General features: G+C 42.4%; 3 protein-coding genes across 4 annotated transcripts; 2 read left to right on the top strand and 1 right to left on the bottom strand.

Annotated features, from left to right (window-relative positions):
• Positions 1 to 1,270: 1,270 nt before the first annotated feature.
• LOC139541156 (cyclin-dependent kinase 4 inhibitor C-like) lies at positions 1,271 to 19,100 on the bottom strand. 2 transcript variants are annotated; one of them, XM_071345458.1, is made up of 5 exons: positions 9,029 to 12,532; positions 8,359 to 8,535; positions 5,282 to 5,433; positions 4,364 to 4,490; positions 1,271 to 2,659 (listed from the first exon to the last, which is right to left on the bottom strand). In XM_071345458.1, the coding sequence occupies exons 2-5, from the start codon at positions 8,404 to 8,406 to the stop codon at positions 2,300 to 2,302; spliced, it is 687 nt and encodes a 228-aa protein (XP_071201559.1). In that variant the 5' UTR covers positions 8,407 to 8,535; positions 9,029 to 12,532; the 3' UTR covers positions 1,271 to 2,299. The 2 variants fall into 2 exon arrangements, with proteins under 2 accessions (XP_071201559.1, XP_071201560.1); XM_071345459.1 differs by lacking the exons at positions 8,359 to 8,535; positions 9,029 to 12,532 and adding an exon at positions 18,969 to 19,100.
• LOC139541154 (FAS-associated factor 1-like) lies at positions 18,951 to 101,692 on the top strand. The gene is made up of 19 exons (XM_071345457.1): positions 18,951 to 19,089; positions 21,354 to 21,422; positions 26,819 to 26,865; positions 30,419 to 30,651; positions 31,270 to 31,361; positions 31,568 to 31,659; positions 36,065 to 36,170; positions 53,943 to 54,029; positions 60,764 to 60,859; positions 60,952 to 61,078; positions 61,173 to 61,236; positions 61,338 to 61,419; positions 68,340 to 68,494; positions 73,696 to 73,832; positions 74,035 to 74,123; positions 78,445 to 78,525; positions 78,817 to 78,894; positions 86,181 to 86,396; positions 93,632 to 101,692. The coding sequence occupies exons 1-19, from the start codon at positions 19,042 to 19,044 to the stop codon at positions 93,713 to 93,715; spliced, it is 1,983 nt and encodes a 660-aa protein (XP_071201558.1). The 5' UTR covers positions 18,951 to 19,041; the 3' UTR covers positions 93,716 to 101,692.
• An 11,841-nt stretch (positions 101,693 to 113,533) lies between these two features.
• LOC139541153 (doublesex- and mab-3-related transcription factor A2-like) lies at positions 113,534 to 116,640 on the top strand. Its single transcript, XM_071345456.1, has 2 exons — positions 113,534 to 114,446; positions 114,777 to 116,640. The coding sequence occupies exons 1-2, from the start codon at positions 113,999 to 114,001 to the stop codon at positions 115,628 to 115,630; spliced, it is 1,302 nt and encodes a 433-aa protein (XP_071201557.1). The 5' UTR covers positions 113,534 to 113,998; the 3' UTR covers positions 115,631 to 116,640.
• The last annotated feature ends 5,256 nt before the right edge of the window (positions 116,641 to 121,896 follow it).

The raw sequence follows: 121,896 nt of genomic DNA, 5'->3' as shown, positions 1-121,896 counted from the left end.
ATATCAAATCTAGCCTACATCTGAATCGACTGCGCTGCAGGACAACCGTGAAGATTAACTAATAATTACATTCAATCGGATACCTACCTGAATACTTGTGTCTTAGTGACTGTATCCCGATTTATTAAAGTAGTCTCTTCGCTTTGCTTGCAATAATTATTAAACTTGTTTAAGCGACAACACGATGAGATGCACACAACCAGGAAGAAGCCAAACAAATAGTTATATTAGCTATTACATAGCCATTCACAGTTTGACTACACTGATATTTATGCAGTGTGTTTTCTTCTAATAAATATTAACGTTTTCTCGCTTTTGAAAGAAAAATAACATTGCCATTCAAAGCGCCAAAATTCGAAAATATGACCATCGGACAAAAAAAGGACATGTTCCTCCTACTCACCTAACGGTTGTAGGCTGTGGTTTTGCTTTTCTCCATGTGGCCTGCACAAGCGTGTGATTGTTTGAAGTTCGTGTTTTAATGTTCATTGCACTGTCAATTTGCAAAGGAATAACAATATATATAAGAATTATATAAGAATCGCCTGTCTAAGTGGTGAGTGGCCTATAATTTCATGCAGATATTAATATAATGTTTACATACCCTACATTACTCATCTCATATGTATATGCAGGCTGGTATGTGACAAATAAAATTTGATTTGATTTTGATTAGATTTGAGATATTATTAGTGTTGGTTATATATCAAATAATGTTGTCTAACATGTGCCATAATCGCATCTGAAGTATCCTATAAGTATTACTGTAATTGTAAGTGGGGCATGCCGAGATGATGTACTGATTCAAAATCTTTTTGAATGTGAAATTAGGGTGGCCTATAGACAGACAAGCGATGGCTTGAATAGCCCCATAAAATAAAACAACTCTATAGTCACATCAAAACTAACATTATGTGATTTCATAATCACACTGATATTACTAGACACTCAATTCAGAAGTAACGGGGATGTCATATAGCCCATGTTTGGATATGAGTAACAATATTTTGCAGCATTTTTCATTTTGAACAGTATGTAGGCTATTTACGCTCCAGCTCAAATATTTAATTCCAATATATAGGCCTACTTTCAATAGCCTATATTTTCCTCTAATGACTGAGTAAAGGAAAGGCTATAGTGTAATGCACAATTATTCATGTAGGTGCATTGATCACAACTGTAGTGCTGAGTAGCCTAGGCTATCATGAAAGCATGGGGATCTAGATAAAAAGGTCAAATGCTAAAAGAAAAACGACAAAACAATCGAATAATCAGTGGACAACTGAATTTATTCGTCTCACAAATGACAACAGTGCAAAACATTGATTAGCAATATTCAAATAGAAGACAATACAGAAAGATGACGGCCGTCAACATTCTATTTCAACCAAATTTTGACCTGACACGCCAATCAGAAAATTAAACAAACAGGTTAAACAATGCAGACCTGTAGTCAGTTGCTGTCTTTGGTACAAAATAAAACGTCAATATTAGCAAACGCATACTTTCACAGTTCATTACAAAATGTACTTGTTTCCCTATTTACAAAGTGCAAATAAAATCGAAGAGAATCGCCACATCAGTCAGGCTACCATTAGATTGGTCATTTATTACCAATGGTATGCATGGAAAAGGAGAAGAAATGTATAGGCTACAGCTTTTTAGTAAAAATATCATGAGTTTAATTAACCATGACAAATGGGACAAAATAAGACATTTGCTATGGTGCACAAGAGTGCAATGGATGAAGAGGGTCATCTTTTTAAATTGTTACAGCCTTAGAGAAGTTAAACGATACAATGTTGTTACTCATTTCATTTGAAATGGTCGTTATAGCCTACTAAACCCATCTCAAATTCAGTTATTATATTATTGGGATTGAATTGAATTTGAAAGACAAATTTCTCTTCACTTTAACCAGCCATTAGGCTTATGCCACTATAGGCAACATCCCAAAACGCAAGATCATGTTGCCGCTCGAGATGTTGAGTTGTTAGGGAAATGTTGTGGCCTAAAAGTTTTAAATTGATTAAAATTATTGTTATAGTTCCAGTGGCATATAATCTTGTCACATTTGTTTCGCAATGGAGCAAACTGGAGTCAAAACCTATATGGAATGTGTTCTTATCAGGTTACAAGGAAACGTAACTGGACCTGAGTTCATGATAGCCTTTATGGTTGAAATTGAGGCTGTCATGTCTGAAAACATCCAAACACATTGTAACAAAGGAGAGGTAGATTACATGTTTGCTACTCTATCTCCACCTCTTTATCCCAGTTAGGATTGTCCCATGTATATTCATATATTCATGTGCGCCTGAATGTATTGCGCAATGGATACTCTATTGTTCATAGTCGCCAAATCATAAGGTGTATGGCCTCCGGAGTTGTGCCTTGCGGCGTCCTTCGTACAACCAACAAGGAGCTGAACCACATCAAGATAGCCTTCTCTTGCGGCTAGATGCAATGGAAGATTGCCGTCGTTGTCCAAGAGGTTGACGTCTGCGCCATGATCTATCAGGACGCGTAGGGTGTCCACGTATCCATCCCTTGCAGCATCATGAGTGATAGTGAGACCCCTGACATGGTCGCGCACGTTTGGATTTGCGTTCGCCCTCAGCAACGCCTCCGCGATGGCTGGGTTACCAAGTTTCATCACCTGTAAAATATAATAAGAGGGATAGAGCAGGATAATTACACACAAGTAATAATATAAAGACAAAATGTACCCTATAGGAAGTAAAAGCTACGGTTTTAATAGAAAATAGAAATCATTTAGGAATATGTTGCAGAGACACAGGTCTAGATTTACACCTATGTTTTCATAAGGAATGATCAAAACTAAATCGAACCCACAAAAATATTTATCAGTCCTGGAATATAATTTATTATCTTAACCTTTTTTATTCTTCTTCAGACCTAAATGCTGTAGACCAACGTCTGATACGTCTGATAAACAGCCGTACACTTAATTAAATCATAGAGCCTTAGTTGATCATCAGTATATAACTAAGTTTCATGATAGGCCTATATATTTTTCATTTGGAAGAGAGGAGCGATACGAATAGCTTATTACAGTTTTGTGACAGTTTTTTGTAGTATGACATAGTTTTGTGTCATAGGCCTACTTAAATTATCATTTTTTAAATAAGTTCAAGCTTTGAGCGCTTTGAATAAAGTATGCCAATTTGTAAATTGTCATTATACATTCAACAGGCTAAAGCAACTTGTTCTAAATCTCTCAAAAACGTGTGTTATGGTTCAGTCAATGAACCATACTTGAACCACTTTTAGCATTTTCATCTGTGCCCTGTGCCCTATGACATGGTAAGAGATTAGCCTATCTGAAAATCTATGCAGCATGGTCATATGAACAGGCTGTCCAAATCAACCAAGTCTTTCACAATCTGCAATTTGTTCGTTTTTCATATTAGTTTGATTGTGTAATTTGACAAAACAATGAACGGTAGTTACATTCCTATAGCAAACATAGCATTTTGGGACTCCCATGTGGTACAAGGAAGTTATTCAAAGGTATCGGTCAAGGAGGGTAACAATACAAGCAAAGCAATACCGTATAAATTCTCAACCACCATCATTTAAGTATGAGATGAAAAACCAAATAATTTTAACTATAGGTCTATAATTCGAGAAATATTCTTGTTGAAAACTATTCGCGTTTTCATAGGCCTATTTGAGTGTGCATGCGGGCCCAAAGTGGTGCATGGGGTCATGCAGGGTCTTGATGTTTCTATATTATTTTCTTTATCACTACTGATCAATGATCTAAGGCACACATTATTCTTAAAAATACCAAAACATAATCAAATTATTCAACGAGTTTTCATAGTGAACCCATGTGAATCACCAGCTTCATTAAGAAATATAAAGCTGCTAAACTTTTAGCCTACAGAATGTGTAAAACAACAACATTACATTGCATTTAGAGTGTTGTATTCTGTATTTCACGTCTCTGGTAAATCATATATAAATCATTAATCTACATTGGGTTTTTTAGTGGTTCAGATAGTGTTACTAAATTAAGGCCTATAAGTCACTTTAAAGCCCTCTAATTCCATAAATCATACAATAAAATATGACATCCAACATAGTAGTCTATGCTTTATAAGGCCTTGAAAATCACTTGGATTTTTTCAAGTAAGTCCAAGTTACAGAAATTGTATAGCCTCTTAATACCTTTACCACTTTGTCACCAAAGCACACCGTTCAGTCTATTTTACATTATGTCAATGCACAAATATGCTAAGATGTTGTAGTTTAAGTTGAAATCGATCATATAACTTCTGAATAGACTGAATAATGAATTTATAGATTTAGGCTTCATATAAAATGCTTTACCAACCTGTAACGGTGTCCTGCCGAATACATTGTTTGCATTAACATCTGCTCCGTTCTGTAATAACATCTCAACTTTTGCCAAGTCTCCTCTCGCAGATGCACTGCTCAGTCTGTTTGCCTCTCCAGTCATTCTTGGTGGACGAAAACAATAAAGAGAATAAGGTTATATAATACAGGTTAAAAACCTTGATAGGCCTCCTCTGTATATGCTTGATTTTGGTGGTAAGTCTTGGTTGTGACACAAGGCACTGCTAAAGTGTAGTAAATAGTCTGTAGCCCTCTAAAAGAAATTGGTAGGCTACACTGCCAGGGTCCGCCTCCCTTTTTAATGCCATCCCACTGTAACAACTCGCTTCGGCACGGAAAACAACAGGGATGTCACGCCATTTCTAACTCAAATTCATGGTCATCATCACCTTCCTTAAAAATATATATTTTCATCACGTTGGATTGGTGTTTGGGATATCCAGTAGTGGACCAAGACGCACGAAGTTGAAAAATGTAAAACTAATTCCAATCGTCCAGCTGCAGAGTTGACGTTCATATTTATTATTGAACCCCGTTCACGTGCAGTCGGTAACATTTGAGATTCTAAAATAGAGTTCATGGATATTCCCCATGTTTATGTATAGGCTAGACCGGTGTTATTCCAGATTGTTTTACCCAACTCTGCAGGTAGCAAAACCTACTCTCATTAGATTTTAACCTATAGCCTGATAATGTATTCTAAATGCAGGGGGGGGGGGGGTTATGTCCATTAAATGATATCATCTAACAGCTACAACGCATTAGGCTACAACTCACATTCAATGTCCAATTCGACCTTGAGTAAAAACCCATATTAAACTATTCTGTTTCATAGACAGCCTACTCCGTTCGATAGTCTACTTCACTCTGGGACTGACAATATAGGTTAGCCTACAGGTGCAACTCCTCTGCAACTCCCCAAAATGCTGGTCTGCTGCTCTCAAAAGCGTTGCCTATGTCCTGCAACTGTATCCATGGCTGCCGCTTCGATAAGGGCTTGCAACTTTGTAGCGTCTGATTGCCGACTTGCTCTCTCACCAGTCCCCGCTGAGAAAGAGAAGAAACAAATATTCTGACAACGTTAGGTTATCCAATGACATTTGGAGAGATGCTTGTTCAGACTTTTATGTAAACTTCCCGCCCATTTTCAAATGATGATACTTGGTCTGGATATCGTCCTTCTTTTGGTTCATTAATAGTAAAGAGTTTGTTCAGACAGTGCGCGGGAACAGTTTCGTCATTTGATAAGCAACGTTCTCTTCTTCCACTTAGCACAATGTAGCAGTATAGGCGACCATCTGTTACAATTAATAGTTAGGCTACTAAACTTTTGTAAAGGTGGGTAAATAAAATAAAAAATCAACCACACCACGGAGTTTACGGGACTTAGTAGCGTTTCAAGTTCAGCCTGCAATAGGCATATGCCGGGTAGGTGTAGCCTAGTCGTGTAGGAATATTAAACAGAAAAGCTTGCACGATTTTCGATTTATAGCCTAGCCTTCATATAACAATTCCCTACTTACTAGATACAACACCTCAGCATCATTTGTTGAATGAGTTCACTCATTCGATTGGTTGGCAGTCAATATTTAGATGGGGGAAAAACGCTGGTTTTGACATCACTTATTTTTGAAATACAGAGCCATACGCCCACATAACAGTCGATGAGAGCAAGAGAAGGAGGGCGGGACAAAAAAGGCTGCAGTTGTGACGATAGCCTGGGCTTCTTTCCCGGTTGTAAAATCACATTTTCATAACCGACAAATGCCACGGAGTGTTGTTCTAGGACAGTTAATATTTCTTTCTGGTTAGTCTTCTTAGCGCTCTCTGGCAAAAACAACAACGATAACCTAAATCAGAAGCATGATTCTTTTGCTATGAGGTCTGTATGCCTAGATGATGTATTGAAAGATAATTCTTTATAATTTCAACACCCCTTTGGTAAAATGAAGGATGGAAAATATTCATAGGCAGAGCTAGGATGCAAGGACTGATATTCCATGAGATTGATAATTTGAACATATTTTAAAGCTATTGCTTTTATACTACATTGTTAAAAGGCTCAATTGACAATAAAAAAACAACCGTACATTTTGCGTTACGATGGGGGGCAGCTGTAGGGCCTATCACACTAAGCACGGACCGACGCAGACGTCTTTTGGATCTATTTCTTTGGTCCTATCTAGACCGCCCGTATTTTTACATTTATTTTATTTGCGCGGTCCGAACCCGCCTTGATTTCAACATTCATAGATTTCTATGTTTGCTTAATCTTTGGTCCGGTTCGGACCGACCTATATTTAACGAGGTAAAGTTGGTTTTATATTCACACATTCAACAGACATTCAAAAGACATTCAAAAGACATTCGCCAAAATCCATTTAAAAATGTAAAAATCCATAACTAATTCACCGTTTGTCACAGAATCATCAAACTAGATATGATTTATTCTATAAATGTCTAGCATACTTTTACAACTTTTGTTTTGACTAAATATTCCAGTTTGGATTTGATAGAAGGCATGTAGTCTGTCTAGGTCAAAGTTCTAACGAGTCTGTTATACCCTATTAGAAGGGGCCTGGCATAAACTTCTGTATCTTCAGTCATATTAAATTTGATTACAGGAAAAAACTATGGGATGAAGGGGTCAGGCTTGACTAACAAAGAAGACAGGTGGATGGATCAAGAGGACCAAGAGGATCAACATGGACATTCCACAGGGGACATAAGGAAAACTAAGAGTGATAACATACACTACTGTTCAAAAGTTTGGGGTCACTTAGAAATGTCCTTGTTTTTGAAAGAAAAGCTATTTTTTGGTCCATTAAAATAACATCAAATTGATCAGAAATACAGTGTAGACATTGTTAATGTTGTAAATGACTATTGTAACTGGAAACGGTGAATTTTTTATGGAATATCTACATAGGCATACAGAGGTCCATTATCAAATCAAACTTTATTTGCCACATGGCCGAATACAACAAGTGTTGACTTTACCGTGAAATGCTTACTTACAAGCCCTTAACCAACAGTGCAGTTCAAGAAGAAGAAAATATTTACCAAGTAGGCTAAAATAAAAAGTACAGTGGCACCGGTACCGAGTCAGTGTGCAGGGGTACAGGCTAGTTGAGGTAATCTGTACATGTAGGTGGGGGCGAAGTGACTATGCATAGGTAACAAACAAACAGCGAGTAGCAGCAGTGTACAAGGGGGGGGTGTCAATGTAAATTGTCCGGTGGCTATTTTTATGAATTGTTCAGCAGTCTAATGGCTTGGGGGTAGAAGCTGTTGAGGAGCCTTTTGTTCCTAGACTTGGCGCTCCGGTACCGCTTGCCGTGCAGTAGCAGAGAAAACAGTCTATAACTCGGGTGACTGGAGTCTCTGACAATTTTATGGGCTTTCCTCTGACACCACCTATTATATAGGTCCTGGATGGCAGGAAGCTTGGCCCCAGGATGCTCTCGATGGTGCAGCTGTAGAAACTTTTGACGATTTGGGGGCCCTTGCCAAATCTTTTCAGTCTCTTGAGGGAGCCATCTTCACGACTGTCTTGGTATGTTTGGACCATGATAGTTCGTTGGTGATGTGGACACCAAGGAACTTGAAACTCACGACCCGATCCACTACAGCCCCGTTGATGTTAATGGGGGCCTGTTCGGCCCGCCTTTTCCTGTTGTCCACGCTCAGCTCCTTTGTCTTGGTCACATTGAGGGAAAGGTTGTTGTCCTGGCACCACACTGCCAGTTCTCTGACCTCCTCCCTATAGACTGTCTCATCGTTGTCGGTGATCAGGCCTACCACTGTTGTGTTGTCAGCAAACTTAATGATGGTGTTGGAGTTGTGTTTGGCCACACAGTCATGGGTGAACAGGGAATACAGGAGGGTATACAGGAGGGGACTAAGTACACACCCCTGAGGGGCCCCAGTGTTAAGGATCAGCGTGGCAGGCGTGTTGTTGCCTACTCTTACCATCTGGGGGCGGCCCGTCAGGAAGTCCAGTCCAGGATCAGCAACCATCACTCCTGTGTTCCAATGGCACGTTGTGTTTGCCTCACTAGTCCTCAACTGGCAGCTTCATTAAATAATACCCGCAAAACATCAGTCTCAACGGCAACAGTGAAGAGGCGACTCCAGGATGCTGTCCTTCTAGACAGAGTTGCAAAGAAAAAGCCATATCTCAGACTGGCCAATAAAAAGAAAAGATTAAGATGGGCAAAAGAACACAGACACTGGACAGAGATATTGTCAGAGTCGTGTGTATAGGTGGCAGGGAAGTCAGGCACAGGAGAATCAAACTGAGTGTAATGGAGTTATTTAATAACAATAAACGAAACATACTCCAAACACTAAATGTAACAAATAAACAAAGTGGGTACGAGGACGCGTCGCGCACCAATACAAAAACAACACAACACTGAAATAACAAACAATCTCTGACAAAGACATGAGGGGAAACAGAGGGTTAAATACACAACAGGTAATGAATGGGATTGAAACCAGGTGTGTAGGAAGACAAGACAAAACCAATGGAAAATGAAAAATGGATCAATGATGGCTAGAAGACCGGTGACGTCGACCGCCGAGCACCGCCCGAATAAGGAGAGGCTTCGACTTCGGCAGAAGTCGTGACAGTACCCACCCCTGACGCGCGGCTCCAGCTGCACGTCGACACCGGCCTCGGGGACGACCTGGAGGGCGAGGTGCAGGGCGATCCGGATGGAGACGGTGGAATTCTCGCAGCATGGAAGGATCTAATACGTCCTCCACCGGAACCCAGCATCTCTCCTCCGGACCGTACCCCTCCCAGTTCACGAGGTACTGAAGGCCCCTCGCCCGACGTCTCGAATCCAAGATGGATCGAACGGAGTACGCCGGGACCCCCTCGACATCCCGCACTTCAGCTTCCTGGAGCGGGCCAGCCACCGCCGGCCTGAGGAGAGACACATGGAACGAGGGGTTAATACGGTAATTAGTGGGTAGCTGTAACCTATAACATACCTCGTTCACTCTCCTCAGGACTTTAAACGGCCCCACAAACCGCGGACCCAGCTTCCGGCAGGGCAAGCGGAGGTGCAGGTTTCGGGTCGAGAGCCAGACCCTGTCCCCTGGTGCGAACACCGGGGCCTCACTGCGGTGACGGTCTGAGCCAACTTTCTGGCGCAGTATGGCGCGCTGAAGGTGGACGTGGGCGGCCTCCCAGGTTTCCTCCGCGTGCTGGAACCAATTGTCCACTGCAGGAACCTCGGTCTGGCTCTGATGCCAAGGAGCCAGAACCGGCTGATACCCTTATACACATTGAAAGGGAGAAAGGTTAGTGGAGGAGTGGCGTAGCGAGTTCTGGGCCATCTCTGCCCAGGGCACGAACTGCGCCCACTCCTCTGGCCGGTCCTGGCAATAAGACCGCAGAAACCTACCCACATCCTGGTTAACTCTCTCCACCTGCCCATTACTCTCGGGGTGAAAACCTGAGGTAAGGCTGACCGAGACCCCCAGACGTTCCATGAACGCCTTCCAGACCCTTGATGTGAACTGGGGACCCCGATCAGACACTATATCCTCAGGCACCCCATAGTGCCGGAAAACGTGTGTAAACAGGGCCTCCTTAGTTTGTAAGGCCGTAGGGAGACCGGGCAAAGGGAGGAGACGACAGGACTTAGAAAAACGATCCACAACGACCAGGATCGTGGTGTTACCCTGTGAAGGTGGAAGATCAGTTAAAAAATCCACCGACAGGTGTGACCACGGCCGTTGTGGAACGGGTAAGGGTTGTAATTTACCTCTGGGCAGGTGTCTAGGAGCCTTGCACTGGGCCCACACTGAGCAGGAGGAAACATAAATCCCCACGTCCTTAGCTAAAGTGGGCCACCAGTACCTCCCATCAAGACAGCGCACCGTCCGACCTATCCCAGGGTGACCAGAGGAGGGTGACGTGTGGGCCCAATAGATCAGTCGCGGACAGCAGACGGAACGTTCAGACGCCCAGCTGGAAACTGAGGGGGAGAGGGCTCTGCACGTGACGCCCGCTCAATATCCGCGTCCAGCTCCCACACTACCGGCGCCACCAAACAAGAAGCTGGGATTATGGGAGTGGGATCCATGGACCGCTCCTCTGTGTCATACAGCCGGGACAGTGCGTCTGCCTTAACATTCTGGGAGCCTGGTCTGTAAGAGAGGGTAAACACAAAACGAGTGAAAAACATGGCCCACCTTGCCTGACGAGGATTGAGTCTCCTCGCCTCCCGGATGTACTCCAGATTGCGATGGTCAGTCCAGATGAGAAAAGGGTGTTTAGCCGCCTCAAGCCAATGTCTCCACGCCTTCAAGGCTTTTACGACAGCCAACAGCTCCCGGTACCCCACATCATAGTTTCGCTCCGCCAGGCTGAGCTTCTTCGAAAAGAAGGCACAGGGGCAGAGCTTCAGTGGCGTACACGAGCGCTGAGAGAGCACTGCTCCTATCCCAGCTTCGGATGCGTCCACCTCCACTATGAATGGCAAAGAGGGATCCGGATGAGCCAACACAGGAACCGAGGTAAACAGAGCCTTCAGGTGCCTAAAAGCCCTGTTCGCCTCAGCCGACCACTGCAAGCGCACCGGGGGGCCCCCTTAGCAGTGAGGTAATGGGAGCAGCAACCTGACAAAAACCCCGAATAAACCTCCGGTAGTAGTTGGCAAACCCTAAGAATCGCTGCACCTCCTTTACCGTGGTGGGAGTCGGCCAATTACGCACGGCTGCAATGCGGTCGCTCTCCATCTCCACTCCTGACGTGGAAATCCGATGCCCTAGGAAGGAGACGGATTGTTGGAAGAACAAGCATTTCTCAGCCTTGACATATAGATCATGCTCCAACAGGCGACCAAGCACCCTGCGCACCAGGGACACATGCTCAGCGCGTGTAGCGGAGTATATCAGGATATCATCGATATACACCACTACACCCTGCCCATGCAGGGTGTAGCACCACAGAATACGCAGGAGAATCAATAAGGAAGACTAATCTTTTCCTTGTGACCCCCCTGCGTTACCATACACAAAGGAGTGGTGGCCTCCCTGATAAACCCTGAACCTAATGGTTGACTATCTAAGGCATGAACGGGGAAAAGCATATCCACAGGAGCAATGGGGATCCCTAAACTATGAGCTAAACTTTTATTAATGAAATTCCCAGCCGCACCTGAATCTACTAGCGCCTTATACTGGGAACATGGGGAAAATTCAGGAAAAGTGACAGAGACAAACATATGTGCAACAGAGGGCTCTGGATGAGAATGGTGCCTACTCACCTGGGGTGACGCCAGAGTGCCCTGCCCGGTGCCTTGATTCCCAGGGGAACCAACCCAGAACCGACCAGCAGTGTGACCTCTGCGACCACATATGGTGCTCGAGCGGGAACCCCCTCCGGTCTCCCTGCGCACCATCCCTCCCAACTCCATGGGTACAGGAGAGAGAGTGCGGGAAGATGGAACAACCAGACCCCGATCTAGACGTCCACAAGTAGCCAGCATGTTGTACAGCCTGATGGACATATCCACCAGCTGGTCGAAGGTGAAGGTGGTGTCTCTACAGGCCAGCTCCCGACAGACGTACTCGTGTAGACTACAGCGGTAATGGTCAATCAGGGCCCTGTCGCTCCATCAAGCGCCGGCAGCCAGGGTCCTAAACTCCAGAGCAAACTCCTGTGCGCTCCTCGTCTCCTGCCTCAGATGGTAGAGGCGCTCACCCGCCGCTCTGCCTTCGGGTGGGTGGTCGAATACTGTCCTGAAATGGCGGGTGAACTCCTCAAAATGGTCCAACGCTGCATCCTCTTCTCCACACACAGCGCTGGCCCACTCCGGGGCTTTCCCGGTGAGGCACGAGACGAGGGCGTAACTCTTCTCACGGTCCGATGGAGCTGGGTGGACCGTGGCCAGATACAAGCTTAGTTTGAGGAGAAAACCCTGTCAGCCGGCAGTATCTCCATCGTACCCCTTAGGCAGGGATAAATGGATCCTGCTAGGTTCAGGCGGGGGAGGGCGCTCAGGGGAGACCCCGGTTATGCTGGTGGAGGCGCTGGAAAAACTCCCTGTCTCTCCCAGCGGTCCATATTCTGGACAACGTGATCCATGGCGGCGCTCAGATTGTCAATCATCTCCGTGTGTTCCATGACGCGCTCCTCCACCTCGATGGCCGGGGTACCTTCTCCTGCTGACTTCCTTTTTTAGTTCAGAGATTCTGTCAGAGTCGTGTGTAGAGGTGGCAGGGAAGTCAGGCGCAGGAGAATCAAACTGAGTGTAATGGAGTTATTTAATAACAATAAACGAAACATACTCCAAACACTAAATGTAACAAATAAACAAAGTGGGTACGAGGACCCGTCACGCACCAATACAAAAACAACACAACACTGAAATAACAAACAATCGCTGACAAAGACATGAGGGGAAACAGAGGGTTAAATAAACACCAGGTAATGAATGGGATTGAAACCAGGTGTGTAGGAAGACAAGACAAAACAAATGGAAAATGTATAATGGATCAATGATGACTAGATGTCGACCGCTGACGTCGACCGCCGAGCACCGCACGAACAAGGAGAGGCTTCGACTTCGGCAGAAGTCGTGACAGATATGGCTTTTTCTTTGCAACTCTGCCTAGAAGGCCAGCATCCTGGAGTTGCCTCTTCATTGTTGATGTTGAGACTGGTGTTTTGCGGGTACTATTTAATGAAGCTGCCAGTTGAAGACTTGTGAGGCGTCTGTTTCTCAAACTAGACACTCAAATGTACTTGTCCTCTTGCTCAGTTGTGCACCGGGGCCTCACATTCCTCTTTCTATTCTGGTTAGAGCAAGTTTGAGCTGATCTGTGAAGGGAGTAGTACACAGCGTTGTACAAGATCTTCAGTTTCTTGGCAGTTTCACACATGGAATATCAAATCAAATCAAATTTTATTTGTCACATACACATGGTTAGCAGATGTTAATGCGAGTGTAGCGAAATGCTTGTGCTTCTAGTTCCGACAATGTAGTAATAACCAACAAGTAATCTAACCTAACAATTCCACAACTACTACCTTATACACACAAGTGTAAAGGGATAAAGAATATGTACATAAAGATATATGAATGAGTGATGGTACAGAACGGCATAGGCAAGATGCAGTAGATGATATAGAGTACAGTATATACATATACATATGAGATGAGTAATGTAGGGTATGTAAACATTATATTAAGTGGCATTGTTTAAAGTGGTTAGTGATACATTTTTACATAATTTCCATCAATTCCCATTATTAAAGTGGCTGGAGTTGAATCAGTATGTTGGCAGCAGCCACTAACTGTTAGTGGTGGCTGTTTAACAGTCTGATGGCCTTGAGATAGAAGCTGTTTTTCAGTCTCTCGGTCCCTGCTTTGATGCACCTGTACTGACCTCGCCTTCTGGATGATAGCGTGGTGAACAGGCAGTGGCTCGGGTGGTTGTTGTCCTTGATGATCTGTATGGCCTTCCTGTGACATCGGGTGGTGTAGGTGTCCTGGAGGGCAGGTAGTTTGCCCCCGGTGATGCGTTGTGCAGACCTCACTACCCTCTGGAGAGCATTACGGTTGTGGGCGGAGCAGTTGCCGTACCAGGCGGTGATACAGCCCGACAGGAAGCTCTCGATTGTGAATCTGTAGAAGTTTGTGAGTGCTTTTGGTGACAAGCCAAATTTCTCCAGCCTCCTGAGGTTGAAGAGGCGCTGCTGCGCCTTCTTCACAACGCTGTCTGTGTGGGTGGACCAATTCAGTTTAGCCGTGATATGTACACCGAGGAACTTAAAACCTTCCACCTTCTCCACTACTGTCCCGTCGATGTGGATAGTGGGGTGCTCCCTTTGCTGTTTCCTGAAGTCCACGTTCAGCTCCTTTGTTTTGTTGACATTGAGTGAGAGGTTATTTTCCTGGTACCATACTCCCAGAGCCCTTACCTCCTCCCTGTAGGCTGTCTCATCATTGTTGGTGATCAAGCCTACTACTGTTGTGTCTTCTGCAAACTTGATGATTGAGTTGGAGGTGTGCTTGGCCATGCAGCAATGGGTGAACAGGGAGTACAGGAGGGGGCTGAGCACGCACCCTTGTGGGGCCACAGTGTTGAGGATCAGCGAAGTGGAGGTGTTGTTTCCTACCTTCACCACCTGGGGGCGGCCCGTCAGGAAGTCCAGGACCCAGTTGCACGGGGCGGGGTTCAGACCCAGGGCCTCGAGTTTAATGATGAGCTTGGAGGTACTATGGTGTTGAATGCTGAGCTGTAGTCAATGAACAGCATTCTTACACAGGTATGCCTCTTGTCCAGATGGGATATGGTATCGTCTGTGGATCTATTGGGGCGGTAAGCAAATTGAAGTGGGTCTAGGGTGTCGGGTAAAGTAGAGGTGATATGATCCTTGACTAGTCTCTCAAATCCCTTCATGATGACAGAAGTGAGTGCTATGGGGTGATAGTTTTGCATTACTCATCTCATATGTATATACTGTATTCTATTCTACTGTGTCTTAGTCTATGCCGCTCTGATATTTCTCATCCATATATTTATATATTCTTAATTATGGGCCGGCAGCCTTGCAAGGGTTAACACGCTTAAATGTCTTTCTCACGTCGGCCACTGAGAAGGAGAGCCCACAGTCCTTGGCAGCGGGCCGTGTCGTTGGCACTGTTATACTCAAAGCGGGCATCTCATGTCTCGTGTCTGAGCCGTTGAATTGCGACTCCACTTTGTCTCTATACTGATGTTTTGCCTGTTTGATTGCCTTACGGGGGGAATAACTACACTGTTTGTATTCGGCCATATTCCCAGTCACCTTGCCATGGTTAAATGTGGTGGTTCATGCTTTCAGTTTTGCGCGAATGCTGCCATCTATCCACGGTTTCTGGGTAGGGTAGGTTTTAATAGTCACAGTGGGAACAACATCTCCTATACACTTCCTGATTAACTCAGTCACTGTATCAGTGTATTTGTCGATGTTATTGTCAGAGGCTATCTGGAACATATTCCTAGTCCACGTAATCAAAACAATCTTGAAGCATGGATTCCAATTGGTCAGACCAGCGTTGAATAGTCCTTAGCACGGGTACTTCCTGTTTGAGTTTCTGCATATCGGAAGGGAGGAGCAAAATGGAGTCGTGGTCAGATTTGCCGAAGGAAGGGCGGGGGAGGGCCTTGTAGGCATCCCGGAAGTTGGAGTAGCAGTGGTCAAGTGTTTTAGCAGCGCGAGTACTACAGTCTATTGGTTAATAGCACTTCGGTAGCATTTTCTTCAAATTTGCTTTGTTAAAATCCCCAGCTACAATAAATGCAGCCTCAGGATATGTGGTTTCCAGTTGACATAAAGTCCAGTGAAGTTCTTTGAGGGTTGTTGTGGTATCGGCTTGGGGGGGGAATATACATGGCTGTGACTATAACCGAAGATAATTATTTTGGGAGGTAAATAGGTCGGCATTTGATTGTGAGGTATTCTAGATCGGGTGAACAAATCACACCATGAGTAGTTAATCATGAAACATACACCCAAGCCATTCTTCTTCCCAGAGAGATATTTATTCCTGTCTGCACGATGAACTGAGAACCCAACTGGCTGTACGGACTCAGACAGTATATCCCAAGAGAGCCAAGTTTCCGTGAAACAGAGTATGTTACAATCCCTGATGTCTCATTGGAAGGAAATCCTTGCCCTCAGCTCATCAACTTTATTATCCAGAGATTGAACATTAGCGAGTAATATACTCTGAAGCGGTGGGTGGTGTGCGCGCCTCCTGTGTCAGACTAGAAGTCCACTCCGAGTACCTTTTCTCCGCCGGCAATATTTTGGATCTGCCTCTGGAATCAGTTCAATTGCCCTGGGGGGTATGAACAAAGGATCCGATTTGGGAAAGTCGTATTCCTGGTTGTAATACTGGTAATGCTGGTAATGCTGGTGAGTTGTCGCTGCTCATATATCCAAAAGTTCTTCCCGGCTATATGTAATAACACCAAAAAATGTCTGGCCTAGTAATGTAAGAAATAACACATAAAACAAATGTAAAGTTGCCTAGGGGCTAGAGGCACTGCTGCCCTCTCTATAGGCACCCTTTTCAGTAAGTGGCATATGTCTGTAAATTAGATAATTGCTATTGTGCTATTACATATTTGTAATCCCTAAATTCTATTTGTTCAGTATAAAAACACAATATATACCATCACACCTCACTCAAACACTGTAGTGGTGTTATGGGGTATCCAGGGTACATTCAAGTGTCCTTTCAACCTCTCCAAAGTGTCCGAATATGGTAATTGTCCTGTTTTTGCACACTGGATGTGCCTTAAAGTTATTGTTCACTATAAAAACGAATGTCTACAACACCAACCTCTCTCAAACATTGTGGTGGTGTAGGGGGACATACAGGGGATATCCAAGTGTTTTCATCATATTTTTCATGCACAAAGATTAAGTCATACATCATCAGATAACATTGGCAGTAGGCTAGATTTGTTCCAACCTAAGCATTCATTTCATACCCCCCATGTAGCTATAGCTCAAACACAGACCAAATCTAAGATGTTTGCTGTTTGGTGAAAACGTTGTGTAAAATAAACATTTTCACTTTCAGGGCTGCTGATCAATAACGGTAGGTCACAGGCAGACAAATAAGACATCCTCATTATCTGTGGAGTCCCGGCTTTCGGTGTGAATAAACGTATTCCGTGTTTATTTTGTTTATGCTTCACAGCGCTAACCTGAATGTAGGTAGCAGTCATCTTGAAATGAGGTCTGTATACAGGCATTTGTATGCCCATATATGGTAGTAAGTCACACCAAAGATTATGCACAGATCAATAGCCAAGACACTCAGCTTTCCGCAGACACCCTGCTTTTGCAGATAGGGGCTACCGTTCACATACCAGACTGAATTGAATAAAAAATAAAATAATAGGATCCTCAAATATGGAGACTTTACATTTAAGAGGTTTAGGGTTAAACTTTGTGCATACAGTGAAGGCGCAAAGTTACAATGTTGCAGATAGAGAGCCCTCTTGGAGACTTTTTGTGCTTTATACATTGCATTCTATCTGCAACATTCTGAACATTGTGGCAAAATGAACCATATACATAGAAAATAAAAGAGGCTTCTAGAGGCCAAAAGGCCGTTTTAGCATGGGCAGCGCCATTGAGGACTTCCACTATGCTTCCACCATTTTGAAGTAGTCAAAGTAGGCCCAGTCAACTTGGTGGGGATTCCTATGGATTGTAGCCTCAATGGCACTGTGCCCATGCTGTCACAGACACTGTAGAAGGGTTAGCTGACAACGTCACAAAAAGGATGTGCACGCTTCAATGGGGAGTTGTTGTGATTCTGGATGGCCAGATAGCTACCAACAATTACAAGAAACTGCCATGTGGGGAATCATAAGTGACTCGTTTGAGCTAGTTTCATATTGTTCTTGATACCATGTCTTGTTTTTTGGTGTTTTGGCTGATTTCATGTCAATGCTAATATGGCTCAAATTCGCTAGCTAGCTAACCAGCAACTGTAATGATGTATTTGAGAGATAAACGCTCATTGTGCGAATGTATTTATGTTTTCAATAAACATTGGAGACAAAATATAATTTACATGTTGTCAGCAATATATATATATATATATATATTTTTTTTTTTTACCTTTATTTAACCAGGTAACGTAGGCCAGTTGAGAACAAGTTTTCATTTACAACTGCGACCTGGCCAAGATAAAGCAAAGCAGTGCAACACAAACAACAACACAGAGTTACACATGGAATAAACAAACATATAGTCAATAACAGAATAATAATCTAAGCCAACCCTGTCTGTTTTTCCCCATAGTTGCTCACTAGTCGGTTGTGTTGCTAAACATCCAACCCGTCTATAATAGAGAAATAGTAATGGCGTCTTTTTGTAGGCACTAACTCCGCTATGGTTCATTGAACAAAGCCTATTGAGAAAATGAATGGCGTTTCAGTAGGGTTTTTGGATAAACACTGAAAATAAGGTCTGTGGTAGCCTAAACACTGGCTTAGGAGATCTTATATGTTTTGTTCTATGAGATAATGTTAATCAGCTAACATCAGTTTTTGTGAATTTTGAAGAATGTATGTTATTTAAAAAAAGCACATAAAGGCTTCATAATTCATAGTCATGTTAACTGGCTACTATTATCTCATAGAACAAAACGTATAAGATCTCCTAAGCCTGTTAACTTAAGACCTTATTTTCTGCGTTTATTGCAAAATCATATTATTTCCCCATTAATTTTCCATATAGCGATAGCTGAAACAACCAGACCTAACTATTTTCCGGGTTTTAGGACTACAAGTTGGCGAGCTCTATGGCACATATATAAAGATGAGTCCTCTATCAATCTCTATTACGTTATCCCACTTTGCGATTGCCGTAAAGAGAAGACAAAGCCGTGAATACCAACCAGAAAAAAAGTGACGATAACAGAGAATTGAAATCCATTTAAGTCGTAAAACCCAACCCAAAGTGCGGCATTTGCAATTTACAATAGCTGCCGCATATATATGTATTGAGTTTACTTAAGCAGATATTTACATGATATCGTACTCACCATTTGCTTGAGTGAGTGAGGCGAGAAAGCAAGCGATAGCTAGACGAAGAATAGCGTTTAAGCAGTCACTGCGATGGCCTCCGATAGCATGGACAGAGAAATGATTCTTGCTGACTTTCAGGTGGGTTCCGACTTTCCTTAGGATACAAAACGATCTAGATTGCTAGTTTAATTATCTTGAACCTTAACGTTAAACAATAGGCAGTGTTAACGTCAACAGCAATGTCTCGTCAGCTGACACGGAAAACACATTAGCTTACTAGCAAGCTAGCTAACACGATAGCTAGCGAACATTATATACGTTACTAATTAACGTTAACTAGTTAACGTTACGTCTAGACGCAGGAGCGAGTTTGCTACTAAATAATTACATTGTTGCATAGCATTTCGTAAAGCTGTCTACTCCAAAAGTATCTGAAGTCAGCAATATGATATACCAGTATGTCTGGTAGCTATCTAACAGTACTGTTAGACGTCAATTTAGCGAACCAACGTTAGTTGTTAGCTAAAAAGCTAGCTAGTTAGTAAAAGCTGGGCTCATCGTAGCTAATTATAGAGGAATTTAAAAACGATATAGCTACGGTTAGCTTGCTTTGTCATTTCTCTGCGAAGATATATGCTGTATGAATTGTAAATGTTCTCAACCGAGTTGGTTAGCTAGCTAACTTGTGTTGGCTTAACTCTCCAACTAACGTTAGGTAGCTAACTACTTGCTTGGTCACTATTGAGTAGGCTAGCTAAACTATCAAGTGACATCACTAGCGTGCATGTTTCCAAGCTCTGTAAATTTAACGTTAGTGTTGAACGCTTGAGCTCCTCATCCTGACAATTTACAGGTCTTTGAATAATAACAGGGCCACAAAAAACTGAAGAACACAGTTTTAAGCTGTCAGTGCTACATGCACTCCTTTTTAGCTCCTCGTTAATCCACATTAGGCTACATGGAGGTAAATAATAATTATGGAAAATAATTATTTAAATGTAGCACTAATACTAGCTTGAGCATAGTTGGTTGGTACAATGTAAATACTTCTAGGCCACTGAAACATGTCGTTATATTGATAATGACCAGTCAATCAAACCACCCAGTGATATACTGAGTGGAGGACCCTCATTCATTGAGGACCAGACTAATTCATTTGGGTGGTTGATACCAGGTAAATTACAGTATCATTCAGTGTTATGGTATTGATAATGGCAATTTATGCGAGCAGTGTACTTTAAGCTCACTGTCCATTAGGAACATTTGGAATGTGGAACTTTTTGAAAGTTAGCTATAAACCCAATATTTTAATATCAATCAAATGTAAAATGGGCTTTATAAATACATCAGCAGATGTCACAAAGTGCTATACAGAAGCCAGCCTAAAACCCCAAACAGCTAGCAATGCAGATGTAGGAGCATGGTGGCCAGGAAAAACTCCCTAGAAAGGCAGGAACCTAGGAAGAAACCTGGTTGTGCCGGGTGGATATTATAAGAGTACACGGCCTTTAAGGCCAGATTGTTCTTCAAGATGTTCAAATGTTCAGAGATGACCAGCAGGGTCAAATAATAATCAGTGGTTGTAGAGGGTGCAACAGGTCAGTACCTCAGGAGAAAATGTCAGTTGGCTTTTCATAGCCAAGCATTCAGAGGTCGAGACAGCAGGTGCGGTAGAAAGTCGAAAACAGCAGATCTGGTACAAGGTAGCGTGTCCGGTGGAACTGGAGCAGCAGCACGACCAGGTGGACTGGGGACAGCCAAGAGTCATCAGGCCAGGTAGTCCTGAGGCATGGTCCCAGGGCTCATGTCCTCTGGGGGGAGAGAGAATTAGAGAGAGAATAATTAAATTCACACAGGACACCAGATAAGACAGGAGAATTACACCAGATATAAGACTGACACTAGCTCCCTGGCACAGACTAATGCAGCATAGATACTGGAGGCTGAGACGGGGAGGTCGGGGGACACTGTGGCCCCGTCCGACGATACCCCCAGACAGGGCCAACCAGGCAGGATATAACCCCATCCACTTTTCCAAAGCACAGCCCCCACACCACTACAGGGATATCAACAAACCACAAACTTACTACCCTGAGACAAGGCTGAGTATAGCCCACGAAGATCTCCTCCACTGCACGAGCCCAAGGGACAACAAACAAATCTTCTAAAACTCATCAGTTTCTAAGAACATTTCAAAGTTGGCCTTGGTTTATTTACCAGTAGCTTTTATCCAAAGTGACTTAGGCTACAGAACAGGTCATAGTGGCACATTCAGTATATGTTGCAAATGCAGAAATCAAATCTATAATGCTGGTATTTTCAGGCAGCATCATAAATGCTCAATTACACTTTCCTTTGGTCCTTGTGTTTTATGTACATTACCTCTTCTGTTTTTCTTACAGGCTTGCACTGGCATTGACAACATTGCAGAGGCAATCACGCTCTTAGAACTCAATAATTGGGATTTAGTGGTAAGTTCACACATCAGGTCATACAAACCTGACATTTTCTTCTTTTAAATTGAAAATATATTATATACTTATTTTGCTATTAAAATTGTTAAACAACCTGGCCACTGTAGTGACTATAGCCTTTACCTCATTGGTCCCCAATCACAGCCGTGGGACTATTTTTTTCCTTTGAGCAGATGGTCGGGGGCCAGAACAGAAGCTAGTTTTCTATCCAATTGGCAAAGATTTCCATGCAAATATTCTGAAATCCGCATAAAAACAATGTGTTTTTTTCCCATCAGATGTTTCCCTCAAATGTACTTTTTGCACATTAAAGGCTGTGTGTGACAACGCGCTGCACATAAAAATGACTTGTGTTTTCATTATGAACTCAGCACTAAAAGAAACGTCCTCTCACTGTCAACTGTTTATTTTCAGCAAACTTAACATCTGTAAATATTTGTATGAACATAAGATTCAACAACTGAGACATAAACTGAACAAGTTCCACAGACATGTGACTAACAGAAATGGAATGTGTCCCTGAACAAAGGGGGAGGTTCAAAAGTAAGTCAGTATCTGGTGTGGCCACCAGCTGCATTAAGTACTGCAGTGCATCTCCTCATGGACTGCACCAGATTTGCCAGTTCTTGCTGTGAGATGTTACCCCACTCTTCCACCAAGGCACCTGCAAGTTCCCGGACATTTTTTGGGGGAATGGTACTAGCCCTCACCCTCCAATCCAACAGGTCCCAGATGTGCTCAATGAGATTGAGATCTGGGCTCTTCGCTGGCCATGGCAGAACACTGACATTACTGTCTTGCAGGAAATCAAGCACAGAACGAGCAGTATGGCTGGTGGCATTGTCATACTGGAGGGTCATGTCAGGATGAGCCTGCAGGAGAAGGGTACCACATGGAGGAGGAGGATGTCTTCGCTGTAACGCAAAGCGTTGAGATTGCCTGCAATGACAACAAGCTCAGTCCGATGATGCTGTGACACACCACCCCAGACCATGACGGACCCTCCACCTCCAAATCGATCCCGCTCCAGAGTACAGGCCTCGGTGTAACGCTCATTCCTTCAACGATAAACGTGAATTAGACCATCACCCCTGGTGAGACAAAACCATGACTCGTCAGTGAAGAGCACTTTTTGCCAGTCCTGTCTGGTCCAGCGACGGTGGGTTTGTGCCCGTAGGCGACGTTGTTGCCGGTGATGTCTGGTGAGGAACTGCCTTACAACAGGCCTGCAAGCCCTCAGTCCAGCCTCTCTTCGCCTATTGAGGACAGTCTGAGCACTGATGGAGGGATTGTGCGTTCCTGGTGTAACTCGGGCAGTTGCCATCCTGTACCTGTCCCGCAGGTGTGATGTTCGGATGTACCGATCCTGTGCAGGTGTTACACGTGGTCTGCCACTGCGAGGACGATCAGCTCTCCGTCCTGTCTCCCTGTAGCGCCGTCTTAGGCGTCTCATAGTACGGACATTGCAATGTATTGCCCTGGCCACATCTGTAGTCCTCATGCCTCCTTGCAGCATGCCTAAGGCACGTTCACACGCAGATGGCACGTGGTCTCTAGCCAACAGCTCGCAGATGCGGTGTGGGCGTTGCCTACATTATGAGATTATTATGATCAAAAGAGCAGGATTATTTTTATTTGTCAAACTGCAGCCAAGCATTGATCATCATGTCACCAGACCAGAGTAAGACCCTCAAAATTTATTGGAAAGGAGCATCAAGCGAATCACCGTGCACTTTCACCACCCTGTGAAGTTTATCATAATTTATTTAATCTGTAACCAAGTTACTGCATGCTTTCCCGAGTTGTTGTGGGAGGACCACACATCGCGGGACTCCAAGTTTACTTTGATTTGATGTTTATTACAGTGCATTCGGAAAGTATTCAGACCCCTTGACTTTTTCCACATTTTGTTATTTTACAGCCTTATTCTATAATTGATTTAATAAAATAAAATCCTCATCAATCTATGCGCAATACTCATTATGACAAAGTGAAAACAGTTTATGTTGGAATTTTTGCACCTTCTATAAAAAAATTAACCTTTTATTTACATAAGTATTTAGACCCTTTGCTATTGGACTCGAAATTGAGCTCAGGTGCATCCTGCTTCCTTTGATCATCCTTGAGATGTTTCTTCAACTTGATTGGAGTCCATCTGTGGTAAATTCTATTGATTGGACATGATTTGGAAAGGCACACACCTGTGTATATAAGATCCCACAGTTGACAGTGCATGTCATAGCAAAAACCAAGCCATGAGGTCAAAGGTATTATCCGTAGCGCTCCGAGACATGATTGTGTCGCGGCACAGATCTGGGGAAGTGTACCAAAACATTTCTGCAGCTTTGAAAGTACCAAAGAACACCGTGGCCTACATCATTCTTGAATGGAAGAAGTTTGGAACCACCAAGACTCTTCCTAGAGCTGGCTGCCCTGCCAAACTGAGCAATCGGGGTAGAAGGGCCTTGGTCAGGGAGATGACCAAGAACCCGATGGTCACTCTGACAGAGCTCCAGAGTTCCTCTGTGGAGATGGGAGAACCTTCCAGACGGACAACCATCTCTGCAACATTCCACAATCAGGCCTTTATGGTAGAGTTGCCAGACAGAAGCCACTCCTCAGTAAAAGGCTTGGAGCTTGCCAAAAGGCACCTAAAGGAGACTCAGACCATGAGAAACAACATTCTCTGATGTGATGGAACCAAGATTGAACTCTTTTACCTGAATGCCAAGCGTCACGTCTGGAGGAAACTTGGCACCATCTCTACGGTGAAGTGTGGTGGTGGCAGCATCATGTTGTGGGGATGTTTTTTAGCTGCAGGGACTGGGAGACTAGTCAGGATCGAGGGAAAGATGAACGCTGCAAAGTACAGAGAGATCATTGATGAAAACCTGCTCCAGAGCGCTCAGGACCTCAGACTGGGGTGAAGGTTCACCTTCCAACAGGACAACGACCCTAAGCACATAGCCACTCCTGCATTGAGTTGGCTTCGGGACAAGTCTCTGAATGTCCTTGAGTGGCCCAGCCAGAGCCTGGACTTGAACCCGATCAAACATCTGGAGAGATCTGAAAATAGCTGTGCAGCTATGCTCCCCATCTAACTTGGCAGAGCTTGAGAGGATCTGCAGAGAAGAACGGGAGAAACTCCCAATATACAGGTGTGCCAAGCTTGTAGTGTCATATCCAAGAAGACACGAGGCTGTAATCGCTGCCGAAGGTGCTTCAACAAAGTACTGCGTAAAGGGTCTGAATACTTATATAGACATTTCCGCCGCCATTTCTCACATAATGAATGTTTGACCCCAAAAGATCCCACATTGTCTAGCCTGTTTTTTGTTGCCATTTGCAAAGTTTACAGATGAATTTGCTATTTCCATCAGGCCTGTCGTGATATTTTTGTACTTTACTCGCATAAATAGGTTGTATGGAAACCTAGTTAGAGTTCTAAATAAATTGTACACAGCAAATTTGATCGCAACCGTCCCAAATGGATATAATATTTGACAAAAACAGAATCGGACCTTGATTACATTGGAATACGATCACGTATGCCTCTATTTATGCGTTTGAATACTTGAACAGATCTCCTGAATTAAAATCACTGAGTAGATTTCCTGGTGATATTATAGTCTTATGTCCAACAACAAATTATACGGAAAAATTATATTTCCGAAAACTCGGGATGCCAATTTAAAATCACCGGACCGCCTATTGGGGACCTTGCTTTACAGTGTTGCACGTACCCTTGTGTAATGTGAGTTATAGATTTCTGTATGTGTTTTACGCTGAAAGAACTAATGTTGTCGTTTCTAGAATATTATGCCTAACCATTATTTATTTATTTAGTATAATGTCTAGTGATACTCCAATTACTGTATGCTGAGATACATTTTTTAAATGAAGACCTATTTATATAAATTGAAGGCCTAGGTAGGCCTAATTCACAACTCTACTCCTGTCATCCACCAAAGCTTAGTCTACATGGTGAACCTGACCAAATCATACTACAGTACAACTGTGAGCACTGGTGCTTGCTAGTTACTTCAACTTGTAAGCCAATTCAAATGACCAAAGAAGCAAAAAGCATAGCTGCTAAAAGCACACAGTCTATTTGTTTGCTTCCTATTTGAACTAAAATGGGACACTTATTACTGAGATGTATTGTCACCTTGATTGTGACGTTTCAATCAACAATGCACCATCATTGCCATGTGTCTCCGTTTATCAGTGAGACATCATTTGGGCTACCTACCACCCCTCTTTAATGGGCGTATAAAGAAAGTATTCTGTCAGTTTTGATTTCAAGTTTGAGATTCAAAGGAGCGGTATGAAACGGTTTTACTTTATATCCACAATGTAACCCTTTATCATAGTGTGTGTTGGATGGGGTGGGCTATATTTAGCAGAGCGCTGTTCTTGTGCTGGCAGCTTTTCAAAGCAAGCAAGCAGAGCCTAAGCAGTGGTTAAACGCACCTGTAAATGTGATGACTTGCAGTTCCTTTTCGGTGCTGTTAGGTTGAGCAAAATGTACAAAAGAAACCTGTGTGTTGGGACAGGACAGCGAACAAGTGTTAAATACTCGGTGGCCCTTTCTCATGGATTTGTGGCTTCACTAGTAGACCTACTTACAAACTTTTCTTAAAATACTTGCCAAGTTTTCACAATTACAATTTTCTCTGGTATTTTTGTCAATTTAAAATTATTTTATGTTCATGTACTTTTTAGTTGATGGTACATTTTGCAATGTTTGGAAACACTGCTGGACATTTCCAAGTGTTCTAGAGCACTCATCTCAATAGGTCTCCTAACAATGGGCCCCTAATAAACTCATTGCAAGTATTGTCCTCTCGCTGGTCTGTGTCCTCAACAGTTCCCCTAAATCAGTTTCACGGTTTAAAATAAATTCTGAGGCCAACGACATACTTCAACCTCCTTTCTCATTAATGATTTGTTCTCGTGTGAATGTCATATCATCGTTTGGGCACCAGTGCCCCCTCATTTGCTTGCATTACATTCCCTTTGCTTTCAGTCCAAATATGATAAAAATCGAATTGTTTAAACAGAAAAAAGAATAGCCCATCAATGCATGCCTATAGCCTATACCTAATGTGTCTGACTATCATCCTAGCTGTGTCTGTGCATGTGTCTGACTATCATCCTGTACAGTAACATTCATTTCAGAATTATATTTGCTGTAGAGACACTCATAGCCACTCGTATGGCTACCAAAAGTTGCCTTTGAAATTCAAATGACTGTAGTTCTATTGGCAGGAACTGGCAGTAGATAGTTATGGGAACATTTACTGTTGATTATCAGTGTTTGAACATGCATGCTCTCAAGAGTGTAATACTTTGCGACACATTTTATTCCATGGTCTTTTCTCTTTTTACAGGCAGCCATCAATGGTGTGATGCCACAAGAGAATGGGATCTTGCAAAGGTAATATGCCAGAAATGACTGTTGCATCTTCAGAAGTGAATCAAGTGTTCACTCTGCATTTTCTAAACATCCCCTCAAACTAATGTTTTGACCATATTGCAAAAAGTCATATGTTAACCAAAATAGGATGCACAACTTGTACACAGGAGGTAAGTATAAGGGAAGGGAAAGGGGGATACCTAGTCAGTTGTACAACTGAAATGCATCCTCCGCATTTAACCCAACCCCTCTGAACCATATGGCATAGTGTCATATGCAAAAACGCGTCGCCGTCAATGTGATGTTCTACCTGCTACACAGAAACAAACGAAAATCAACTTTATTTCTCATTTCAATTCACAAGCTAGAATAGAAAACTACCATAGCTCTTCATGTACTTTATGTAAGCACAGGTGTGGGCAAGGCCAAGAACCTTGTTTTGTTGACCTGAATATCAATCAAATGTATTTATAAAGCCCTTCTTACAACAGCTGATGTCACAAAGTGCTGTACAGAAACCCAGCCTAAAACCCCAAACGGCAAACAATGCAGGTTCTGCTAGAGGTTATAGAAATGTAGTATCTAGAACTCGCAGTGAAAGCACATTTTGGAGCAATGGTGGTTACTTGTTCATGCTCCTGCAAAATAATTTTTTCAATTTATATCACTTTATAAAGTGCAGCTGTGGTCTCGTCTGTCGGCCTAGTTGTCAAGAGCTAGGTTTTATGTTTTAAAACAGCAATAACCTTGTGGCCTGATGACGATTGAGGAGTTCAGAAGATGCAGGATACATGTAGTAATCAATGGCTAAATCAGTCACTTGACCTCTTGAATATGTAGTTCTTGTACAAAGCCTATTGAGTAGGCACAAACTGACATGATGGAAAAAATTGTGATCATCAGTGCAGGAAATTGAGGCTTTGGATCTCATTTCCCCCACAAAGCTCAGTGTGATGTAGTTATTCAGTCAAGATTTGAACACCAAATTAGGTAGAAATCAAACAACCAGATTGGTAGCCCATAGCTGGGCAATATCAAGCGAAAGACTGTGGGGGTGGTTATAGTTTGAAGTGATATTCAAAGTTGTAGGCTTGACATTGCTTTGAATTACTGCATTTCAGTGGTAGGCAGAAAAATATAACTCTGATAGTATTTGGTATGGTCTTTGAGTATAGAGTATCAACAGAAGCAAAAGTGTTTTTATGTGAAAGAACATAGAGAGGAATATCTTCCCAAAAACTGAAATTAAAACAGCTACTGAGAAAAAGGCATTGTGGCTCACGTTTTTTCTCAACGGTCAGTCCGAACTCATGAATACACTGGGCTGAAGAACAAATACATTGACTGGGCACATTCTGTTAAACGGTTTATTTTGCGAGTTTCTGAAGACTTTGGGCATGAGAACATGGTTTCTTAAGGGCACACATAATTTTGAATGGAGCCTGGCTGTGTGACTTGCAGTCAGCCCGTATACTGGCTGGCACCAGGCTGCTCTCGTAGGATGGCACTCCTCCTCAGTAAACGGCTCCATTGAGGTGACCGGAGCCAGCTGGAGGCCTGCTCTTATCCGCAAGCCTGCCTCCTGACTAGGTGGAGAGTGCCATCTAGATGTATGCCATGGAACAACCGTTTGTATTATTTTTAACACTCATAATAGTCAACGATCCTCGGTATCAATGTGCCAAGTTTCAAATTGTAGTTTAGAATGCTTACAAAAACCTTCCATCACGTTGCAAGGGAAATGTATAGCCTACCGTCTAGGGTGAATTCTGACTTTGCTTTTTTCATCCTGTTTAAGAAATTGCGTAGCATGTCCTCGTTGTTAGACCATGTTATGGTTTCTTTGGTTGTCTGCACCCCTGATGAGAGTACAACTCAAACACACCAACATCTTCTATGATGGATATGAATGACAATCAACTGTGTATAACAGTTTTGCACCAAGATACTGAAACTGAAATTTCAGTGCACTCTAGGTTTCTAATTTGTATAGGTACAGGAAGTGTTTATTTGCGGTATTGGCTGTTATTTCACTCACTGAACCTCCTTTTCACTCACTGAATTTACTAGCTAATGGTGAGTTACCTGAAACTGTCAGTTTGTTTTCTGTCTATATGTAAATGCTTACTGCATAGCTGATTATGACTTGATCTAATTTTCCTAACATCCATGCTTGTAGACTTCTTATTCTGTGGTTCTTAGTATATAAGAGGTCATTATGCACCTGTGCAGATCTCTGTAGGACAGGTGTTTGTCCATGCAGCCTTAGAGGGTTTGACCCTTGTATATGGCCAACAGCAAGCCGCTGCTCTCCCTGAACCGTCATTTCCACCTGCCTATGATGGTAGGCCTAATTCTTAGCTGTGGGTGAATCCAAGCCTCAAGTGGTTTCTGTGTACGGTATGTTGTTTTTATGCCATTATCATGGAACATTGATCTCTAATGATTTCCTACGTGCCCTCAGAACCCCCAACGTCTTTAACCTTTTTGGTATTGTAATCAGGTTGGATAAATACAGCCTTTGTGCAAGACCCTGCTCTCCCTCCCAGCACGATATGTGCTGACCCACGAGGAAAAGAGAAGCGTCTTTGTTCGGGTTGGGAGAGAGAAAATACATTATTTACTGCCATGTGGGACAGAGCCTCAAGGGAATTCAGGCTTTAGACATGGAGAGAGGCTGAGAAAAAAAGATGTTTTGTGTCTCTGGCCTCTGCAGCAAAATAAGACTGAATTTGTTCTGTGGCAGACAATTCAGCATCTGTTGGGCCCTGCCCATATTATCCACTAAAGCCTGTTTACACTGACTCTGAAACTGTTTGTATTGCTGCTGAGAGGCTCTTGTTGCTGCCTCAGAAGGGGGCTGTGGGTATTTTGTGGATTTTGAATATTTCTGTTCAGTGCTGCTTGTATCATTTGTGATGGGGAAGAAGCAACAAGCATGAAAATTATTTTTAAAAATCATATTCAAGCTATTTCTAAGGTTTAGCCCAGGGGTTTCAATGAGGTCCGGAGGGCCGGCCTGAAAATGTATTATATAGTCTTCTACCCATCGTTTTTGGGAATTTTTCGATGCTCTCTGTCTATCTTTCATATCTGTGATTTATTAGTTTGCTGGACACAGTCAAGAAGCCTTAAGAATGTATGTCCTTTATCACGTCTGCACAGTTTCTATTTGGTTTTTAGGCGTTTTAAAGTATGAGTTTATTTTTTATTTTTTTTGCTCAAACTACCCGTGGGCTGGATCGGACCCCTGGTTTGACACCCCTGCTTTAGCCTATTTAGTGGACAATATTTTTTTCCCTGCAGTGGATAAAGTATTCAGAAACCCAGTAAAATCTGCATAGGCTAAATGTTTGAGTTTACTGAAATATTTTGCTTTGTTTTTGCATTTCAATGGTGTTGAGTAAAATTGCACATGTAGGGTCTAGTCTGAGAATTACACTATTTTGGTGTATTATAGTCACTAAACTCTGTATACAATTCAATATGATATTGAACTGCACTACATGATGCTCCCTGTGTTGACGTTTTCTGAACCTCTGCTTACTGTCTGAACCCACAAAAACTTCCCCAGCGAGTCATCCCAGGCCAACATCTATGGGCCTCACAGCCAAGCAGCAACAGCAGAGGCAGCAGTGGCCCCACCAGCCACCTCATCGTCTTCCTCTCCGCCATCCTCCTCCTCAGCCTTCTGCCCTGTCCTCCCCTCTCGACACATTGTGGAGCGGCAGCCACGCTTGCTCAACTTCCGGGTGGAGTACCGCCAGCGCACTGTGGAAGTGGTCGTAGAGGAGGGCAGCGCAGTTGGTGAGGAGATGCGCTCACCATACACTACTCTTCATACTATGGTTCCTACACTAATATTCCACTACGGGCCTACTCATCATTAATCTGTTGTGAATGTCTTGTAATTAAAACTTTTTGTTTTTATTACTGCCTTGATTTTGCTGGACCCCAGGAAGAGTAGCTGCTGCCTTGGCAGGAACTAATGGGGATCCATAATAAATACAATACATCACACACCCTTACTGTTTACTCAGAGAAAATGTGGGTGTTACAGATGTGGTGTTACTGAGAATCTAAAATATTGTGGGTTTCTGGTAAAAGGAGCGATGTTGGTCAATACAACACCTAGGTATAGTGCTTTCGTTTTTAGACTTTGAACCCTTTCTCAGAATCTACACACTTGTACCCAGTGTTGAAGCAATTTATGTTGTGAAGATAAGGTAGTGGAAGTGTGTATTACGAATGTTTTACTCAAATGTAAATCGCTTGTAAGGTGTAAAATTTCATGAATACACAATGAATTTTGTACTTTGCTTTGAAAACAGGTTTTCTCATCTATTACTACCATCTTATGGTGGGGATATGTCCAACTGCCTGTTCATAGTACTACAACTTGTTTCTTCCTTTTATTGTTTGTAGGGGAAATCAAACATATTCTTGAGACAGAGCTTCAGGTCCCCATATCAAAAATGCAGTTAAAGGGTTGGAAAAGTGGAGACGTATCTGACATTGTGAGTATTTCTCTCAAAACAATTGTTTTGGTTAATGTAATACCTCTTGAAATTAGCATGTTTAAAGCATCTCTTTGCCACCTTTTTAGTTTTATCTTTTATTTTTCACATCGGATGAGGTTTCATAAATGTCACTCACACCCATCTAGTGGGGATAGATAAAGTACCACTTAGTATTATTTATTGGTCTGTCCCTGTGTCCTCAGACGGTTCTGCGAAGTTTACACTTGCCCAAGAACAACAGCCTGTATGTGCTGACCCCAGATATCGCACCCACTGCCAGCACCAGCCAAAACAGGTACCCAACTTGACTCACTTACACTCATCTTTTGTTTTGAGTCACATTCAGCAAACAATTCCCAGCAGGTAACTGACACTGTTTACCCAATACCCTCCAGTACCTCAATATGCAGCAGAATTGATTTTTACCAACATCAAAAGGACTGGTAAATCAACAGGACTGCACCACTTTGCCAACAAAGCCATTTTCATATGGGTTGAACACTAGGTGGCACTGTACACCTAGTCATTTTAAAAATAGTTTATGGAATATATGCCATGAATATTGTACAATAGCTTCCAATTTGAATATTTACAAAGATATTTGACCCTTGTGCACAGAAGGCTTCTGTAATTTATTTTGACATTTGAATTGAAATCCTACTGAAATATTCTTTGTGTAATGTAAATAATGCTCTTCATTGCTGTATTTGTTGCTATTTCCAGTCTTTCTTTTGTTGCTGAAAATATTCTCTTCCTATACAAATAGTAGAGCAGCTTTTTCACTTCTGTAATTTTGAGAGAAATTTGAAATTCAATGAGGAGGATCCATTAAGCCACTCTAGAAGGTCATTCTACCAAGCTTTATGAATCCAATGAGGCTTTAGCCATGTCTCCTTCTAAAATGTCATAATATTCATCATTGAGCTATAATCCTGTCACGAAGGCTGGTTTTGTCACTGATCTGATATTTCATCTGTATCAGCCAGGTAAAGTTCATACTAATAACGAAATCCCACTCACTGTAATAATTCTCTCTGCTACATCTGCTCACCAGCATGGCAACAAACCACACTAATAAGGCTTGTCAATATTTGGTACGCTGTACACATGTTCAATCTTTATCTGAGCATACTTTAGCAACATCCTATTCAGAATTCCCCGAATGTAGAGCGAGAACGGTGTGAAAGGCACTAAGGCATTGCTCCTGTAATTGTTGATGAGCTGAAGTGCTGTTGGAGTGTGTCTGTTGTCGGTTGTAACAGGAGGGGATGTGTCTGTGTAATTATCTGTGTTGATTAGGGAGACTGTCGGGCCCAGAGGGGTTGCTGAGGAGATGGACGCGTTGCACTGCCATGCATTATGAAGAGTCACTCTGGTTCTACAGCAGTCATTGTGCACCGACGTGTGTCGGACAGGAAGACAACAGTCAATACAGCTGGTCTCATGTTTCTTCCCCCGTGTTCATCTCAGAACCCATTGAATCAAACACAGAGAAACGGCCAGATACCGACACGGGTCAAATATTGCAATGCCTTGTATGGTTAGGGTTCTATAATATCTCACAAATGTAGGGTGATGAGTTCCAAAAAGAGAGAAGGCTACTGCTGCCGTTGGCTGTGCGTCTTTGACAACCAGTAAGTAGAGGTTTGACTGTGTAGCAGGCAGCTAATGGCTATTTTCTGGATAACCATGGCCACTGCAGTGTCTCTTAGTGGTACAATTTTCTTAGTGCTATCATTTTCAGTGTTAGGTGCTCATTATCCTCCATAAACTATTTTGGTGAGGGTGTGTGGCGACCCTGTTGTGATCTTTGCTGCTGGAAGAGGGTGACAGATCACACCGCTCAGAGGAGCAGGCCTCCTACAGGGAGGGCAGGCAAGCTGTTAGCACAGCGGCATTAAAAATAACCGTTGCAGCGCATTCACAGAGCTGGAAGTCTGCTGCGGTCAGAGAGCTGCCATCCCACCGCTCTGACAAACCCTGTACTAATACCTGCTGAAACAGGGCACTACTAGCAGGGCTAGCTTGGGTACCATATTTTTAAATCACAGGGAACAACCAAGATGTACAGTAGCCTCTTCTGAGTTGTACTGAAGAGGGTGCGTTCAAGCCTGCTTAACTCTAATTGAAATGAAACTTTGTAGGAAATAATACGTAGGCTAAATCAATTATGATTAGTATATGTCATTAACACATTTTACTATTTATCTATTGCCTTAAGTTATGGAAGGCAATTATGTTTGGTGGCAATTTATTTATTCCAAAATAATCATATTGATTGCTTGCTGGAATAGACCTTCAGTATTTAGTACTTCACTGGGATGTTTGTGTGTGTATTACTATGCAAGGAGTACTTGTGTCCATATGTAATATACTCATTGCTTGAGTTTAAAATAACATTTTACCTATGATTTAGTTCCTATTCCTTTGTAATAATTGGGAGAAGTTTCTGAACATGGGACATAACTTAACAAATAAAAGCCACAGTAGGCAATTACTTCAAAGCACATCTCTGCACACCTAAACCAAACAGACTAATCAAATAGTTATCCATATCACCAGGCCCACTCAGTCAATCCTCTGTTTGATTTTAAATAAATTGGGAGGCTTTGGAGATTTCAGACAAGCGCTCCCTCCTCCAAGGTAGTTACCGAGATCCACTCCTGAGCCAAACAAACGTTTCCCGGTGTCTGTGTTGACAGACGGTTAATACAGGAGGGTATCTAGATGGAGCTAATCTCTTGCATAAATAATGTAGGTTGATTTATATATTAATGCGACTCATCTATTTCTGTTGCTTCCAGGAAGTGTGTTTTATTGAAGGTTATTTTAATTTGAACTCTGAATGTGAAATACAAATGGATTATTAGACATTTGGAATTAATTTACAGCGTCCCTCCCTCCCCAGTTTGTTATCCCCTCAGAGATACTGATGCCTCAGATGCTGGCTGGCAAAAATCTGTGGAAATTATTAACAATTAGTATGCTGATTGGTCTTGAGACAAAATGGCAGACCAAGACATACCAGATCATGGGAGATTGCGTATTTGCCTATTATGTTGCAGATACAGAATGTGGAGGTAGGATGGTTATGCATGTCTGCCTGTAGTTTGACCTCTTTAGATCATACATCACAGATGAGATGGTCAGTGTGTGTGTGGTGTTCTAACGTAAAGGGAAAAGTGTGTGTCTCTCTGGCAGGGCTATTTTAATAAGGTCTGTGTGTCTGCTCTGTGCCTGGGGACTCTGAGGCTTATCTCAGAATGAAACCAATCTGTTGAGACTGCTCCTCCCCTGCAAAACTGTTTATTTTTTTGTCTATAAAGTTAAGTGACATTTTACTCAGAACACCTCATGCCGTGTCAAGTACTCCTGAGAGGACACGGCCCGGTGCCTCCATGTATAGAGGTCACTGACGGCTGGCGCAAACGCTCAGACGCAGGACAGCCTGATGGGAGTCAAGTGTAGAGAGGACATCATGAGAGGAGCTGAAAGCACTTTGTTGAGTCAGTAGTAGGACCCCGGAAGCAAAGATATTAATTCTCCTCTATATTTGCTTAGGTCTTTTATCTCAATACGACCAACTTGCTGGAAGCCAAATCGCTAAGTAACAGAGGAGACAAATGCCTCACAGTATGGGCCACATAGTCCGCTCACGTTCAAAGTGTTTACTGTGTAAAGCCATAAGTCCCCATATTATTATTATTATTTATTATTATTGCTGTCTTCACAATGGCTTATGGTAATGCTACAACACAGCTACCCACTTTTCCCCTTTGCTGTTTCGTCTGCCAGAATCAGTCGGGACTGTGTCTAAACAAATCATGCCGATATTAGCTTGGTCCCCTATGTGAGTCCCCATTCCTCCCTCTCTCCTGCCTGCCTCTCCCTGCTCAACCCATTACATATGCATCCAGTCCTTCCACACCACACATTTTCAATCTTCCCGGTTAGCTACAACAAACATTACATTTACATATTGATTTCGTAGTTTTAGTCAATGTAAATATGCTGTCATTACAGTAAATTTGAGCTTCTGTTAACATAAGCTCGTCCAGATCTGCGCAGATTAAGGCAGTGATTGCATAATTAATGTGTGCTACATATTAATTCCGACTATCCTTTTCCTCCTCGCTTCGAGTTGAGCTCTGATTAACTGCCTGGCTTGGACTAAGCTTCCGATTCCTATTCACGAACACAGACTGAGCGTTTGCTCAAACCGCTACTTAACCTCAACGTTTATTATAAGTGAAGCGTCCAAAACTTTAATCTCTCTGTGAAGCACACAGTGTCTTCCTGTACTGTACACATCCTCAGTCATTGTTCATAGCTGCAAGCTAGGGCCTAGAACTCTCCACTTGTCTGCCCTTATTAAAAACCACTCTGGCCCAATGTATAGGAGCAACTTTGAGAAAAGTCAGTCTGACAAATCAATACATTGACTTGTCTGCCAGACCAGCAATGTTGATGTCACTGCTGTGGCCCCGTGTCCTGACCACCCCATGCTGGCTCAGGGAGCAGGCTAGCAGGCTGCTGCGCAGAAGAGGGACCCGGCACCAGGCCTGTCTGGACAGAGACGGAGGAGTGGGCACGAGCCCCAGGGGAGACGCAGGAAGTCATCTCACTGCAGGGATAAGTGTCTGACTAGTCTCAGCTTGTTCTCTACTTGACTCTTGTTTTATTTGTTCCTCCTTCTCCAGCGTTCTTCAGGAGTCATTAAATCAGAACTTCCTGCTCGTCATCAGCCACCGTGAAGCCCAGAGAGACTACAACCTCAACTTCCCTGGCAGCAGAACCATACAGGAGGTGGGTCTCCCTCTCTCTTCACATAATGTCCTGTCAGTGCTGAAAGATCTTCAAGATATGGCCTTCTACCAGTAGGATAGTTGTAAGGTTTGATTGATATTAGTTCTTATAAAACATAACCGCCATCACTGAGTAGGAACATTTTTTATATTTTAATTGCCTATACAACTCTAATAAACGCTAACTGCAATCAAAGTTTTGCTCAGCCATGTTGCTACAATAGGAATTCATATCAATATTCTACATGAATGCTCAAATTTTACACACAGCTGTGGTGCATTGTTTGCTTACTGCAGCACCTCAATAGAGTTGGTAGTTATAATTTCTCTTCTCCATTGCCCATCTATCAGGTCCACACAGCCAGTGAATTTCTAAATGTCCGAAAAGCTGTTTGAGGACAAATTGGCAAGCAACATTGGGGAGAAATGTGTTTGTGTAGTGGGGGTTGGGAACGGGTCATGCTCATTTTCTCTATCTGAAACCAAACACTGGATTTGGTAGCAGATTAAATATTCATACTGGGCCCACTGGCTTCCTATTTGCCCCTCTTTTTACTTATTACAGTCTCAGCTGCAGCTCGATCTGAGGGTTGAACGTGGTTGGGTGGGGGGACTGCCATGTAGACAACACCATAATCTATTCAGTTCAGTGTTTTCCCTATATGCATTTAGCAGTGGTGGGCTGCCCCTGCTAAATCGTTGTTGCAAATTGCAAATTGCACTGATATTGCCAACTACTTAAATTATATTTTTATTGGCAAGATTAGCCAATTTAGCTATGATATGCCAGCAACAAATGCTAACACTACACATCCAAGTATAACTGATCGAATTCTGAAAGACAAGCGTTGTTATTTTAAATTCCGTAAAGTGATTGTGGAAGAGGTGAAAAAATGATTGTTGTCTATCAACAATGACAAGACACTGGGGTCTGACAACTTGGATGGAAAATTACTGAGCATAATGGCGGATGATATTGCAACTCCTATTTGACCTATCTTCAATCTAAGCCTACTAGAAGGTGTGTGTGTGTGTGTGTGTGTTAAACTTGTTAGACTTAAGTGCTGCTTTTGACATTATCGATCATAATCTGCTGCTGTAAAATGTATGTGTTATGGCTTTACATCCCCTGCTATATTGTGGATAAAGAGTTACTTGTCTAACAGAACAGAGAGGGTGCTGTTTGAGGCGCTTCCATTAAAATATAATCCAGGTAGAATCAGGAATTCCCCAGGGCAGTTGTCTAGGCCCTTTGAGAAAAGTAATCTTTACTAATGACATGCCAGTGTCTATGTATGCGGTTGACTCAACACTATACACGTCAGCAACTACAGTGACTGAAATGACTGCAACACTTAACAAAGAGCTGCAGTTAGTTTCAGAATGGGTGGCAAGGAATAAGTTACATTGCTTTTCGTTTTTGAAATATTTGGAAGTATTTGGATCAAAACACTCACTAAAGCCTAAATCTTGTAATAATTAATGTGGAAATTGAACAAGTTGAGGTGACTAAACTGCTTGGAGGAAACCTGGATTGTAAACTGTCGTGGTCAAATCATGTTGATACAACAGTAGCTAAGATGTGGAGAAATCTGTCCATTTAATACATTGTTACTCTGCCTTAACACTATCAACTAGGCAGGTCCTGCAGGCCCTAGTTTTGTCGCACCTGTTCTACTGTTCAGTCGTGTGGTCAGGTGCCACAAAGAGGGACCTCAAATTACTATTGGCTCAGAACAGGGCAGCACGGCTGGCCCTTAAATGTTCACGAAGAGCTAATATTAATAATATGCATGTAAATCTCTCATGGCTCAAAGTATAGGAGAGATTGACTTCATCACTACTTGTTTTTGTAAGAAGTGTTGACAGGCTGAATGCACCGAGCTATCTTTTTAAACTACTAGCACACAGCTCTGACACCCATGCATATCCCACAAGACATCCCATCATAGGTCTCTTTACTATCCCCAAGTCCAGAACAGACGATTGGAGGCGCGCAGTACTACGTAGAGTCATGGCAACATGGAACTCTATTCCACGTCAGGTAACTGATGCAAGCAGTAGAATCTGATAAAAATACACCTTATGGAACAGCAGGTACTGTGAAGAGACACGCGCACAGACACACACGTAAGACACACACTCTACCCACACATAAACATGGATTTTGTATTGTAGATAAGTGCATTCGTAAAGTATTCAGACCCCTTCCCCTTTTCCACATTTTATATTAGTCTTATTTTTTAAATTGATTAGATAATTGTTTCCCTCATTAATCTACACACAATACCCCATAATGACAAAGCGATAACAGGTTTTTAGACATTTTAGCAAATTTACTTAAGAATTCACACCCTTTGCTATGAGACTCGAAATTGAACTCAGGTGTATCCCGTTTCCATTGATGATCCTTGACGTTTCTACAACTTAATTGGAGTCCACCTGTGGTAAATTCAATTGATTGGACATGATTTGGAAAGGCACACACCTGTCTATATATGGTCCCACTGTTGACAGTGCATGTCCGAGCAAAACCAAGCCATGAGGTTGACGGAATTGTGTGTAGAGCTCCGAGACCAGATTGTGTCGAGTCTCAGATCTGGGGGAAGGGTACCAAAACATTTCTGCAGCATTGAAGGTACCCAAGAACACAGTGACCTCCATTATTCTTGAATGGAAGAAGTTTGGATCCACCAAGACTCTTCCTTGAGCTGTCCTCCACTGCCAAACTGAGCAATCGAAGTAGGTCAGGGAGGTGACCAAGAACCCAATGGTCACTTGACAGAGCTCCAGAGTTCCTCTGTGGAGATGGGAGAACCTCCCAGAAGGGCAACCATCTCTGCAGCACTCCACCAAACAGGCCTTTATTGTAGTGGCCAGACGGAAGCCACTCCTCAGTAAAAGGCACATGACAGCCTGCTTGGAGTTTGCCAAAAGGCACCTAAAGGACTGTCAGACCATGAGAAACAAGATTCGCTGGTCTGATGAAACCAAGATTGAACTCTTAGTCCTGAATGCCAAGCGTCACGTCTGGAGGAAACCAAGCACCATCCCTACAGTGAAGCATGGTGGTGGCAGCATCATGCTGTGGGAATGTTTTTCAGCAAGAGTGGGAGTGGGAGTGGCTTCGAGTCCCTGAATGTCCTTGAGTGGCCCAGCCAAAGCTCGGACTTGAACCTGATCGAACATCTCTGAAGAGACCTGAAAATAGCTTTGCAGCGAGGCTCCCCATCCAAGCTGACAGAGCTTGAGAGGATCTGCAGAGAAGAATGAAAGAAACTCCCAAAATACAGGTGTGCCAAGCTTGTAGCGTCATACTCAAGAAGACTCAAGGCTGTAATCGCTGCCAATGGAGGTTCAACAAAGTACTGAGTAAAGGGTCTGAACACTTATGTAAATGTGCTATTTCACTATTCAGTATTTCAGCCGTTCTAAACCTGTTTTTGCTTTGTTGTTATGGGCTATTGTGTGGATATTGGGAGGGGAAAATAACAATTTTATCAATTTTAGAATAAGGCTGTAACTTAATGTGTAAAAAGTCAAGGGGTGTGAATACTTTCCTAATGCACTGTATTGGCTAGTAGAGCAGTGGCCTGAGGGCGCGTACTTTAAATTCTTATTTTATTTTCCCATACAAAAATAATACATTTAAAAAAGGCCGATACTAACATTGACTTTCATTGTACTGTTGCATGGGATGGCAAATTTAGAGGCCAAAACTTAACTCAAGCATACAAAAATAATCATATTAGGTGTTATATATTATTAGACGATAGCATAGTCATTACAAGCAGTGTAGTTAAGCCACATTTAAATATTGAGTGGAGTACAGCACAGGGTAGCAGCAGCTCATCAACCCAGTTATGAAGCTGGACTAGACCATTTATCCTGTATAGGCTGCCATATTTTGTATAACAGACTTCTATTGGAGGTATGGTATTGAATCTTTTCCATATGCATTACATTACCTAAATCCAGTAACCACATTTCAAAGGTAGGTACAGTCTCCAATTTCCAAAATTGCATTATGAGCCTTTTGGCTAATATAGTACAAAGATAGACAGCCTTCCCTTCCTTGTTATTCCCATCAACTGTACCAAACAGAGCGATCAATCGGTCTGGGGCTGTAACTCTATCAAAGGCTTTAGATAAGTACTCAGAAATGAGAGCCCAGTAAACATGTAACTTAGGATGTCCAAAATAAGTGGGTCAAAGTCCCCTCATCCTGCTTGCTCCTCTCACACAGTGGTGAGGTGTCTGGGAATATTTTATGCAGTTTCACATTTGAGTAATGTAACCTGTGTATCACCTTAAACTGAACAAGGTTGTGCCTGGCATTCACAGAACTGTGTTTTATATTCCTGAGAGCTTCTACCCAGTTCTCATTGGAGATTTCTGAACCATGTTCCTGCTCCCAAGCCCTTTTTAATAGTGTATGTAGTAGAGGTCGACCGATTTATGATTTTAACGCCGATACCGATTTATTGGAGGACAAAAAAAGCCGATACCGATTAATCGGCCGATTTAAAATAATATGTATTTATTTATGTATATATATATATACACTGCTCAAAACACTTAAACAACACAATGTAACTCCAAGTCAATCACACTTCTGTGAAATCAAACTGTCCACTTAGGAAGCAACACTGATTGACAATAAATTTCACATGCTGTTGTGCAAATGGAATAGACAACAGGTGGAAATTAATAGGCAATTAGCAAGACACCCCCAATAAAGGAGTGGTTCTGCAGGTGGTGACCACAGACCACTTCTCAGTTCCTATGCTTCCTGGCTGATTTGGTCACTTTTGAATGCTGGCGGTGCTTTCACTCTAGTGGTAGCATGAGACTGAGTCTACAACCCACACAAGTGGCTCAGGTAGTGCAGCTCATCCAGGATGGCACATCAATGCGAGCTGTGGCAAGAAGGTTAATTTTTACGAGGATTAAATGTCAGGAATTGTGAAACTGAATTTAAATGTTTTTGGCTAAGGTGTATGTAAACTTATGACTTCAACTGTACCTCTATGTGGGCCTGTAGCAAATTATAAAGTCTAGAGACTGACCCTTTTGAATGGGGTTTGACAAGGATATCTAATGTAGGATTCTTTGGCTTAATGCCATACTGTGGGATGTGTCCTTAAGAAATTCCTGATTTGGAGGTATCTGATAGTGTTGTTGGCATGTTAAACTTACCCTGTGATTGTTGAAATGTAGCTAAATGACCAATGTATAAGTTACCGATTGTTGTGAGCCCCTTCTCTCTCCACTGTGATAACACCATATTATCCAATGCATGATTCAGGCAAATCGGGCTGTCAATGTATACAGTGGGTATGTTAAGAAAATACAGAATCTGTTTCCAGATCCTTAGTGTGACAAATGACTGGGTTAGTCATAAGTGGCCTTTTTCACATATGCTGGGCTGTTAACAAGTGCAGGGAGTGAGGAACGTTGACCGGAGGTCTGCTCAATCAAAAGTCATGAAGGCATATCATTCTGTCAGATCCCAGGTAAACTTTCCCTCCAGAAAGACACAATGTTCAGATTAGCAGCCCAATAATACAGTTTAAAGTGAGGAAGGCCAAAACCCCCCCTGTACTTTCTTAAATGCTTCTTTGAAATTCTGGCTGCCTTGTTATCCCATAAGAATGGAATTATTATTGAATCCAGTTTCTTAAAATAGCTTTGTGGTATGAAATTGGGTAGATATTGGAAGAAGTAAAGAAACCTGGGTAGGACAACCATTTGGAGTGTTTATACAACCAACCAAGGAGAAAGGCCGAGTTCTCCAAAAATCTGTATTTTGTTAAAGCTGATCAATTTTCATATCCCAATTCGTTTTCAATAGCTGATTTAAGTTTTGTCACTGATGCCAAGGCTTGTGAACTTGTCCATCACTGTTCTAAATGGGGTAGTTTGTAGAAATGGCACAACCACAGGCGGTGATATTGGCATCAATTTGCTTTTTTGCCAGTGTATCTTGTAGCCAGAGAAGGAGCCAAATGAATTCATCAAGTTAAGTAAGGGGGGAATAGTTTCAGGCTTGGATAAAAACAAATGAACAGTCTGCATTGAGGGAAATTTTGTTCTGCGTGTCTTATTTTAACGGGAGCTATATCGGCACATACACAAATGAGAGTAGCAAGGGGTTCCATGGCTAAAGCGAAGAGAGCAGGTGAAATAGGGCACCCCTGTCGGCAGCCTTTGAACAGGTGGAATGACTGCAACATCTCTTGATTGGTTACCACGGATGCTATTGGGTGTGCATAAATAATTCTTATCCAATTAATACATTCCTTTCCAAACCCGAAATGCTCCAGAACCGACATATACTTCCGCTCAATCTGATCAAACGCCTTCTCTGTGTCGAGCAATTACCACTGCCTCAACTTTATGATCATGATACATTACGTTGAAAAGGCATCTCAAATTGTAGTATATATGTCGACCTGGGATAAAACCTGTCTGGTCAGGGTGTATGATGTCAAACAAAAAAAATTCTATCGGTTTGCCAATATCTTTGTCAACACCTTATTTTCTATGGGGAGCAACAACACGGGGCGATAAGAAGACATCTCCGTGGAATCTATCTTTTTTCAAGATCAGTGCTATAGTAGCCTCATACAGTGTTTGTGGGAGTTTGGCATTTTCTTTGGATTGTTTAAACATTCGCAACATAAGTGGAGCTAGACTGGCGCAATACTATTTAGAGAATTCTATTACATATCCATCGGGCCCAAGTGCCTTGCTGTTTGGAAATTGTGCTATTGCTGTGTTAATCGCCTCTAAAGTTATCCTGGCATCAAGTGCAGCAGCTGCCCCCCTGTCTAGTTTAGGAAGTTCACATTCAGTGACAAAGCGTTCCATAGTTTGTAGATCAGTAGCATCGCATTTCGATTGATATAGCTCTGAGTAAAACTGCACAAAACATTTATTAATATCCTGCGGGTCTGTTACTATTTTACCATTGTCTCTTTTATTTTATGAATAGCTCTAGATGCCTGTACATGCCTTAGCTGTCATGCTAATAATCGATGTGGTTTATCACCCAGTTCAAAATAATTTTGTTGCGTTCTAGCAAGTAAAGAGCCCACCTGCTTCGGAAGGATGGTACTGTATTCATATTTAAACTTTGATCTTCTCAAGGACTGCATTCGAGGAATTCATAATAAAACCTCCTGTTCCCTTAACTCTCTTTCAATTTCTTTCAGCCTAGTATTGGCGCGTTTCTTCCTCTCTGATGTATATGAAATAATGTAACCTCTAATCACAGCATTGAGAGATTCCCAAAGGGTGGAGTAGTCAACATCCCCCGTGTCGTTAGCTTTATTCCCCCTCGGAGCTATCTGCTCCTTCAAACACTGACAAAGTATCATCTTTCAACAAGTATGCGTCTAAGCGCCACGGTCGTAGACACATTGTCGAGTTTCAGCACCATGGACAACAGAGAGTGGTCCGTAATTACAATCGGATGATGGGTAACCGACGCAGCTGCTGAAATTTAGTTTGGAGTACAACAAAAAATAGTAAATTATGGAATATGACATGAACTGACAAAGAATGACCCACCCAATAGATAGACATTAGTCTCTAAATATCGACTATGTTACGGGTTGTCATCAATGTATTTAGACTGACACTGGCGTTTGATTGTTGAAGTGGCCTTGATAGCTGTTTTAACTGTACATTAGATCCTCTTTTAGATAAAGTCACCTCCAACAATAACACTTGTATTTGAGATATTTGGTATGGCCTTAAATTTCGTTTGAAAAAATAATGGATCATCGACGGTAGGTCCATATAAATTGACCAAGGTTATTGGTATTGAATTCAGTGTACCAGCCACAATAATATACTGACCATTTAGGATCTGAAATCGAGGATGAGTAAATAAAAAGAATGTTTTTCCTTATCAGGATTGCTACCCCTCTAGCTTTTGCATCAAAATTAGACTGGTATATCTGACCGATCCAGCCGACTCCGTTTTGGCCTGAGCCGAGCGTTTTATTGAGTTTCTTGAAGAAGCACTATGTCAGCGCCCAGTGATTTTTAAGATGAGAACAACATTAGCTCTATTCACGACATGACCTAAGCCATTACAGTTCCAACTGACTATCTTTAATCCACCAGGTCTACTCTGTGCCTGGTCACTTTGGCATTTCTTATTTTAGAGCAAATTGTTGCTGTCATACAAAACCAAAACGAAAAACATCCCACTGTGTGGGAACTTGTCATGCCACCTGTACTAAAAGTAAACATGAAACACAGACCACGTCCTCTTACTGAGTGACTTCTCCAAACGAAGCACTCCTTGACTAACACACAAACCTTAGTTCAGGCTTTATGTCTAGGCACCCTAACTTGGCATCTATAGGCTCTGCATATAAAACGAATATTAGATAACACATAACTCTCACATTGGGACTAAAACATGATAGGCTAAACAATGCTATATAAGCAATAACATATCACCCATCATAAGTCCCAATCTCTGATCTTTTGATCAAAAAGACATCGGTAGGAAATTCAAACACATTCCTCAGCCAGGGAGCTTGCGTGACAAGAACAGGTCAGCCTCTCTTGGGTTGTCAAACGTAGGTGTTGATCCCTCGACTGTCACCTCAAACCAGGCTGGGAAGAGGAATCCATATCGCATGTTGGCCGCCCTGCATTTCTTGCGCAACTCATCATACTCTTTCTGTTGGTTCCTCACCTCCTTAGTAAGATCTGGGTAGAAAGACACCCTGGCTCCTTTGTAGTTAAGGGGGAACTTTTGACTAGCCAGTTTAAGGATGAGATCCCTGGTCTGGAGATAGTGCAGTCGTGCAATGAATGTCCTTGGTGGTGCTGGCTTCGTTGCCTGGGATCTGTGTGCGCGGTCGATCGGGATGGGTGTTTTGAAGTGTTCACTCTAGCAATGCTGGTATCGGCTCTGAAACAAATTCAAAGGAATTCCCTTTCTCAGTGTCCTCCTGGGTCCCAAATATTCGGATGTTCTGGTGTCTTGAATGCGACTCGAGCATTTCCAGTCGGGCTTTCATGGTTTTGTGATTTTTCTTTCTTCTCTATGTCCTGTAGCCTGGCCTCGTGATTAACTGTCTGCTCGACCTCATGCACCCTGCCATTGGTTGCCTTCACAGTTTCAGTCAAAGTCCCAATACGCTTTGAGATATCAGCCAACCTTGTGTCCACCTTCTTGCTTAGTGAGTTTATAGCAGCCAGTAGGTCACTTGGAGTAGGTTATATTGGGAGCTAGCATCTTCAGCTAACTCCTCGTTGGACGGTGATATTGAAATCGGTTCGTTGTCTGTCTCATCCAAATTCTTGTTTAGGACCCCCTTTTTTTGGTGCATTTTCCCATTTATCGTATTGACAGATAATGTTTGATATTATAGGTGGTGAGAAATTAATATTAAATATGAATTATTTTAAAATTGAGCGGAGCTCTAACAAAACACGTCTTTTCCATAGCTTGCTCTCTAGTGCCCCCGAGGGGGGCACTTAATGTGTTGCGAAAAGTGTTATGTAATATTTTATATAACATTATAACTGTCTCAATGTTGCTGTACCCCAGGAAGAGTCCTTAATAAATACAAATAGGATGGCCACCATTGCCCACGCGATCCTTAATAAATACAAATAGGATGGCCACCATTGCCCACGCCCACTAGCCCCCCCCCCCCACTAACTTTACCGCCACTGCAGAAAAAATTCTAGGGGAAACACTGCAGTTGCTCTCTTTTCATCCGTTGCAGCTTTAGCCTCTAGTGTTTCCACTTAGTTAGCTCAGAGGACTAAAACAAAGTGTTCTATTATAAGGAAACACCTCATCCTCTTTCTCTTGTTTTAATAGCATATGCAGAGCAATCTGAAATGGCTCCATTAATTATTCACAGCAGGTAGTCTGGTCCACGTTAAGTGTAATAAGCTCCCCATGGACTGACAGTGTCGCTGAAATACCTCTCTTCAATGTGAGCGATACTGGGGTACGTAACGCACTCGGGGAGTAGCCTCCATTTGAAGTTTGAATCAAGTTTGTTGGGACCAAGTAAGAATGTAGAGTCGGCAATGACCTCTGACAGTCCCAAGGCGCAAAACATTCTGATTGATAAAAGCAAGATGATATTCAAGTACAAATGTATCATCTTTGTGGGAAAGTTGTTTTCATTCTGTTCATGTCAAAAGCAGCATTTCCACTACTGGTGACTCGAGCGACGCCAAAGTGCCAGTGGTTATTGTCTCTCATAATTAGTCAGACTGCAGACAGACCGTATTGCTGGTGCATCGGTTAGATTGGTTTCCTGGGCCCCAGCGTCCCCTGCTCTTGGTGTTGCTGACTGCATGGCGCTGGTGACCATTACTGTAATCAGTCTACTTTACGGGTTTGTAATGGTGCTAATTGAAGAGATTAATACAGCAGCAGCGGAGTGAGGGTGTCCTCTCCCCTTCCTCAGGCAGATGGTTTTGATGAGCACCCACTGTGAACCTTAAGTGTTTCTGCTGGGATTACAAACACCGGGGAGGGGTCCCTGTTGTGAAGAAGGGGAAAAGAAACGATGAAGAGGGCTAGTAGCTTGTTGGGGGAGCAGGAGAGGGGACAAAGCAGAATCAAACAGTCCTCCATGTCCTCCCACATGCTTGTCTTTAGGCATTCTGTTCCCCCAAAAGAGAATATGAGGCCCAGCACCTTTACCACCGTTAATCGATCTGTGGAACACTGCGTGTTGGGCACATATTTACTGTTTGGTCATTGACAGTTTTATTTAGTATTTTATTTTTTGCACCAAAACGTGTAGAACATAATGAAAGATGCAGGTGATGTTTCATAAACTAAAAGGTGGAAAACTGCTATTTGTATCGTCAAGTGCCAGGCCTAAAGAACATCAAAGGGTTTTGGAATACTTCATAAAACTCAATGAATTCTTAGAATAAGTATTGTGGGGAAATATGCAGTTGGCTGTCTATTAATTGACTTGCCAAGTAAAAGTTGTAAGGGATTGTATTGTGGTCATGGAGATCTGAATGATCAAATAAGAACGCAACAAAGAAGCAACACCATATTCAAAGATGCAGCCAGCCGCATTTCGTCCATTCTGTCCCCAACACCGCCACATAGGGAGCCCACTGCAAACCATCTTTCTCATCCTCTTTTGTCTTAGTTGAAGACCAGCCGATGGTCTCTGCTTATGCATATCAATGGGGAGAGAGTCCTGTCCTCTTGTTTGTCTTTGCCAAAAGCTCTGGCTTTGCCTTGTGGCTCCCAGGGAACGGCTCCCTGCTCTCCTCGCTCGCCACAGTTCGGCCTCGGGGGCTCTGATTGGCATTCACAGCCAAAATGTGGGGGTACGCTAAGCTGGAGCGCAAATGTTTGCCAGGAAAGTGGCGGGTAGAATAGTGATGGCCGATGGGTCTGGAGTGTCCGTGATCAGAAGAGTTGTCCGGGGGATTTCTCCACCCCTTGCCGTTTCTCCTCTGCAGCTGGGGAGAGGAACAGAGAAAAGAAAGGGGGGAGAGAGACTGAATGAAAGGCATCTGGTGCTGGAGAGCTTGTGACTGTTTAACGGCAACCTTTTCTTCTCTTTGATTTTGCTCCAGCCAAGGATTACTAGTACTTGGCATTTCGAATGATTTGATCATTAATGTTTCTGTGTATGTTGCCCAAGCACTGTGATATCGAGTACATGCTGGTCTCAGCCTTAACAGCAGGGAAGGGCTTTCTGTGTGTGTTAAATTCTGTTAAGTTATTAAAATGTGTTATTACAGTGGATAATTCATTTTCTATCTATGTCCTTGCGTAAAATGACACCGACTCAAAGCATTTGTCACAAACTATTTTTTTCATTGTCTGCGTCTCAAACTGCTATTACCTTTGTAGTCACAGCCCTTTTTGTTATTACTTAAACATTTACATTTCAACAGGGAAATCCCATTGAGACCAAGGCATATTTTGCATAGGGAGCCATGCATGTATACAAAATTCACATTTACAAATGCAATGCAAGCAATTTAAGAAAAGCAATCCCATTCCTCAACAAGGAGGTCCTCCATTAACAACTACCCGACTCCAGAGCATCAAGGTGCAGAGAGCTCTGCAGATCATTCTATCCACGGGTGCAAAAAAATAACTGAATGCAGATGTACCTAATTCCATAGAGATCAACGGGACCTCTAGAAAGGGGGAATTTCTGTGGAATGTGGATTTGCACAAGGCGTTTGACACGGTTGACCATAGTATCATGTGCTACAAAATGAAAGCCCTTGGTTTTAACCGCAGGACCAAATGGTGGATGTTAATGGAAAACATTCTAGTGCGAAAGGGATCAGCTGTGGAGTCCCGCAGAGGAGCATCCTTGGTCCACTTCTCTTCCTACTGTACATTTAACGATAAAATCAGCCTGCTCTCGTAATTAGTTTTTTTTATGCGGGTAACTACTCTACTGGTGTCCCATAAGAACAAAGCCTCGGTCAAAGAGCTCCTTAGTGCAGAGTTATCCAATATCAGTAAATGGCTTTCAGATAACAAACTTTCTCTGCATCTTGGAAAAACAGAATCCATCTTATTTGGTTCCAGAGTAAAGCTTGCATGATCCCCTGATTTTAGTGCCAAAGTGGGCAACTCGGTGGTTACACCAAAAACTTCAGTCAGCGACCTTGGGTGTGAATTGGATAAGTACCTGACTGGTGACACTATGCCCCTAAAGGTGTTAACAAAGATAAACCAAAGCATTTAATTCTTAGCTCAGACCTGAAAATATCTTGATAGTGACAAACTAAAGACTCTGGCAGGTGCGCTAGTTCAGTGACACTTTGATTATGCGTACACATACCTAAACCTTTAAAGAATAAGCTACAGACCAGCTACAAAACAAGCTGGTGAGTATTATAATATTAATTCAACTTTGTCTGGGCCATGTAATTTTGGACCAGACCAAGGTACCTTTCAAATTATTTTACTTATTAGATATGTCCACCAATACAACACTAAAGCCAAAGACTATTGCCTTTTTTTTTTTATTGTTTAATTGTTGTATCTGGTAAGAAGACATTTTTATATATGGGTACTGTTTCACGCAACAAACTACCACAGCAACTCCAAGCCATGCCGACCATAACTTAATTTTAAAAGAATGTCAAAAGCTGGCTAATGATCAAGCAATAGAAAATGTTTAATGTCTGTATGTAATGCTCTAGGTTATGACAACATTGTCCATTTTGTTTTGTGTAACCAAAGTACGCCTAGTTTACCCTAGGCCTACTAAGTTTTGATGAAGTGTGCAATTGGCATGCTGAATGCAGGAATGTCCACTAGAGGTGTTTCCAGATAATTAATGTTAATTTCTCTTCCATAAGCTGCCTCAAACATCGTTTTAGAAAATTTGTCAGTAAGTCCAACTGGCTTCACAACCGCAGACCACATGTATGGCGTTGTGTGTGCGAGCGGTTTGCTCATGTCAACATTGTGAACAGTGCCCCATGCTGGGGTTATGGTATGGGCAGGCATAAGCTACGGACAACAAACACAATTGAATTTCATCGATGACAATTTGAATGCACAGAGGTACCGTGACGAGGTCTTGAGGCCCCTTGTGCCATTCACCCCATGTTTCAGCATGATAACCCCATGTTGGAAGGATCTGTACACAATTCCTGGTAGCTGAAAATGCCCCAGTTCTTCCATGGCCTGCGTACTCACCAGACATGTCACCCATTGAGCATGTTTGTGATGCTCTGGATCTCTGTGTACAACAGCGTGTTCCAGTTCCCACCAATATCCAGCAACTTCGCACAGCCATTGAAGAGGAATGCGACAACATTCCACAGGTCACAATCAACAGCCTGATCAACTCTATGCGGAGGAGATGTGTCGTGCAGCATGAGGCAAATGGTCACACTAGATACTGACTCGTTTTCTGATCCACGCACTTTTTGTTTTAAGGTATCTGTGACCAACAGATGCATATCTGTATTCCCAGTCATGATTAGGGCATAATGAATTTATTTCAACTGACTGATTGCCTTATATGAACTGTAACTCAGTAAAATCTTTGAAATTGTCACATGTTGGGTTTTAATATTTTTGTTCAGTATATTTATAGTTGGCTATCCATGTGATCTGGTTTGGTGACTCGTGTATCTGGAATTTAACAATGAACTAAGGTACGGCGGAAGTTTGTAAAAGGGCTTTATAAACAAAGAGAGCAGTGTATCAATCTACGAGACTTAAGAGAGGGCCAGCATGCTTTCTGATATAGGATGCAATGATGTGTACTCAACCTGTCCCCTGTAATAAAGGGACATGTGCTGTGGTAAACTGCATCTAATGGTTTCAGTGTAGTGGCAGCTGCATTCATATAAATGGTGTCACTGTAGCCTAGCACTGGCAGGAAAGTTGACTGAATGATCTGTTTTCTCCTGTTCATGGAGAGGCTATTTCTAAAGAAGCCCATTTTTATTCTCAACTTAACTCATTTATCCATATGCTTTTTAAAATAACTTCATCAATCCATATGCCCAGATATTTATTTATAATATAATAATCTGAGAACTTGTACCGTTTCTTAACATGTACCATTCTAAACATTCTACATAAAGGGGATTGGGCTACATGTTAAGAAATTGTACAAGTTGTGTGATTTTTATGTAATGTATCTGGTGAAGTGAGACCCTAATCAAGCTCTTCTCAAAGTAAATACAGTTCTCTGGCAGACAGGGGGCAGCATTAGACAGCACTGTTATCAGAGTATGTGTCTAACTGGCCTTACTAGTAATGTGATGGGCTTTTTTGAAAAGTGAATTGTAATATTGCTTTGGTCAGCAGTGGTAATGGTAGGTTGCTTTGGTGAAAGCTGAGCTGGGCGATTGGAGTTTTAATGAGATTTGTAATTGGAATGCCTAGCAAAAGGCTGTAGTACATAGATTGCATAAAATCATCATGAATAGTTAATGCTGGTTCTATTTAGCCAGATATTGATTAAAAAAGGAATCCTGGTCTTATATTGATATTGATTTTAGGGTAACTTCAGAGGCAATTGGTCAAGATGGTTGTTATAAGCAAACATAATTAGCCTAATTGCTCATTCAGTTCTTTCCAAATTAGGGATGAGCATGAGTTCTTGAACGGACGTCAAATTTCCATCTTTAACCAGAAATACTGTTAACATTTTTGGTGGATGTGCGTTGTGGCTGCCCGAACAGGCAATTGAAATTTTGTCTTGAAGACCTAGTTAATTTGCTTTGACTCTAGTGTTCCATTTGTACATGTGCATTTGCGGATCACACAGTTCTTCTCCCTAAATTACTTTTCCCCCTCAGTGTCTCATTCACTCAATTGCCTTCCAACTGCTCCCTACACACACATGTGCGGAGTGCGCCCACAAGCTCCAGTTAGGCCTACAGAAATGCCTATCAAAACACATAACTAATGGTACACACAAGCTACATTTCTTGACAAATGACAGTTTTAAAACACAAATGGACTGGTTGGTTGAAGTAGGAAAATGTGTTCCAACAACGAGTTGCAGTTTTGGAATAATTGAGTCCTGTCCATTTTCCGCTGCGGCTACTTTGCTAACTGCTAGTGCCATTTAGAATTGGTTATCCTAGGCTTTAACCCCCTAAAACATAGACCGGTTCCACACTGAAAATTCGCCAAAGACATTGGTTTGATAAAGACAGAGCATATTTTCATCAGATTTATTAAGCATAGTCCAAAGAAACTGTCAAACAGGCAGAATTTTCTAAATTGAACATCTGTATATCACCCCGTTTCAAATGATCATTCTTTTAGAGTTTAACTGGTCCAGATTTGAAATGTGCATCAACTTTTCTTTTTTCATAATTTTTTTTTTACTATAAAATAATTGTCTTGACTGTGATGAGGGCTCAGGAAATATGGGTGTCTTGTCTGCTAAATTAGCCTTATTTTGTTATGCCATTGCACATCCATAGGTTTCTACAAGCAAGCGCCACTGCTGAGGTTACTGCCTTTTTGAAGATTGCGTTGCACCATCTTATTTAACCAGTTGATATTACGGTTTCAATAAATTCATTTTATGGCACTTTTTTATCGACTGATGTGTATACACTACATGGCCAAAAGTATGTGGACACCTGCTCATCTAACATCTCATTTAAATATCATGGGCATAAATATGGAGTTGGTACACCCTTTGCTGCTATAACAGCCTCCATTCATCTGTGAAGGCTTTCCACTAGATGTTGGAACATTGCTGTGGGGACTTGCTTCCATTCAGCCACGAGCATTAGTGAGGTCGGTTCCAATTGTCGAAATCGGTGTGTAAGAACTTGACTGGCCTGCACAGCCAAGACTTCAACCCATCGAACACCTTTGGGATGTTCAACGAGTAGGTTTCCACATACCTTTGGTCATGTTGTGTATCTTACTTTTAGAAACTTTTTTCTCGCAGTTCTGTCAACTTTTTTTGGTTTTGAGGCTCGCCTTCCTGTTCTGTCTACTATGCACGTGTTAGAGGATGTGGATGCGTTGTGGTAGGGAAAACTTTCATTAAAGCAGGAGATTGTAATGCGTCTAGTAAAATCTGAGCTAATAAACGTACAGCTGCTCTGATAGAATAGGTTTGGTTAAGGTGCTGTTTCCAGCTTGCAGCCATCAGGACCTCCTTTATGGGCATTAGTTTGTTGTTTCTCTAAGGCTGCCTTAACCTCTGACTGGAGACACTTAATTACAGCTGGGCGCTAGTGTTTATGCCTGCCTGTCGGTCAGCGCTCGGAGGAGAAATCCCTGTAGCCCTCTGGTCAAACACAGATATTACACTCTGTAATAACACTGGCCACCCGGCCTGACCCCACTCCACTTCATAAAGAAAGGCACTGTGCATGTGTGTGTTTGGGACTGGCGTCCTGCTTCAGAGAGGAGAGAATGAGGTTTGAATATCGTGATCCCATGTCAGCCACGCATTATGTCTAAACTTTTACCAAGGCATTTTCAGGCCGGTCTGCTGCTTACCAAGTGACACAGACCTTAACACAGACACTCATCTGCAGAATTGTTGACTTTTATTCAACATAAAAAGCACTCCACCTATGGGCACGAGACCGACGTCTCGGCAAGGATACATCTCTCCCTCTGAGTGTTGGAGGGGGGATTTGGCATTGCGGGGAGCTTTCCACCACAATGGCCAGTTTGCTCAGCATCAGTATCTACCCCTGCAGGGTAGTGCATTCTGCAGGGGTAATGCGCTAGAATCCAGCACTCAGGCGACACCTGCTTTGATCACCCTCGCCTTGCGCACATCAGGCTGGCATTGGGCTTTAAACCAACAAGGCAGGGATGGCGGAGCATGGTGCTCGTGGGACGCTGCTAACTGTTTAAAAGCACGGAATGTTAAGTGCAGATACACCGGTCATGAATGGGAGAAGAGAAATACTGTTAATTTGAGAGTGTGGTTCTGTTGGTTCTGTGCATTAAGCAAGGCATCTGTGGAATGCAGATGACACAGGGCTTTTTCTCTGTCCAATGGAGGGAGGCTCCATCTTTGTTATTCCCTGTGGTGCTATAGTGTGTGGGTGGCTATCTCTCAGTTCCTTTCCACACCTCCACAGGAGACAATCAAAGCTATGCCGACACACCAATGATGTTGTCTCATGTTGTGTTTATTGTTATAGTTCGGTATAGGATACTTACTGATATTTGCAGTTATTTTCTTCAGGATTTACATTAAAAGTATTCATGTTTTAATCTGAAATGATAGATTTAATAATTATTTGCCATTGTCTTTCTTTCCAGGTGAAAAGGAATGTTTCAGACCTGACAAACATCCCAGTGCGACACCAACAATGGGAGGGCTGGCCTGCTGCGGCATCTGACGATTCGGTAAGGAACAAAAACACATGTCTCTCAGGCTTGGACTTGGGAACACCACTCCATTACCATGTTGTCTTTGGTCCTTATAGCTGCTGTTCACCAGCAGTCTTACATAAATTAGGAAAATATGTTACCCATGTTTTCATTTACTGAATATATTTTAATTTAAGAAGGTTAAAGACCCGGGTTAAAGTTTATTCCATGAAGGCTTGACAAAAGCCTATTATTTTACAATATGTAGTGAATCTCGGTTTGAGAGAAACTGGTAAATGTTTTCAGTGCTGAAACATCTGTCCAGTCTAAAAGTAAGATGTAGAAACTAATTAAGATGTCAGGACAGTCTGCAGGGGTCTGCAGGGTCCTTCTATCTGTGGACATTAAAGCTCACATCATTGAGTGTCACTGACCTTTCCCGCCCGGGGTCACCGTTCAGCCATTCAGCTAAATTTAGTCAAAGTGATCAGACGCGGTCCTCACACGGAGCCCTGAGGAACTCCGACCCCCCCCCCCCCCCCCCCCTCTTGCTTTTCTTTGACAGCTTGTATGTTCCCATGCTAATTTTATGGATGATTGTGCAACTGGGTTGTTCCATACACATTCAGTTGGCTCATCAACTTTTATCTTTGCTGTTGTTTTAAAGTATTACCTCTTATTACATTATTTTGTGGCATCCTCTTTACTACCCTGAACTGGGTTTTCTTGCTCTGATCATGATTAAAATCTACAATGACATTTCTATTTTAGATGTAGTAGGACAGGGTGTGGTCACCTGGTGAGAACCTGTTCTCTAAATGTTGTGTGGTTCATATGGCAACCCTCTCTTTTCCCATCTAACATCTACATTCAAATATTCACTTTGGCAAATTGAATTAACAATCGCTGCATCTTTTGTTTTGTTTTTAAGTGGAGCTTTTATGTCTCGCTTGGTTGCTCTCTTGTCAAAGCAAATACGTACATTGCAACGGTTTATTTTCCTGAAAGGCTGAGACAAAAGGTTATATTTCTTTTTTGTTCTAAATTGTTTGCTCTTTGTGTGCCTTAATGTAAAGCGCAGTGGCCAAAAGCAGCCTCTCAAACCACAAACCCTATACAGCACTGATATGGATCTATTTCATTGTTATCCATCTCTTTCCTTAGACAGGCAATCTAGCCAAGAGATCAAGTCCAACCTGAAACCACAGTAAAGTTTACATTATCACTTCTCACCCATAGTACTTTGGAATCCACAATATTCCGGAATATGAGGTGGGCTGCTTGTCAATGAGTCTTGGCTCGACCAAAGCTCTAAGGTGGCTTGGGGATAAATAGAAAGTGGCTTTAGGTCATAGCCATGTGCCTGGCCATAGCCTGGCTAAGGCGGCTCACTGCTCCCATGTTTCATGGGAGGAGATATTAAAAGCATTGACTGCAATATTAGCCCTTTCCAGCCCAAACCCTTATTGAAATGTCTCTGAGCATTACAGAGAAAGCCCTTGCATGCCAGCCTGGCTGTTCCATTGCATATCTCATTAACCCCGCCTCATCTCTGGGGATTTGTACCAATAAACATGGCAGCTAGGGTTTAAAATTACATTTTCAAGGAGTCATAATCGATGACTACTTAGCTCCGTTTTTCATTATTTTTCAGCCTTTTTTCATTCAATGCACTCACTTAATATTTAGTTGGGGGAAAGTCAGAATTATTTTTTACAGTGTAATCATTTGTTGTTCAATTTAGGGATCAATATTGTTCAAACTTAGAGGTTTTATTGTCACCAGGCTGTTTTATAATTAAATACCCAATTTAAGCCATGTCAGAAATGATTGTCTACGTTCAAGTGAATGGGAAAAATATATATATTTTTTTCAGACAGATAAACAACACAAACATGCATACTGTTAGATAACAGGCCTTATATTGGTGGTGCACAGTTTTGTACACTGCTGGAGCATCTCTGGAGTTAAAGATCAGTTCACAAGCTCAGCTGGGCACCACTTCTGCCAGCCACTCCAACATCCACTGCCTTTTGGCAACCAATTACCCAGACTCATTTTTATTTAAAGCCTTGCAGAGGTTGAAAATACAGTTTTCACATCCAAGGCTTAGATTTGTCTAATTAAACATGAGCTAATTGATTATTTACCTACTGCTTATTTTATAATTGTGCTTTACACTCAGAAATCGTAATCTTCAAAGATTGTTAGGTTGTTGTTTTTTTTTTGTCCAAGAAGTCAAATGTTGTAGGAGCTTACCTGTGGAGAAACAAGTTATTTCTTTTGGTACTTCACCTCCCTGATTCCGTGCCTTCATTGTGTATTGCTCTACAAAGTGTTAGACATCCAATTTAAATCGGAGCAGGAAGAAACACCTGTTGTTTTGGTTGGCAATGTGATTCAGTGAGGTAATTTGATACTAAAAATTTAAACGATGAAATATAAAAGGTGATAAAGGGAAATGCAAGCAACCTGGCCACAGAAACAAGAGGGTAATGCTCATTTGGCAGTGTAAGCCTATATCCATGGTGCCTTAGATTATGATGAAGCTGACGCTTTAAAGTCCCCATGCAGTCTTGAAATTGTTTTTAAATCACTGTCATCACTGTGTGTGTATTGAAAATAATAACTTTTTCTAATGAATTTCCCTGAGCCTCCTTTTGCCATTTGAAATGTTAAATAAAGGTTAAACAAGGCCAGTCAGTTAACAATTTCTTTTTTACAATGACGGCCTACCCCGTCCAAACCCGGACGACTCTGGGCCAATTGTGTGATGCTTCCGCCCTATGAGGCTCCCACTCACGGCCGGTTGTGATACAGCCTGGAATCGAACCAGGGTCTGTGACGCTGAGATGCAGTGCCTTAGAACGCTGTGCCACTCGGGAGACCCTCCAGTGTCGTCATGTGTTTACATTAACATCCCTGAATCGCGGATAGGATTGTCTAGAATCTAGAGCAGGGCTCTCCCACCCTGTTCCTGGAGAGCTACCCTCCTGTAGGTTTTCAGTCCAACCCTGTTCCTGGAGAGCTACCCTCCTGTAGGTTTTCAGTCCAACCCTGTTCCTGGAGAGCTACCCTCCTGTAGGTTTTCACTCCAAACCTGTTCCTGGAGAGCTACCGTCCTGTAGGTTTTCACTCCAACCCTAATCTAGCACACCTGATGTTGGAGACCCCTGCTCTAGAGCTTACTCCTTGAAAGTTGGAGGATACATATGGAAATAAAAGATGACTGACCATTGGTCAGAATAATTCTATCAGATTTTGATGATCTGGGCCAAAAACATCTCACCTGAACAGACTGAAATTCCTGTAATTTAGTTTTTTTTTCAAATGACTTTTCAAACTATCATAATTTCACAATTTTGAGTGTTTTTTCTGACCTCTCTGTGGACATATTCATAAAGAGGGGCAGTGCAGTCAAACGTTTGGGGTTAGCTGAGTTGAAAAACAAAAGGCACATTGTGGAGTAACAGTTGTTGCTTGAGGTAATGGGCCACTGACTGACTCCCTTGGTGTGAAAGATGATTGATCTGTTGTGAGACTTTCTTATTACCACCACTTTCGTCTACTCCTTTGAGGAAACGAGCCAAGCGGCAAGTATTCTGGCTATTCTGATTGACAGAGCGATCCTACACCTGTGGGAGTGATTGACAGACAGTGAGACATCCTTATTAGACTGCTTTTTTCTCTTCTGCCATAATTGCTGACATTTATCCAGTGTTTCATGGTGTTTGCTAATGTATTAATGCAGTCACTCTGAGGGCTCTGATCCCGGCTCCTCTCCTCCCGGCTTTTAATGGATTCTGTGGTTGACAGCCCCTTGCAGGCTTATTGAGGCCTGCTGGTTGCCGTAGAGACAGGGCTCAGTGATAAGCCGAGAAAGAGCCCCCTGTGTGATTGCTGTCTTCAGGTAACATTCAGTGGGGCCAGACTCAGTGAGGAGGACATGCGCTGCATGGAAGAGAGACTGTAGGCTCAGCCTCTATCTCCCTCTGACCAAATGCATTTGCTACTTTGAGGGCTTTAATGCATAAGTTCCCCCCCCCCCCCCCCCATCTCCAGAATGTTCCTCATTAGCTTGGGCACTTCTTGGATCCCCTGCTCTGTGAGCATAGTAGTAAAACGCCCCGCTGTTGATTTCAGCAGCAGACAGGCATGCATTTTCCTTCAGCACTATGACTTTCTGTGGAGAAGCCGGTGATCACAGTTGCCTGTGTGAACCTCAAACACTTGGTGCAGGACCCCTGATCTTAATCAGGAGTGACATACTGTAAACAGGCAAGGAGGACCAACAGGTGTTTAGGGTGGGGCTTCTTTCTTTTCTTCTGTCTTTATTTTCTCTTTCTCAGGCTCTGTTGTCCCCCTTTATCAAAGAGTTGTTGAACAAGGTGGTATTGGGGCTCTGGGTACTGTCAGTGCAGCTGTCAGTGATAATTATCTCACACTCACAGCCAGAGACCTAATCCAAACACTGCCCAGACAAAAAAGAAACAGAAAGAGAATGAGGGAGAGCGGGAAAGAGAGAGGCGGCAAGGGGGGCAGAAAGAGAATTCTTTCCTGGCATCGCTCCCCAATGCTTAGAAGCTTCAGTGCAAGTGTTAATTAAAAGAATCCAAAAAAGAGGAGCTTGTTCTTTGTGTTGGGATGGAGGAGAAGGTCAGTGGGGGGGTTAACCTCTCCCCTGTGCCCCGCAGCGTTCCGCCACAGAGCCGGGAAGCTGCACTTGTCCCGCAGCATCATTGGAAGGCACTGGGTCAAAGCTTGGCTTGGATGACCGCTCAACTTTATTTTTCTGATTTTCAGCACATGTCGTCCCTCCCCTCAATGTCCCCCATTGACAAGGGAAGTGATCAACTTTATTTATACACATATTAGGGCCTTGGAGGAAACCTTTTATTGTCAAGGGGGTCCACTCAACCGCCATTAAGATACTCACGTTTGATTGCCACTCGATTGGAGAGGCAAGAGAAAAGAGCAAGACATTCCTTCACATCTCAAAGCCCTCGTCTCTGTCCTGCTCAAGGGGTCAGCCTCTCAAACCCCTGTGTCGATCATTTTTTAACAGCACTTGGCTTTCTATGGAGCACTTTTAGAAATGCTCTTTCAAACCAACAGTGTGGCAACCTGACTCAATTTACAGTCAAGGATATTTCCATCCAATTCTATTTGATTTAATAAGATCAACTTGGCTAATGAGAAAATAGGAATTGTACCATTATACAATAATACTTACGCTAAAGAATTAGTGTGGGAGTATTTTTGTTACATGAACAATGTCAGGCAGTTCTTCCTAGGTGTTCCAGTGTTATTCAGTGCAAGTGTTAATGCTTTTAATTAACACTTGCACTCAGCTGTCCCAGCCATGGCAGCCTAGTCCTGCCTCTTTTTAATCATATTTTTTCTTTTAAAGTACATTTGCTTAAAGTTAGTTGTGAGAGACAAACACAATCTGTTGTGTGTGTGTAGCGGAACTAACGAGGCCAAATTGGAAGACCATGACAAGAAGATGGTAGCATGACTTTACGGACTCTGCTGCTTCTGCTGCACGGCTTTCCTGCATCTTCCCCTGGCACTGTGCTGCACAGCAGGGAAATAGCAATGGGCCACAGCAGGATATTGCTCATGCTTTATTTGTCCAGGGAATACTGTTTTTCCTCAACTGTTGAGCAAGTGGAAATTTGACTTACAATGGTCAAGATACAACCTTATTTCTTGCGCCAGTAGTAATTTAACAGTGGATTCAGATGAGAATGATGGCTCTCTATTTGGATATGTTCTGTTTTTATCAGCCAGCAAATCATGTGCCAAACGAGGACTAGTGGTTACTCTATTCTCTGGCTGAATTACTTTAAAAGAGACGTGGAAAACTCCAGCAGTCACTCTGCTTTTGAAACTCAATTGCCGTTACATGTAATCGGGTCCTGATTCAATAATTACCAACTGGTTTTGTTGGCTAGAGGACCTGACAATAGCAAAGATTGCCACCCCCTGGTGTTGACGGCCAGGGACTTTCTGTTTTGTCTGTCCGTGTCAATCACGGCATTAGGGTTAAACCTCCAGTTAATGCCACTATAGCACTTGTTTGCAATAAACATAAGGTTGTTTTCTCAAACGATGAACCAGTAGGTAAATACATTTTTACCATATTTGAACTGTAGTGGATGAGTTGGCTTGCTAATGTTGATTATGAACGGACTAAAATACTGTATTGTTAAGTAGAGATTATTTGTGCTAGGTTTTGACAATGCTTTTATTAATTTGCCGCTTGGCTTCAGGCCATGTAGGATGTTGTGGTCCGGTTCAGATCATCTGCCCCTAGACTGTCATACTTGAAATTAAAGCCTTTTAAGACATGCAGTATCGATTTAACACTGATCATCCCTTACACTCTCAGGGAGAGCAGGTTAGTGAGTAGCATAGGTTGAGAGATGGGTGCTGGGGCCCCATCAATTTCCATGGCCCCTGCCTCTATCTTTAGCCTATCCCATTGGGTTCAGCCATATAGATGGTCTTTAATGAGTCCCTCCAGTGCTGCGGTTGGTGACATTTCCAGTTTTTAATGAGGTTGTCCATAAACCATACCTGTACATTTTATTCTGGGCTTCCTCATAAGTCTGGATACATTTTTTCTAATCCTATCAGAAAATCAGAATGGTTTATCTGTGAATGCTGAACTTGGATCTCTTTCTGCCTTTACGCCTCCTTATAGAAGGTTAATGAATTGTAAGTTTATTCAGATTTTATTATTATTATTATTTTTCTGTCCACAGATGACCCTAGCTGCCTCTGGAATCAGCTACCCCTGCCATCACCTCAGTGTGTGTCGAAGGTCCTCACCAGCCAACAACCAGGAGCCCACAGAAGAGGTAGAGCAACACACACAGTACATTTGGCTTTGTTTTACATTTTTCATTGTGTTTGATAGGTCAACAATACTGAAGCGAATATGTTTGAACAGTGCGCAGATGTCCACATGGTAAGCGACAGCGAGGGGGATGACTTTGAGGATGCGTCTGAATTTGGAGTGGACGAATCAGAGATGTTCGGTATGGGGTCTTCTACAGGCTGTCGGAAAGCCGCCTTGAGTACGTACCTCACTTAGCATGAAGCTACCACTCGATTCAAAAAGGTTGATTTGGTATTTAATTGTTATCAAGCTAATGCGTTTTTTCTCTGCAGTGCCAGAAAATAGTGAGAATGAAAGTGATGCCTTACTGCACTTTACTGCTGAATTTTCAACAAGGTACGTATTTAGTATTGTTTTAAGGGTTCTGTGCTTCTCAAACGATGTGGAAGATCCATGCATTCTTTTTTACAGGTCAATCTCCTTTGTGTGTGTTGCAGGTATGGAGAATGTCATCCAGTGTTCTTCATTGGTACTTTGGAGGCAGCATCTCAAGAGGCCTTCTATGGCAAAGCCAGAGATGTAAGTAACAGTAGAGGAGCTGGTCTCAGTAGTATAACTTACAGGTCAACAGGACATGATACTAGTGCCTTTAGAAAGTGTTCATACCCTTTGAATTATTCCACATTTTGTTGTTACAGCCTGAATTCAAAATGTATTTTTTTTAATTATCACCCATCTACACACAATAAATACCCCATGATAAAAGTGAAAACATGTTTTTAGACAATTTTGCGAATTTATTGAAAATGAAATACCGAAATATTGCATTTACATAAATATTCACACCCGAGTCAATACTTTTGGTGGCGTTTAGTTTTTTTACCCCTTTTTTCTCACCAATTTCGTGATATCCAATTGGTAGTTAGTCTTGTCCCATCGCTGCAACTCCCATACGGCTAGTAGAGGCGAAGGTCGAGAGCCATGCGACCTCCGAAACACGACCCTGCCAAGCCGCACTGCTCGCTTAGCCCGGAAGCCAGCCGCACCAATATGTCGGAGGAAACTGGCGACCGAAGTCAGCGTGCTGCGCCCGGCCTGCCACAAGGAGATGCTAGAGCGCGATGGGACAAGGACATCCCGGCCGGCCGAACCCTCCCCTAACCTGGATGACGCTGGGCCAATTGTGTGCCACCTCATGGGTGTCACGGCCAGCTGCGACACAGTCTGGGATCGAACCTGGGTCTGTAGTGAAGCCTCAAGAACTGCGATGCAGTGCCTTAGACCGCTGCGCCACTCGGGAGGCCACGATTGCAGCTTTGAGTTGTCTTTCTGTATTTCTGAATCAGCTTTGCACATCTGGATTTGGGGCTTTTCTCCCATTCTTCCTTACAGATTTTCTCAAGCTCTTAAGTTAGATGGTGAGTGCCGGTGAACAGCAATATTCAAGTCTTTCCACATATTTTCAATGGGATTTAAGTCTGGGCTTTGTCTGGGACACTCAAGGACCTTCACATCCTTGTTCTGAAGCCATTCCAGCATTGCTTTGGCTGTATGCATTATCCTGTTGTCTCCCCAGTCTAAGGTTGTTTGCACTCTGAAGCAGGTTCTCATCAAGGATTTGCCTGTATTTGGCTCCATTGATTGTTCCCTCTATCCTTACCTCTCTGCTGCTGAAAAGCATCCCCATAGCATGATGCTGCCACCACTGTGCTTTACGGTAGGGATGTTGTTAGACGGGTGATGAGCTGTGCCTGATTTCCTCCAGACAGCGCTTTGTGTTCAGGCCAAAGAGTTCAGTTTGTCTCATCAGACCATAAAATCTTTTTCCTTATGATCTGAGTCTTTCACATGCATTTTTGCAAACGCCAGGCGTGCTGTCATGTGCCTTTTTTCTCAGCAGTGGCTTCCATCTTGGTCACCTCCCTGACCAAGGTCCTTCTTGCCCTGTTGCTCAGTTTGGTCGGACGGCCAGCTCTAGGCAGAGTCTGGATAGTTCCATATTTTGTCAATTTATTTCACAATGGTGGGGGCCACTTAACTCCAGTAATTGTTTTATACCCTTCCCCAGATTTACAGTACCAGTCAAAAGTTTGGTCACCTGCTCATTCAATGGTTTTTTCTTTATTCTTACTATTTTCTACATTGTAGAAGATGATTGTACATGCGCTAAGAAAAGTCTGCCAAAACTTAAACCATCAATATGGAGCCAACATACAAGTGTAAGTAAAACGAATGTAAATAAGTTAGAAATTGTGCTACTAATGCACAAACACGTCTCGTAAAAGTAAGAATGTTTTTGTTTGATTGGCTTTTGGAAATTGTAGAAATAAAACATTTTCCTTCAGTTGTAGCTAGGCAGGCTAACGTAAGTTAGCAAATTAATTTGCTAGCTATCACACAGGGGTATATTAATAATTATATAGTTAGTAGACATGCAATCATAATTGACTGTATCGCATATAAAAAGCACCCACAAGCTACCAGTGGCTGAAAACACAATCGTCGCGGGATGAACGAGTGATGAATTTCTGGGCAAGAGCGGCCCATTTTTAAAATTAATTCCTTCCTCCCTCGCCCTGCATGTGTAAACTCGTCAGACGTCATGATGTGTTATCAAAAGTGTCTGGTAGGCTGAGGGGAGAGGGTGTGTCTTAAGTGTTTCCACTTGAAGAAACTTTCAAAGTTATTGGCTGCATTCCAGTCACAAAAACCATCAAGCGCTATGATGAAACTGGCTCTCATGAGGACCCAGAGCTCTGTTGCAGAGCTAACAATTTCTTAGTTACCAGCCTCAGAAATTGGAGCCCAAATAAATGCTTCACATCTTTGGTCAGATGAGTCCAAATTGTAGATTTTTTTTGTTGTTGTTCCAACTGCCGTGTCTGAGATGCAGAGTAGGTGAAAGGATGATCTCTGCTTGTGTGGTTTCCACCGTGAAGCATGGAAGAGGTGGTGTGGGGGTGCTTTGCTAGTGACACTGTCTGATTTATTTAGATTTCAAGGCACACTTAACCAGCATGACTACCACAGCATTCTGCAGCGATACGCCATCCCATCTGGTTTGGGCATCATGCCCTCCAGGCTGTGTAAGGGCTATTTAACAGAGGAGGAGAGTGATGGAGTGCTGTATCAGATGACCTGGCCGCCACAATCACCCGACCTCAACCCAATTAAGATGGTTTGGGATGAGTTGGACCACAGAGTGAAGGAAAAGCAGGGAAGAACTGCTCAGCATATGTGGGAACTCCTTCATGATGATTGGAAAAGCATTCCAGGTGAAGCTGGTTGAGAGAATGCCAAGAGTGTGCAAAGCTGTCATCAAGGCAAAGGGTGGCTACTTTGAAATATATTTTGATTTGTTTAACACTTTACTTTGGTTACTACATGATTCCATATGTGTTATTTCATAGTTTTGATGTCTTCACTATTATTCTACAATGTAGAAAATAGTAAAAATAAAGAAAAACCCTTGAATGAGTAGGTGTGTCCAAACTTTTGACTTGTACTGTATGCCTAATCACAGTTCTATCTCTGAGATCTACAGACATCCTTGGATTTCATGGTATAGTTTCTGCTCTGAAATGGACTGTCAAATGTGGGACCTTATATAGACAGGTGTTTTTTTTTTTTATCATGTCCAAACAATTGAATTGGCCACAGGTGAACGACATCTCAAGAATGATCAAGGAAATTGGATGCACAATTTGGAGTGTCATAGCAAAGGGGTATGAATACTTCTGTAAATTATTTATTTCTATATTTCATTTTCAATAAATTTACAAACATTTATAAAAACATTTTGTTCACTTTGTCATTGAGATATTGTGTGTTTTGAATTCGGGCTGCATCACAGCAAAGTGGAATAAGTCAGAATATGAACACTTTGAATGCACTGTAAATGACCATTGTCATTTATTTATTTTTTACATCTAAAGGTGGGAGTACCTGTTCAAAAAGAGCCTCCATTTGATTCCTCTCATAAACCTCATTATATTTTCATCATGACAGCTGCCACTTTTATTTTTAGCCCACAATTTTTCTTCATTTTTCTGCTTTGTCCTTTTAAGGAGGGTTGTATCAACTGACAGCTTGTGTGGATTACTGTCTTATTAGAATGGGAGAATACAGCAAGATGTTTGGGGGGTTTTAGACCGTGAGGCAAAGGCTCGGCTTGCCTCCCAGCTGATATCCTCTTCCCTAAGCTAGCTCAGTATGGCCCCCTCTCTGTTGATCTCTCTGTGGTGCAGCTGGAGACTGTACATTGTGTCAATGAAAATAAACCAATATGAAGGGACACATGCAGCTGACCCCCTACTCTCTCTCTCTAGCCCTAGAGGAGATGAGACTGGAGAAACAAACATCTGACTCACTGATGTGACCATTGGGTGTCAACTTCCGAAACACCCCTCCCCAACCAGCACCACCTCCCTCTTGAAGAAATTGGTCTAAATCTCTCCTCTCTTGTCATCACAACTAGCTGTTCATTTAGTGGATATTGGTATGATGCAGGTTTCAGGGGAAGGAGGGACCAGGGAGAGATTTTGCAGAGGAATCTGTCTCAATGTCTGATGGGCTAATCACTAAGTAAAACACTACATTTGATGAAGCGTTTCTGGAGGGAGAGATGCGCCTTAATGAAAATGCTTTGGGCCCCTGAGCCCTCCAGAGGATCAGCAGTAAGGCCCTTCAGACAGGCCACCCATCACTGCCAAGGCTCCCCTCAAATCCCCTTAACGGTGCGGTTAATCGGAGTAACCCTGCTCTCTCACTCACACAAAGACACACATCAAAATTCATAGCGGTGCCGGGGTGAGGGTTTTATCACACTCGAGTATCCGCTTAAATCCCCCGTAGTTTAGCAAAAGAGCAATGAGAGGGAGAGAGGAGAAATCGATACCACGGGTAGGGAATGGATAAACACATTTTCATCCATCTCTCCCTGCTCTAGTGAAAGTGATCTCATTTTAATGTCTTAATGTTTTTATTTGTTTCTACTAGAACACTTCCAGTCAGGTGAACTGAAGCCCAGCTGAATATTTTGACTATTATAGTTTCATGTGTATAAAGACTGAGGTTTATTATGTTAAGGTGCAATATGTAAATCTTTCTGCCATTACCTGGTTGCAAAAATTTGAATAGTTCGCCTAATTTCAGCTTATGTGACAAAACAATGTATAGTGTTGAGAATTGTTGTACCATCTAAACCACTGTCAAATATATTTTCAATAACCAAAAATATTTTATTTTCAGCTGTTTTGAAGCTGGTGTACAAAAGTAAAAGATGCAAGAACAGGGAGCATAGAATAGCGTACCTAGAGAAGATCTACCGCTTCTTAGACTCACAGGTCTATAACTCACATTTATATGTAAATTTGGTTAGGTCTCCCACAAAGTTACATATTGCTGCTTTAAATTCAATTTGACAATTGTGTGCTTTTTTTGTCTTCACTAAAATGTTTGACTTGTTTATGGCACCTCAAAAAAATGAAATCAGAACTGGTTACTATTAATACCAAATGTGTTTTTCAATCATGTACCTACCATCTGTTAAAGCATTGATCCGAATGTGTGTTCTCAGTGTGTGTGTGGCAGGGGAGCAGTAATTTAAGGTCTTCATTTTGAAGTGTTTGTTTTTCTTCGGGCTACTGTGGATGATCACTTTCCCCTGGCTTCTCTGCTCCCCAACACTGGCTATAATTAAAAACGTTCTCCCACAACACACATACATAAACTGAATGAGACTAATGAAAACGTATGGCTGGCACAAATGACATATGGTAGTGTGTTTATCAGGGGCCACGGTTATCAAGCAGGTGTATTTTCACATTGTCCTCTAATGACCCGTACAACAAACTTTTTGTAGAACAAAACAAATGCTTGTATTTTTCACTGGAGTCGTGCTGCATTATCACAATCTGGGTGGTGTGGTTAAAGATGAGATGAGTTCAACATTTCACAAACTTTGCGAGTCGTTTTATTCTGACTGGTCTACTGAATCTTTCGGTTGTCATTCTATTCATCCCCCAGTGGCACACCTGTGTAGAAGAATTCCTGCTCATGTTGCAGATAATCATACGGTCCAGGCTGGACACAAAGACCATCCGGATGTGAGCTGAGCCCATTCTGCTTCCCCAGCTCCTGGCCAACGGCTACCTGTTTCACATGGCTCTAGTCTACACTAGGAGAGGGACAGACGGGAGTGACTGAGAAGTGAACACTGACAGGGTGCTGTGTGAAAGTCACTACAGTCTGGCTCACAGAACAGATCGGTTTTCTCTAGTTTCTTTACTCTCTCCTCCCCTCTGTATGGTGAACAGGTGGGAGGATTCACACCAGAAAGAGGGCCTTTTGGGTCACTTTCTAGCCCAGGTTGAACCTAGTAATTTGGTTTTACAGGTGATTTGTCCCTGCTAAGGAAAGCATTACAAAAGATGAAAGGTGAAAGAAGATAGGGAACAGTTGGAGAAGAGAGGGAAAGACAGTTTAAGTAAAGTGAGGGAGTTGGTGATTGGGTGTTATTATAGGAGAGGGGTTGTTCCCTCTTTACAAAATGTTTGGAGACAAAAAATATTTTGGAGACTTAAAACAAGTTGCAGAGGAACAAATGTTTGTGTGTCTACGTGCATGTATGTATGTATAAGATAATGAGTGCAAGGGTGTGTGCGTGTGTCTTCATCTTTTTTGAGAAGGGGGGAAAAAAACTCTCAATGCTGCATTTGCTTGTCTTCTCAGCATGAGTGTTTAATCTTTTCAGGGCGTTCAATTGGGCCACTGAATGAGCCCCAAGCTCCTTCCCGCTAGGAACCGGGGAGCTTATTCTAAACCTCTAATCGCTGAGCAAACACAGCAGTGCTCTCCCACTCCTTTTCTACACAGGCCACAATATAGCATAACTTTCTTTTAACTTTCCCTCACTTTTCTGCTTGTACTTATTTTGCTTTTGGTATGGGTCAGAAAAATTTGTGAGTGATGTAATTTAGAGGGCTTTATTTCCTACACAGTCCAAGATAACCTTTTGTGTGTTTTTTTTAAAATTAGTTGTCAGTGAGTCCTGAGAATCTGTCGCTCATATGATGGTGTCAATATCCTTGGATTTTAGAGCTTCGTCAATATTTCACACCCCTGCTGCTAACCTGAGCAGGCAGGAGAAGGCCAGTGGCATTCGGTGTAAAATAAATGAAGTGATTTGTCTGTTTTTGTTTTCTTATCGGCCCCCTCAAAGGAAGTTTTATTTACTCCCTGTTCATTTGATTTTGTGTGTTTGCTTTTCATTGGTTTGGCCTTGCTGTCGGTGCAAGCAATCGCTTTACTCACGGTCTCCTGTTGAGCGACGCGTGAAAGCTGTCTAAAACCTCTCCCTTCAATGATTAAATTCTGAGCAAGGACCAGACTGAGCAAGGACACTTTTCTCACCCTGTGTTTCAGGGTCTGGCTTGTCATTAGCTTCTCAATCCTCACACCTCTGCTAATGAAAACCTCTCTGTTGTCCATTTCCACAGAGAAAACTGCTGGCCATTTACCTCCACAATGACGAGAGTGTGCTCAGCAACGTCTTCTGCTCCCAGATGATGTGTGCAGACTCCATAGTGGCCTATCTGAGCCAGAACTTCATCACATGGGCATGGGATGTCACTAAAGAAGCTAACAAAGCCAGGTATGTATGAGTACTCTATGCCCTCATCACATCTCAGGAATCCACCGCTGTAGCCCTGAAAACAAAATGAATATCAGAGATTGTCTGACAGGTGGATGCCATCTTAATAGCTGAGATTCGTCCCCTGCTCCGCACCACTCTTTCTCTTTAACTCAAGCCCCTCTTCATCGGCGAGGGGGATGTGTGCTAACAAAAGCAGTTGTGTTTGCAGTATGAGGCCCCAATTGGGCAATCTTCACTAATCTGCCTCATTGGAGGGTAGGTTAGAAATGAAGGTCCCATGAAGTCTACATTGCCTGTGAGAACATCTCTATTTCCCCAAGGCTGAGGGCGCTCATGACATGGCAGCCTTATCAACTCTACTTCATCTTTCCTCCATAACAATTCACAACCCAATTCCATTATTTCCACCAATGTCCTGCCTGTCTCAGTATGTGACTCCCTGCACTAGCAATACCCAACAACACTCGCAAGCCTTCAACTCCTGACCCCAAAGCCAGGCTTGACCCTCCCTGGCCATGCTCTACTCCCCTAGCCAAGGGCAAGAATGGGGCAGCGTCCCAGGTGTGATGTGTCTGCTGTGGGAGAGAGGGCCGTTAACCAGATGGAGGTTTGATTAGGGCCCAGCAGCAGCCTCTTGCTCCGGGGCAGGCCCCAGCTTTTCCTTCCACTAGACTTCAGGGCTAAGCCCACCCCCTGGTAGGAGGCGTTTAAGAAAGACGGGGGAAAGGCTCAAACACTGACCTTCCCTCATTCCGTACCCTTTCTCCCTTTTGGTTCTTGCTTTTTGCCCCAGCTGAGCCTTTTTATTGCAGATTAAAAGCAGGCAACATCTGGAGCTTTTCATAATGTGCACTGCTACTTGCTCTAACGTACGTATGTACGTACACACACGTTTTTCCCACATTCTCACGCTCTTAGGTTGATCCTGAGTGACTGGTGATTGGCATGAGTCACAGTGGCTATTAAGAAGGTATTCTAACTCATAGGGCCTCATAGCGTATCCTTTAGTTGAGTGTGAAATTATGCATAAAACCAGACCTGTTGAATACGTCCCAATGTAATTGTTGCCCATGGCAAAATGTCTCTAAAATACCACAGACACTGAGCCTCATGCACAGCTAGTATTGAACTTAATTATGAATAAATATATTCAAAACACTACATCTTTCAGGTAGTTGTTAGCTTTTGATTCCATGCTTTTGTGTTTGACTGCCTACTTTCATACCACATCTGTTCTATTTTTATTTATCATACGGTGCTATACCGATCAATAATGGTATTGAACTCCTCGTAATTGAGCACATTACCAGTAAAAGTGTCATGCACTCATCTGACTTGTTCAGAAGCGCTGTATTAAAAACGTGAGAATCGCCTGAGAAATGCTGTTTTCCATTCAAAACATGTCTGCGCAGAGTATCTGTTTTCTGTGTAGCATCCGGTTCCTATTCCACGTGATTGACTAAAGCACACCTGAGAGTTTGTTGTATGCTCACTGGAGTGTATGTAAAGTTGCAGCAGTCTCTCAACATCTCATGCATGACTTTGATGTAAATAAGTGAACCTGACAGTCCAGGGAAACATTAACACTTTACCATGTGGAGAGGAAGAGTGAGCTGAATTAGAAGCTGTCACTCTCATTACCAAACCAACCATGACCTGATATTCAAGGACCAGGTGTTTCCAGTAGTTAGAAAAAAATAACTCCCTTAAGGATTTTGTGGGAAGCAAAGCTATACATTCTTTAAGATATGTTATGGCTGAAAGAGACTGCAGTGAACCGCTCACCTTATTGACCTTATTTCTTGGTTTAATTTCTACTTCCTGCGCTTTAGACACGATTTTCACCCTTCATTTGTGATGCTGTGTCAGTACGTGTTATTGTGCACCATATACAGGTTGATGTTTATTGTCATGAATCTTGCCCTGGAGGCAGAACTGAGTGATTTCCGCAAGATGGCCCAGATGCAATGTCAAAATTGTCTATCGTATAAATGTGTGCAAATTAAAGGTTAGTGTTAGGCATTAGTGTTACTGTAGCAATGTGGTTAGGTTTAAAACCAGATTTACTGACTTTGTAGCTGTGCCAGCGAGTGACCACTATGCAGAGCAGCCTCCAGTATGAGTCATCCCAATAAATGCCGACCTGCGCGCCATATATAGAAACATTTCTGCTCTTTAGGGTTACTCCGGAGTTAGTGTACTTCTGCTTAATCGTTTTACTATGTATGGTAGTTGTAAGAGAAAGGTGTGTTGGGTTGACTCCTAAGGTGTTTGATTGGAACCAAAGGAGGTTGTGTTTAATATGGGAATTAAGATTGGGTTTCTCTGAAGGCTGTGGCGATTGTTGCCATGACCTTGGTGGCAGGTTAGAATTACCTCTGTCCAATGTTTTGGCCTGGCTGTGTTGAGGCCTTTTCAGGGCCCCCTAGAGCAGGGACAAGGACAGGGCTTGGACATCCTCTTAACCTCATCGTGTCATGGGGAGAACCCCTCCTTAACCACAGCTGGATGGTCAAAAGACTGGTCAGCCACATTGTCAGAACCCATGATCAACTACAGTTGAAGTCAGAAGTTTACATACACTTAGGTTGTAGTCATTAACTCGTTTTTCATCCACTCCACAAATTTCTTGTTAACAAACTATAGTTTTGGCAAGTCGGTTAGGACATCTACTTTGTGCATGACAAGTCATTTTTCCAACAATTGTTTACAGACAGATTATTTCACTTATAATTCACTATCACAATTCCAGTGGGTCAGAAGTTTACATACACTAAGTTGACTGTGCCTTTAAACAGCTAGGAAAATTCCAGAAAATTGTCATGGCTTTAGAAGCTTCTGATAAACTAATTGAGATCATTTGAGTCAATTGGAGGTGTATCTGTGGATGTATTTCAAAGCCTACCTTCAAACTCGTTGTCTCTTTGCTTGACATCATGGGAAAATCGCAAGAAATCAGCCAAGACCTCAGAAAAAAAATTGTAGACCACAAGTCTGGTTCATCCTTGGGAGCAATTTCCAAATGCCTGAAGGTACAACGTTCATCTATACAAACAACAGTACGCAAGTATAAACACCATGGGACCACGCAGCCGTCATACTGCTCAGGAAGGAGATGCGTTCTGTCTCCTAGAGATGAACGTACTTTGGTGTGAAAAGTGCAAATCAATCCCAGAACAACAGCAAAGGACCTTGTGAAGATGCTGGAGGAAACGGGTACAAAAGTATCTATATCCACAGTAAAACAAATCCTGTATTGACATAACCTGAAAGGTCGCTGAGCAAGGAAGAAACCACTGCTCCAAAACTGCCATAAAAAAAGCCAGACTACGGTTTGAAACTGCACATAGGGACAAAGATCGTACTTTTTGGAGAAATATCCTCTGGTCTGATGAAACAAAAATAGAACTGTTTGGCCATAATGGCCATCGTTATGTTTGGAGGAAAAAGGGGGAGGCTTGCAAGCACAAGAACAACATCCCAACCGTGAAGCACAGGGGTGGCAGCATCATGTTGTGGGGGTGCTTTGCTGCAGGAGGGACTGGTGCACTTCACAAAATAGATGGCATCATGAGGGAGGAAAATTGTGGATCTCAAGACATCAGTCAGGAAGTTAAAGCTTGGTCGCAAATGGGTCTTCCAAATGGACAATGACCCCAAGCATACTTCCAAAGTTGTGGCAAATTGACTTAAGGACAACAAAGTCAAGGTATTGGAGTGACCATCACAAAGCCCTGACCTCAATCCCATAGAAAATGTGTAGGCAGAACTGAAAAAGTGTGAGAGCAAGGAGGCCTACAACCCTGACTCAGTTACACCAGCTCTGTCAGGAGGAATGGGCCAAAATTCACCCAACTTATTGTGGGAAGCTTGTGGAAGGCTACCTGAAACGTTTGATCCAAGTTAAACAATTTAAAGGCAATGCAACCAAATACTAATTGAGTGTATGTAAACTTCTGACCCACTGGGAATGTGTTGAAAAAAATAAAAGCTGAAATCATTCTCTTTACTATTATTCTGACATTTCCCATTCTTACAATAATGTGATGATCCTAACTGACCTATGACAGGGAATTTTTACTAGGATTAAATGTCAGAAATTGTGAAAAACTGAGTTTAAATGTATTTGGCTAAGGTGTATGTGAACTTCCGACTTCAACTGTGCATGAGCTATTTGGTGTAGATTTAGGGTAAGAGTTGATTTAAGCATCAGTTGTCAGAGCAGCTTACCGATCACTGTACCTATACACAGCCCATCTGTAAATAGCACACCCAACTACCTCATCCCCATATTATTATATATATTTTTTGCACCCCAGTATCTCTACTTGCACATCATCTGCACATCTATCACTCCTTGTTAATGCTAAATTGTAATTATTTCGCCTCTATGGCCTATTTATTGCCTTACCTCCCTAATCTTACTACATTTGCACACACTGTACATAGACTTTTTCTATTGTGTTATTGGCTGTACGTTTGTTTATTCCATGTGTGACTCTGTTTGTGTCGCACTGCTTTGCTTTATTGTGGCCAGGTCGCAGTTGTAAATGAGTACTTGTTCTCATCTGGCCTACCTGGTGAAATAAAGGAGGAATGTTGTGGTTGAAATGACCTTGTTTCTCCTAGAATGCTGATTGGAGATTGGTGCTAATGCTTCCCATGGTTAAGCGTTGAGTTGATGCTGTTCCATCTCAAAGTTTGAAAAGTATTGCAACTAGCACTCTCAACTTTGAATTCATGATTAATGAGTAGCACCGCCGCCCAGACCAATCACTCCATCCCTCTCCCCTCTGACATCATCCTCCACCCATTTCATTACTCCTATATTTTACCAGCCAGTTATTAAAGTGGATCTTATTAAAAGGTGAGCAAAAAATATAATCTGTATTTGCATTCACTCTATAGCAATTCATTAATATTATGACATTTACAGTGAGCTCCAAGGGCCTGCCTGCTACCCTTTTCCTTCTAGTGAAATGTTAATTTAAAGTTCTGTCTTTGTAATGGAATAAGAAATCCTCTCTGCCCTATCAATTCATCACATGCGGTGGGGAATACTAATTTGTCTACTAGGCCTATTTAGACAGGGACGTCTACAGTAAGAAAAGGCAGAATTGGTTTTAAAGTCCTTAATGGTATGAGCTGTGTACCTCTGTTCATGTGAAAAATGTCCGTCCTGTCTTTTCCTTTCCTAGACTACTCACCATTTGCACGAGGCATTTTGGCAGTGTGGTGGCACAGACGATTCGGACGTACAAGACCGATCAGTTCCCCCTGCTCCTTATTGTCATGGGAAAGAGGACATCAAATGAAGTTTTAAATGTTATTCAAGGTAATGAATGTCAACAATATTGATGGGTTGAATATTTGTTATGTTCTGGATAAAGGGAGGGGTTTTTAAAGCTATACTTAACTATAGCTATAATTTAGCAATTTACTCTGACCCTTCTATAATGATAAAATAGTAAGTGTTTGTGCGAATGGGGGGAAAGTTTTTTTGATTTTTATGCCTTGTTTTTTCTTTTTCTTTGAAGGCAATACAACAGTGGATGAGTTGATGATGAGGCTAATGGGTGCGATGGAAATCTTCTCAGCTCAGCAGCAAGAGGACATCAAGGATGAGGTACAGATGAGAGGAACTCTAAAAGCACACAGAAGAACAGAGTCTTTAAGGGGGAGTAGATGTTTGAAATGTAAGCCATGATTAGGCCATGGCCACTGAAATATACCATGATTTGTTTAGTCACAGGAGGCCAAGAGGGAGCCAATTATTGTGCCATTTGAGCCGTTCTCATAGAATTATGCCATAGTTTGTCTCGGAGCTAAATGGGGACATGCGGAGACAAATCGGAATGCATTGTGACTGCCACCAGCTCCACTTAGGGCCAAGGCTAGGAACACACATCTGAGAGGCCCTTTGTCTGGGACAGGGGGGGCGAAGCACAATTAATTTCCCTCCCATTTGGTTTTAGTTAACTGTGCCTAAGGTCTTCACAATGGGAGCAGGATACAACTGTTCTCTTCTTCACCATTCTCTGTCCATTGCCGCTTTAATCCAATAGAAACTCGACAAACAAATTCCAAGCTTCACTCTGAGAAGAAAGCAGCGAAACAGAAGCGGTATTCTTTCATGTGAGGACAGGAATCTTGGGACAGTATGGCTGGGGTCCCTCTGTCAGACATTTACCTGACCTCATGAATGCTGTCTTTTATGTGTCGAAATGGATGGATTTAATCATTCTCCCGCTCTAGCAGATATTTACTCAACATCAAATAAACAAAGAACGGCATTCTAGTTTTGTCTGACCCTTTAAACAGGTAGTTCCCCTCAGCTGACTACACTAGACCATGTTGTCTTTGGCATACAGTTCTTGTTGTTAGTGAATACAGATGACTCAATGCCCTGTTTCTTTGTACTGTTTAAATCTCTCATTAATCAGCAGTCTGGAAGAGATGAAGTGGGAAGACGTGCCATCAGGCTCAAACCAATGTGCTCAATACTTAGCGTCAACTTGTCAGTGGGAGATGACTGACTACCAGTACACATTCTCTCTCACCGACTTATCTTTAAACCTTTCACACTTGTTGATGGGATAGAGATTTAAAGAAAGAAATAGTCACAAAGTGGTTACTGTCTCTAAGATGAAAGGCATCTGCAGCAGCGTGTTGTAGTAGATTAACACCTGAGATTGTCTCATGTTCCTCAGCACTAGGCCTGGCTGCTTGCCTGTCTGTCTTAGTCACATCATATGAGGAATGTGTTAGACTCCCACTGTGTTTACGTAACAATACTAGTTTAGTGACCTTTCTGTGTTTGATTAGTTTAGTTACAGCATATCGTCATGGGAATTGTGAGAGTGTTGTTTTGTGCACAGCCGGAGGGCTAACTGTAGGTGAGCCAATGAATGTCTACAACTGGGGTTCCCATTATGTTCTTATTGGATGCCTACCCTTTCAGAAAAAATAATTAAGACCAATAAGCAACAAGAAGTGTGTACACTGTGCACATGTCACTAAGCTGTATGTCCTGTGTGACCAGGCTGGATGATACAGCTGTATGTCCTGTGTGACCAGGCTGGATGATACAGTACCAAGCTGTATGTCCTGTGTGACCAGGCTGGATGATACAGCAGCAAGCTGTATGTCCTGTGTGACCAGGCTGGATGATACAGCAGCAAGCTGTATGTCCTGTGTGACCAGGCTGGATGATACAGCAGCAAGCTGTATGTCCTGTGTGACCAGGCTGGATGATACAGCAGCAAGCTGTATGTCCTGTGTGACCAGGCTGGATGATACAGCAGCAAGCTGTATGTCCTGTGTGACCAGGCTGGATGATACAGCTGTATGTCCTGTGTGACCAGGCTGGATGATACAGCTGTATGTCCTGTGTGACCAGGCTGGATGATACAGCAGCAAGCTGTATGTCCTGTGTGACCAGGCTGGATGATACAGCAGCAAGCTGTATGTCCTGTGTGACCAGGCTGGATGATACAGCAGCAAGCTCTGTATGTCCTGTGTGACCAGGCTGGATGATACAGCAGCAAGCTGTATGTCCTGTGTGACCAGGCTGGATGATACAGCAGCAAGCTGTATGTCCTGTGTGACCAGGCTGGATGATACAGCAGCAAGCTGTATGTCCTGTGTGACCAGGCTGGATGATACAGCAGCAAGCTGTATGTCCTGTGTGACCAGGCTGGATGATACAGCAGCAAGCTGTATGTCCTGTGTGACCAGGCTGGATGATACAGCAGCAAGCTGTATGTCCTGTGTGACCAGGCTGGATGATACAGCAGCAAGCTGTATGTCCTGTGTGACCAGGCTGGATGAAACAGCAGCAAGCTGTATGTCCTGTGTGACCAGGCTGGATGATACAGCAGCAAGCTGTATGTCCTGTGTGACCAGGCTGGATGATACAGCACCGTTTAGAGAAGTTGAGGGACAGGTTTTCATGGGTAGAAGCTTGGGTGGTTGCGTTGCTATTGTCTTCATAGATGCAAAGGGAATATGACAGCTTTTGATGTCAACAGAAATACTGTTATTCACTTAACATACCATGAAATTTGGTTCTTAATGACTTTTCAATTTGACATATTTAGAATGTTTCTGTTCATGACAAGTAGTATATTATTTTCTGGCACATTGACAAGCGATCTGGCTCCATAAAGGTCACTGGTTGTGTTAATTACACAGGCCTGTCGGGATTGATGGAAATGTGAAGTGATAATGTCACAAATCAGGAGAACAAATGATCATGAGTGGGTAATGTACCAGAGTGATTAATAACCACAGGAATCTGCAACCACATCCTGTAAATGCCAGACCATATACATCTTCGCTGTGAAGTGAACTTGTCACTCCTTGAGCTCGCCGACCGCCTTTCAATCATTGGAAAGAGTTATCATATTAGCTAATTCTCCTCACTACGTGTACAGTCATAGATATTTAAATACAATTGTTTGGCCCCTTGGCCCCCTTATCAGTCGAATGCCTTGGGTCAGATTTATGTACAGCATGTCAGTAATCAGTCATCATTTGGACTTGAGAGTTCAAGCAGAGGACTCCTAAGGCTAGGGGTGTTGGTGTACTCTGAGTCACCCTTCAGTACAGGTCACTCAGAAGAATTCAGGTTCACTCCAGGAAGACTAGCTGTCGCCATTGGCGTCGGCTAATGGGGATCCCCAAAAAAATCTAAACCTCATTCCCTATATTCCGACCTGATGTTCTCCCATTGCCACAGCCCCCGCTATCCCAGACTGCTCTGAGCTCACACCTACTCACTGTCTGAGGCTGTCCTGCTCTGCTGGCCCATTCCTCTGAGGACAGACCCAGACATCTGCCAACATCACACTCGCATTCCTCACTGACTGACATGCCTGGGAGGTGGACAGACTGCAGCAGAGGCAAAAAGTTACTTTCACATAGATTTGAACGAACTTGACTTAACCAAACACACCTGGATTGTCTGTTTAGTTCGTTATGGACTGTGCATCAACAGCAGGAAATACCTGGCTGTTAGAATCTGTTCCATACTTTTTTGTTTATTCCTTTGATCTATTTTAATACCAGATAAAGGCTACATAAGTAGTTGGAAACTGTATTGTATGGTATCATATACCCAGTAAATACCCAGTAAATGAAGAAAGGTACCTGTCCATAATGTGTGTTATGTGTAGTAAAAGCAACGTTTGTTTGTTTCATGATATTTTATCAAAAGGAATGAACACAGTACGGAACATTATACTTTACAGTAACTGTTATTGCGTGACTGCTGGGCAAATGCACTTACGGTAAGTGACCCTTTATTCTTTTGTCCTCAACCATGCTATTACAGTGTCTGTTCAGCGACCAATATGATTTAGGACAACAGAAAAATGTATCCTTTTCATTCTCAGGCTTGCAAGAATTGACCACTCCCCCTGCCCTGTGCACAAACCCCACAAATCACAATAGCTCAACTTTTTCACGTAATTGGCACAAAGTCCAGGGTTCAGAAAAGAAAAGGTAGTCTCCCAGGCTCCAAAACAAATGCCATTGCTGACACAATGGAAACAGTTCTTTCTCCCTGCTTTAGAAAGCCTCTTACACACAGCCCGTAGAAAGGCAGTCGTCTGCCTCTGTACAAACAGGAACTCTGAGGGAAAAGAAAAGAGCCCTCAGGTCTGTTAAGGAAGTTGAGGCCCGGATGGATTCCCTTCTCCCACATGATACTCTTTCAAGCCTTGTCTGGCTAAACCACACAAAGCATTTAGTTCTCTCATTCTACTTCCTGCTGCTCAGCTGCCAGGTATCACAGCTATTCAACACAGAACAATATAACATGTGGCAAAGGAAGAAAGCAACTTTGTTTTTACTTTAACTACTTCTGTTGTTATTTGTGTTATTGGTTACCTCATAACTTGAGGGTATTTGTCTTCTCTTCTAACGTGGTCTCTTTCTCTATCCAGGATGAACGTGAAGCCAGGGAAATGGTGAAGAGGGAGCAGGATGAGGCCTACCAACTGTCATTAGAGGCTGACCGTAAAAAGGTTGGGCATCAACTACAACACAATGGCATGGTTCCATTCTCATCAGATAAATGTTAGAGGGTTTTTAGCATGCATTTTAGCATTAAACTCAAGTGAAACATTTATACAGAGCACAACTTTAAAGTGGATACCCTTCTATAATCATGTTATGATTGTGACCATTACTATGTGTCGTTAATGGTTATTGTGAAACCACCCAGTAAACCTGTTAACATGGTTGATTGTTTGATCACTATTTGTAATGGTTTGATGTCAGCTGGATGGATTAATAAAAATATATTTCTGTTTCAGAGAGAAGCACAGGAGAGAGAGCAGGCAGAACAGCTTCGCCTGCAACAGATCCAGAAAGAAGCAGATGATGAGAAAGAGGTGAGAACATTATGGTTAATGTTTAGAGTTAAACAATCATTTCCTACTTAGATAACTGAAAACACATGGTCACTTTGTTAGATAAAAAATATATACATTTATACAGTACATGGCCAAAAGTATGTGGACACATACTCGTCAAACATCTCATTCCAAAATCATGGGCATTAATATGGAGTTGGTTCCATCTTTGTTGCTATAACAGCCTCCACTTGACTGGGAAGGCTTTCCACGAGTTGTTGGAACATTGCTGCGGGTACTTGCTTTCATTCAGCCACGAGCATTAGTGAGGTCTGGCGCTGATGTTGGGCGATTAGGCCTGGCTCACAGTTGGTGTTCCAATTCATCCCAAAGTTGTTCGATGGGGTTGAGGTCAGGGCTCTGAGCTGGCCAGTCAAGTTCTTCCACAACAAACCATTTCTGTATGGACCTTTCTTTGTGTATGGGGCATTGTCATGCTGAAACAGGAAAGGGTCTTCCCCAAACTGTTGCCACAAAGTTGGAAGCACAGAATCGTCTAGAATGTCATTGTAGGCTGTAGAGTTAAGATTTACCTTCACTGGAACTAAGGGGCCTAGCCCGAACCATGAAAAACAGCCCCAGACCATTATTCCTCCTCCACCAAACTTTACTGTTGGCTCTATGCATTGGAGCAGGTAGCGTTCTCCTGGCATCTGCCAAACACAAATTCATCCGTCAGACTGCCAGATGGTGAAGCGTGATTCATCACTCCAGAGAACGCATTTCTACTGCTCCAGAGTCCAATGGCGGCGAGCTTTACACCACTCCAGCCGATGCCTGGCATTGCGATCTTAGGCTTGTGTGCGGCTGCTCAGCCATGGAAACCCATTTCATGAAGCTCCCAACGAACAGTTCTTGTGCTGACGTTGCTTCCAGAGGCAGTTTGGAACTTGGTAGTGAGTGTTGCAACCGAGGACAGGGTTGTTTTACACGCTAAAGCACTTGGTGGTCTCGTTCTGTGAGTTTGTGTGGCTACCACTTCGCGGCTGAGCCGTTGTTGCTCCTAGACGTTTCCACTTCACAAAAACAGCACTTACAGTGGACCAGGGCAGCTCTAGCAGGGCAGAAGTTTGACAAACTGTCCTATGGCGGTGCCACGTTGAAAGTCACTAAGCTCAGTAAGGCCATTCTACTGCCAATGTTTGTCTATGGAGATTGCAAGGCTGTGTGCTCAATTTTATACACCTGTCAGCAACGGGTGTAGCTGAAATAGCCGAATCCACTAATATTAAGGGGTATCCACATACTTTTTTATAGTATTTGTCTGTTTCGTCCTGCATGTCCATATATGTTGTTTGTGGAGTGAATGCTAACATGTGATCCCCATGGTGGAGGCAGAGAGACAGAGGGACATGTACTAATCTCTTGTGTGTACAGTAAGCCCTATCCCTGTTAAGCTTGTCATACAGAGATGTTATTGTCCTGTTTGAATTCCCTACGACACACAAGATCATATTGAAACCAAGTGAACAAAAGGTGCAGCACAAAGCACGGTGGGACAAAGAAAAACAATTATGGCAGTGGGAACGCAGTGGGAACGCAGTGGTGGATGCTGTAGATATAGCTCCTTTTAGCCAGCTGATTGGCTATTTACTCAGCAGCAAACTCCACAGACAGCAGGGATCAGGTGAACCAGCTAGCTGAGATGATTTGTCACATTAGTTAAACAGCCCAGAACAAAAGACCTTTCTGTCCAGTCTTAATTATATCACTGTAGTCCTCTAGCCCGTTGCCATGGTTTCCTCTCCACCAACCGACCCTGCTTGTATGCAACAGTGTAGATATTCAGAAACATGATACCCAACAATGGCCCCTCTGTTTACATGCAGTCTATACCACATCCTTTACCTCAGACAGGCTTACCTTATTGTGGCCTTAAAGTCTAAAGCAGGGGAAAACGCAATCTAGTCATTGACCTGACCTGTGTGTGACTGTATCAGGTGTATTTTCACCTGGTCAACTGTTTCACCTGTCTGGTTGTGTGTCTGCCTGGTCAAGTGTGAGGCAGGCAGGAGGGCATGTGCTGTGTTTAGTAGGGTTTCACATTTTGGGGAATATTCAGAGGTGTAAACTCTCCGTGGGAATTAACAGGGAATATATGGGAATTAATGGAAATACTTGCATATTAATACCATTTAAATGTAGTTGTTTTTTGCATTGGATATATTTACCTTATATGGAGACAGAAACCTAAACCTTTTACCTTATCATAAGTAGACATAATTGCAAATGATTAAATCCTTCCAATACAAATTTAAAAAACTATTTAGTTACAAATTTAACTTTAATTGAGTTGACTCTTCACATGTGATGATTTCACTGGACAACAAAAGAAAGGGAATATTGAATGATCCCCAATGATCCATCGCATCTCCCAAAACTTTTCTCAATGTTACATCTGTAAAATGATAGTCTAGAAACTAAAGCTTTGGTTGTCTTCCTCTCAGGCTTCCATGTCATCTCCCTGGACCTCCTCAATGTCCACCTCTTGAACATCAGACTCTGAGGCCTCATCTTCACTGTCACTTTCCAGCCTTGTTGAGGATGACTTGTTGTCAGGCTCAAAAAGCCACCAATTTGTCAACCATTGTATTTGTCAGTCTGTTGCGTGTGTGTGTGTGTTCCCAAACAATGACCAGTTGCGCTCTGAGGCGGCTGATATTGGTGGAATTTGGAGGATGAGGGGAAAGAGCCTTAGATCCACAAAGTCCCTTCCACCAGGTGACTGATGAGAAATGCTGGCACGACTGCCATATTGCATCTCCATCCCAAAGCCCTTGCTTTGAAGTGTACTTCGCCAGACTGCCAAGAACCTTTCCCTCATCCAGGCTGAGGTGGCGAGACACGGTAGTGATGACACCATAGGTCTTGTTGATCTCTGCACCAGACAGGATGCTCTTGCTCGCATACTTGGGGTCCAACATGTACGCTGCGGCGTGTATGGGCTTCAGGCAGAAGCCCATACTTTTTGATGTATTTCAGATCTGCAGTTTCCTCTGCTTGGAGCAACAGAGAAGTGGGCAGGGCAGTACGGATTTCTTCTTACATCGGCAAGCAGAGTCTGAACATCTGACAGGATGGCATTGTCTCCCTCAATCTGTGCAATGGCTACTGCTATAGGTTTCAGGCTGCTTACCACTCTCTCCCAAAATACATCATCCAGGAGGATCCTCTTGATGGGGCTGTCCATATCGGCAGACTGTGATATGGCCATTTCTTGGAGAGACTCCTTCCCCTCCAGGAGACTGTCAAACATGATGACAACACCACCCCCAACGGGTGTTGCTGGACAGCTTCAATGTGGTGTTCTTATTCTTCTCACTTTCCTTGGTGAGGTAGATTGCTGCTATAACTTGATGACCCTTCACATACCTAACCATTTCCTTGACTCTCTTGTAGAGTGTATCCATTGTTTTCAGTGCCATGATGTCCTTGAGGAGCAGACTCAATGCATGAGCAGCACAGCCAATGGGTGTGATGTGAGGGTAGGACTCCTCCGCTTTAGACCAAGTAGCCTTCATGTTTGCAGCATTGTCTGTCACCAATGTAAATACTTTCTGTGGTCTAAGGTCATTGATGACTGCCTTCAGCTCATCTGCAATGTAGAGACCGGTGTGTCTGTTGACCCTTGTCTGTCCTCTTGTAGAATACTGGTTAAGGGGTGACGATATAGTCAATTATTCCTTGCCCACGAACATTCGACCACCCATCAGAGATGATTGCAATACAGTCTGCTTTCTGTATGATTTGCTTGACCTTCACTTTAACTCTGAACTCTGTATCCAGCAAATTAGTAGATAAAGTCTGGTTGGAGGGGTGTATGCTGGGCGAAGAACATTCAGAAATCTCTTCCAATACACATTGCCTGTGAGCATCAGTTGCATACACAGCTCGAGCAAGACATTCATCAGCATTTCTCTGACTACGTTCCTCCATTAAGTCAAAAACTTCTGATTCCAGGAGGACCATGAGCTATCGCTATCGATAAGGTGTCTGATTCATCATTTTCACCTTGAATAGAAGTAGAGGGACTTTTGTCAGGGTTGCTTGTTGTGAGCGCTGTTTGAACTTTATGCACTTCGCCAGATGATTCTGCATCTTTGTTGCATTCTTCACATATGATTTGGCACAGTATTTGCAAATGTACACAGCTTTCCCTTCGACATTAGCTGCAGTGAAATGTCTCCACACATCAGATGGTGCCTGTGGCAATTTCCTGTAGAGTAGGGAAAAAAATTGTAAAAGTAAAGCAAATACAATTCCATGTACAGATAAATAGTTAAGCTGTTAGATTAAACAACTCCTTTGTAAGATAAATGTTTTAAAATGAAACATGTATGGGAACAGGTGAATTAACACTCCTCAGTTAGTAGGCTTAAGCAAGCTAAACCCCAAATGGTAGCAGAAACTAACTAGCAGAAATTGTTAACAAGTTAGAAATGATTTAAACACACTTTGCTGAAGGCTACTATTTACTAGTTAACAAAAAATCATGTTTGTCATATATATTCACCCCAGCCAGTATTGTAATCAAAACTTGACAGAAAGCATCTCATTAGTGTGCAAGATCTTGAATTAGCTGTACATGTGATGGAAGAATGCACTGTGCAATTCCATTGAATTGGGATAGTTTAACCAAAATATGCTACAAGACCTAGAATTGCCTTGTGTGTGTCCCACAAAAAAGGTTCACTGTTATAAGCTAACTTTTTTGATGAATTGAAGCAAAATTCCCGGGCTTAACTTCCCATGGAAGATATTTGGGGAAATGTCGGAAATTTACTGGAAAGTTTCCAACCCTAGTATTTAATGATGAGAGTGAAGACAAACACTGGTGGATTCAGTAATGAAGCCTCAAGGACACTCCCCACAACAGGAGAGACATAAACAACCTGGAGGAAGACCACTAGCTATAAGCCACAGACAGACATCAACACATATCATAGCACAACCATAATCATGTGCAGGGATGAGTGTCTCCTAGAGATGAAGGTACTTTGGTGCGAAAAGTGCAAATCAATCCCAGAACAGCAAAGGACCTTGTGAAGATGCTGGAGGAAACGGGTACAAAAGTATCTTTATCCACAGTTAAAAAAGTCCTGTATCGACATAACCTGAAAGGCCGCTCAGCAAGGAAGAAGCCACTGCTCCAAAACCGCCATAAAAAAGCCAGACTACGGTTTGCAACTGCACATGGGGACAAAGATGGTACTTTTTGGAGAAATGTCCTCTGGTCTGATGAAACAATAATAGAACTGTTTGGCCATAATGACCATCGTTGTGTTTGCAGGAAAAAGGGGGAGGCTTGCAAGCCAAAGAACACCATCTCAACCGTGAATCACGGGGGTTGCTGCATGTTGTGGGGGTGCTTTGCTGCAGGAGGGACTGGTGCACTTCACAAAATAGATGGCATCATGAGGGAGGAAAATTATGTAGATATATTGAAGCAACATCTCAAGGCATCAGTCAGGAAGTCAAAGCTTGGTCGCAAATGGGTCTTCCAAATGGATAATGACCCCAAGCATACTTCCAAAGTTGTGGCAAAATGGCAACAAAGTCAAGGTATTGGAGTGGCCATCACAAAGCCCTGAACTCAATCCTATAGAAAATGTGTAGGCAGAACTGAAAAAGTGTGTGCGCGAGCAAGGAGGCCTACATACCTGACTCAGTTACACCAGCTCTGTCAAGAGGAATGGGCCAAAATTCACCCAACTTATTGTGGAAGGCTACCCAAAACGTTTGACTCAAGTTAAACAATTTAAAGGCAATGCGACCAAATACACTCCAATTAGTATGTAAACTTCTGATCCACTGGAAATGTGATGAAAGAAATTAAAGCTGAAATAAATCATTCTCTTTACTATTAGTCTGACATTTCACATTCTTAAAATGAAGTGGTGATCCTAACTGACCTAAGACAGGGACCTTTTACTAGGATTAAATGTCAGGAATTGTGAAACTGAGTTTAAATGTATTTGGCTAAGGTGTATGCAAACTTCAGACTTCAACTGTATTTTAACAAGGCTAGAGTTCTAACCACAGACCTAGTTCCAGATCGTTTCGCTCGATCACCCACTACTACTGCTGTCGGTCATCAGGTAGAAGGTTGGGAGATAATAAGCGGAGCCAGTGTGTCTGTATGGTGTGGAGGAAGGACAACAGCTGTCCCAACCATTCAGAGTTGTGCTGCTTATCCCTGGCTGCTCCAATGCCTAATTTCTCTGACATTGTGTATGAGTAAACAAGGCAGCATGGTGTCCCACACCTGGAGCCCAGCCAAACACCCACCCACTCAGCCGCCCGGACTACACACTGTCTGTACCCACAGACCAGACCTCAAGTCTGCCTCACGTCTCCGGCTGTCTGCCCTGCACCACCCGTCACAATGCCCCGCAGGGAAACAAACCGCTCAGTAGACCCATGAGTACAAGGGGAAATGCTTTCTGTGATTTTGTCTTTGTGTGGAGAGGGAGATGAAAGGAAGAGAGGCAGAGGGGGGAGTGGTGATGTCATTATTTACTAGTACCAGTGGCCTCATGGTGCTCCTGTCAGGTGCGCACACTGCCTCCCCCGCCCCTCCTGTGGTGGTGTTTGTTTTTTGCGTTGAGTGGTTATGCTCCTGTGTTCTTTGTGCGAAGCAGGGCCTAAGTGAGGCGTGTGCTCTGTGGCTTTAGACGCCACAGTGCAGTGTGCTGCTGGGGGGCCCTTTACCAGGCACCTACCTGGGGAGTGCCTCTGGCACGCTCCCACTCAAAGCCTGAAGCTGCTAATGAGCTACTGTTGTACACTTTTATGAAATATAATTGCATTATGGTTGGTAAATAAAGCTGCTGTGTGTTGTCACAGCATATGCTACCCTCTGTCAAAACAGGAACAACAAGCTGGAGGGAAAGAGCCCCGCGGGAGCAGCAGGTCCTGCTCTGTGACACTGGAGACCTGATTAATTTCCCTGCTGTTGATGAGGCCATCCTATTTGTTCTGGGCAGTTATCTAATCTACCCCGGCACGAGTTAGCGTTGTACTGCATGTCTTTATTAATGAGACACAAAGACTAGCCTACACGTTTTGGAAGAAGAGGCCAGAGGATTTGATGCCTTGTGGATTCATATGTTGCCTCATAAATAGTCGTTTTAAAGTTCCCCGAAACAAAGTGAATCCATGTCATTGTAAGCAAATTAATCACACTTAAAAGTCATTGTCCAACTGAATAATCACCCCCTTCCCTACCTAACTCTATGATCGCTTTGTCCCTCCCCTTTGTTTAGGCCATCCGTCTCTCATTGGAACATGCCCTGCCGCCAGAGCCTGCAGAGGAAGGAGGAGAGCCAATTAGCAAGCTGCGTATACGAACTCCCAGTGGTGAGTTTCTGGTGCGGCGCTTCCTGGGCAGCACCAAGCTGCAGGTCCTCTTTGACTTTGTGGCCTCCAAGGGCTACCCCTGGGATGACTTCAAACTGCTCACCACCTTCCCCCGCAGAAACGTAAGTATTGACATTTTTAGTCTTATCCAAAACGACTTACATTTAAATACTTTTTTCATACTGGTTCCCCGGTGGGAATTGTTCCCACAACCCTGGCATTGCAAGCGCCATGCTCTACCAACTGAGCCACACGGGACCACAGTGTGTTTATATTAGAAATGTAGCGATTCACCGATACGTATCGGTCCCCAATACAAATATTTAAGATACAAGTGCATCGAGCCACAAACCGATTTGAAATGTAGCATGCGTCGATCAGAAAATATTTTATATTATGTTCTTTCTAACTTCCAAAAAAATAACTCCTCTATTGTGACAACTGATGCATCCTCTCCTTTAGTGTGGAACTGCATGTAGGCTTAACTGTGTTGACAGTCATCATGCAGAACAACTCCAGGCAATGTCAGTAGCCTAGTCAAACTGAGCACTGTGCCCAGCTTCGCGCACTGACCAACGCGAGGTAGGCGGCCTGTTACTGATCTAGCTCATCTGCGCAGCACCTTCAGCATTCAAATGGTAAAATGGCTTGCGTGATATTAGGCTTTATTAGTTGAGTAAAAACAAATTATATTGGTTATCTATGTGCTGTTGAAAAAAGTGTTTTACGGGAGTAAAAGTAAGATACTGGAGACAAAAAACAGTCTCCATTGCACACCCCTAATCTGGTAGTGGTAGTGGGGTGGTAGAAGCCTGGTCTCCCTAATAATTATTATTGTTAGGTGGGTGCTTACATTTGTCCTATTTCACACATTAGTGTGTATTATACACGCGTGAATTGGACATGTTACTTTTTTGCATATCCCACTCCCTGAGACACCCTCGGCGAGTGAGGCCAGGGATCAGCCATTATTGATGGCGACCCTGGAGCAATTAGGCTTAAGTGCCTTGCTGAATGGTACATTGACTGATATTTCACCTAGTCGGCTCGGGGATTCGAACCAGCGACCTATTGGTTACTGGCCCAACGCTATTATGGCTCAACTCAGGTGCCTACATAGTACATATGCCATAGACCTACACGGATTATACAAAACATTAACACCTGTTCTGTCCATGACCTAGACTGACCAGGTGAATCCAGATGAAAGCTATGATCCCTTATTGATGTTACCTGTTAAATCCACTACAATCAGTGTAGATGAAGGGGGAAGAGATTATTAGGCTTTGAGACATGGATTGTGTACAGGTGCCATTCAGAGGGTCAATGGGCAAAACAAAAGATTGAAGTGCTTTTGTACGGGTATGGTAGTAGGTGCCAGGCTCACCGGTTTGTGTCAAGAACTGCAGCGCTGCTGGGTTTTTCAAGCTCCATTTCCCATGTGTATCAAGAATTGTCCACCACTCAAAGGACATCAACCAACTTGACACAACTGTGGGAAGCATTGGAGTTGACATGTGGAAATGTTTTGACACCTAGAGTCATGCCCCAACAAATTTAGGCTGTTCTGAGAGGAAAAAGGGGTGGGGGGGGTTGCACGCAACTCAATATTAGGAAGGTGTTCCTAATATTTGATATACTCAGTGTACAATCATTTACACACGCCTAACACAGCTCAGACAGATCAAGCTCAGAGGCCCAGGTCATGAGCTCGATCAGCAGCAACAAATGTTAGTGCATCGGATTGCGTTGAACCGAATCGCATCGATTTGTTCTCTAATCGCACCAAATCATTTAACTAAAACGTATTGTTCCTGTATCGTATTGGAGCCTGTGTAATTAGATATGTATCGAATTGTCTTGAACACATCCCTACTTTAAACAAGGTGGAACCAAAGTGTAACTAATGACCATTATTTAACTCTACAGTATGTTTATCTTTATTTGCTCAGTACCTCTGGTTGGCTAACTACAGGTACTAAGCAGTGATCAACACAGCAGCCTGTAATGTAACATCTCTGCAGGAGAAGTCCACAGTCATAATTGGCTCACCCCTGCATGTGGCTCCAGTTTGTTGCTCATCTCAATCCCCAGTGTCCAGAGAGTGTGACTGTTCAGATAGTTAGAGGATTTCTGTATAATTAAAAGCCATGGTGGGCTAATGAGAAATGTGTTTTTTCGTGTGCTTGCGTGAGTGTGTGTGACTTCTATCCACAAGTGCATTTATAATGGGTTGAATATTAATTAGCCAGTACGTATACACAGAAGAGCGCTGGCTACTTAGGATACAGTCAACAGTATTCTCCTCGGTTGGTTCCTCTGTAGCCGCGGTGCACGGCGCCGGACCGACTGGAGTTCTCCCAGTAATTAGAGCTGTTGGCCACGCTCTGCTCTGTGCTGTGGCAGGTAGCTAATGAGCACCATTTTAACTACCTGCTTAATTGGAGTGGTGGAAACAAAAATGGGATTTCCATTCATCAACGGGAGTGTGTGTGTGTGCAGGCCTGCCCAGACAGCCTGCCATCCAGGTCTGTAGGGAACATGGGGGTACAAACACTTCACTCTAGCTAACGCACACACACATGCACACACTTATACACATGCGCACACTAGACACATATACAGTACACAAACATTGATACACATACAAATGCTCACACACTCAGGTGGGCACACATGCCTTCATCTATTCAAGCAGATCCATGCCTTATTCACATCTTCTTAAATACACTTTAAAATCCACGTGTTTTAGGCCAAGATAAAAATGTCTTCATCTCCAATGAAGTTCCAGTAGAGACGTGGTGCGGAGGACAGGAGAAAGAGAGAGCAGAATTTATGGGTATGTCCCAAATGGTACCCTGTTCTCTATATTGTGCACTACCCTATGGGCCCTGGTAAAAAGTACTGCACTACCCTGTGGGCCCTGGTCAAAAGTAGTGCACTACATAGAAAACAGGGTGCCATTGTGGACATCGCCAAGCAGTGTGTGCCAGTGTGTTTGTGCATCTGAACAGTGCCCAGTCCGTCTAATCCTGCAGCTCTCCTCTAATTAAAAGGAGCCTCAATCTCCTCCAGACGCTTCCACTGTTGCTCTGCTCGGATTAGCGGATGTACCACTATTGCATTTGTAATACACCGCAAATGTTTAAACTTCTTCTCTCCTTCCCCTGCATGACAACTCAAGATAATTGCCAGCAATAAGAAAGCAATTAAGTGGAAGATGATTAAACAGAAATAAAATAAAATGCATCGCTGACTTTATACTTTAGTTTCTTTGACTGCTTGTTAGTTATTGGAGGAAGTTACATGTTGACGCAAAGAGCAAAACATGTCTCTTCACACTCACCAGAACCAGTATGTACTGTGTATGTGGTCTAGATACTTAGTTGTTCCAGTCGTGAGTTAACTTGGCTCAGTCTAGGTTTTAGACCCCCATACATTGTCTTCACAGGATATTTTTCTTCACGTTGTGTTACTGTACTTTGTGCTGAGTTTAACCTTGCCCTAATTGATGTTCCAGGTTTCTGAAAATGAAATGTTTGAACAGTACCAATGTGTAGAATGATTTAGACAAAACTCTAGATTTAGTCAAAATAAACAGTGCTATGAAATGATCCTCGTGTCCAACTGAACTAGACATCACATCTGCGTTCATTTCAAGTCTGAAACAGTGAAACGCACAGGAAGAACAATTGCAGTTTATTGATTTAGTCCCAAAATTCATACTCCTTCCCCAAAAGTCTTTCCACAATATCTTCTCCCACCTGTATGACTGCATGTAGGTTATAGCTCTGATTCCAGTCGCTCTTATCCAGAGCGACTTACAGGAGCAATTAGGGTTTAGTGCCTTGCTCAAGGACACATCAACAGATTTTTCACCTAGTCTGCTCGGGGATTTGAACTAGCGACCTTTCGGTTTCTGACTCAATGCTCTTAATCGCTAGGCTACCTGCCCCCCAAAATCCTGTTCATGTATACTGTACTCAGTCTCACACTTTATGCACTGTGTGTGTGGGACTGGTGTTTGTGTTGGCTCTGCTCTAGACAGCATATAGGGGACTTCTGAGAGCAGATTGCTTCCCTGTTCCAGAGAAGTTAAAAGCTCAGGGCCTGTTCCCCTGGGGAACGGCAGCCCCCCTTTTCACCCTCCTCCCTCTCTCCAGGCTGCGCGGCGGCCCACTTTGAAGTGTGTTGTTCACGCCCTGGCTCTACGTGTTGTCATCGTTCCTGGAAGCACATAATGATCTCCCACTGCTTTTGTAATTGGCCAAATAAACACTTGACAACACAAGTTTAAAACAGACAAGCTATATGGTTTGAATTAACATAGAACCTAAATGGCTTCATAAAAAACTGTTATTTCAGCTGCACGTTCGATTATGTTGGAAACTGACATCTTGAGACGGGTGTTTATTTTTTCACTCGTCTCAAGTTATCAAATGTTTTATTCATACTAATGAAGTGATTTGCAATATTTATTTTTACTTCAACTTAAGTGTTAATTATGTTAAGCACGATAATCATAACACTGAAGACAATGACATGGAGTTAATACATTATTTTGTGAGATGTGATAGTGGATTCTCAAACCGATATAAAGAAATGTTCCTACTAGTCCTTCACTAGAGATTGAAAGTAAAGATCCAACATTATCTCAAATAAAATCTAGAAATTCTACTTAGTGGGAGGGTGGAACATCCAATGGTAGGCATAACATTTCTTGTGCATTATTTTCTTGATACAACCCACATTGATGTTCACACACTGAAAACTCTGTAGTCCTTGGGTAACTTGCATAAGTAGTGTACGTGAATGAGCCTATTTTAGACCAACATTTGCCGTTAGTTTTAATTTGATGGAAACAGTTTTATGACATCTTCAGAGGAATTAGACTATTTTGGCAGTAGTAGTGGGTCTCTCAAGGAAGGTGGCATCTTGTTCTGCTCTGTTTGTTTGGCCACTGTGAGGCCTGTCAGGATGAGTGTGTGATCGGGTTCGATGATTATCCACCAACATTGTCAAGCACTTGAGAAAACACCGCTGCTACGGATTAAACCGGAACCTTCAAAACACTTAAAATGGCACTTCAGACTGATGCTAGACTTTCATGTTGTGTGCCAGACATCTAGTTGGTTTATCTACTACACTAAAATGTAATTACAAGTCATACAGTACAGTTTAAATGCTTGTGTATTGCCTTTATCATAGAGCTGTTTGTTGATAAGATTGCTTTGTTGGCCATATCATGAATAATGTAGGCCTGTGTATGTTTGTGTGTCAGGCTCTCCCCGGCTGCTGTATGTGTCAGTCAGGGGAGAAGAGAATTCAGCGGATATAGGGAGAGCCAGACAGTGAAAATATAGAGAGGGTATCGCGACGCAGAGTGGAGAGAAAAACAACAGCTTTGTTTGTTGACAGATGCCTCAATGCTTATGGTCTCTTAATTGGATAACAATGTAAACAATCACTGATGGTGCTTGTCTCCTGTGTCAGTGTGGCATCTTGTTTCTCTACTTTCTTTTTAGTCAGATGCTCTCCCCTCCCCCCGTCAACACACACACGGCCGCACCTGCTCCTCCCTAAACCCTAATTTACTCATACCTGATGCTGTGGTGTCATAACAGCCTGTCAGGTTCATTAGCATAGCTGGCATTTGTGAAATACTGAGCAAAAGGTGGGGAAAAAAGGTCTTCAGTTCACCCGTTGGGACGTAATCTGTTAGCAGCACACCATCTTGCTTTCCCCTGGCTGCGGTGCGTTGTGTAGGTTGACGTGACACCCCTCCCTGTGCTGCCTTATGAGCTCAGGTCATGCTGGGGAGCGAGGAGCCCTAATGACAGGAGAAATGAGTATGAGAACGTGATGTCAAAGAGCCTCCATTGGTGTGACATTTTCCTTTTCCTCTGGGAATAGCTGTTTGCTGATGAATTCTTGCTCCTCTTTGACCTCCCGGCATCATACCGTTGAAATTATGTAGCTCTATTGAAGGTTAGTTTTTGATGACTCAATGATCATTGGAAATATTACTCGTTAGGAAAGACGACTCATTATTTATATTGAGGGAAGATTAGTTTATTACCATATGTGTGTGGTAGAACAGAAGAACATGAGATGTCATATCAGGGAGTAGGATCGGTCTGTTGGCGGCATAACAGGCACAATGCATCCAAATTCAACGGCGAACCGGGCAGGACAACTGCAGGGATTACTTCCCCAGCCAGAGCAGAGATTGAGAGAGACAGAGCTGTCAGGATAGTTATAGAGCAAACTCTGACTCCATGGTGAGGTGGGTGTTTAACTTGGTTTCAGCCTCAAAGGTCTTCCAGCTATCACATCATCCAGCAGTGTTTCTCCACCTAATGTCGTTGTGATGATGGTCTCATCAGTGTGAGGTGAACTCGGACCTTGTTGCGCTGGTTGTCTGATGCCTGCTAGTTAATTACCACCCCAGTGATCATAACAGGAGGTCTAATCAGAGGCTGTCACCACAGGCAACAGATAAGCCCTGCCCTGGCCTGGCTCCCACGTCACAGTAGACAGAGGGCCCAGGTGTGCGGAAGGGGATGACGGGGCCTATGTAACAGGAGACTCCCGGTGATTAACCCTCATAAGCTAGCAGGCTGGGTTGTCTCATGTTAAACAGCATAGGTTACCCGTGTGTCAACATGGCTGACAAAATTAGCTGCATTATGGGTGGCAATGCATTATTACCATCTTGCTCTGCCGATGCCCTCAACCTGGATTTGAATGATGAATATTTTGACACTTATTGATACTGTATGTCTTTTTTAATATTAGCATCTACCTTATGTATTTTTGTTTGGTCATTCATTCAGTAGGTAAAGGTGATTAGTTTATGGTCGTACACACATCGTTCAAGGCAGGTCCTTGTAGAAACCACAGCCGTTTAGTTTGGATGGAAACCTTAGAAAACAGAAATGATCGATCTCTCTGGGGAAATGCAACGCTGGCCACCAAAACAGAGATGATCAGATTACTGCCTCACTGTCAACAGCTTTTCCACTTGATGATGTAGCTTAGAGACATACACCAAGCAGAGGCCAAGTTAACACCTTTCCAGTACATCTGTTTGCATGGCGTACTTTGGTACGTCCACGTTTGTGTACATGTCCCAAGGTACACAAAACGTGTTCAATGATAAAAAGATTAAGAAATGGACTAGTTGACCGTTTGTACTTTTTACCAGGCACATTGCAACTTAATACTTTCCATGTATGCACATGTGGTTAAATGTCACTTCCAACTGGAGCTAGAACAAGGACTTGTGTAATGACTGTCATGTATCCTGTATGAATGTGTCCTCTTCTCATGCTTCTCTTGTTCTCTTTCTCTGCAGATCACCCAGCTAGACCCAGCCTCGTCTTTACTGGAGGCCAAGCTTTTCCCGCAGGAGACCCTGTTCCTGGAAGCTAAAGAGTAGGACAGCCTGGCCATGTGGTGGTGGGACTGGCTGGAAGAGTAGTGAAGAGTTCTAGCATGGTTTTAGTGGGTCTACAGAGACAGACCACCCTCTCACATGGAGGTGAACTCTCAAACACACACAATACACAACATATACAGTACACTATTCACACTCACACAAAAAAACACACGCGCGTGTAAGCGTCCCTGCTCTCGGCCTGTGCATCGTACATGAATGCCTAGTGTACACGTATGCACAGAGAAGTTACCACAAGCATACAGCCAAACACTCTCGCCCCTCACTTAATTGCAGTGTCATGGTTTTCTCTGTCCACACTTACAGTATGATAAAGGATATTAATAAGAAACTTGAGTAGAAGAACAGCCTCACGGACAAAGACTTCCCACTACAGTACGGCTGCTTTTTTTTAGTCATGTTTTGTTTGAATAAGATAAGCAAGGAGACATTTCCTGGAGAACGCTGGACTATCTAATCTCCACCTGCAATTGGCCGTACCCCCATTGCTCCCTCCTGCCCCTCCATGCACCCAACCAGGGATGGACCTCCTCCTGCCCCCTTCCCACCCGCAGCCAGAGAGGCTCAATGTTCCTGATCTGCACCCCTCTTCTGCTCCAACCAATCTGGTTTTAATTTCAAAATGCTCCACAACCAACTGTTACTACTTTATTTTTCTTGGTCCTTTTTAAGTTTGATGCTGTATTAGTTTTAGTTTGATATACATTATATAAAATATATATGAACATGCATCCGTCTGAGCCAGCACTCTCTTGAAACGCACACACACACACATACACGTCATATGAATTTTGTATTATTGTGGCCTTTTGTGATTTCTTTTCTTTTTCTTTTCTTTTTTTCTAATTTAAGTGGTATCGTTAATACAGGTTTGACCGTGAGTGTTTTGAGCTGTAGTGGAGAGATTGGTAGGCTATTCATTTTGTAAATCTGACTTGGAACATTTAGTATTTTAAGTGGCTATTAGGTTTTATTTAAATTTGGTTTATTCCTTGTCACCTTCTGAGTCATTATTTCAGGGTTTCTGTCATTGAGACCTCAGCAAACTTTCTACAAAACATTAAAGCTATATTATTTAAACCATTTATTGTCTATTTGGCCAGTAGGCTATGGGCTGTCCTTGTATGAAGGATCTGAATAGGAGTTTTTGTGTTTGACTCTGAAGTGTGTACGTCAGCATGCTGAACTCAGTTAGCTAACATGGTAAGCTTCCTGTCAAGCCAGGCATGGGGAAAATACACCACATCTGGTCAGCGATTGGCTCTCTGGAGCAGCTGTGAAGACTACATGTCTCTTTGCAGCCTGAGTTTGCGTTAGACATTTGAGACATTTCTAAAAGCAATACGTTTGGATGAACTTCAGTGTACTGAGTGACTGAATTCCTGATGGACAACCAGTTCTATTGTCTAATATAAAAAATGTGACTCGTGATGGGTATCAGTGTATGATCATGCGTCAGTATTTGCTATTCAGTAACAATATACACTATACATACAAAAGTATGTGGACTTCATAGGAACAGCAGTTACAGTTGAAGTCAGAAGTTTACATACACTTAGGTTGGCGCCATTAAAACTCGTTTTTCAACCACTCCACACATTTCTAGTTGACAAACTGTAGTTTTGGCAAGTCGGTCAGGGCATCTACTTTGTTCATGACACAAGTCATTTTTCCAACAATTGTTTAGATGATTTCACTTTTATAATTCACTGTATCACAATTCCAGTGGGTCAGAAGTTTACATACACTAAGTTGACTGTGCCTTTAAACAGCTAGGAAAATTCCAGAAAATTATGTAATGGCTTTAGAAGCTTTGGATAGGCTAATTTACATAATTTGAGTCAATTGGAGGTGTACCTGTGGATGTATTTCAAGGCCTACCTTCAAACTCAGTGCCTCTGCTTGACATCATGGGAAAATCGCAAGAAATCAGCCAAGACCTCAGAAAGAAAATTGTGGACATCCACAAGTTTGGTTCATCCTTGGGAGCAATTTCCAAACACCTGAAGGTGCCACGTTCATCTGTACAAACAATAGTACGCAAGTATTTTATTTTACCTTTATTTAACCAGGTAGGCTAGTTGAGAACAAGTTCTCATTTACAAACACCATGGGACCACGCAGCCGTCATACCGCTCAAGAAGGAGAAGTGTTCTGTCTCATAGAGATTCATGTACTTTGGTGTGAAAAGTGCAAATCAATCCCAGAACAACAGCAAAGGACCTTGTGAAGATGCTGGAGGAAACGGGTACAAAAGTATCTATATCCACAGTAAAATGAGTCCTATATCGACATAACCCAAAAGGTCGCCCAGCAAGTTAGAAGCCACTGCTCCAAAACCGCCATTAAAAAAAGCCAGACTACGGTTTGTAACTGCACATGGGGAACAAGATGGTACTTTTTGGAGAAATGTCCTCAGGTCTGATGACACAAAAATATAACTGTTTGGCCATAATGACCATCGTTATGTTTGGAGGAAAAAGGGGGAGGCTTGCAAGCCGAAGAACACCATCTCAACCGTGAAGCACGGGGGTGGCAGCATCTGCAGGAGGGACTGGTGCACTTCACAAAATTGGATGGCATCATGAGGGAAATGATGTGAATATATTGAAACAACATTTCAAGACATCAGTCAGGAAGTCTACATACACTATATATACAAAAGTATGTGGATACCCCTTCAAATTAGTGGATTCGGCTATTTCAGCCACACCCGTTGCTGACCTGTGTATAAAAGCACATAGATATTCAATCTCCATAGACGAACATTGGCAGTAGAATGTCCTTGCTCAGTGACTGAAAGGTGACATCATAGGATGCCACCTTTCCAACAAGTCATTTGGTCAAATTTCTGCCCTGCTAGAGCTGCCCCGATCAACTGTAAGGGCTGTTATTGTGAGGTGGAAAGGTCTAGGCACAACAATGGCTCAGCCACGAAGTGGTAGACCACACAAGTGCAAAGAATGTGACCCCCGAGTGCTGAAGTGCGTAGCGTTTAAAGATCGTCTGTCCTCAGTTGCAACAGTCACTACCAAGTTCCAAAGTGCCTCTGGAAGCAAAGTCAGCACAAGAACTGTTCGTCGGGAAATGGGTTTCCATGGCCGAGCAGCCGCACACAAGCCTAAGATCACCATGCGCAATGCCAGGCGTCGGCTGGAGTGGTGTAAAGCTCACCGCCATTGGACTCTGAAGCAGTGGAAACGTGTTTTTCTGGAGTGATGAGTCACGCTTCACCATCTGATAGTCCGATGTACGAGTCTGTGTTTGGCGGATACCAGGAGAACGCTACCTTGCCCGAATGTATAGTGGCAACTGTAAAGTTTAGTGGAGGAGAAATAATGGTCTGGGGCTGTTTTTCATGGTTCGGGCTAGGCCCCTTAGTTCGAGTGAACATTCTAGACGATTCTGTGCTTCCAACTTTGTGGCAACAGTTTTGGGAAGTCCCTTTCCTGTTTCAGCATGACAATACCACCTTGCACAAAGTGAGGTCCATACAGAAATGGTTTGTCGAGATTGATGTGGAAGGACTGGACTGCACAGAGCCCTGACCTCCTTTGAGATTAATTGGAATGCTGACTGTGAGCCAGGCTTAATTGCCCAACATCAGTGCCCGACGTCACGAATGCTCTTGTGGCTGAATGGAAGCAAGTCCCTGCAGCAATGTTCCAACATCTAGAGGAAAGAGTGGAGGCTGTTATATCAGCAAAGGGGGGACTAACTCCATATTAATGGCCATGATTTTGGAATGAGATGTTCGACAAGTAGGTGTCCACATACTTTTGGTCATGTCGTGTATCATGGTAGAGACAAGTTTGCTTTTCCTAAAAAAGTAATTTGCCTTATTTTCTTGGTTTAGAGCAATATTTTCCAGACATCTCCTGGTATTACCTGCCACAAAGGCAAAAAAAAATAATCTCACTTCCACAACAAGCTTATAGGCTTATCTCTCCATCTGAAATGGCGTTCTTTTAACAGCAAAAAGCAACGTTTGAGCCGGCACAGTGGGCCCAACAGTAGAGCCCTCCTGTTCACTGAGGACTTTTCCTTTTATCAGAGGCAGGTTTTGGGAATCAGGATTAGTGCTCTCAATGCATGCCTCTAATGAAATGACCAGAATAGATTTAGTTATTTCTGGCATTCTTATTTATTCTTTGGGTGGAGGGTCAGTCATTAAGTTGGAACAGGAGCTCATGCAGTGTGTTTCAGAGCAGGAGTCTGACGTTCGTTTGGTCATTGGTTAAAACAGGTGGTGAGCAAATAAGAAAATCTAGAAATTCTTAATCTTCTTGTCAGATTGTGTCCATATGACCTCTGTTTAAGTGGAGAGGAAAGAATCTCTCCATCCTTGAGGCGAATTCATCCCTCTGCAACATACCCACCGCTTTCTTGGTTCTCACGCAAGGAATTTGAATGTTTAATGTGTTCATTCAGTCAGACTTCCCCAGGCTGCTGTGTGTGTGCCTGGTGAGACCGAGCAGAGCATGCGTCAGTCGGTCCCCTTCACAACCTGACCTGACACACCCTGTCAGTAACATACTGCTCAGTATTTAAATCCTCATTTGAATTATCCAGGATTATACATAGATAGGAAAACTGTGCCTGATACCCTGGCGAAACAAATAACTCGGTGACAAACTTCCCTCATGCATTCCCATTTTAAGGTCCCACAACTCTGACTTGTTTAAATAGGTAAGATGATGATTTTAAATGTAAGGAGCTTGCTGCATGTCAAAGGTGGGCACGTCCAGTTACAGAGCTACCTGTTTTGGCCCAGAGTTGACATCATGGTTGTAAAAATAAGGAATCCTGAACAGAGTTTAAGGCAGAGGAGAGGTCACTGGAAGGTCACGATTTCATTGAACATATACTAGGTGCACTTAATCAAGAGACAGGTGCATAATCCTTGTCAGGCATTCTTCCCCAGGGAACTATGTGGATTGTGCAACTCCTCTGGTGTGTGATATTACAGTTTCAATCATTGAATGGTTCACTAATGCACTTGGGCATCTCTTTTGTACAGCTGCAACTAATGATGATGATTCAGTCAGAAATGCCTATTGGATATTATGATATTTCTCTCAACTTGATCCAACTTGTCACCTGATTTTTTTTAAGGCCAGTATATGTTAACTGTGCCATGCTAAAACAACATTTTACTGTACTAGAATTGCAATTTGTCCTGTTAAAGATTTCTCTTACAGAGAATTGGTTGTGTATTGATGTCTACACGGTTATTCAAAACCACTTTATAGCTAAATAATTAATCCGTAAAGGCTTATTTTTACAATATTGTTGAAGTTTGTAGGAGTCGTCAGTATTCCCCAGGATAACCATTCTCAAGCATAATGTTGCAGTAAACAGTGGGTGAGGTGAGTGTCTCAATGAGTTGATCATTCAGAATTGTAAAACTTGCTTTCTTCCAACAATATTTGACTTCACTGTCCCACTTCCATGTATGTATGGCTTAGTAGAAATATTGTTTTATGTTGTTGACTGTGAGATTTTCTACCATCTCTCTTAGACTGGACCGTACCGTAATTATAACAAGGTAAGTGTTGTATAGGCCCATGTTCATGTGGATATTGGAATGCAGATAGCTGTTATTGTGCATGTACAAATCAAGTCAATATGGCTTGACTATTTGGTGACGTCAGCTTGAACTCCCAGGACACCCTTTTTTTTGGCGTCTTGGTCAACCTTTGGATGTCAGTGTCTTAAAGACGGTGGCTGTCACTCAGGGTCTGATCTTGTAATGCCACCACCGTTAAAACCCACAATTTGAGAATGTGGCCGTGTGACAATGGACTTCTTCTCTGGCTTCCTATGACATAGATTCACTGGTGGCAACATCAGGTGGTGACTTTATTCTTCCCTAACAAAAGGGAAGTGTTCAATAATGTTTAACCAGTCTTCCAGGGTCAAGAATGTTGGCCCCTGTTGAGGGAACAGAATTCCTGATGCAAGTGATCTCTCCTTTTGAAGTAAGTTGTGATCCCACAGCATCCTGCTTTTTAAATCCACTCACCAAGTGATGGAGGGATCCCAGACTAAACTAACCTGGAGGGTCACTCAAAGTTTACTTTCTCAGAGACGTTGGCACTCAATGAGTGCCAAAGAAACAGAATCTATGCAGCTTAAACTGTTAGGCACAAAAGTGGGCTCATTTCTCTCTGGGTTTCTTGTTCAATAAGAGGGAGTGTGGTTGTGTGGTGGTGGGGGTAGAGCAAGGGAGAGTCTGGATGTGTGCATGGTCAATGGACAGTGAGTAGGGGAGGTGGAAGAGTCAAAAATGATCATCTGAAGCGACAACTTTTTCCTAATGAATGCATATTAACTGTACCTCCCTTTACAGCATAGCATCAGAAGATATGATTAATTAGGTTTAACAGCCTTATGATGAGCCTATCATTATTGCCTAATACCCCACCCCTAAAGACAATTTAGCTTTGGATGATCCAAATAAAGGTTGTGATAGTAAAAGTATTATTTAGTAGAAATTATAAACGTGTGTACACACACACGCTCTATAGGTAAAATAGCTATGTAGAACACTAATCAGTGACCTGCATATTTCTTTTATATGGTGTAAATCTATAGGCTTACATGTATACTGTACATTGGACCGTTAAATACTGATTACAGTGAGTCCCCCTAGTAATAAAACTCAACTGTTTTTCGATTGAAATTAGGACTTATAGCATATGAAAAATGTATCACTAATGTTTTTAGGTCTTTCTCGCATTATTGTTGGTCTCTTTTATTCAATTTGTAGAAGTAAATAAAGTTCAGAACTTAATTAAACCTCTTGACGCCTACAAAATAAATGCCTTTCTATAGAATTTGATCCTTTATGTAAATTCAAGCGGAATAAGAACTATTTAGGGTAACGCATAGACCATTTTAAATGCAATTGGTCACAAACATTGGCACAGCTACAGTACGTTTAAAATAATGTTTGTTTCATGTAGTTTATAGGGACTGTAGACCATTTTTATTTGTTAATTTATTTCACCTTTATTTAACCAGGTAGGCCAGTTGAGAACAAGTTCTCATTTACAACTACGAACTGGCCAAGATGAAGCAAAGCAGTGCGACACATACAACACCGAGTTACACATGGAGTAAACAAACGTACAGTCAATAACACAATAGAAAAAACGTAGCAATATGTTCCATTTTTAGGCCGCTTTTTATTTTGATAGAATATAATAATTACAGCCTCCGTAGGCCTACACTTATAAATGTCATGTGAACAGCATTTTAATCAACAGCTATTATGAGGCTAATCAGGGCAAACGTGATGCAGTTAAGTTTCGTTGCGTGCTTAGAGGACCAATTAGCATACAAAAATATATTTGTTTTTTTCCATTTATGAAATTGTTTAACTTTCCATCATTCGTTGCCCTACTGAGTTGTAGCTTTTATGATTTGTTATTTTTCCGTTTTTTTGTAAGCATGAGAAAGGCTGGGCTGCACTCACATTCAATTCGCGCATATATGTACAAAATGTATTTCAGCAGATTTCGTGCGTTTTTGTGCATTTTTGGGGTGGTTCAATTCGTTTGAAAATACACGAATTTCTGTGCTACTTAATTCGTGCGAAAATACACAAATTTCTGTGCTACTTAATTCGTGCGAAAAGACACGAATTTAACCAGTAGGCGATACACAAGCCGTTGCAACAACCATAGACGCGATCGCCTGTATTTATTTATTTTACGTTATGAATATATAGATATTTTGTCTTTTTTTAACCATTTAACCATAAGAGGTTATATATATATTGTCTTTATTTAATCCCTATTAAAACATTGTGGTTTTATGCCTATATGTACTGTTTTCGATTTTTCTGAACAGACTTTTCAGGATAGAATGAATGTAAGCAATGCATGATGGTTAATGGTGTTTTATTCGGTTGTAGTTCCATGTATTTCTTAAAAAATAAACGTGTAAACCATTTTTATTGAACAGAATGTAACTGAAAATACAATGGCAGCCTTGCCATTGTCCATCAATAACAAAACATTTTTTTTTCGTATAACATTTGGGGAAACGTATGCAGTCATTGTAGTCTTACATTTTGTTGGCCAACCAAAATTACCAAAACGTTAACCCGTAATAAGGCTAGGGTGGCTGAGTGTAAATACATGGCTCTGAGTGTAAGCACCTTTTCACTAGAAACGTTCTTGTGTTCAAATTACCATCAGTGCGAAATAGCTAGAAAGCTTTCGTATTTCCACTTGGCTGCACCTACGGTTACGATAACGATAAATCAAGTGCAATACCTGCGTCGACCTGTGTCGAGCAGCAAAACACCGGAAAGCTTCTAGCCTACCGGAAAGTTACAAGAAGAACAAGAATAGTTACCTCATCCGGTCATGTGACACTCTGGATGCCCCCTAAAAGCAATTTCAACCGTTTTGAAAAATGACGCCTGGTAACCCCAAAAAAATACCAGGTGCATGAAAAGTTTGGACTTAGAATATTTTTTGAAAACCTCCATAAATCACTCAGGCCATTGACTCGAGAAGAAAAAACATAAAATATTTTCCAGAAGAAAAAACTGAATATTTTTTGAAAACCTCCATAAATCACTCAGGCCAGCACCCATTGATTTGGGGCGGTAGTATAGCGCTCCCAGAGCGGGTATGGAAGTCTGGATCCCCCCTAAAAGCATTTAAGGCTCTGTGTGTCTTTAAGCACCATACTTTTTCACTCCATCCTTGCTGTGTGTGTGTGTGTGTGTGTGTGTGTGTGTGTGTGTGTGTGTGTGTGTGTGTGTGTGTGTGTGTGTGTGTGAGAGAGCTTTTCTTTGACATCTGTTTAGCGAAATTACTGATTTACAGTTCATGAGGGTTGACCGATTCACACATTTAAAGTTTTGGAAAGATCTGACTTTTTTAAACCTTCGAAACAGCACCTATGACCCCATTTTAAGGCACTTCCGGTTGGCACAGGAAGCTATAAGTAAATACATATCCTGATCGGGGTATGCTTTTACAGAATCCTGAGTTTAAGTCTATACGTTAAGAACTGACTGATTTACACAGGGTTGAATGCACTATATATCACAAACTGCTGGTTGGGTATGGCAAAACACTTTTAGGGTGATTTTATCACTTCCGGTTGCTCCAGGAAGCTTAGAATCAACACAGGTAGACCTCATAGTGGCTTGATGGATTGTCATTGAAGACAGGTTCATAAGACATTCATAACCCACATAGGCTTCAGGTTGAATTTAGGGGTGCAGGCAATGTGTTCCTATGGGGTGAGATGTCATTGTAAACTGTTTGATGTAAACACCTTCTTTTAACTGTTAAGGGTTAATGCCACACGGTCAATGTTAGGCTTGCACAGAGACCTTAGGAACGTTCCTGAGGTCAAATTGTGCTTCTAAACCTTAACAGTTCTCTCTCTGTCTCCCAAAAGCAAAAGACTTGAAATGTAGGTCAAGGGTCATCTTCTTGTCACTGTCGCTGCGCTCAGACCGAGCAAGCTACGGTCAAGCGGGGCATCTCGTTGAACTCGGCACGGCTATGGTGATGTCATTTTTAGTGGTGATTTCAGAATGCTATTTTGGTGGTTTTTCACTGTTGAAACATATTGCAAATGCACAAAAGTCAACTAGCAAGTCAGTGTCCATCAGCCAATTAGATATTTTCAGACACCAAACTGATACCATCTGACTCCAAACTCACTTTTTCCAACTCGTTTAGAAGCCAACTATCACATATTTCAGAGCAGGCCCAAAATTCACAGCGCCTTCCATTTAAACCATAATAAAACAAATAATACGTAGTTATGTTCTAGCTGCGGGTCCAGTTTTCACATTATGTTTAGCCCTATGTGAGTCGACCTCGAATCCCAAGTTTCGGCTCGATAGGTCATTCGGTGCCCGAGCAAAACCTTAATTGGTGCTGAAATTCCACTTTTTTCCATGCCTTGCTACGGGGTCCTTGAATGAGCTATCGGACAGAAATGTCGGGGTCCGTCTCTATGGGCCGAGCCGGTTTCAATGCACCTAGTCGTGCAACTCTGGGACTTTTCTAAATGTCACCATTTTGTAATGCTCAAAATGAATTGAAGTCAATGCAAATGCACCGAGGCTTTTTATCGGTCCGAGAACCTTCTAGAGCCACATAACTCACCGTGCTTAATCGACCTGAGCTCTAGAACAGGTTTGTAAAGTTTCAGAACTCTAGGTCTGACGGTTCTTTAAAAGTTCAAACAAAAGTAACTATTGCAGGCACTGTCTGCCTCTAAGCCCCTCAGTGTGTCACTCCATCCTTTCTGTGTGGGTGTGTAAATTTTTCCTTGAAATCTGATGGGATGAATGACTGATTTACAGTTCATGAGGGTTGCCTATTCACATATATTAAGTTTTGGAAAGATTTGACTTTTTTAACCCTTCGAAACAGCCCTTTTGACACCAATTATGGCACTTCCGGTTAGCACAGGAAGCTGAAAGTAAACACATATCCTCATTGGAGTGGGCTTTTACAGAATCCTGAGTTTTAAGTCTATACGTTAAGAACTCACTGATTTACATAGGGTTGAATGCACTATTTCTCTCAAACTGCAGGTTGGGTATGGCAAACACTTTTAGGGTGATTTAAAATCGAATCTTTAGAATCGACACAGGTAGACCTCATAGTGGCCTGATGGATTGTCATCGAAGACAGGTTCATAAGGCATTATTAACCCACATAGGCTTCAGGTTGAATTTAGGGGAGCAGGAAATGTATTCCTATGGGGAGACATGTCATTGTAAACTGTTTGATGTAAACACCTTCTTTTAACTATTAAGGGTTAATGCCACACGGTCAATGTTAGGCTTGCACAGATCGGGAGGACCTTAGGAACGTTCCTGAGGTCAAATTGTGCTTCTAACCTTAACGGTTCTCTCTCTGTCTCCCAAAAGCAAAAAAATATGAAATTGAGGTCAAAGGGTCATTTGGGTCCTTCTTCTTGTCCCTGTCGCTGCACTCAGACCGAGCTAGCTACGGTCAAGCGGAGCATCTCGTTGAACTCGGCACGGCCTGAAGATAATGGCAATGCCATTTCAGGCTTTGTGTGTCTTTAAGCACCGTACTTTTTCACTCCATCCTTTTATCCCCTTTTCTTCGTGGTATCCAATCGCTAGTAATTACTATCTTGTCTCATCGCTACAACTCCCGTATGGGCTCAGGAGAGACGAAGGTCGAAAGCCACGCGTCCTCCGAAGCACAACCCAACCAAGCCGCACTGCTTCTTAACACAGCGCGCCTCCAACCCGGAAGCCAGCCGCACCAATGTGTCGGAGGAAACACCGTGCACATGGCCCCCTTGGCTAGCGCGCACTGCCCCCGGCCCGCCACAGGAGTCGCTGGAGCGCGATGAGCCAAGGATATCCCTACCGGCCAAACCCTCCCTAACCCGGACGACGCTAGGCCAACGGACCTCCCGGTCGCGGCCGGCTGCGGCAGAGCCTGGGCGTGAACCCAGAGACTGGTGGCGCAGCTAGCACTGCGATGCAGTGGCAGAGCTTCGAGACCCACTTAAAAAATGTTTGTCTGAACACACTGCAACTGGATCTGTAACTTTTTTTTTTAACTCCTTTTTGTGAACATGACCAATTTGTCAATGTACGATTTCTCTTAAATTACGATAGATAAATGGCTGGTTCTTTTTTTCCTGACACCGTATGCTTATGTACTTTGACGTGAAGCGGTCAAATTAGCACCCTACTTTACGTTTTTGACCTTTAATCCCAGAAAAATGGCCATAACTCAAAAAGCGTTGAGGCCTCGACGCCATCTTGTTCGGGGCCAACTGTCCATTACGTCTTCGAAATATTTTCCGTTTAGGAGAAAAGGCCACATGCATTTGCTATGTGCTTGTGCATTTGCAATATTATTTATTTTCCCTCTGGTGGGAATTTCCTAGACTGCGGAAAAATGACCAAAATGTGTTATTTTTATAAAACGGAAACCGAACGTCCGAGAGATTTAGTTTGATGACTTCCTGAAAGATCTCTCCCCCGCGCACGGCCCGACGCCGTCCGCGAATTTTAGAAACGTTGCAGGACGTCTAGTAAGGGACCTTACATTTGCAATGTGGCGTTTCTCACTAACCATATGGCGAGTGCTAAAATGTTCCCTTAAGGTATGGAAAGGCCTTGGAAAGGCCATAAGTGTAAGCCAACATAATTCATTATTTTACATTAACATGTAATACATGCATTATAAAGAAAATGGTGTAATTTAGGCTCCACGAAATATGAAATGGGTTATGAAGAAAATCGTGTATGGTTGCCTACATGACAAAAAGGCGTTCTGATTACAAGTGCACCAGTATCCAAAGTATTAAGCGAAATCAAGCACAGAAAACAGCATTGGCATTAATAAAACAATATTTCCCACGAATTAAGTCGCAGGTAAATGTGCGTCTTTTCTCAAAAATTCTGTTCAGCAAGTCTAAAACAGTACATATACAGTGGGGAGAACAAGTATTTGATACACTGCCGATTTTGCAGGTTTTCCTACTTACAAAGCATGTAGAGGTCTGTAATTTTTATCATAGGTACACTTCAACTATGAGAGACGGAATCTAAAACAAAAATCCAGAAAATCACATTGTATGATTTTTAAGTAATTAATTTCCATTTTATTGCATGACATAAGTATTTGATACATCAGAAAAGCAGAACTTAATATTTGGTACAGAAACCTTTGTTTGCAATTACAGAGATCATACGTTTCCTGTAGTTCTTGACTAGGTTTGCACACACTGCAGCAGGGATTTTGGCCCACTCCTCCCTACAGATCTTCTCCAGATCCTTCAGGTTTCGGGGCTGTCGCTGGGCAATACGGACTTTCAGCTCCCTCCAAAGATTTTCTATTGGGTTCAGGTCTGGAGACTGGCTAGGCCACTCCAGGACCTTGAGATGCTTCTTACGGAGCCACTCCTTAGTTGCCATGGCTGTGTGCTTCGTGTCGTTGTCATGCTGGAAGACCCAGCCACGACCCATCTTCAATGCTCTTACTGAGGGAAGGAGGTTGTTGGCCAAGATCTCGCGATACATGGCCCCATCCATCCTCCCCTCAATACGGTGCAGTCGTCCTGTCCCCTTTGCAGAAAAGCATCCCCAAAGAATGATGTTTCCACCTCCATGCTTCACGGTTGGGATGGTGTTCTTGGGGTTGTACTCATACTTCTTCTTCCTCCAAACACGGCGAGTGGAGTTAGACCAAAAAGCTCTATTTTTGTCTCATCAGACCACATGACCTTCTCCCATTCCTCCTCTGGATCATCCAGATGGTCATTGGCAAACTTCAGACAGGCCTGGACATGCACTGGCTTAAGCAGGGGGACCTTGCGTGCGCTGCAGGATTTTAATCCATGACGGCGTAGTGTGTTACTAATGGTTTTCTTTGAGACTGTGGTCCCAGCTCTCTTCAGGTCATTGACCAGGTCCTGCCGTGTAGTTCTGGGCTGATCCCTCTTCTTCCTCATGATCATTGATGCCCCACGAGGTGAAATCTTGCATGGAGCCCCAGACTGAGGGTGATTGACCGTCATCTTGAACTTCTTCCATTTTCTAATAATTGCGCCAACAGTTGTTTCCTTCTCACCAAGCTGCTTGCCTATTGTCCTGTAGCCCATCCCAGCCTTGTGCAGGTCTACAATTTTATCCCTGATGTCCTTACACAGCTCTCTGGTCTTGGCCATTGTGGAGGTTGGAATCTGTTTGATTGAGTGTGTGGACAGGTGTCTTTTATACAGGTAACGAGTTCAAACAGGTGCAGTTAATACAGGTAATGAGTGGAGAACAGGAGGGCTTCTTAAAGAAAAACTAACAGGTCTGTGAGAGCCGGAATTCTTACTGGTTGGTAGGTGATCAAATACTTATGTCATGCAATAAAATGCAAATAAATTATTTAAAAATCATACAATGTGATTTTCTGGATTTTTGTTTTCGATTCCGTCTCTCACAGTTGAAGTGTACCTATGATAAAAATTACAGACCTCTACATGCTTTGTAAGTAGGAAAACCTGCAAAATCGGCAGTGTATCAAATACTTGTTCTCCCCACTGTAGGCATACAACGACACATTTTAAAACATGGTTAAACAAAGACAACATTTCTGTATATTCATGACGTTGAATTAGCCATTAAGAAGAACAAAAATGAAATATAAATTATCGCGTCTATATGGTTGTTGCAAAGGCTTGTGTCGCCTACTGGTTAAATTCGTGTCTTTTCGCACGAATTAAGTAGCACAGAAATTCGTGTATTTTCAAACGAATTTAACCAGCCCAAAAATGCACAAAAACGCACGAAATCTGCTGAAATACATTTTGTACATATATGCGCGAATTGAATGTGAGACTGTGTTGGATAGTGAGTTGATATGCGGAGTGCGATTTTTATAAACCTATTTCTGACTGCATGAATAGCCAACCACCAAAATAAACTAAAGGCGCATAAAAACCAAGCCAATAGGTTTGTTTCCCGACCCTCATGTAAATTGCATGACAATCTAAATGTTGTGTGACATAATATAGCGGTTCAGTTATTACAAGATCTGAAATACTGACACAATTGTGAACTCGTGTCAGTAATTTCAGCTCTTGTAAAAACATAAGGAATAAATATTATCAATGCCATCATGCCTATTGTTGATGTTTTGTAATTGTAGTAAATTGGTAATAGATTAAACTCAAATTGACGCTTAATTGACTGTAGTTGTGTTTTTATTATGGTCCTAACATCCGGCTAAACGTTAGGCCTGAGCGAAAAGCAGGCTGCTATTGCAACGACATGGAACATTCATTTATTTAACGAGTCCCAAATCAATTTATATGCAAAAAATATACGCCAAATAAATTAAATCTGTTGCTTTCGGATTATCATGCCCTGGAATAAAGCATTAAGCAGAGCTAAAGGGAGTTGAATGGGAGCAGTGGCGTGCGAAGTGAAGCAGAGTAGTCTAATTATTGCTTCATAATTGTGTTATTTTTCTTTTTGAGCACGGTCTTGAGGCGAGCATTCAGGAGGTGACATTTAGGAGGCAAGCCTTTGTACTGAACACTTCAAGTTTAAAAAACAAGGGCAATTGAAGCGGCAGAGCTCAAAGCCCAGCCCATTGTAGGACAACACATTGAGTTTTGATTGGGGACAATGGTGTTTCTCAAATTTCGAGCAAAAACCCATACTCCATCTGTGATCTCAATGAACGCCCATTCATGGGCTACCTTCTCTGTGCCATTCGTTTGCAAAGGAGGCAGATGTGGAAGGATAACGTCTGCATTTTAATTGGCTGTGCGGACGTAAGTAACACACACACATTTAGGCTACTCTAAAACAGTTTAACATTTTAGAATTGGAGGCGTGGAATGTCTGTATATTAATAGCTTGATTACTTTTGTTGACGTAGTTATGTGCACACTGTTGTCATTATTGTATGGGTGGGTCTAAGGCTAAGTAGCCTAATACAGTATGACATTATCAAATGAATCTCCTTATGGATAAATTAATTTTAACCCCCACTATGTAAAGTGAGGGATGATACCTCTGCCGCCCTGCCTCTTGGGCAAAAGAAACGGCCGGGCTTCAAAAAGTGTGTGCGTGCACTGCCACTGAAAGGTGGGCAAAAGGTTTGGCAAAAAGACCCATAAAATGTGTGATGTCGGGGTTATCCCCCATTTAGAAATGCGTGTTCCATCGGTCAAGAGTGGGGAAGAAGGGCTCTCAAGTGTTTTTTTGAGGGACTGCGACCTTCCACGTATTCTCAGAGAAATGTACCGCAATGCTAGTGTCTCGCCTTGAGCCTATGGGACTCATTATTTGAAGAGTAATCCATGAGTTATGGGTAGAGTAAGGTAGGCCTACTAAGTACGACCAAGCGTAGTCAATTTTTACTGGGGTGGCCTGTGAGGTTCAATATAGCTAAACTATTTCAGGGCCTATATTGTGGGTCACAGCAACAAAGGGCTATTTTTATGTAGTTATTTTAAGGTTTTGATCTAAAATGTCTTTCGGGAAATGCCACCATTCGCTTAATCTCAACATCGCCAGAGCCTCATTTGAACTAGAGGTTAACAACCTAATGAGCACTTGGTGAACAAATGAAGCGTGTAAATGCGCAGTGGTTTTTCCACCAAACCCGGTGCCGCTTACACTTTGTATAACTGCTACTCTCACCTCGGTCTCGTTTAATAAACTATGCTATTTCAGCGGAAGAACCCAGGAGGCAATCCTGGTTCAGCCGTGCTCAGGCAGGGCGGCAGCAGCGAAAGAGGTCGCTGCAATACTTCACCAGGGTGCTGCGGTAGCGGAAACATGCTGCTACATATGTTGTGTCAAGCATTCCTTTTGTGGCCGTCTAAAAAGGTGTAAAAACTCAGTCACCTAGCCTTTCGTAAAGAAATGAAAGCCTCACATGTTTTTTTTATGCATAGGCCTAATGAACAGTTAATTTAAGTGCCCACCGTCACTTAATTGCGCTGCGCCATTTAATTGGAAACCATGAGAGAACACAATGTTTTATGGTAGTAGGCCTATTGATTATACTACTATTTTAAAGGAAAATGCCACCCCAAAACTATCTTTTGGTATTTCTTTAATTAGTCCATTGCAGATATACTTCCAAAATATTTTGCATGTCAGCAATCAAGTTTTAAAGATGTAGAACTTTAAAAATACAGAAATACAGCCAGTATGATGCAAAACACAGCATCCTATGATGCAAAATGCATCATACCTAATGTATTTTGTAAGTTATATCTTTAAAACTTGATTGCTGACATGCAAAACATTTTGGGAGTATATCTGCAATGGACTAATGAAATAGAAAAATATAGTTTCTGGGTGGACTCTATCAAGGCTATTATATTTTCAACTTTAACCGATATTGTTAGATGAATGCTTAGTTCCACACAGCCCTCCAAAAGGATTTGTGGGCCTGTGTTTATTAGCATGTTGATGTTTTTCGTCAATATATTAATCAACAAATTTGTTCAACATTTACTACATGTTACAAACTCCACCTTTTTAAATAAAATATCACATATTAACCCACACTGTGATTTATAGTGAACGCAATGAACCCCTCTTTTTTTCATGCGTGTGAGAACTGCCGACATAATGACAATGTAAAAAAAAAAAATATATATGTATTTAATATCTTCTATTAGGTAGGCTAATTAGAGGTGCAGATGACAGCTGCATGGGAAACAGGTGTCATTTTGCTTACTGTGATTCTGTAGGTAATCAACGAGTGGCAGTTCCGCGTGCTGGGAAACGCAGCGCGCGGAACAGAGTGGGGTATACACCTCCAGTGGAGGAGCCCAGAAAAGCCCTAGACCAAATGTGGAAAGGTGCTCAGGGTTATAGAGGTACAGGTTACGATGTTTTGGTTTGCTTTTGTGAAGTTACTCATGCAGCCCTATCCAGTCAATATAGCCTAAACCCACATTCATTAGAATACAATTATTGCAGTGTCCCATGTAGGCCTACAGGTGAAATGTTTAGCCCACCTGTATTAGTCATTCTGAGGATTGTTACTAGAGAGGGGACATGGGTAATGTCGGGTTTTCTGCGGTCCATCAATATCACTGTGAAATTACAGAATTGTAGGCCCTATGTTAGTTAATTTGGTGCAAGTAAAACGTAACACTCAACATTGCATGATCTACCAGGATCGAAACATGATGGCCTACAGACCCATTTGCTCTTGATATTTGCGTTTGTTTACCAGTAGTATTGTGCCATTTTAAAATGTTTATTGGAGTCGACTAAATTAATCAATAAAATATTCTTATTGAATTGATCCTCTCGAATTGACATTTAATCTCACCCGTTTATATTTTATAATAGATCATTATCGTTAATTATTTGCCTCATTATTTAAATGGTTTGTACAAAGTTAAAATGAAGTTCTGCGGTTAATTAAAATGTACCCAGTGTAGCATCTGCGAAGTTTCATCCAATTTATCAACCAGCCCACGTCGTTTACAATGTGATTGTAGGCATAGGTCATCGAGGGCAGGGATCCAAGGCACCATCAGGATCCCAAGTTCATCCTGGAGTGACATGAACGATTGCAACATCATCCCCTGGTGTCCATGGCGGGCCAGCAACCTTCTAAGTTAGTATCACCTGCAATCTGGTCGTCCAAAAGTACAAATTAAATACCTTGGTATGTTGTGATTTTTTTACATTTACAATTCAATGTACACTTAGCCTGTATATGAGCCATTATTCAACTTGCAGCCTAAGTTGGAATTTATTTGTCATAATTCAATATGAAACTATTTCAACATTTACTGGTAATATAATTGTTAATTTGTGTAAAAAATTACTTACTGACTCTCACGTTGGCAGTCAATGCCTTTTTAAATGATTCAGTCTAAAAATAGGAAATAAATTAGGCTAAACCATAAAAACACTTATGAACATCGATTATTAATAGCAAATAATACAATTAGCTTGATTGCAGGAAAATGTAGACGTAGTCCATGTACTAATTTAAGAATTTCGCCTATTGTCTTTTTCTTGGGGTGCTGCATACAGGCTTTGACTACTGTTTGCACTTGACTTGAGGTATTGCCTACTGACAAAAGCCAACGTGACAAGCAGCAATTATTTCAAGATGGTTATTCTCAAAAATAATTCCAAGCAAAAGACCAGTCTGTCAAGTACGAGGTTGTTGGATTTTATATTTTCTCACGACCTCAAATGCTGTTTACTGTAATTACAAAACATGCGGTCTTTAAATTTCCGTCTCACTCACAGTAAATTATTTGATTAGGCTATAGCCTAATCAACTCATAAGGTTACTCGTTTTTTACCATTTGATTTATGCATGTTGAAGGTATTTGGTAGCTATGTGCTTGAATTGAAATATTGTACCAAAAAAAATTGAATGGCAGGATAGTTGTTGGCTCACTGTTTGCTGACGACGTAAATAATATGTAGGCTACTTTTCGACATGGTCTTCGATATACCAATTCTATTCCCAAACTTAACCGCACTGAAACCTTTTTTTATTATTGTCAGTGCACAATAGCCTACATAAGATAAGTAGCCTATGTATCAAAGGGCCCGGCTTGGCTCAACCGAATCCATAATGAATGTCCATGAGTAGCATTAAAATCGTGTAATAATGGTCCTATCATTGTACAATAAAAACACGTAAATTACTATTATGATACAAAAGTTATGTATTTTTATTTATCTTAGACGTTTTTTTCCCCAACTCCATGCACAACATTCTACCAGCTCTTGCACTGCATAGGCTAGTCTATTTGAATCAATATGTAAATGTACTTACCTTGTGATTTGACGGAATTAAAGGGCAGTGACGTACGTCAGTGAGCCTTTAAACATTGTCTTAATAAAAAAAGCGTAAATGAAAGGATCAATAAAGGCGTTTTATACATGAAAGACACGTGACGATACATCAAGCAATATAATCAAGTAAAGCAATATAGATCAACTTCAGAAATCGAATTATTGCCTGAATGTCTCGATAATTGCATTTAATTTGAGCTTTGGAATCTGTTTCCATAATATTTACAATTTTTATAAATCTTGATTTGATACGTAGTTTTCTATTTGCTTTTGAATTCAAGTTGAAAAAAGTATGTATTTTAGCTCTTCAGGATCCCCTTCAGATTCTAAACACTTGTTATTTGAGAAAGAACTCAGGTGGACACAGTTGAAAAAGTGACAGGCCAATCAGATTGCACCTTCCCCCCTTGGCCAATGACAGGCGCCACATTGTTGTCAAATTTGTCTAATGAAAACGTAGGAGTAACAATGGAGAGAGGAGGATCTGTATCTAGTGGCAATCTCTTGAGTAAGTTAGTGTCTCACGCTGGTGCGAGTATAGCAACCTCGGCTCCTTTTAGGTGATATTAAGTTAAAACAGGGCACTAATTTCTGCAAGTCTCTTGGATTTCTCCTCGTACATAACACGTTAAAAGTTAGTTTTTCAGTACAGATTGTTGCTGAGTTAATCAACTCTTGACAGGTTGCATGGCGTTTTTATACCTTACTCGCGCAAGTTGACAATCGGTCTTATCTGGTTGAGGCTACGTGTCGTTATCTTCAATGGACAGAACACCAGTAGATTAACCTACTTTAGAAGTTGTGCAGAGATGTTGACAACTGTTCGACTGGTGTGAACGGTTGAACAATTTACTCCTCAGCATCAATACAAACTACGCTGCTCACGTTACTTTTTCCAATTGATAGTAGATATTGATCAGCAATAGGACATGGATCTGAGACCAGAGCTCTCCACCGCGCCGTCAGGATCCCAGGTCCACCCTGGAGTCGGAGCGTCTGTCAACATCCCCGTCTCCATGGCCAGTAGCTTCCTGAGGGGTCCAATGCTATATCGCGCAACGGAGAAGTATCCTCGCACCCCGAAGTGTGCCCGCTGCAGGAATCATGGCGTGGTATCTGCGCTGAAGGGCCATAAACGCTATTGCCGCTGGAAGGACTGTATGTGCGCCAAATGCACCCTAATCGCTGAGAGACAGCGCGTAATGGCTGCACAAGTGGCTCTCCGTCGACAACAAGCTCAGGAGGAGAACGAAGCCCGGGAGCTGCAGCTCCTGTACGGGACAGCAGAAGGGTTAGCTCTGGCGGCCGCCAACGGCATCATACCACCGCGTCAGAATTATGAGGTCTTCGGTTCTGTCAACAACGAAAGTAACTCCGGTAAGTGGATTTATATATTATCCTGCTCAGAGTAGCCTGCTCATAAACACTGATAGGCCGACATAATGATATTGGCATGATGTAGTTCAGATTGTTTTGTACGTAAGAGTGTTTTCCGCATTGTTTTTCGTAACTTTGAAGAGTAACGTAAAGGACCCTGATGGAGAAATGTTTGAGGTGACGCATATTTCAAGATGACAAGTTGGCATTTTAATTTACCAAACTGTCAAGTGACAGTGACCATCTTGGTAAAACAATCAAACGGAGCGTATTGGGCGTCTTTGTTATTTGACTGACATCTCATCGTTTTTTTATGTATCTATTTCACAGATTCAAGCATGCAGAAGTTTGAATTGTTTCCGAAGTCCCAAATGTCGGTATCAGTGACCCAGCAGCAGACGGTGGGCAAATCGGTTTCCACTGACAGCGAACCAGGGATCTCATCCCCAGACGGGCGTCATGGCTCGGGCTCCGAGAATGGAGACGGAGAGTCGTTCATTAGCTCTCCTGTCTCCAAGGCACTGAAAGACGGAGAAGACACCCCGGGTTCGATTAGCCCCTTAGGATCTGACTCGGGTTCGGAGACCGACAAAGATGATCAAGAACCATCGCCCTCCTCGGCCGCCTCCAGGCAAATGAACCCCATCGACATATTGACCAGAGTGTTCCCCAGCCACAAGCGAAGTGTTCTCGAACTGGTTCTACAGGGCTGCGGGAAAGACGTGGTGCAGGCCATCGAGCAAATTCTCAACAACAGTGGACAAGCCAAGGCCCCGGAGCAGGTGTGGACAGCAGAACGCATGCTCCAGAGCGCACAGCCGCACCTCTCCTCCACTCCAAGGCCCATGTTACCGGGAGCAATGACGCTGAGCAACCGCTCCGCCTTCTCCCCTCTGCAGCCAAATGCGCCACACTTTGGCGCGGATCCCAGCACCTACCCCCTGAGCACCCATCTGGGACTAAACCCCTTGCGGCTGGCCTACTCGGCCCACAGCAGAGGGCTCACCTTCATGACACCCTACTCCACCACGGGGTTGATGCCAACTCTGGGCTTCAGGCCACCAATGGACTACTCATTCAGTGACCTCATACGGGACAGGACACTCTTGCACAAAGACCAAGGGTACACCAATGGCCTGTACGGGCCCCTCGTCAACAACAACCCAGACAAACCGTTAGACTGAGAATGGGCAATGTTTCATTATCTCAGTCGTGTTGGGACTAGGATTCAAGTGGACACATTCAGAGAGGAACAATGTATTTGTAGCCACAAGTGTTGAATGTTATGGGAGAGATCAGTAATGTTTGATACTCCACTGCTGTACATAGTGCTTTGTTTTTAGTCCGTTTACTTGCCCAAAATGGCATGAGAACCCAAGCTCATTTATATAACTTTGTTTTCTCAGAGAGAGCCTATTATTCCATGGGCATATACACAATTGTTGCTGTAAGTCCCCCGCCAATCATAGTGTGTAACCTGAAAATATCTCGCCAATGAAAGTATTTTGTCTGAAACATTACTAAAGGGGTTGCAATTCCAGAAAAACGGACAGGCAAATTATTCATCACACCATAATGTATGCAGTAGCATAATACTGAATTACATATATGGAGCACATCCAAATTATAACTTCGATATGGTTCCTGTAAATTGTAGGGTTTTGTGAGATTGAAAAAAAGTGGTGCAACCCAATTTAACTTTTTGAAATATTTGGGTTGTTGTGTTTGGTGAACCTGGTGCAATTGTTACTTTAGAATTTTTAGTTAAAATAATAAATCTGTAGGAAACATCCAACCTTAGTTACTAAGAAATTATTGCTCACACTTTTTTTTATTTTTTAGGACAGCCAAGCTTTAAAAAAAAAAACGTTCAAGTTGGATGAAGTTATTTCCATAACGTTTAGGTTACTGACGTTGAACATTACAATCGAAAGCTTAATTGTAAAAACGAATGATGTATTGCCATTCCTTTTCTGACTTTGTCTCCAACAGTACATTGTATATTGCATTTGATTATATAAGATTGATTATATTATAATTGACTTTAACTGTGTACTTTATCCGGCATTTATCAACTACACTACGACACTTCTCTGTTTTGTGAAATTGCTTTTGTTTGCAAGTCTATTGCTCCTCTGTCACAAGCTGTAGTGTCACGTGAAATTACTGGAAATAAATGTTATTTTATACAAAATGATTGCCAATTATTTCTAGACACCACAAACAATTTACTGATATTATTATTATTCCTATAAGGCTATTATTTGCAGTAATGATCATATAGTGCTTACACAAATATTATGTAACCTTTGCTAACTTTTATGTTTCAGAAATGTGTCATGTCTCATCATGCACCCCAAAAATCTGATGGGGCACAAAGTATGTGAGGGTGGCCTGGTGGTGGTCCGGAGGGGGTCATTTTTCTAACACCTGAAAAAGTTTTTTCCTGCAATCTACAGCTATAATCATTATGCTTCATTCTATGTAAAAAAAACATTGTTTTTCTGCATATCTAAAAATACGTCTTGAGCTGTCTGTATACTCCTGTTGGTTCTTTTTAATTTTTTAAAGAAACGAAATATGCATCTTTGCTAAAATCGGGGTAAAGAAATTAGTCTTATTCAGTACGTTTAGTTAGTGCTTGTTTTTCCTAAGTCTACCAACCTTGCCAGCAGGCTTGCCAGCTAAGATAGTTTGATAAGCCAGCTACTCTAACTTGATTGCTAGCCTGAAATGGCTTCTTGATCGCTAGTTATGAAGTTGGGAGATTGGGAACCTAGCTGGGCTAGCTAAAGCCAGCTTCATGAAATTGTTAGGTGGCTAGCAATATTACAGGCAAACAAGATTTATATATATATACACACACACACACACAGTACCAGTCAAAAGTTTGGACACATCTACTTATTCAAGGATTTTTCTTTATTTGTACTATTTCCTACATTGTAGAATAATATTAAAGACATCAGAACTATGAAATAACACATGGAATCATGTAGTAACCAAAACAGTGTGAAACAAATCAAAATATATTTTACATTATTCAAAGTAGCCACCCTTTGCTTTGATGACAGCTTTGCAAATGCTTGGCATTCTCTTAACCAGCTTCACCTGGAATGCTTTTCCAACAGTCTTGAAGGAGTTCCAGATATGCTGAGCATCTGTTGGCTGCTTTTCCTTCACTCTGTGGTCCAACTCATCCCAAACCATCTTAATTGTGGAGGCCAGGTCATCTGATGCAGCACTCCATCACTCTCTTTGGTCAAATAGCCCTTACACAGCCTGGAAGTGTTTTGTGTCATTACCCTGTTGAAAAACAAATGCGCAAACCAGATGGCATGGTGTTTCACTGCAGAATGCTGTGGTAGCCATGCTGGTTAAGTGTGCCTTGAATTCTAAATAAATCACAGACAGTGTCACCAGCAAAACAACCCCACACCACCACCTCCATGCTTCACGGTGGGAACCACAAGTGAGATCATTCGTTCACCTACTCTGCGTCTCACAAAGACACGGCGATCGGAACCAAAAATCTAAAATTTGCACTCATCAGACCAAAGGACAGATTCCCACTGGTCTAATGTCCATTGCTGGTGTTTTTTGGCCCAAGCAAGTCTCTTCTTATTATTGGGGTCCTTTAGTAGTGAAGCTGGTTGAGAGAATCCCAAGAGTGTGCAAAGCTGTCATCAAGGCAAAGGGTGACTACTTTAAAGAATCTCAAACATAAAATATATTTGGGTTTGTTTAACACTTTTTTGGTTACTACATGATTCTATATGTGTTATTTCGTAGTTTTGTTGTCTTCACTATTATTCTACATTGTAGAAAAAAGTTAAAATAAAGAAAAGCCATGGAATGAGTAGGTGTCAACTTTAGACTGGTACTGTGTATATACTTTTACAGGACACATCTGAAGGGGCACGTGCCCGTGTGGGCATGACGCCTCTGTCTCATGACAATATTTGTATTCCTTTGTATGCATTTTTTTAACTTATAGTAATCGTATAGACTTTCCAGCTTTATGACTAGTCGCATACCTTTTGAGAGGGAAAACAGAAACACACTGGAGAAGTGGCAAAGAGCACATTCATTTCAGAATTCAAATTTCACTACTCTTGAAATATGCCGTGGAAACCTCATCTCTCTTGCTCGGCATAATTGAAGTGTTTACTCTCACCTTCCAAATAACAATGTAAACAAAGTCACTGACAGGGTGCCTTCATAATGATAAACGGATAACGAAACCCAACGCTTACTGAGAGGCCCATTATTACACATTTCATAAAGTGTATTTGTTGTAATAACTTCAGAGCCTTACATTAAATGACTTGCCACAAGGAATTATAATACATCTGGTTTTCGAATATCGGATTGAGCAATCCTTGTAGTATCTGGACATTCAAACCCTGCGGTATAATCGTGTCTTTGATACTATGATTGTCCTTTGGACCAAGTGATTCAGTCAGCCGCATACATCACAAGTTCTTAGTAAGGTGATATTCGATAGGAATGGGATAGAGACCATTTGATGGCTTTAATTTAACTGGAAATACATGTTCTCTGTTATTCGATTCATATCTTTAAATTGTTATTTGTAAAACAAAAAATTATAAATTGTTTTTGATTTGTTTTTCCACATCACAAACACAACACAAAAACCAAACGCCCACTATACAACACCTACCCCGGTGATCAAAAATAAAATACAATTTTATTTGTTACATGCGCCGAATACAACCGGTGTAGACCTTACAGTGAAATGCTTACTTACAAGCCCTTAACCAACAATGCAGTTTTAAGAAAAATACATATGGTTTCAAATTTTGTCAAACACTTCCTGTTTTTCTTTACCTTTATAATATACAAAATCCAACCGTACGTAGCTAGATAGTTCAGTCCTCCAGTTTGAGGGTGAATATGAGGCTTTCCAACCGATGGCTCTACATTTTTTTTGCAGCAGCAATTAGACCTAGATTACAAAACTTTGATATTGAGAACCAATATTTACATTTCCAACAGACATAATCGTGGAGATGGATGGGTATAAATTCCTATACACAATGCAATTATAGCACATCATCCCAAAATGGTATCAGTTTATCACAGGACCACAGCATATGCACTAGGGTTCCAACAGAGATCTGATATTTCTGAGTGCATTGCATGCATTCTGGCAGGAGTGCAACCTGGTCAGAGCATTTTGGATTATTCTGTACATAAACCCGAGACTCCATTTAGTATGATACATGTTAAATTTCGTATGGTATTTATTAATTTGTGGATGTCCATCACTCATTTCGTATGACATGTTACGAAATACAATTCGTATTATATGTTACACATTTGCAAAACGTACAATATGTTACGAATTAGCAAAATGTATATGTTGCGAATTCTAGCTAACGTTAGCTAGCCTAGGGGTTAGGGTTAAGTTTAGATGTTGGGTTAAGGTTAGGGGAAAGGGTTAGGGTTAGCTAACATGCTAAGTAATTGCAAAGTAGTAAATAGTTGAAATGTTGCAAATTAGCTAAAGTTGTCCATGATGGGATTTGAACTCGCAACCTTTGGGTTGCTTTATGTTCAGGTTATACACCCACACATCCACCATGACCAACCACCCTTCAACTGTTTAAGCCTAAAGTAACCATCTGTCTCATGTAACCATACCAAACATAACACAGCATATTAAATGGAGTGTCTCGGATTTAGTATATAGTAACATGAAATGCTCTGAGACCAGGTTGAGGAGTGTAGTAACTCCTATGAATCATCTTAAATTACAGTAGTTTGTCTTAGGTTTTAGGAGCAAGTATGAACATTTTCACATATCTGTGATCAATGGTTCTCCTCAATTTCTTCCTTTAGATCTGTTTCCCATTTTTCCCGTATACAGTGGCTTGTGAAACTATTCATCCCCCTTGGCATTTTTCCTATTTTGTTGCCTTACAACCTGGAATTAAAATATATTTTTTGTGGTTTTGTATCATTTGATTTACACAACATGCCTACCACTTCGAAGATGCAAAATATTTTTAATTGTGAAACAAACAAGAAATAAGAAAAAAAATAAAAAACTTGAGCGTGCATAACTAGTCACCCCCCCAAAGTCAATACTTTGTAGAGCCACCTTTTGCAGCAATTACAGCTACAAATATTTTGGAGTATGTCTCTATAAGCTCGGCACATCTAGTCACTGGGATTTTCCCCATTCTTCAAGGTAAAACTGCTACAGCTCCTTCAAGTTGGATGGGTTCCGCTGGTGTACAGCAATCTTTAAGTCATACCACATATTTTCAATTGGATTGAGGTCTGGGCTTTGATTAGGCCATTCCAAGACATTTAAATGTTTCCCATTCAACCACTCAAGTGTGGCTTTAGCAGTATGCTTAGGGTCATTGTCCTGCTGGAAGGTGAACCTCCGTCCCAGTCTCAAATCTCTGGAAGACTGAAACGTGTTTCCCTCAAGAATATCCCTGTATTTAGCGCCATCCATCATTCCTTCAATTCTGACCAGTTTCCCAGTCCCTGCCAATGAAAAACATCCCCACAGCATGATGCTGCCACCACCATGCTTCACTGTGGGGATGGTGTTCTCGGGATGACGCTTCATTCAACTTTTTCACTCCGGACGCTTTATCTGGACATGGTTCGTCAACACCTTCAACAGCCGAAGCTAAGTACTAACATTAACATGATGTCTTTTAATTGCAGTCGCTGTACTCATAATATACAGGAGAACAATCGCCTTACGGCGAGAATAGCTGTGCTACAAGCCCAGCTTCAGACGCAATCGTTAGGCAAGGGTAATTTCAGTGTAGGAAAGGAAGAAACAGCGTCTGTGCCACCAGTAAATACAGATAGTAACGTTAGTATAAATCCCCCTGCACAGTCCCCGCAGCCGGACAACTTTCTCATGGCTTCTGGAGGAAAATGCTGTTGGAATGCTCAACCGGTGTCGCTCATTCAGCCGACAGAAACTTTCAACCGGTTCTCCCCATTATGTAGCGAGTCGGAGTCTGAGTCTGAGTTTTCTCTTGTCTCTACTCCTCCCGTTACGGGGTCTGAGACGCCGAAGGCTCCCACCATTAGCTCTGACAAATTGAAAACCCTAGTCATTGGCGACTCCATTACCCGCAGTATTAGACTTAAAGCGAATCACCCAGCGATCATACACTGTTTACCAGGGGGCAGGGCTACCGACGTTAAGGCTAATCTAAAGATGGTGCTGGCTAAAGCTAAATCTGGCGAGTGTAGAGAGTATAGAGATATTGTTATCCACGTCGGCACCAACGATGTTAGGATGAAACAGTCAGAGGTCACCAAGTGCAACATAGCTTCAGCGTGTAAATCAGCTAGAAAGATGTGTCGGCATCGAGTAATTGTCTCTGGCCCCCTCCCAGTTAGGGGGAGTGACAAGCTCTACAGCAGAGTCTCAGCACTCAATCGCTGG

The sequence above is a fragment of the Salvelinus alpinus genome, chromosome 16 (assembly GCF_045679555.1).
Source record: "Salvelinus alpinus chromosome 16, SLU_Salpinus.1, whole genome shotgun sequence".
NCBI classification, from domain to species: domain Eukaryota; kingdom Metazoa; phylum Chordata; class Actinopteri; order Salmoniformes; family Salmonidae; genus Salvelinus; species Salvelinus alpinus.
This window is presented reverse-complemented; position numbering and strand designations above follow the sequence as displayed.

Coding starts and splice junctions, on each gene's coding strand:
- LOC139541156 (XM_071345458.1), bottom strand. CDS start 8,406: ATGGTTGCTGATCCTGGACTGGACTTCCTGACGGGCCGCCCCCAGATG. Junction 5,434..8,358: donor TGACGGGCCGCCCCCAGATG/GTAAGAGTAGGC, acceptor TCTCTTTCTCAG/CGGGGACTGGTGAGAGAGCA. Junction 2,660..4,363: donor TCGGCAGGACACCGTTACAG/GTTGGTAAAGCA, acceptor TATATTTTACAG/GTGATGAAACTTGGTAACCC.
- LOC139541154 (XM_071345457.1), top strand. CDS start 19,042: ATGGCCTCCGATAGCATGGACAGAGAAATGATTCTTGCTGACTTTCAG. Junction 19,090..21,353: donor TGATTCTTGCTGACTTTCAG/GTGGGTTCCGAC, acceptor TTTTTCTTACAG/GCTTGCACTGGCATTGACAA. Junction 86,397..93,631: donor CCACCTTCCCCCGCAGAAAC/GTAAGTATTGAC, acceptor CTTTCTCTGCAG/ATCACCCAGCTAGACCCAGC.
- LOC139541153 (XM_071345456.1), top strand. CDS start 113,999: ATGGATCTGAGACCAGAGCTCTCCACCGCGCCGTCAGGATCCCAGGTC. Junction 114,447..114,776: donor CAACAACGAAAGTAACTCCG/GTAAGTGGATTT, acceptor TCTATTTCACAG/ATTCAAGCATGCAGAAGTTT.